This window comes from Lathyrus oleraceus, chromosome 5 (assembly GCF_024323335.1).
Source record: "Lathyrus oleraceus cultivar Zhongwan6 chromosome 5, CAAS_Psat_ZW6_1.0, whole genome shotgun sequence".
NCBI classification, from domain to species: domain Eukaryota; kingdom Viridiplantae; phylum Streptophyta; class Magnoliopsida; order Fabales; family Fabaceae; genus Lathyrus; species Lathyrus oleraceus.
The window spans coordinates 57,138,357-57,282,535 of NC_066583.1; the positions used below are offsets into that span (position 1 = coordinate 57,138,357).

The window sequence follows — 144,179 nt, forward strand, 5'->3', positions numbered from 1 at the left end:
CTCAAACACAACGAGTCGAACCCGAATCCTTCACTTCAATGTCACCGAATCCGCTACTAGACTGATGAAGACTTCCTCTTCTCAATCACCTTCGCTCGGCTGAATATTGATGAAGCAATTCGTCCAAAAACCCCCAAACACAAACCGGTATTGGAGGACAAAACCCTAACGGTTTTATTCAAGAAAGAACCTGCCACAAGCTTCAACCCGAACCAGATTCTTCGATCACAGCTTCGAACCTTATCACCTTTAATCGATCACGAACCACATCAAAAATGATTGTGTGTAGTTGATGTGTTGTGAAACGTTGAAGATGAAGATGATGAGTCTTGGACACCTTTTTCACTCTTTCTTGTTTCCTTGAACACTTGAACTCAAATTGACAAAATGTTAGTTGATGAAAGTGTTTTGACTTCTATATATAGTAACTGACAAACCAACCAAAAATAACAACTTTTCAAACAGTGGAAAGTACTCAGAAAACTGAGTTTACGCACGAGCGGTCGACCATAGGTCGGCGTGCGCTGAGCCGTGGGAAATGCGCCGACCCCTATGGTCGACCCAAGGTTTCATGCGCTGACCCAGGATAGCATCATTATGCCATGCACCGACCTCTGGTCGACTCAAGGGTTTTATGCGCTAACCCGTGAGTTATGCGCCGACCTTTATGGTCGACGCAAAGACGCGTGCGCTGACCAATCTCCAGTTTGGCTGAGTTTTGCGCTGACCCGTGAGCTTTGAGCTGGCCCTTATGGTCGACTCAAGGTCTTCAAATCTGCATAAATTTGTGTTTTGTGATTTTCATTCATTTCGTCATGATCACACTTTGTCCACATATGTTCTTAAACATTATAATAGGTTTAGACAAGCGTAGAAAAGGATATGATGGGTAATGTGTTGCATTTGTTTGTAGACGTGCATGATGGTCTTTTGTCATCATCGAAACTTGCGATCATATGTTGTCTGACTCTTTGTCTTTACACGAAATTACAAAGAAATTTCATCCAGATTTATGGATGTTCCTAAGACCTAGACTCAAGACCCTAAACTCAAGACTCAACCCATTTCTCCCCATTTGTCATCAATCAAAAAGTTTGAAAATAAAAGGTGAAACGAAGGTGGGGGAAATCTTAGAAGAGGGAAATTAGACAACACATGAACAATAAAATGTTCTCCAAAACAAGTGGTTAAACTAGGGAGTTAGGCTCCCATGACGACTCAAAAGCGAGTGAATCAATTGTGCCATGCAACTGATTAACTCTGACACAAGTTGCTAAACTCCTTCACCATATTATCTTCAAAAATCCTTCTAAACAAAAGCTTCTGGCTTTGAGAGACATTGGTCAGGATGTTGTAGGATATGGAGAGGAATGATGGGTTTAAAAAACTGAGGAGTTGATAGGAAATGAAGAGTTTGAACAAATATGAGAGAAAAGTTGTGTTTAAAAAGAGTGAAAAAGCTGAGGTTTTGAAAAAAAAATTATGACAGGACAACTAAAAATTTATCTTGGAAACCTAAGAAATAACTTATACAACACTACACACTATGATAGAATATGAAAATACTAGACGACTTTGGAAACAAGAAACACATGAGGAGTACTAAAGTAAGATTTTGTTTTACCCAATAAAGATTTTTCCCAACGATTATCTAAGCAAGCAAAAAAAAACTTTTAAAAAATTGCTTAAACAAAACATTGATATGTAACAGAGTCCAAAAGACAGAGAAACCCAAAAGGATTATGACTTAGACCTACTGAGCCAGAAATCCATCTAACTATCAGAGAGCTGATTGTTTCAGAGTTAAACAAAAAAAACCCAAAGTCTTAGAGTCTCATCTTTACTCCCTAAGAGTTTGCACATATTTAGATTTTAATCAGGACCAATTTCCATTTTCAAATTCCTCAAAATAAAAACAAATTTGGCCCCAGCAAGGGGTTTAGTAAAGATATCAGCCCATTAATGGTTTGTATCAATGAATTTTAAGCTTAAAATACCCTTATGAACATAGTCTCTGATAAAATGATGTTTGATCTCTATATGTTTTGCTCTAGAATGTAAAATGGGATTCTTAGACAAAAAAAAATAGAAGAAGTATTATCACATAAGATAGAAATGTTACTTTCACTTAGATAATAATCTTCTAGCTGGATTTTCATCCAGAGTATTTGTATGCTACATCTAGAGGCTGCAATGTATTCAACTTCTGCTATAGATAATACAACTGTTAATTGTTTCTTGTTGGACCATGAGATTAGATTTTCATCCAGAAACTGACAGCTTCTTCCAGTGCTTTTTATTTCAAGTTTATCTCCATCATAATCAGCATCACAGAAACCTACTAACTTGTAATCTTTTAATTTCTTATAAAGCAAACCAAGGTTAGTAGTTCCTCTTAGATATCTAAATATTCTCTTAACAGCAAATAAATGAGATTCTCTAGGATCTTATTGAAATCTAGAACATAAGCATACACTAAATAGAATAGCAGGTCTAGAAGCAGTTAAGTAAATAAGAGATCCAATCATACCTCTATATACCTTTTGATCTACCTTTCTGCTTTCCTCATATTTTCCAAGAGTGCAAGTGGGATGCATTGGAGTTTTAGCAATCTTACATTCAGTAAAATCAAACTTCTTCAGAAGTTCCTTTGTATATTTGCTATGATGAATGTATGATCCTTCCGAGTTTTGATTAATTTGAATTTTCCCAGAAAGAATTTCAATTTTCCCATCATGCTCATCTCAAATTCTGCTTGCATTGAATTGGATAACTCTTGGCAGAGAATGGCATTAGTGGAACCAAAAATGATATCATCAATATATAGTTGAACTATTAAAATAACATTTTAAACGTTTTACAAAACAAGGTTGTGTCCATTTTTCCTCTTGAAAGATCATTTTCCAGATGAAAATTGTTGAGCCTTTCATACTAAGCTCTGGGAGCTTGTTTCAGACCATACAATTATTTTGTAAGTTTATAAACAAAATCAGGATTTTTATGATTTTCAAAACTAGGAGGTTGATGGACATAAAATTCTTTAGTTATGTAATCATTCAGAAATGCACTTTTAACATCCATTTGATATAAGATAATACTATGACTAACAATAAATGAAATTAAAAAACGAATAGATTCTCACCTGGAAATTACCTTCTTGTTGAATATAGCCTTGTGCAACCAGTTTGACCTTGTTCCTTACCACTTCTCCTTGATCGTTCAACTTTTTCCTGAAGACCTATTTAGTTCCAGTGACATGTTTCCCTTTTGGTTTTAGCACTAGATCTCACGCCTCATTTCTGGAAAATTGATCAAGTTCTTCTTGCATTGCCAAAATCCATCCAGATTCCAGAAGAGCTTCATTAATGGATGTTGGTTCTATGATAGACACCAATCCTAGAAGACTTTCTTCATTTTTCCTGAATGAAGATCTGGTTCTTACAGGTTCTGACTTGTCAGCAAGAATAATTTCTTCAGAGTGAGAGAGTTTTTGCTTGAACTTCTTTAAGGTGTTGGTGTGTCAATATCATCTGAAATGTCAGCAGCATCTGATGCTGATTATTTTTGTTTTAGGTTGAACACCCTTAGAGTTTGAGTATGTCATTTTCAAATCTGCATAATTTTCATATAGCTTTGACTTTTCAGGATCAAGCTTATCATCAAACTTAAAATGAATTGATTCCTCAACAATATTGGTTTCAGTGTTATACATTTTATAGCCTTTTGAGCATTCAGAGTATCCTAACATGATACACTTTTGAGCTTTAGAACCAAACATTCTTAGGAAATCCCTTTAATTATCTCTGAAACTTTTAGTGTCTACATGTTTAAATTCCAGACTTGGTAACATATGATTTCTTCCCATTATGTATCGTAAGCATCCAGAGTCTAGGTACCATGATCGGCGTTTCAACTCTACTGCTAAATATTTCTACAACATAGATTCTTTTATCTTTCAATACACATTTACTTTTGGGTCCTTTGTGGTCAGTTTTCCTAGGGGTTTTACCACCCCAAGGTTTGTGTGCTTAATCAGTGTTATATGTGTAACAATAAGTGAAATAAGAGTATAGAGCTTTTGGTTTTATCACTGTTTTCTTAGGTTTATATTTGACCTTAGAGTGCTTAGGTGGATCATAACCAAGACCTATTTTCCCATTGTTGCTTACTCCGTAGATCATGGAAGTCATTTTGCTTATATATATGTTTCGTGCAAGGAATTTCTAAAAAGCCATGTGATAGTTCTTATGACATTGACAGATTCCATAGAAACTTCTGAAAGAATTTCCTTTTCAAGTTCTTTGATTTTTCTTTTTACAACAGAGTTATCTTTTATGAGAACAAAAAGCTTCTCTTTTAGATTAGAATTTTCTTTCTTAAGCTCACTATGGACTTCAGAGTCTGCTACCTAGATTATTTTCGAATCCTTGTAACTATACTGAAGATTTTGAAACTTTTCAAGAATTTCAGTGAGACAGGACTCAACTTTAGAACAGGTAAGATTATATAATACCTCACTGGAGTATGAACTTGATTCTGATCCATAGTGAGATGCCTCTGAGCCATCCATCAGTGTCATGTGCGCGTGTTCTTCTTCAAGATCATCTTCTGAACTTTTATAGTCCTCTCAAGTAGCCATTAAAACCTTATTCTTTTCTCTGGAGAGTTTCTTCACATGCATGAGTTTGGGAGACTCATTTCTGCAATGCCCAGGCTGTTGTCATTCATAACAAGTGACATCTTGATTGACTCCAAACTTTCTTTGCTTAGAGGTTGACTCAGCATGTCCACACATTCTTCTATAGCCTCTAGATTATATTTGTATTTTCTTCTAGAGATGGTTGACTCTTATGAAGAGAAGAGATAATTCATCTTCTTCTTTTGAGCTTCCTTCATACTCTTCTTCTTTAGCTTGAAGAACTTTGGTCTTCTTAGATTTGTCTTTGGACTTTAAAGCCACAGACTTGTCCTTTTTCTAAGGCTTGTCTTCCATGAGTTCAATTTCATGACTTTTTAGAGAACTTACAAGTTCTTCCAGAGTAGTCTTGTTCAGATATTTTGACACCTTTAGTGTTGTCACCATTGGTCTTCATTTCTTAGGTATACTTCTAATGATTTTCTTTACATTATCTACAGTGGTATAGCATTTGCTTAGGACTTTCAATCCAGCCACAAGAGTTTTAAATCTTGAGAAAATTTCCTCAACCATTTCATGCTCTTCCATTTTGAAGGATTCATATTTCTGGATTAAGGTCAAGGTTTATGTTTCCTTAACTTGCTCATTTCCTTCATGAGTCATTTCAAAGAATAAAATATAGAGTTTGCATAATCTCTATTTGTTATCTTCTCATACTCAGTGTAGGAAATGGCATTCAACAATATAGTTCTGGATCTATGATAATTCTTGTGATCCTTCTTTTGTTGATCGCCCATTTTGTTTCTTTCAATCTAAGTACCGCTATCATCTACACGATACCTGTAGTCATTTAATACTATATCCCATAGGTCAACATCATACTCAATTAAGAAACTTTCAATTCTATCTTTCTAGTAATCAAACTTTTCTCCATCAAAGATTGGAGGTTTGGCAGAATAGTGATCGTTGTTGTTTATACATGACTTCTCACCGGAGATAGATGCCATTTTGTGTTTCAATGAAAAGTTGGATCTTTATCTGACATGGTTAAGTGTTTTAACATAAAGTTGTCAATACCAGAACTAAAGCTCTGATGTCAATTGAAGGTTCAAGAAACACAAGAAAATGGGGGGGGGGGGGGGGGGTGAATTGGGTTTCTAGAATGATATTTTTTCCAACCCAAATTAACACCATAAAACAACAGACATAAAGATAAAGAACACAAGGACTTTTAGCCTGGATCGCCTTTAATAAGGCTACTGCCATTCCATCCACCTGGATGATTTGCCTTCGACAAGGACTTAATCCAATAATCACACCTGATTATAAATGCAATGATAAATTGTCTCGACTTTCTTTAGGATCAGATCCAATTGGTCTCCTAAGAAAATTGATGGTCATTGACTCCTTAAGACCTGACCTACATGGTCGCTTAAGAAGATTTCTCAATAACAATTTGTTACCGACTTCTCAAGAACCTGACCTAACCTAGTCTCTTGAGGATTATAATCAAAATTGTAATAACAGTTTTTGTATTTACATATGCTTCTCAAAAGAAGTTACACAAGTTCTACACATAAAAAGAATATAGAATGATCTTTGTTTTAAGTGTATGAGTTTAAGCAACACTTCTTATTTACTTTTGAGTGGGCATTAATGTAGTTTTGTACGCTTATCAAATTTGTTCTTTATTCGTCACTCCGTCTGCATTTTCAATGGCAATTGAGTAAGTGAGTATCCTATATATAAGACCAAGAATATTTAGAAGGCCAAGAATATATGGTAATAGAGTAAGTGAGCATCCTATATAAAACACTTTTTAATAGTCGAACATATGGTAATAGAGTAAGTAAGTACACTTTTTTTTTCTTTCATTTTCATATTTAAAAAAAAAATGGTAAAATTTGTCACGTACTGTATTTTTTGAAAATATCGATAAATATATGGTCATTTATGAGTTTTTAAAAAATCCGCAAGTTCATTTATTTATTTATTTATTTTTGTTTAATTTTATTTCCTATTTTTTTAAAAGAAAATAATAAAATTTGTCACATACTGAACTTTTTAAAAATATGGTAAAAATACTTATTTGATTTTTTATTAGTCTACCGAAATTTTCATATGTGATAAAATTTCCTCAACACTTTGTTACTGAAAAAATAAATAAAATAAATATTTTTGATATTACAATAAAATTGAGGAGTGTCTGATCAAATAAGTTAAATGAAGCCCAAAAACAATTTCTACCCCCAAGCTGGATTACTACCCCAATTTTTTTGTTAAAAATAAAATATAATTTACGCTTTAGGTTTTAACTATTTTTTTTTAAATTATTCTGAATTTCCAAAATGAATACAAAATAAAATGTAATTTACGCTTTAAATGTCTTTAGAGAGTGACTACAAAAAATCAAAATTTAATTGCTTAAAATGTGATTTTTCATAATTTAAATGTCTATCCATCATCCAATGTTTCTAATCTTACTTTTCTGTATAAATTTAATCTGTATAATTTTAATTGAAATATATTGTGTAAAAGAATTTTACCCAATCAATTAAATGTGAAGAAAATTTTAATTTTTATTTTAATCACCTATAAATAATACAAATGGATAATTATGATGAATTGATAGTAAAAATCTTTTACACTGATCGTACATACTATTAATCTCTTTCTTAATTTATAAAACTCAAATTAGAACCGTTTGAGACAAAAAAAAAATATGATTTTAAATGTAAAAATAATTCAGTTTCCTAAATCATATTTTTGTTAGAAATATGTTTAATTAAAATTCAAAATACAAAATTTCAAAATGTATTATTATTTTGAAAACTAATACATCTCTTTTTTTTACTGACACAATCCAAATACTTTAATATTTGAGCTCTTAAAGAAAATTAAAATATTGAAAAATCTATGTTATTTCCATTTTGACTACTTAAAATTCCAATTTTTTAATATATAAACTGAATTCTGAAAAGCTGATCGTTTTTTTTCTTTTTTCTAAGTCCTAATGAGAATGGTGAAAAAAAATAACCAATGGGGTTTCATAATGTTTTGGGTGTACGAGACTAAGGATGGGCCACTTATCCATCTAAAACGTCTTCTGAACATAGACTACAATGTTGTTACTTTTATTCTGTTTTTTTTATAGATATTTGATTTTGGATTAAAAAAACCTAAAATTTTGTTGAAATGGGAAGTCAATTTTCATAGATGGCGAAATTGTTCTCTACTAGAACCATCATGATGTAGGAAGACTTTTTAAGCCATCTGAATTTGTTTTAGGCACACAAACAACATTTTAATATTTTTCATAATTTTTTTTTTCTATTTTAAATTAAAAGTTCATTAGGATTTCTTTTTTCTATTTTATTTATGTTTTGAATTAAAAGCCCATTATGATTTCTTTGTTTATGTATTTAAACACTTTTGACGTGAGTCTAAGATCATCCTTTGATATAATAAAATTTTAGTATTTTCTTTATTTGGTGGATTCCATAGTTTATATAACAGACTTTACGCTTGCAACCCTGTGTTCTCATTTTAAGTTTAGTGTTTGCTATTCCTCAGTGATCCGAATGCTTCAAGTGGCATTAAAGAATGTTTCGGATCCAAACTTGGGATTCCAACAACCAGGGATTCCAAACCTGCAAATAAGGGGACTAGCAACCCTAGCAGTGTGCAGTAGGTAAAACACCAGTCCAGAGGAAGAATAATCCATATACTAAACCTACTAGAGACACATGTTATCGTTGTAATGGAAGAGGTCACATATCAAATGTTTGTCTAATAAGGAGAGTCTCCATTGTTGCGGAAGAAAGGGAAGAGGAAGATGAAAGAGAAGGGCATGCAATTGAGAAAAATGAATATGCAGAGGTTGAGTTTGTAGAGTAAGAATCAAATTAGAGGGTAATTTTATGTTGCAAAGAATTTTACTAGCATCCAAAGATGAAGGGCATTGCAAGAATTTGTTTAGAACACATTATTCTATCAAGAATAAGGTGTGTAAACTGATTGTGGATATAGTGGCAACACGGAGAATCTGGTGTCGCAGAAATTGGAGGATTATTTGAAGTTGTCCACAGAATCCCATGAGAAGTCATACACCTAAGCAAGGGCTCCCATGTTCGAGTAACACTAGCCAGCAAAATTCCTATCTCCATCGGAAAACATTATAGAGAAGAGATACTTTGTGATGTTCTTAATATGGATGTTTGTCATATTTTACTTGGTGGACATTCACAATTTTATAATGATATCACTTATTGAAGATATGATAACGTGATGATGTTTACATGGGGCACACATAAAATTTCTTTTGCTTATGTTTTTCACTTTAATAAGAATCCAAGAGGAAAAAAATTCTAGTTTCTTGGTGATGACACATAGTGAAAAAGAGCTTGATGAGGCTGTTAAAGAAACTGTATTTTTCTATGAAGTGGTGAGTAAAGTGCTGATGAATGTTGTAAAAGAGGAAGCAACAATTCCAGAAGAAGTGCTAGGAATCCTAGAGAATTTCATGGAATTAACCGTAAATGAACTAGCGAATAATTTGCCTCCTATGCGAGATAAATTATGGGAAGTTAAATCTTTTAATATGAGAGACGAAAGCAAATGAGGCTCTTTATCAAGAAGAGAACTCAAGGTCGAGTTCTTCAGAGGTGGAGGAGACTGATGTAGAAGCCGTTCGAGTTTGTTTTAGGCATAAAAACAACATTTTAATATTTTCCGCAATTTTATATTTTAGTTATGTTTTGGATTAAAAATCTACTAGAGTTTTTTTTCTCTATTTTTTTCTGTTTCGGATTAAAAGTTCATTAGGGTTTCTTTGCTTATGTATTTAAACACTTTTTACGCGAGTCAAATATTATTGTTTGATATAATAAAATTCAATATTTTACTTATCTGATGGATTCTAGAGTTTATCTGACTGGTTTTGCGCTTGTAATCATGTGTTCTAGTTCTAGGTTTAGTGCTTGCTACTCCTTCGTGATTCCGATTGCGTCACATGTGTAAACACACGATGTGGAATCTTGAATCGGTAGTGTTAGTCTCCGATACCGCGGTGTGGGGTGGACCTGCAAGTACCACTTCAGAAAATGTATCTTGTATTTTGTGTGAGATGACTTCTATATCTTGTTCATATGGAGTGGAATTGCATTGATTTGAGTGTTAGAAATTTTTTCTTTTGATCAACTCAGAACAAACACCAAAAGACTAAATTTGTAACCAAACACCTAAATACTAAATCTGTGACCAATTTTTTTCTTTGAATATCCAATTAAATAAGGGATAATTTTCGATATGTTTGAGGATTTTTGTTTGATAAAAGTTTTGTGTTGTTCAACCATGCAAAACTGGATCTTTTTGTGATTCTATATTTGGGTCTGTAAAATTATATTTTATTAAAAAGTTGTTGCAATTAACATTACTAAAATGGATCTTTGAACTGCTTTGACACAATTAGTCAACACAACACGTGAAGATTGTACCTCAGACATGTTATTAGTCATACAACCTATAGAAAATTGAACCATAAAAACAAGAATATGCATAGCTTTTGCTATGAACGACATCATTTATTGCTAACGCTGGCCCATCACTTACACGCGTTGTCCTGTTGAAAATCCACCACAATCTATGAGAATTTTTATCAATCTTGATGAACAAGATTGTTATCATCCACACAATAACAATGAAAAAGAGAAGAATAATTGAGAAATAAAAGAACGATGTAGAAGAAGAATATTTTATGCAAAGTTTCTCTCTGCCCACAACCTATGGAAAACTTCTTTATTCACTTTGCAACTGCAAAATCATGTGAATACAATGTTATGACTTATCTATTATAATAATAAGGGTTACTCCCTCTATTTGTAAATTTATGTTAACTTACTCCCCAAGTAAAAGCCCAAAACTATAAAATCCCAAAATAGTTAACACTACTAAAATAGACCTAAGTCGAAATCTTGTGTGAAACAACATGCTTCGACACTTCGACATACTAATACAACTCGACACTCTAGGTGATTCGACACTTCCTTGCTTTTATCGAGCAACCTGCTTCAACACAAGGAATTAAAATTCAACATACCACCTAATTCATTGTGTCTAAGCTATCTACATTCGTCATAGCTCTTAGTGTTTTGAACACTTCGATCTGCACTCCCTTTGTCATGATGTCTGCGATCTGATTCTCAGTTTTGCAGTGTTCCACATTCATCTTCCCATCTGCTACCTGCTCTCGAAGATAATGGAACCTCATTTTGATGTGCTTGCTTCGAACATGTGCTATCAAATTCTTCTCCAGATTGATAGCTGACATGTTGTTGATCTTCATGGTAATTGCTCAGTGACTCTTCACTATTATCTCTTCGACCAGATTCACCATCCGCGTTGTTTGACATGTACAAAGGGAAACAACTATGTATTATGCTTTACACGAAGATAATGCCACTACTGACTCCTTTATTGAACTCCAAGCAAATGGTGCACCACCTAGCATAAACACATAGCCAATTGTGGATTTTCAATCCTCAGCATCTCTACACCAACTTGAGTCGGTGTATTTCACTAGTTTGCATTCTTTTCCTTCATCAGCTGTAGGAAACAAAATTCCGTAGTCGAGAGTTCCTTTCAGGTACCTTAGTATCCTCTTCGCTGCTGCTAGATGTGATACCTTTGGCTTCTGCATGAATCTACTCACCGTACCTACACTATATGCTAAGTCAGGCCTTGTGTGACAAAGGTATCGAAGTGACCCAATATGTCTTCTATATTGAGTTGGGTCGACATCATATTCATCTGAATCTTTCGACAGTTGTAATATGGGCTCAGCTGGAGACAAAGTTAGGTTGCAATCTTGCATCTCAAATCTCTTGAGGATTTCACCTGCATACCTTCTTTGATGCATCATCAAACCTCTACCACTCTTATATAGTTTGATGCCAAGGAAATATGAAATGTCACCTAGATTTGAAATTTCGAATTCCTTATTGAGATCACCTTTGAAGTCTTTGATCTCCTTCTTGCAGCTACCTGTTATCAACAAGTCATCGATATAAAGGCATAGTATAAGCAATTCACTCTTGCTTCTTCTTACATATACTCCATGTTCAGTTGTGCACATCATAAACTCCTTCTCCCTTAGAAAGCCAACTATCTTCTTGTTCCAAGCTCTTGGAGCTTGTTTAAGTCTATACAGGGCTTTATGCAGCCTGTACACCTTTCTTTCTTTGCCTTGTTTCACATACCCAGCTGGTTGTGCAACACAAACTTCTTCTTCTAAGGGGCCATTCAGGAGTGCACATTTCACATCCATCTGACACATCTACTAGTTGTTCATGTTTGCTAGACCAACAACCAACCCGATTGTTTTGATCCTAGCAACATGTGCAAAAACTTCGTCGAAATCAATTCCTTCTTTCTGAAGAAATCCTTTCTCCATAAGTCTCGCCTTGTGTCGAGTCACTTCTCCTTTAGGACTGAACTTCACCTTTTATACCCACTTCACATCGATTTCCTTCTTGTCTTGGGGAAATTCGAAAAATGACCAAGTATCGTTGACTTCGATTGACTTCAGTTCTTCTTTCATTGCTTTCACCCACTTCGAATCTTTCAATGCCTAAACTGCATTGACTGGTTCAACATCTGCTAGAAAGCATAGCGTACCAGCTCACCTTCTTCATTGACCATATCATCTGATGTAATCATACATTTTCGCAACCTTGCAGGCATGTGTCTTATTCTTTAAGGTTCGCTTGGGCCTGCTTCACCTCTGACTTCTTGTCGAACTTCTATTTTGACTTCACTAGATGGTTCATCACATACGGTTCTCATTGAATCCTTCTTAATATTCTCAGTCCAATCCCATTCCTTAAGCTCATCTATGATCACGTCCCTGTTGATCACTACTTTCTTGTTCTCTGGGTCGAATGACTTGTATCCTCTAGTCCAAGATGTCCTATCAGGATCATCTGACCCAACTTGTCATCAAGTTTTCTTCTCAACTGATCTGGCACATGTCTATGTGCTATAGATCTAAACACCTTCAGATGACTCAAGCTAGGCTTACCACCAAACCAACATTCTTCTGGTGTGATTCCTTCTAGCTTCTTCGTCGTACATCTGTTCAGGATATATGTTGCAGTCGACATGGCTTCTCCCCATAATTCTTTGGGTAGATACTTGCCTTTCAACATACTTCTCACCATATTCATGATGGTTCTATTCTTCCTTTCTGCAACTCCATTTTGCTGTGGAGTGTAGGGTGGCATCACCTCATGCACAATCCCTTCTTTCACATATAATGCGTCGAAGTCTTTCGACACATATTCTACACCACCATCAGTCCTTAGAATCTTGATCTTTAGACCATTTTGTCTTTCGACCATAAATTTAAACTTGGTAAATACCTCGATCACTTCACTTTTCTTCTTGATCAGGTAAGCCCATAGTTTTCGACTGAAATCATCCATGAATGTAAAAAAATATTTGTTACCTCTAATAAAATCCACTTGGATATAACCACATACATCAGAGTATATGACTTCAAGAATCGCCTTCGGCATGCTTCCTGCATCCTTACTGAAGTTGTTCTTGTGTTGTTTCTCCTGCACACATTCTTCACACACTTCATTTGGAATGTCGATTTCTGGTAACCTTGAAACCATATTTCTTCTCTTCGAATCTCGGATGTCTTTGAAATTGAGATGGCCAAGTATGTAATTCCATATCCATTCATCTCTACTGGCTGCTGTTGCAAGGCATTTATGCTCCATCACATTAAGCTCAATCTTGAAGGTTCTATTATGAGACATTGGAGCATTCAAGACCAACCTTCCATTTGAGTCGAGAAATCTCATCATCTTATCTTCAATCGACACCGTGTGGTTCTTTTCGACTAACTGCCCTATGTTGAGCAAATTGCTCTTCATGCCTGGTATGTACAACACATTTGAAATTACTGACCTCTTGTCATCTTTCCTCATAATCAGAACATCACCAACACCTTCAGCTGCTAGAGTGTTGTCATTTGCAAATTTCACCATGTTCTTCAATGAGGGATTTATGTTGACAAACCAATTTTTCCTTCCATACATGTGTTACGAGCATCCTGAGTCCAAGTACCACTGGTCCTTAAATCTCTCTTCATCTCTCGTTGTAACCATCATCAAAATCTCTTCTTCTTCATGTTTTGCCAGCTTTGCATAAGTTTTTTGATACTTCTGCTTTTCTGGACAATCACTAGAATAATGAGCATGCTTTTGACAATTATTAAACTGAATGTGACTCTTGTCTGGCTTTTGACCACCACCTCTTCCTCTACCTGCAACACCACCTCTTTGGTTGCCTTGATTCCAGGGTTTTCTCTGATTCGACCAGTTTCCTTCTTGCTGATTTCTACCAGTTGAATTGTTGTAGCCTCCTCCTCCTTTGTTGCCATTCCAACTTCCTCTGCCTTTCCTTTCTTTTACTGATTGCATCTGCAAAGCCATATCACTCTTCGACTTTTCTGCAGCTCTTTCATCCATTCTTTGTTCACGCAATACAAGCGTCCCTTGAAGCTCTTCCTTTGTCAGTTTTGACAAATCTTTCGACTCTTCTATGGCTACTACCACGTGGTCGAACTTTGGTGCCAACGACCTCAATATCTTTCCAACAACAGATCTTGATGTCAACACTTCTCCACATACCTTGATTTGATTCACCAGTTTCATAACCTTAGTGAAGAAATCAATTATGCTTTCATTGTCTTTCATCTGAAGCAATTCATACGTTCTTTTGTGAGTTTGTAACCTCACCTCTTTCACCTTCTCCGCGCCTCCAAACGACTTCTCCAAAATTTCTCATGCTTCTTTCGCTGACTCTACATCACTAACCGTTTCAAAGTTATTAGAATCAACACATTGATGGACTATAAAGAGAGTTTTATAATCTTTCTTTTTCAATTCTTTATGTGCAACCCTTTCTTGGTCCGTCACGTTTTCTGCAAGCGTTATTACCCTTTCCTTTACAAGATCCAAAGATATTGATAACATAACACAATATTTATCTTCTTGCACCAATTCTCATAATTATTGTTCTTGAGAATCAGAAGATTTATTGGAAAATGCCCGTTTGAATGATTCATTGTCGTCGTTATTTTCTTCCCACGAATCGCTTAAACCAGACTCTAATACCAGATGTTGGAAATCCACCACAATTTATGGAGAATTTCTATCAATCTTGATGACCAAGATTGTTATCACCCATATAATAACAATGAAAAAGAGAAGAACAATTGAGAAAGAAAAGAACAATGGAGAAGAAGAGTATTTTCTGCAGAGTTTATCTCTGTCCACAACTTGTGGAAATCTTCTTTATTCACTTTGCAACTGCAAAATTCTGTGAATACAATGTTATGACTTCTCTATTATAAGAATAAGAGTTACTCCCTCTATTTATAGATTTATGTTAACTTACTCCCAAAGTAAAAGCCCAAAACTATAAAAGCTCAAAATAGTTAACACTACTAAAATAGACCTAAGTCGAAATCCTGTGTGAAGCAACATGTTTCGGCAGTTCGTCACACTAATACAACTCGACACTCTAGGTGATTCGACATTTTCTTACTTCTGTCGAGCAACCTGCTTCGACACAAGAAATTACAATTCAACATATCCAACATTTTACAATTGATACAATCGTTTGTTGTCTTAACCTAGCAAGCAAGTTCCTCTTAAGAATATTTTTATCTCTTTTCAGTCTTTCAACCTCTTCGTCAACACTGAACTTCCCCACTTCATTACGTATTGTTTTGCACCTTTAAGTGGTTGTTCACTATTATAAGGAAGGTGGAGGGGTGGATTAAGAGGGCTCGCTGCACCTAAAAATCAAAAACCTAAAAATTTAAAAACGAATGATTAAGAAGACGAAGATAGTTATTTTTAATGACCGATTTTTGTGTTGCTACATCCATCACAAAGTTGGTCTAAACTATGATATTCTACCTCCATATCCTATTACTTTATTGATCTACTTTGATTAACAAAATTGACAGAAATAACTAACATGATTTAATTTCCGAAGTTAAGGTATTAAAAAGTGTTTTTAAAAGCAAATGGATTAAACTAAACACCTTGTTTAAAATAAGAATCGAAAAATGATAATAAATCTAAAATTTATGATGTATCTACTTGTTAAATGTGTCAAATCTATGGTATAAAAACTTTTATAGAATTTTAAAAATAAAAGATATACATCACATTTATAGATAATTGACACGTCACCAATTCTCAATCAAAAATGTGAAAAAAAATTAAATTATAATAAATATAATATAATTGCTTTTGTTTTTATGTAGAAGATATAAATATTTATACAGAAAATAAAATATAAAATGATAATATAAAATATTTTACATTATTAATTATTAAAAAACGTATATCTTACTAAATCACTTATTTATTTTTAAAGTATTAATATAATATCATGGATATAAAGATTTTGTCTCATATATATATATATATATATATATATATATATATATATATATATATATATATATATATATATATATATATATATATATATATATATATATATATATATATATATATATATATATATATATATATATATATATATTCTAAGAATATGTTTTAGTTTTTTTAGTGATTCAGTAAGAGAAAATATAAAAAATTTCAATAACATAAATTCATATATTAAAAAAAGAAAGAAAAGTAAACAAACAAAAAGTTATTATGTTTTAGAAAAATAAATATACGTATAAATTAATTTTTTCAACAGAATAAAAATTGAAGTTTTAAGGGCATGCATCAACAAATTAATAAGATTGGTGATATATGTTGACTGCAGTTTATTTTCTTAAATTTTAAGTAGATAAAACAATTATTTTATTTTAAAAAACTAATTGAATTAATATTTAAAAAAAAGGCAAAACAAAGTCAATGGAAATCCAACGATTGTTATAAAATTAAAGAGATTAATTCAGAGATATAACTCAATCAATCTTATGAAATCACTTTGATTTTTTATTTTTTATTTTTTATTTATTAATTTAATTAATAAATTGAACATAATCTTATCTTACTTTACCATGTTATTATTGTAAATAGAAATTTATTAAATAACTGATACATTTAATTTACATATATAAAAATATATTTAACTGAAAAATGTAATTATAAAAACACTTTGATTTTTCTATCTAGTAGTACTCAAGACAAGAATGTAAATGTTTACCTCCAACTTTTCTTAACACTTTGACTCAATTAATGAATGCAACTCCGGAAAGTAGCAAGAACTCCCATGGCTCACGTGACAGTTAGTCATGTGGTCTCACGTTATCATACTCCGGTATGGTGTTATAGGATTAGGTTAGAATATGTTCGAAGAACAGAACAGAAAAGAAAAAGAAACTGCGTATTGATTCTGGCTATGTTTCATTGACCACCATTTTTTATGGCTTTTTTGACACATGCATGCTGACATTGTGTCTAGTTTCACTGGCGGTGTCCATCTCTTCACAAAAGAATAATCGAATTTACATCTATACAAAGTACAGACAGTATATCAAAATTTATTTTATTAAAAAATATCATATTTAACTATCTATCTAAATAATGAAACACATTTATAGCCGTTAAGCAACTATATGGAACACCATATTGAAATGCAATGGTCACATCTTCACATAAAAATAAAAATTAAGTCTAATATATTATTTGTTTAAGTGTTAGGGGGAGTTCGGCTACATGAATCATCAACTCGCGTCATAATATTTTACTAAGAACAATGTTTATATTTAAATCGTTAATTTTGATATTTTTTTAAATTAATTTCTCTTATGATTTTTATAGTCTTTCTCTCCTTTTAATTATTTGACTTCTTTTTATTTAATATATTTTCCTTATAATAGAATCTACATATTTTTCTTTACATCCCAAACCATCTAGGCCTATTTCTCATCATCTTTTTTATTATAGGTGTTACCCCAATACTCTTTATAATTTTTTCATTTCTAATCCTATCATGATTAATCTTATCACACATTCAACGCAACGTCTTCAGCTATGCTACACTTACTTTATTCTCGCGCCAATTCTTAACCGCACAAAATTTTGTCTCGTACAACATCGCATGTTTGACTGCAATCCAATAAAATTTTGCTTTCAACCGGAGCGGTACCTTTGTGTCACATAGACTCCCTGAAGTCCTCCTTCATTTCAGCCACCCGACTTGAATTCAATGATTTACATCCCCTTCTATTTCTCTGTCATTTTGTATTACAAACCCAAGATATTTAAACTGTGTGACTTGATGCATGATATGGTCTCCAACTTTCTCCTCTAGGTTAGAAACACTTATTCTTTTGTTGGACTTACATTCCATATACATTGTCTTACTTCTGCTTAGGTTAAAACCATGTCTTTTTAAAGCTCGTCTCCAAGTCTTCAACCTCATTTAAATCCTCCTTTGACTTTCCAAGTAGGATTATATCATCTGTAAAAGTGATACATCTTGGTGTTAGCTCTTGAATGTGTTCCATGAGTACATCCAAAATTGAGATAAAAAGGCAGAGGCATAAGGTTGAACCTTGATGGAAACCTATTGTAATAGGGAAATCGTTTGTCTCTCCACCATGTGTCCACACATTAATCGATACCCCTAAATATGTAACACCCCTTTTTCTACCCCAAAATACGTAACATATAATCAGAGTAAATAAGCATGCATATAAACAAAAGGGCGTCACATCGACGTTTTCAAAAACTAAAAGCTTTCAAAAACCAACCTCATTCATCATCAATACACCTGGTCATCTAAAATAACACATCTCAATTATCATGAATATTCCAGAATATGCGTTCGCAGCGGAAAATAATGAATACTCATGCATTTCATAAAATGATCCATCTCCCATACCATGATCATCTCTCAATAATCACCTCAAGATAAAACAAAACAAGTAATAACATAAAACGTATCCAAATCAGATATGAGTTCCATACTACCAATCTACCCAGTGTTACATGACCAGAGCATTGACTCACTACTTAGTCTCTAAACGAAGTACCGCAGCTCTCCAGCTAATCTCGAGTGAGCTACCGTCCACTTACTTCAGCGATACTACTCCTGAGTATCTGTGCGATACCCATGTAAAGGTAACATTCAAACAGAAAGGGTGAGAATTCAGATCATTATGAAGAAGTATTAATCAAGCACAATGATTAAATCAACAATTAAAGGAATTCGTCACACTTCATATAACCATGTAAGTAATATTAAACAACATTTATTTCACATGTTTCAAGCACACATAAAAACTCAAGGAGTATAATATTCAAATCCAATAGTATATTCCCAAAAATACACATAACGACAATTATCACATAATCACATAATTTGCCAAGTTATGTATCCAAACATCACCAAATTCAATTACAATATTTCATACACACATCACAATCACAACAATGCAAACATTCAACTATCACATGACTCTAATGTGACTCAATGCAAGACATGTGACTCTATGCATGTGGTACCATAATGTGAACCCAATGTTTCACCGCTTTCCGATTCAATATCTAGAATCCAAGCCACGCTTCCGATCCGGACAAGATCAAAGCCACTACCACGCCTATTTCCAATTAAGGATCAACTTGTGCAACGTCTATTTCCAATGAAGGATCACCGTTTACTACCTCGCCTATTTCCAATTAAGGATCAACGAGTGCTACATCTACCTCGCCTATATCCAATTAAGGATCAACGAGTGCTACATCTATGTAGCGAGGTATTCATTACCATTAGAGATATTGACTAAATCCAAGGTAAGCCATACAAGTCGAGTCGCCACCGCACTTCTATTTATCCAAAGGAATGGTTAGAAAGCGAACAAAAACCTAAAAGTTTTATCAAATCAAAAACTAGTAAAAGAGAGTCAGAGATCTGGATAAGGGGGTTGGTTATGCAATGGGAAGGTGTTAGGCACCCAAAACATCCTAGGTACTCCTAGGGAGCCCTTTTCACATTTGTTGTAAAGGTTGTTGTCTTGTGAAAAATTTGTTTGTGCAAACATGATTGAAGAGATGAGAAGAGAATATACAAGTTATTTACATTTGTGTTTGGATGGATAAACCCATTGCCTACGTACCATCTTAAAAAAAGATAGGATCAAAACCTCGTAGTTCGGGGTAAAAATCTCAAAAATGAGTTGGTGAATTGATTGGTTCAAAAGCCTTAAAGTCTTTTGTTATCCAAGGGAGAAAACTCAACCTAAAACCACAAATCCACCATGTGAGGATGGCTTCAACATGCTAGTGAGGGGTTAACCCTATAATAAGTGTAACACCCCGAATAAAATAAGAGAATTATTTAAATTAAATTAATAATATATTTATTAATTTAATTAAATAAATTGAATTATTGGATTATTATTATTATTATTATTATTATTATTTGGAATAATAATTAGTGGAAAATATATAAGTTGGAATAAGAGAAAAGGGTTTTCATATTTTGGTAAAGAGTTTTCACGTGAAACAGAGAAGCGGCTGAAAAGTGGAAAGTGGAGAAAGGGCAAAGAGGAAGAGCTAGAGAGCAAAGGTTGAAGAACGGAAAAGCTTGAAGCTTAGAGATTGCCGGATTATCTCAAGTAAGGGGGGTTTATCATCGTTTAATGGGTATTATAGATTAGCATGTAATGGGTAGTGATAAACCGTTGAATTGACCCTAATTGGGATTTGGAATGCTGAAAATTGTGATGAATAAGTTGTAGGAAAACTGAAATTGAATCGATAATTGTATGTGTCGTGATTTTCCGATAATGTAGCTTTTTACGGAAGTTGAATCGGAGGTCCGGAAGTCCTCCAACGGCGGAAAATGCGGAAACTCTGCATTCTGCCTTGTGTTAGCGCAGGAACTGCTGTTTTGCCTGCGTTAACCGGTTAACCCAGGGCGTTAACCGGTTAACACTGCTATATTTTGTGAAAATGTGCTGTTTTGCCTGCGTTAACCGGTTAACCCAGGGCGTTAACCGGTTAACACTGTTGCGTTTTGCCAGAAAATGTATTTTTCCTGCGTTAACCGGTTAACCCAGGGCGTTAACCGGTTAACACTGTTAGAAATTGGAAAAAATGATATTTTAATGTTGTAAACATAATTGGCGATTGGCCTATTATCGTTGATTTTGATGAGTAATTTTGTTGAGTTTATGTTATGAAGTGTTGATACAAATATGTTGATAAGTTGTGTTAAAGTTGTGGAAAATATTAAGTTGTAGGCTTGGTGAGCCAAAGTTGATTATAAGTTGATTTTGTTGAAAACATTGTTGTGGTGCTGTTGTTATTATGTTGTCGAACCTTTAAAGTCGTATGTGCCATGTACATTCATATGCATTAAGTCGGAGCTTTGCTCACACCACGTTGGCCTGGATTGGCAATTTTTAAGTTGAAAGTTGAAGGCTTATGCCTTGATGCCCACTAAAATGGCAATGATTTTAAGTTGGGAGTTTTACTCCGAATGGTACCACATGCATGACGAGTCGAGTCTCATTAGAGTTGCATTATGTTGGTTTGTTGTATGTGTATCAGTGGTATTGATCTTGAGTATGTATATGAGTTGTGTTGATATTGGGTGATTAATGAGTTAAATTACTTAACATAACATGATCATTTATAATGCTTGTTATATCGATTGAGGAACTCACCCTTTCAACTATTTTTCAGGTAACGAGCAATGAGTTGAGTAGAAGCTAATGCTTGGAGTCTAGTGTAGTCGCTTTAGTGGGTCATGCTCTGATAGATGTAACATCGGGACGGGATGTTTTAATTGTTTTATTGTTGGTTGTTGAACCTTTTAACTGTAAAATGTTGTATGTTTTGAATGGTTGGTTGATTTATATCCGCTGCGAATTATGCAAAACTGTTATTTTGATTAAATAAAGAGCATGACAGTTATTATGGTGTGAAGTAGTTGTGTGACACCCTTGAATGCATATTTACTCTGATTGATATATTGTTATTTTAATTAAATATTTGGGGTATTTTAGAAGGGTGTTACATTAGTGGTATCAGAGCAGGTCGGTCTGTCCGGCCAGTTGTCGTGTCGTTACTGTCTAACAATTGTGTATTGTTACCAATCTAACTTTAAGTTGTGTTGTATTGATAAGTTGAAATGGCTGGAAGGAATGATGCTGCAATGGCTGCCGCAATGCAAGCGATGGCACAAGCTGTGCAGAACTTGCCAAATGCTGGTGGAGATGCTGGATCACGTAGCTTGGCGACTTTTCAAAGAGAGAATCCGTCGGTGTTTAAAGGAAAGCATGATCCAGATGCAGCCTTGGGATGGTTGAAAGAGATTGAGAGAATCTTCCGTGTTATGGATTGCACTCCAGCTCAGAAGGTTCGATATGGTACTCACATGCTAGCAGTCGAAGCTGATGACTGGTGGCTAGAGACTCACGAGAGGTTGACCGTGGCAGGTGAAGTCATTACTTGGGATGTATTCCGTAGGGAATTCATGAGAAAGTATTATCCGGAAGATGTCCGTGGTAAGAAGGAAATTGAGTTCCTTGAGCTGAAGCAAGGAAACTTGTCTGTCACTGATTATGCTGCGAGATTTGTGGAGCTGTCCAAATTTTATCCTCATTACACTGGTGCTGGTGCTGAATTTTCAAAGTGCATCAAGTTTGAAAATGGACTGCGCTCTGAAATTAAGAAGGCTGTTGGGTATCAGAAGATACGCATTTTTACTGAATTGGTTGATAGCTGCAGGATATTTGAAGAAGACAATAATGCTCATTACAAGATTGTCAGTGACCGCAGGGGCAAGCAACATCAAAACCGTGGAAAGCCGTATGATGCCCCAGTGGGAAAAGGGAAACAAGGAGCTGCTCCGGCTCAGAGGACCAGTAGGGGAGGTGCTCCTGCTGGTATAGTTTGCTTCAAATGTGGTCAGGTTGGTCATAAGAGTAATGTATGCACTGCTGAAGTAAAGAGATGTTTTCGTTGTGGTAAGACTGGTCATGCAATAGCTGATTGCAAGCACAAGGAAATGATTTGTTTTAATTGTGGCGAAGAAGGGCATATTGGAAGTCAGTGTCAGAAGCCAAAGAAATCTCAGACGGGGAAGGTGTTCGCATTGACCGGAACTCAAACCTCCAGTGAGGACAGACTTATCCGAGGTACGTGTTATATTAATGGCTTTCCTCTTGTAGCTATTATTGACACAGGTGCGACTCATTCCTTTATATCTTTGGATTGTGCTGTGAAACTTAAGTTAGAGATATCTGAGATGTTTGGTAGTATGGTAATTGATACTCCTGCGAAGGGTTCAGTGACTACTACTTCGGTTTGTTTAAATTGTCCTTTGAGTATTTTTGGTAGAGACTTTGGGATGGACCTAGTGTGTCTTCCACTAGTGCAGATTGATGTTATTCTGGGTATGAACTGGTTGGTGTTTAACCGAGTTTCTATCAATTGTTTTGATAAGACGGTGGTCTTTCCTGAGATTGAGGAGGGAAAGAGTTTGTTTCTATCAGCAAGACAAGTGAATGAGGAAGTAGCTGATGGGGCAGAGTTGTTTATGCTGTTAGCAACTTTGGAGGCTAAAGATAAACTGGTGATTGGCGATCTAGCAGTGGTGTGTGATTTTCCTGATGTGTTTCCGGAAGAGGTGAATGAATTACCGCCAGAGCGCGAAGTGGAATTCTCGATTGATTTGGTACCTGGTACTAGGCCGATATCGATGGCTCCGTACCGTATGTCTGCTGTTGAGTTAACTGAATTGAAGAGTCAGTTGGAAGATCTGTTGGATAAGAAATTTATTCATCCGAGTGTGTCACCGTGGGGTGCACCAGTGCTATTGGTTAAGAAGAAAGAAGGTACTATGAGGTTGTGTGTGGACTACAGGCAACTGAATAAAGTGACGATCAAGAATCGGTATCCTTTGCCGAGGATTGATGATTTGATGGATCAGTTGGTTGGTGCAAGTGTGTTCAGCAAAATAGATTTGAGATCTGGGTATCATCAGATACGTGTGAAAACTGAGGATATTCAGAAGACTGCTTTCAGAACAAGGTATGGACATTATGAGTATTCTGTAATGCCTTTTGGTGTGACTAATGCGCCTGGAGTATTTATGGAGTATATGAATAGGATTTTCCATCCGTACCTAGACAAGTTTGTTGTGGTGTTTATTGATGATATTTTGGTGTATTCGAAATCTGAAGAAGAGCATGCTGAACATTTGAGAGTGGTTTTGGGAGTTCTACGAGAAAAGAAGTTATTTGCTAAACTATCCAAGTGTGAATTTTGGTTAGAAGAGGTTAGTTTTCTTGGTCATGTGATTTCAAGAGGTGGTGTTGCTGTTGATCCTTCCAAGATAGAAGCGGTATCTAAGTGGGAAGCTCCGAAGTCTGTTGCTGAGATTCGAAGTTTCCTTGGTTTGGCTGGTTATTATAGGAAGTTCATTGAGGGATTTTCTAAGTTGGCGTTACCATTGACGATGTTGACTAGGAAGGGGCAAGCGTTTGTTTGGGACTCAAAATGTGAAGGAGGTTTCCAAGAGTTAAAGAGAAGGTTAACTACTGCTCCTATTCTGATATTACCGCGTTCGTCGGAATCATTTGAAGTTTACTGTGATGCTTCATTGTTGGGTTTGGGTGGCGTGTTGATGCAGAATAAGCAGGTTATAGCTTATGCTTCGAGACAGTTGAGGGTTCATGAGAGGAACTATCCGACGCACGATTTAGAGTTGGCAGCTGTGGTATTTGTTCTGAAATTATGGAGGCATTACTTGTATGGGTCAAGATTTGAGGTTTTCAGTGACCATAAAAGTTTAAAGTATTTGTTTGATCAGAAAGAGCTGAATATGAGACAGAGGAGATGGTTAGAATTTCTGAAGGATTATGACTTTGGTTTGAATTACCATCCGGGTAAAGCAAACGTAGTGGCTGATGCATTGAGTCGGAAATCATTACATATGTCTATGCTAATGGTTAAGGAATTGGATTTAATTGAGCAGTTTAGAGACTTGAGTTTGGTGTGTGAGAGTACTCACAATAGTGTTAAATTGGGAATGTTGAAGTTAACAAGTGGTATCCTGGATGAGATCAGAGAGGGTCAGAAATCCGATGTGCTTTTGGTTGATAAGTTGACGCTGGTGAATCAGGGCCAAGGTGGTGAATTCAGAGTTGATGAAAATGGTATTCTGAAATTTGGTAAGCGGGTGTGTATTCCGGATGTTGCCGAACTTAAGAAGAGTATTCTTGAAGAAGGGCATCGTAGTGGGTTGAGTGTTCATCCTGGAGCTACGAAGATGTATCATGATTTGAAAAAGTTATTTTGGTGGCCGGGAATGAAAAGAGAAATTGCGAGTTTTGTTTATTCCTGTTTGACTTGTCAGAAGTCAAAGATTGAGCATCAGAAGCCGTCTGGGCTAATGCAACCGTTGGCTATTCCAGAGTGGAAGTGGGATAGTATCAGTATGGATTTTGTTTCTGGGTTACCGAGAACAATTAAGAATTTTGAAGCTATTTGGGTGATTGTTGACAGATTGACAAAGTCGGCTCATTTCATTCCGATCAGAATGGACTATCCGTTAGAGAAATTAGCTGAGCTGTATATTGAGAAAATTGTAAGTTTGCATGGTATTCCGTCGAGTATTGTTTCGGACAGAGATCCTAGATTTACATCGAAATTCTGGGAAGGTTTGCAGAAGGCTTTAGGAACTAAACTGAGATTGAGTTCTGCATATCATCCGCAGACTGATGGTCAGACTGAGAGGACGATTCAGTCACTAGAGGATCTTTTGAGAGCTTGTGTTTTGGAAAAGGGAGGTGCTTGGGATTGTTATTTACCTTTGATTGAGTTTACCTACAACAATAGTTTTCATTCGAGCATTGGTATGGCGCCGTTTGAAGCTTTGTATGGTAGGAGATGTCGGACACCTTTATGTTGGTATGAGTCCGGTGAGAGTGTTGTGGTTGGACCGGAAATTGTTCAACAAACTACGGAAAAGATTAAGATGATTCAGGAGAAGATGAGAATTGCTCAGAGTCGTCAGAAGAGTTATCATGACAAGAGGAGGAAATCACTTGAGTTCCGAGAGGGAGATCACGTGTTTCTTCGTGTTACTCCGATAACTGGGGTTGGTCGAGCTTTGAAGTCAAAGAAGTTGACACCGCGATTTATTGGTCCTTATCAGATTTTGGAGAGGATAGGAGAGGTAGCCTATCGTATCGCTTTACCGCCGTCACTTGCGAATTTGCATGAGGTTTTTCATGTGTCTCAGTTGAGGAGGTATATTCATGATCCGTCGCATGTGATCCAAGTAGATGATGTACAGGTGAGAGATAACCTGACTGTGGAAATATCGCCTATGAGGATTGAGGATCGAGAGTTGAAGCAGTTGCGGGGTAAAGAGATTGCCTTAGTGAAAGTAGCTTGGGGAGGACCAGCAGGTGGCAATGTGACTTGGGAACTGGAGAGTCAGATGAAAGAGTCTTATCCAGAGTTATTTGCTTGAGGTATGTTTTCGAGGACGAAAACTCTTTTAGTGGGGGAGAGTTGTAACACCCCGAATAAAATAAGAGAATTATTTAAATTAAATTAATAATATATTTATTAATTTAATTAAATAAATTGAATTATTGGATTATTATTATTATTATTATTATTTGGAATAATAATTAGTGGAAAATATATAAGTTGGAATAAGAGAAAAGGGTTTTCATATTTTGGTAAAGAGTTTTCACGTGAAACAGAGAAGCGGCTGAAAAGTGGAAAGTGGAGAAAGGGCAAAGAGGAAGAGCTAGAGAGCAAAGGTTGAAGAACGGAAAAGCTTGAAGCTTAGAGATTGCCGGATTATCTCAAGTAAGGGGGGTTTATCATCGTTTAATGGGTATTATAGATTAGCATGTAATGGGTAGTGATAAACCGTTGAATTGACCCTAATTGGGATTTGGAATGCTGAAAATTGTGATGAATAAGTTGTAGGAAAACTGAAATTGAATCGATAATTGTATGTGTCGTGATTTTCCGATAATGTAGCTTTTTACGGAAGTTGAATCGGAGGTCCGGAAGTCCTCCAACGGCGGAAAATGCGGAAACTCTGCATTCTGCCTTGTGTTAGCGCAGGAACTGCTGTTTTGCCTGCGTTAACCGGTTAACCCAGGGCGTTAACCGGTTAACACTATTATATTTTGTGAAAATGTGTTGTTTTGCCTGCGTTAACCGGTTAACCCAGGGCGTTAACCGGTTAACACTGTTGCGTTTTGCCAGAAAATGTATTTTTCCTGCGTTAACCGGTTAACCCAGGGCGTTAATCGGTTAACACTGTTAGAAATTGGAAAAAATGATATTTTAATGTTGTAAACATAATTGGCGATTGGCCTATTATCGTTGATTTTGATGAGTAATTTTGTTGAGTTTATGTTATGAAGTGTTGATACAAATATGTTGATAAGTTGTGTTAAAGTTGTGGAAAATATTAAGTTGTAGGCTTGGTGAGCCAAAGTTGATTATAAGTTGATTTTGTTGAAAACATTGTTGTGGTGCTGTTGTTATTATGTTGTCGAACCTTTAAAGTCGTATGTGCCATGTACATTCATATGCATTAAGTCGGAGCTTTGCTCACACCACGTTGGCCTGGATTGGCAATTTTTAAGTTGAAAGTTGAAGGCTTATGCCTTGATGCCCACTAAAATGGCAATGATTTTAAGTTGGGAGTTTTACTCAGAATGGTACCACATGCATGACGAGTCGAGTCTCATTAGAGTTGCATTATGTTGGTTTGTTGTATGTGTATCAGTGGTATTGATCTTGAGTATGTATATGAGTTGTGTTGATATTGGGTGATTAATGAGTTAAATTACTTAACATAACATGATCATTTATAATGCTTGTTATATCGATTGAGGAACTCACCCTTTCAACTATTTTTCAGGTAACGAGCAATGAGTTGAGTAGAAGCTAATGCTTGGAGTCTAGTGTAGTCGCTTTAGTGGGTCATGCTCTGATAGATGTAACATCGGGACGGGATGTTTTAATTGTTTTATTGTTGGTTGTTGAACCTTTTAACTGTAAAATGTTGTATGTTTTGAATGGTTGGTTGATTTATATCCGCTGCGAATTATGCAAAACTGTTATTTTGATTAAATAAAGAGCATGACAGTTATTATGGTGTGAAGTAGTTGTGTGACACCCTTGAATGCATATTTACTCTGATTGATATATTGTTATTTTAATTAAATATTTGGGGTATTTTAGAAGGGTGTTACAATAAGCATGGAAGACTCATTGTCCATCACTAAGGATATAGGTGAGTATTACATCTACCACAAGGATAACTCAAACCTAATAGCTAAAGGTTATGAAAAAGTTTTGATTAAGAGGGTGGCCATTGAAACCACAAAAGACATTTGAGTGGGTTATATTTACCAATGAAAAGTATGTACAAAATATGGTCAAAGTTGACTTAGTATTCAATTCAAAATAAGTGTTATGAAAAGAAAAGTTTGAAAATCAAAAGCATAAGGCTTAGGTTTCTAATGTTGAAACAAGTGTTAGATGTTTGCACAAAAGTTTTGGCTTGGGTTAGAGTGGAGAGAAGAAGAAGAAAGGCTAAAGTCCTAAGCAATACAAGAGGTGAGGGATAAAGAAACAAAACCACAAAAAGGAGTTCCTCTCTTGAGATCATATGGATGATCCAAGTAGCTCCCATCCTTTGGAATAAGCAATCACATAAGCATAAACTCAAGCAATCAACAATCAAATGAACTCTTGGAAGGTTCCTCAATGTCTTGAATCTCTCTCTCTTAGGAGCTCATGGTAATGGTTCCTCAATTTGACTCAAATGGAAATCCCTAGCACAAAGAAACACACACATCAAAAGGTTCTATTAACAATCAAAGAATGGACAAGAGGGAGTTTAGAATATGGTCCTTTCAATGTTCATCTTCAAGCTTTAAGCATTCTAAAGGCATGAGGCCTAGTTGCTCTTTGACATTTAAGCATTCTAAAGGCATGAGGCCTAGTTGCTCTTCAAACTCCATTAGCTTGGGTAAAGTCCTAAGATCTAAGTCCATTTTGTCCAATTCTTTGCATTTGGTTCACAACAAACAGACAAACACAAGCACAAAAGATATATACATAATTATGTGCTCAAGTGAGCAAAAGGCAAATTGCATTAACATAAACATGTGCTCAAGTGAGCAAAAGGAAAAAGCAAATGGATAATATGTGCAAGAATAGTAAATTGCATGAAAGTAAGAAGCAAAAGTAAATGTTAATGGTTAATAGTTAGTGTTATTAGTTAGTGTGCCATAAGGCAAATTTAGCGCTATGTTAAGCAATCGTAATTGGACTTATGTAGAAGTCACAACTATCTGAGGCCGGTCAATAATAATGTAGGCAACAACACAAGTTAGAAGTCTTGATTAGTGAACCAAGTTCCAACAACTTGCCATGCCAAAAAGAAGAAGAGAATTGATCTTGTATTGGTTTAAGTCTTTTGCATGATTTAGGAAACAACCTATCCTTAATGCAAAGTCATTCATTTGATCAATTAATCAAGATGAATTAGATTTGGATCAAGGAAGATTAAGTCTCCCTAATTAATGCTAACTTATTAACCTTCAACTCATTGATCAAAAAAGAAAAAGAAGAAGAAGAAGAAAGAGATGAATAATGGAAAAGGAAATGGAAAGAATAAAATGCATAAGGTGAATAAAATGTACCAATCCATGTGTGTTGACCAAATGACATTGGAAGTCAAAGTCAAACAATGAGAAACCAGAAATGGGATGAAGATTGGAGGTCACACAATAAGCAAAATATTTTTGGCATTTTTAATATTAAAATAAACTTGAATAAAAAATAAAAGAAAGGTCAAACTTCAAAATCACTTCAAATCAACTTTGAAAGGTCCAAGTGATTTATCCCAAGTTCAACAAGGTCAAACAAAGTTTGACAAAAAAATTCAGCATTTTTAAAAGTCAGAAACTATTTTTAATCAATTAAAAATGAATAAAAGTAACCTAATTGAACTAAAATCTCAAATCAATTAAAAAATTGATGAGAATATTTTTCATAGATCCATCATCATTCAAATAGGTTAGGAAAATATTTTTGTATTTTTTGAATATCAAAAAACTATTTAAAATGAATTAAAAGTAACTAGAAAAAGGAAAATTCCTAAAAAATATCAAATGACAAAATAAAAAATATTAAAAATCAAAATTAGAAACTAGAATTTATTTGGAGAAGAATGCAATTGGTCCCATATTTTTTGGAATTAAAATGAAGAAGATATGAACTTTTTGAAAATAATGGGAATAAAAGAAATTAAAACAGAAATTAGAAAATGCCAAAAATCCAGAGGCGTCAGATCTGGATTCATTAATTGACGTGGCACATCTGAAGGCAGGGAGACGCGCGCGCATGGTTTACTTGAGTCAACAGCATCACACATGGCATTATTAAAAGTCATAAGATCAAACGGTTGTGATATAAACTGGAGAAAGCATCCAACGGTCTAGGATCGATCTGGCAATGGGACGGTGGCCAGCGCCACCGTCTTCTCCGGTGAGTACATGAACTCCGACCAGAATTGCAGGTTCAAAAACCTCAACCAAAATCCACGATCCATATATCAAAATGAAGCTGGGGTGATGTACATCACCCCTGTAACCTTGAATCACACTCAAAATTCCTATAGAGTAAGAAATCTGAGCTGGAAGATTCAGGTATAAAAAATGCAGTTCAATAAAACACAAAATTGAAGCTACCACTAGCTTGCCTCTCAAGTGAGGACTTCAGAGAACACATTGGCCAGGCAAATAGATCAAAGAGTAATGAGTTTCGAAGAGAAAACCAGTTGATGATCACCTTTGAATTCTGGAGATTTGAGCTTGCTTCCTTGCTTCCTTTGGCCAAACAGAAGATCAATGGAGTATGAGAGAGAGGTCTAGGAACTTTAGATCTAGAAATTCAACCTGATTTAGTTGAATTTCAGATATGAGAAATTGAAGAAAATTGAACTTAGTTCCTTTAGGTGTGGCTTGGTTTTGATTTCTGCAGCACTTCAGGTTGATTCATGGATGAAATTTGAATGGAGTGAGGCTTCTATTTATAGATGGAGAGGCAAGGCAAGTGTGATCAATTCGTGTGCATGGCAAATGGATACTCCTTGCATGGGCTTGCATGATCATTCAAAAGGCCCAAATTCAATGCCAAATGCAATCTGAAGCATAATTGAGCTGAAATGGTCGTGTAATTGGCAATGCACAAGCTTGCATAATGAGTTCCAACATGTTATGCACAATTATGCCTAAAACTTCTCCTCTTCGAAAATGCCATTTGCCAAATCCAAACATGAGCATGTGAGTAATGGTTGGAAAGGTTTTGATGCAAGGAACAAATGTTATGTTGGACAAAAATCCATTTGAAATGTGGAAATTAGTGAATTTTGAGTTTAAAGTGTAAGGTGCAAAACATGCAAAGGCAAAGTTTCCAAATTTGGCCAATGTTCAAGCCCCTCTGTTTTGATGATGCAAGCCTCAAATGAGAAAACCTCCAATATAAACGTTGTAGATCCTTTCAAGAAAATAAAAATGGACTTAAATTTTTCATCATTTGGATTTTTTATGAAAGAGTTATGGGCACTTGAAGTTGGACTTTTTTGACTTTCAATGCATTTGGTCCAAAGTGACCTATAATGTTTTGCATTATCACATGTATTTCCTTTGAGATTTTGAAATTTTGTTCAACATAACATTTGAAGTAGACATCTTAATATTTCCAATGCATTTGACCCCACCTCAAAATAATAAAAAATGAATGAGTTATGTTCTTGGGAAGTTGACCCAAAATTAGGGTTTCAGTCAAAATGACCTATAATGTCTTGGAATGGGAGATGACCTTCCAAGATTCAAATCAATTTTTTATGAACATGAAAGTTGTTCATATTGTCCTTAAGAACATATTTTATTTTGGGATCATCTCCATTTGACCAACACATAAAATGTTAGGTCTCAGTGCATTTCAAAATAGTCAGATGGATTGACTGATCAACTTCTCAAGTCCATGACTCATATCTTGATGAATTGATGATTGAGGACACTCAAATAAGTTCAAATATGCATAAAATGATGAATTAAAGAACTTCCCTTGATTGTATTTGACCATGGGCTGAGGTTGCTTCAAGAGCAAGGCATTGTGGTACACAGATGAATTAGGGTTTCCTTGTGGAACAAACCTCAAACCCTTTGACTTGCTTTGATCAAAATGATAAATTGAGATTCTAGGGAGGCATATTTGATGGATGAGGGCTTTGGGAACCATCACCATGCTTGCTATCATCTTCACTTGGCCATATCTCTGCACCAATGATCTCCTTGAAACTTTTGACCTTGTGATTGCTCAAGCTATAAACAAAAGATGTTAGTGACATATTTTTGTGCTTTTGGTTAGTAAAAAAAATTAGAAAAGCAGTAATATACAATTCAAGCATGCTTGGTGACCTCAAACCACTCACAAGAAGAGATCCCACCCAAAGGTAAATGGAACCAAGATGCTTATGATCCTTGAGGCTTTGCAAATGCAATGTTATGATGCCATGAGGGATCTTAGGGCCAAAATTGGGGTCTTACAATCTACCTCGCCTATTTCCAATTAAGGATCAACGAGTGCTACATCTGCCACGCCTATTTCCAATTAAGGATCAACGTGTGCTACATCTACCACGCCTATTTCCAATTAAGGATCAACGTGTGCAACATCTACCACGCCTATTTCCAATTAAGGATCAACGTGTGCAACATCTACCACGCCTATTTCCAATTAAGGATCAACGTGTGCAACATCTACCACGCCTATTTCCAATTAAGGATCAACGTGTGCAACATCCACCACGCCTATTTCCAATTAAGGATCAACGCGTGCTACCATGTGAACCCACAGTTTCACCGCTTCCACCATGAAGTCGACCATGCCATGAATGAATGTACAAATACCAACAACATATGCAATTAAGATCATCTCTACCCTCTTAACATTCCACATATCACCATAATTCAACTCTATGAATTATCCACCAATGGTACATATAGACATTCATAACAAATACACCATTCACATAATATGCAATTAAGATCATCTCTACCATCTTAACATTCATAACAAATACACCATTCACATAATATGCAATTAAGATCATCTCTACCATCTTAACATTCATAACAAATACACCATTCACATAATATGCAATTAAGATCATCTCTACCATCTTAACATTCATAACAAATACACCATTCACATAATATGCAATTAAGATCATCTCTACCATCTTAACATTCATAACAAATACACCATTCACATAATATGCAATTAAGATCATCTCTACCATCTTAACATTCATAACAAATACACCATTCACATAATATCTATTAGAGTCACCTTTCTAATGCTTTAAACCCCAACCCAAAATGATTCACGAGTTAAAAGTTATGAATAAAACCGCACACGAAGGCATTACTAAAAAGTTGTTGTTTATTAAATTTTCCAACATAATTTTCATCTTCTTCAACCCCCAAAACGTCCATGAAATAATCTCCAAGATTATTTTATTCCTGAAACAAAGTTATAGCCTTCTGTTTCAGCTATCCAACGCTTCAAATGACACTCGATTTGGACTTACGGATCAAAAGTAATGACCAAAACGATTCCGACCGAAAAACATAAAAAAAGGCTCGCGATGGCGACAGACAGCATGCAGAATTTTCTGCGGTTTTCATCGTTGGAGGACTTCCGGACCTCCGATTTTGATTCCGTACAAAGCCACACGTTCAGAAAATTATAACTCACACAATACTCTAAATATATAACATTAATTTTCAGTTTTAACACAATCAATCACCACAATCGAGCATACTCATCAAAACCTAACAATTCCAAACAACCATACAAAATTAGGGATTTTAACCTAAACATACATCTACCCATTGACCCAATCATACTAACCCATAATAATAAGGATTCCCCCCTTACCTCTTCAATTTGATGGAAACCCTAGCTCTTCTCTTTACTTTTCCTCTCCTCTTTCTCTATTGCCTTCAATGATCAAATGAATCCTAATTCTCACTCTCCTCACCTCTTACTATTTATATTAGTATTCTATTTGGGTTTAAGTCATTATACTTCTAATTTAATTAATAGGCCCAATAAGACCTAATATTTAAATATCTCTATTTAATTCAAATAAATTAAACTAACACCATATATCCACCAAGTTAATTAATTCAATTATTCCTGATATCTCCTATCAACTAAATAATTAATTAACACTCCATATTAATTAATATAATCGATTATTATACTACCTAACAACCAATTAATTAATTAACACTCCAATTAAGTAAAATAAAATATACTAATAGTAATATAAGAAATAATTATTAAAATTGGGTTGTTACAAAATACATATCTTAGATAACTCGAATTCAATCCAACCCCCTTTCTTCTCTAAGGATTTCCACAAAATCTCTCTAGGAACTCTATCATTCGCATTATCCAAGTTAGTAAAAATTAAGTGCAAGTCTTGTTGGTTCATTCGATATCGCTCCATCACACGTCGTAGTAAATAGATCGCTTCCATGGTCGATCTTTCAACCATAAGACCAATTTGATCTCAGTGTCTCGAGTCTATTTTCTTAGTCTCAATTCAATCACTTTCCCCCATAAATTCATGGTATAACTCATAAGTTTAATCCCCTTTTAATTTGCACAAGTTTGTATATATGTCTTGTTCTTAAAGATTGAAAGTAGAGTGCTTCTTCTCCATTCACTATACAATTGCTTTGACCTCAAACTTTCATTAAATATTTTAGTAAGCAACTTGTACTTGTCAAAAAGTACAAATTCGTGGCATCCCTATGCTGGTAGGGGTTGGCCATATGCTTTAAGGATTTTCGGTGGTTTTAGGAAAACTCATGGCGGTGAGAGACCATGTTTTAAAGGTATTTTTGGTGTGGAGAGAGCAAGATCACATAAGATGAGAAGCTCCTTATTTTTAGGGTGTTTTGTGTGTATCCAGAATATCCCCCTTTAATCTTCAAGTCGAGGTATTTATATATGCCTATGGGCTTGGTTTGTAGAGCTTCTTGAGAATTACAACTGCCCGCCTAGTAATGGTAGTGTGTCGTTGAATCCTTATTTCCTAGGGGTCGTTGGGTTATTCCATTGACTCATTTTCTAGATTATATCTAACCAAGACATGTCATTTTCCATGTTTCAATATACTTGGCGAGCTGGAGTGTCAAAGGGCAATGTCATACCCCTCGCGGGTGATAAGATTACCTCACCTTTCGTTGGTGACATGGTCACCTCGCCCCTTATGGGCCATTATAAATATATCACTACACACTCCCTCAAGCATAAGGGATTTGATAAAGGGCAAAATGCTTAATTGATTTATGTGTCAGGGAAGCCTATTTGAGGAGACTCTAAGCCAAGTCCCTTAGGAAAGACTTTAGGTTGAACCTATCTAGTGAGACCCTAAGTCCCCTAGGAGAGGTTTTAAGTTGAGCCTGTATAATGAGACCTGTAAGACCCCAATTTTGACCCTAAGATCCCTCATGTCATCTCATCATATGCATTGGCATTGGGATCACACTTTGGCATCCTCCTCACCCCTCATTCATTGGGTTTGCATTGAAAGAGATCACCAAGCACAATTTGATTGTAACATACTTTGTTTTTTATCATTTACTAACCAAAATACCAAAAATATGTCAATTTATAGTTTAACTCTTTTGTAGGTAGTAGGTATGCTCACCTATGCTCTATCAAGCTCACATCTAGGGTTCAAGACCCTCAAATGCAAGGAGTTCAATCAAGAAATGGTTCGCATTGGTTCTAGGCATCATATATGGATCCCCATAATCTTCACATGATATTTTGATCAAGAAGTCATCAAGAGTTTGGAGTTTGTTTGCCTTGGAAACCTTAATTCATCTGGGTATCTTATGTGACTTCTTCAACAAGTTTCTTTAACATTTGATCAAATATTTCAAGGGATACTTCACATTAGATCATCCTATGCATATATGATCCTCCATGAATCCCAAAAGTCAAGAGAATATCAAGCTAGCAAGTTGGTTCATGGTGGTTGACCAGAGAAAGTCAACTGGTCAAAACTAGGTTCCCTAGACCCTATCTCCTACAATTTTTGTTATATTAAAATTATTCCAAGAGCAAAGTTACTTTAAATGACATTCCAAACAACCTTCATGTTAAGGTCAAGATCTAGTTTTGCTTGGAAAGTCATTTTTAATGATGAAAGATTATAGGTCATTTTGTCTAAACCCTAGTTTGGAAGTCAACTTCCCAGGACCATAACATGATCAATTTTTATGAGATGAAAGTCATTCAAATTTCATGATTAAATTAAATATGTATAATTAAACTTTGATGTTTATAGGAAGTGCAAATTCAACTTGCAAATGCATGTGATAATAAGAAACATTATAGGTCATTTTGGGCCAATACCATTGAACAAGTGATTTTTCTTAACTTATAAAATGAATAACTTCTTCATTCTAAATCCAAATAAGGTCAAATTTGTGACTTAATTGAAGGTATTTGAAAGATATACAACTTTCATGAAGGAACGTTTCTCATTTGATGCCCATAGAAAAAGTTATTTAGGGTGGAAGAAGTGAACATATGGCTTGACACTTAGATTTTTTTTGATATGTTTGATTTTCTAAACTTCAACCTCAAAATTCATCATGATTCAAGTTTCAAATGAAAACATGTTCAACATGAAAGTTGTTCCTCTTGATCTATTCTTTCCAAAAAGTCCAAATTCATCTCATTTGGACAAAGTATGAATGACTTGCATATGGCTTAAAGTTGAAGGACCATTTGGAAGATTTGAAGCTCCACTTTTCATACACGATTGCATGGCCTTTCCACATGATTTCAGCATTGCTTACACACAATTTTGGACCTAAGTGCATCATTTCATGGGCCTATTGTCGCAACCTGAAAAATACAGTGTGCGAAAAAACAACCGGCGAAAGAAAATGACAGAAGAGTCGCCACCATGCGTTATTCATCCCAAAGGAGGGAAAGGAAACGCTCGAAGTAAACCTAAAAAAGGAAAGGACAAGACGGGGTCTCGCAACCAAATCTTGGGTTCGGGAGTCGGTTATGCGAAGGGAAGGTATTAGCACCCCTACGCATCCGTAGTACTCTACGGGATCCACTTTTGTAGTTCTTGTCTAAAGGGTGTGGGTTTACCTAATGTGTTTATTTACTAAATAGGTTAAGAGAAATGACTCGCGCGGATGTCGCATCCACTGCATACGTATCTCATCTGAATATGAGAATCAGAGTCTTCGTAGCTCGGCTGACCTATGGGTTGGGGGATGTGTGCTCGCTAAGACATCGCGTCTTATACCTACGTATCTCATCCGGAATGAGAATCAGAGCAAGTCGTAGTTCGGCTAACTACGGGGTTATGGAGTGGGTTTTGGATGAACGACGTTACTATGCAATCTACCTGATGCTCGACCTTTGGAGACTTACTCACCTGTAGTAGAAGGAGTAAACGTGTGTTTAGGAGAAGAAAAATCAATAAAGGGTTAGGGTTTGGGATGCTCATGCAAAAGGGTAATGAGGATAAGACCTCATAGCTCTTAACCCTGGACAAAGGAACCTGCATAAAGTAAACACAAAACATTGCCTCCTATCGAGGTCTTCCAGCTAGGAAAGCAGTAAAATGCGGGAAAAATGTAAAAGTACCACACGGATAAAGATCCGAAGTAACAGCAATTAAAGGAACGATAAACCCTGAGATCCTTCCAAGCTAACATCATCAAAGAAAGTGGGTCAGTACAGGTAATCGGAATGAACCTCCAGGGGGTATCCCACAAATAAAGTGGGAAACCACGCAAGTTATCCCTGCAAACGTCATGTGAGCCCTCACAAAAAAAAAACTCAACAAACAGGTTAGAGAAACAAAATAGGGTAACCAAGAGTTGCCCCTAAATCAAAATGTAACAACATGAATAATTCCATCAAAATTCACAAAAAAGCTCACAAAAAGCAACCAAGGGTAGGAGGCCTAAACCTCTTGTCAAACACATGCATCAAAAGGGTATCAAATTCACCCATAATACCTCATACATTTAGAGCATTCAAATCAAAGGCATAAAGATGATGGATATAGGGCAAACCTGATTGGAGAGCTTGATTGAAATTGAGTTGCACCCGTGAGGTTTACAAAATAATCTTTAGGGTTTATGTGAGGCAGAGGTGATTCTGTGCAGTTGAGTTCCCTTCAGGGTTTGGAGGCTGCTCTGAACTCTGTTAGTTCTTCTCTCACTATCTTTTTCCTCAGGGTTTTGTTCTAAGGAAACCTCAGAGTATTTTGCTTCTCCTTTTCTCAAGTGAAACCTTGGTATTTATAGACTGAATTCCATGGCTTTGTGGGCTCAAATGAGAGAGACCCAAGTCCAAAATTTTTTTTTATATTTTATTTATTTATTTAATTAATTTTATTTATTTATTTATTTTTAACTTTTTTTTTTTTTTTTTTTTTTTTTTTTTTTTTTTTTCGTTTTTTTTTTTTTTTTTTTTTTTTTTTTTTTTTTCGTTTTTTTTTCTTTTTTTTTTATTTTTTTTTTCAGGAAAAATGAAGGGTAAATTTTGGGGTATTACAGCTGCCCCTATTCAATCAACTGGAGACCCGAAAAGAAGATGGCAGTTGTTTTCGCACTTTCGAGGTATCAAGGGATTGAATACAATAAAAGCCCAAAAATTTGCACTGAAGTGAAGTGAAGTAACAATGTCTGTCAGAATCGGCAAAGAGGTGGTCTTGAAAGAAGAATTCGTTTGGTACGGTGAGAGTCAGTCTGAATATCGAAAAAGAATGTTAAACTGGATACCAAAATAAATGGTAACACAGAAATAACCATGGCCTGAATGCCGCTCATCAGTTTGAATACTGGAAATGACTTCGATCTGAACATCGGGAGATATGAGATTATTAATATCGGTCTGAACACCGAGAGGTTGGCCTGAATGCCACAAGTTGCGTCGACCTGAACGTCGGAAACTTCTTCGATTTGAACATCGGAAAATTGGCTTGAACGCCACAAGTTGCATCGACCTGAACGTCGGAAACTTCTTCGATTTGAACATCGGAAAATTGACCTGAATGCCACAAGTTGCATCGACTTGAACGTCGGAAACTTCTTCGATCTGAACATCGGAAAACTGGCCTGAATGCCACTTCGGTCTGGATACCAGAAAACTGGCCTGAATGCCACTTCGGTCTGGATACCGGAAAACTGGCCTGAATGCCACTTCGGTCTGGATACCGGAAAACTGGCCTGAATGCCACTTCGGTCTGGATACCGGAAAACTGGCCTGAATGCCACAAGTTGCATCGACTTGAACGTCGGAAACTTCTTCGATCTGAACATCGGAAAACTTCATGCCTGTCAGCATTGGCAGAAATAGGGAATGATAATAGAGGCGGCGCATGGGCCAATGACACTTGCTGGGGATAACAAAGGTAAGTCATGAACAATCTTCAGTCTGAGTACTGGAAACAACTTCTAGCTTATCACTTGGGATACCGAGAATGTTTTATGCTTACATGCGTATGTTTGAATCTTTCAATGGCGTAATGCTCCATGAAAATGGAAATGCTACGCGATTTGGGAGGATGCAATGCAATATGATTCTACATGCAGGGATGCAAAATGCCGGGTAGAATGCCAAGCTGAGGCAAGGGGATCTACTGGGGAAATGATCACCATCTTCTGGATCCTGGCAAGGCTGCTGGAGATGCACAGCGCAAAGAATATGTGGGGAAATGACCCGCCACACGGTGTTCTAGCAATGACGAAATACCGAGATTCTAACTGGGGAGAGAACGACACTGAAAACCTACTGTTGAGGAAAGCGATATTGGTTCTGGCAACCACGATCTGCGAGAGATGACTCAGCAGGGGAAGCAAACACTGATACGGTACCGAGGTTCTGCTTCAAGGAAAGAAACCATGGATCTGGCATTGGGATTATCGATCTGGCTCGAACTCTAAGGAGCAGCCACTTCTGCTGGGAAGATACAGTCTGGCACCGTCAACTCCGCTAGGGATATATAGTCTGGCACTGTCAACTCTACTGGGGAGTGTATGTCCTGAAACAAACGCTTGGGGAAGTACAGTGGTGAGAACCTGCTGGGGATTGAAGAATCCAACACTCTGATCAGCTCTGCAGGGATAAGACACCGGATTCGTCTGTTGGCGACTTCCCTGGGGAAGATATTCACGATCATCTGCAGGGGATTTTAAGGAAATGCCCTGAGGGTATCTGTTCTGAATAGACGATCCAAAGCACTTAAAATTTACAACAATTTTAAATGTTTATTGAGCATGTACCTGTAAAGCCCTTATGTGTCATGATGCAATGTTTATCAAAAATTCGGACGTCATTTTTGCAAACAAAACAGTAAAATGAAAATGAAAACAGAGATATACTGAATAACATGATTTTATTGATTGAATGGCCTCTGAATAGGCATTTACATCAGGAAGCAATCCCTGGAAAGAGGTAATCGCACAAAAGATAAAAACAGAAATTAATCTAATGGCAATGTGAAATGGATTTCTATTGGGTTCCAATTCTGCTATGACTTCCTCGTCTTCAAGATCCTCCAGATGATCAGCCTTCTAAAAAGGTGATTGGACTGTTTCCTACCTTTCGAAAATTTCCAGTCATCGACATGAGATGAGATTCAGAACTAACTCAGAACGCAGTCATTCGCTTAATCCCTAACTTTTTCCTGGATCGCCCTTTTCGGTTTTTCAATCCACCGGGATACCCATTTTTGCCTAAGTTGCCTTTTCAGGTTTTCAACTTACCGGGTGTATGATCTTTTCATTTTTAATCCCTAATTTTTGCCCGAACCTTTTCATTTTCTTGGTTCGTCGGGATGCCCATTTTTGCCTGGACTATTCTTTTTACTGTCCAGCGGGTCTATTTTATGCGAAGTATTTTTTAACTGCGTCTGAGTTCACAGGGGAAGTGAAGTTTTCACCATCCATAATTGCAAGCATTAAGGCCCCACCATCAAAAACCTTGGTGACAATATACGGTCCATCATAGTTAGGAGTCCACTTGCCCCTGTGATCTGTCTGAGGAGGAAGGATCCTTTTCAACACTAAATCTCCGACTCGGAAACAACGAGGACGCACTTTCTGATCAAAGGCTCTCTTCATCCGACTCTGATACAACTGCCCATGACAAATGGCTGCCATTCGTTTCTCTTCGATAAGACTCAACTCATTGATCCTTGTCCGAATCCATTCGGCTTCGTCTAACTTGACATCCAACAAGACTCTTAGAGAAGGAATCTCCAGTTCAACAGGTAGGACTGCTTCCATACCATACACCAGGGAGTAAGGGGTTGCCCCGGTCGATGTACGTACTGAAGTGCGGTACCCATGCAAGGCGAAGGGTAGCATCTCATGCCAATCTCTGTACGTGACGACCATCTTTTGCACAATCTTCTTTATGTTCTTATTTGCCGCCTCAACAGCGCCGTTCGTCTTAGGGCGGTAAGGGGAAGAATTGTGATACTGAATGTTGAAGTTCTGACACAACTCCTTCATCATTTTGTTGTTGAGATTAGAACCATTATCAGTAATGATTCTTTCGGGAATCCCATAGCGACAAATGATTTCTTTCTTGATGAAACGGGCAACCACATGTCTGGTGACATTCGCGAACGACGTTGCCTCGACCCACTTGGTGAAATAGTCGATGGCAACAAGGATGAAGCGATGCCCATTGGAAGCAGTCGGCTCAATCTTTCCAATCATGTCAATGCCCCACATAGAAAACGGCCACGGCGAAGTCATCACATTCAGAGGATTTGGCGGTACATGCACCTTATCAGCATAAATCTGGCATTTATGACACTTCCGAGCATATTTGAAGCAATCTGACTCCATGGTCATCCAATAATAACCCGCTCTCAACAATTTCTTAGCCATTGCCTGTCCGCCGGCATGAGTACCGAAGGAACCTTCATGAACTTCCTGCATTAACATGTCCGCCTCGTGTCTGTCCACGCATCTGAGCAAAACCATGTCGAAGTTCCTCTTATACAGCACATTGTCTTTGTTCAAGAAAAAACTTCCTGCCAATCTTCTCAAAGTCTTTCTGTCATTGTTGGATGCCCCTGCAGGGTACTCTTGATTCTTCAGAAAGCACTTGATATCGTGATACCAAGGCTTGTCATCGACTACCAGTTCAGCAGCAAACACATATGCGGCCCTGTCAAGGCGCATCACATTGATCCTGGGAGCATGGTTCCAACGAATTACCTTGATCATGGAGGATAAAGTAGCAAATGCGTCTGCCATCTGGTTCTCATCACGAGGTATATGATACAATTTTACTGTTGTGAAGAAAGTCAACAGTCTTCTCGTGTAGTCTCTGTAGGGGACCAAAGTGGGCTGTAGAGTATTCCAATCACCATTCACTTGATTGATCACCAGAGCTGAATCTCCGAAGATGTCCAAAGTCTTGATTCTCAAATCAATGGCTTGCTCAATACCCAAGATACAGGCCTCGTACTCAGCTTCATTATTTGTGCACTCAAAAGTCAAACGAGCGGTGAAAGGTATGTGGGTACCTTTCGGAGTTGTAATGACAACACCAATTCCACTTCCTCTAGCATTGACAGCCCCATCAAACAACAACGTCCACTTTTCGTTTGGATCAGGTCCCTCCTCAACAACTGGCTCTTCACAGTCTTTCATCTTGAGGAACATGATGTCTTCATCAGGGAATTCAAACTTCATCGGCTCATAATCATCAATCGGCTGCTCGGCAAGGTAGTCTGACAAAATACTACCTTTGATGGCCTTCTGTGACGTATACTGGATATCATACTCTATTAAAATCATCTGCCAACGGGCAACACGTCCGGTGAGAGCCGGCTTCTCAAAGATGTACTTCACTGGATCCATCTTAGAAATCAACAAGGTAGTATGGTTCAACATATATTGTCTCAGTCGGCGAGCAGCCCAGGCCAAAGCACATCAAGTTTTCTCAAGCTGCGAATATTTGATTTCACAGTCGGTAAACTTTTTGCTAAGGTAGTATATGGCATGCTCTTTTCGACCAGACTCGTCATGCTGTCCCAATACACACCCCATCGAGTTCTCGGTCACTGACAGGTACATTATCAGAGGTCTCCCAGGAACTGGAGGTATAAGGATTGGAGGTTTCTGTAGATACTCTTTTATCTTCTCGAAAGCCCTTTGACAATCTTCATTCCACCTGATAGCCTGATCTTTCCTCAGCAATTTGAAAATTGGCTCACACATGGTTGTTAGGTGAGAGATGAACCTTGCAATGTAGTTCAACCTCCCTAAGAAACTACGGACTTGCTTCTCTGTTCTTGGCTCTGGCATTTCCTGTATCGCTTTTACTTTGTCGGGATCCACCTCAATCCCTTTTCCGCTAACGATAAAACCCAGCAATTTTCCCAATCTCACCCCGAAAGTGCACTTGTTCGGGTTAAGTCTCAGTTTGAATTTCCTCAAACGCTCAAACAGTTTCTGCAAATTCACCAAATGTTCTTCTTCTGTCTGAGATTTGGCAATCATATCATCAACATAAACCTCGATTTCATGATGAATCCTATCATGGAACAAAGTCACCATCGCTCGCTGATATGTTGCTCCGGCATTTTTCAGACCAAATGGCATCACCTTGTAGCAGAAGGTGCCCCATGGGGTTATGAAAGTTGTCTTTTCCATGTCTTCTGGTGCCATCTTGATTTGGTTATAGCCAGAAAAGCCATCCATGAAGGAGAATACCGAGAACTGAGCTGTATTATCCACCAAAACGTCGATGTGAGGTAATGGGAAATCATCTTTAGGGCTAGCTCTGTTCAGATCCCGGTAGTCGACACACATCCGTACCTTTCCATCCTTCTTAGGTACTGGGACGATGTTTGCAACCCATGGCGGATAATTGGTGACTGCTAGAAACCCTGCATCCAACTGCTTTTGCACTTCTTCCTTTATCTTGACAGCCATCTCTGGTCTTGTTCTTCTGAGCTTCTGCTTGACCGGAGGACAACCTTCTTTGAGAGGCAAGCGGTGTACCACGATGTTTGTGTCCAGCCCAGGCATGTCCTGATAAGACCAGGCGAAGATGTCAACGTATTCTTGCAGCAATTCAATCAGCCCTTTCTTCACATTGTCTTCTAAAGCAGCCCCTATCTTGATTTCTCTCTTGGCGTCCTCGGTGCCGAGATTAATCACTTCAACAGACTCTTGATGCGGTTGAATAACCCTTTCCTCTTGTTTTAATAACCTGGTAAGCTCTTCAGGGAGTTCACAGTCTTCATCACCCTCTTCTTCAGCTTGAAAGATTGGATTTTCAAAGTCGAAGCGAGCCATAGCAGAACCGTTATCAATAGGATCCGGTGATGTGCATCTGCATGAGTGATGGTATGTGCTTATGAGTGTGAACAAGAAGTGAAAACTAAACAAAACATTGCCATTTTTTTTATTTTGAAAAACTGCAAAAATAGAAAGACAGGGAACGAAATATTTGAATGCAAAAATACGTCCTTTATTTATGATAAAAATGCAAGTGTCACATAGACGGGCCCTACAATGAGTCATTACGCCCTGGGCGGAACGTAAGACTTGGATATGCATGAATAAACAAAGAAAATTACTCTTCAAGAAGAGTGACTTGGATAATCTCTTCAGAAGACCAATTGTTGATGACTTCACCCGGGATCCTCGGACGCACCCAGTTGTCAATGTCACAATCACTATCCCCATCTTCTTCGTTGACTGCAGAGACTTGACCATACTGAATGATGCCAGCACTGGAGAAAGTGATCGGCCCCTGAAGTGTTGTAGAAGTCAAAACTGGCTGATACCCAATCCCGAACTTGTCGTCTTTCATTGGTAACTCCAACATACGCCCCCAACCAGGAGCAACACCTGAATCCACCACGGCCCGTGCCTGCTTAAAGGATGAGATAGAGGCACCCGCTTTAACCTCTTCCACCGGAGTTGCATCCTTGATTTGAACTGACTCAAAAGCCTGACACAGAGTCTCATGAATTTCACCTTCTACTTCTACATACTTGAATGTAGACAGGTTACTGACCAGGATGTCCTCCTCACCACAGACGGTGATAATTCGTCCGTTGACCGGAAACTTAATCTTCTGGTGTAGAGTTGAAGAGACTGCCCCAGCATTATGGATCCAAGGACGACCCAGCAGGCAACTGTAGGAAGGACTGATATCCATCACGTAGAAGACAGTGTTGAAGGTTTGTGATCCAATCAGAATTGGCAATTCTACCTCTCCAAACACCGATCTCTTAGAACCATCGAAGGCTCTCACAATAAGATCTGAAGGTTTCAAGACCAAACCCTCTACTTCTAACTTCGACAGGGCTCTCTTGGGTAGCACATTGAGAGAGGAGCCTGTATCCACCAGAACATGCGATAGCACGGTGTCTCTGCATTCCATCGAGATGTGCAGAGCCTTGTTATGATTGCGTCCGGCTGGTGTCAAGTCAGAATCGGTGAAACCCAACCCGTTGCTTGCATGCACATTGGCGACGATCCCTTCTAGTTGGTTTACCGAGATTTCTTGAGGTACATATGCAGCATTAAGAACCTTCAGAAGTGCCTCCCTGTGTGCCTCCGAACACAACAGGAGTGAGAGAATGGATATCTTGGACGGAGTCTGAATCAACTGATCGACTACCTTGTAGTCGCTTTTCTTTATGATTCTCAGGAGCTCGTCCACATCCTTTGCAAAAGTGGGCTCAGAACCATCCTGGGGTGCAGAGGTACCCTCATTCACGACTTGCTTGCCTTTGGTTTTCGCCACAGCATCAGCATTATCAGCTTGGGTAACCGGTGGTGAGAACAATCTACCACTCCTGGTGAATCGGCCGATTCCATCGACATTATCCACTGCGGGACCGTCAAGTTCAGGCTTCTGACCCTCTTCTACTTTCAGTGGCCGTTCCACCTTATGATCGTGCGTATACATGCTCCCCCCATAATGCCACGGAATGGCCCTTTCACTGGTGAAAGGTAAAGGACCAGGGGTTGTGATGGTCATAGTAGATCGTCGCACTGGTGGCACGGGTTGCGCTTCTGGCACACTGATCTGATTAGTTGGGTAGAAAATAGTGATAGTAGCAATATCACAGTCGTACTCGGAAATCTCATTCATTGAAATGCAAACATCCGAAACATCGGGATCAAGTTCAATTACATCAGGATCATCCACATTGGAAAAAATAAATACATCATCATGGATTACAGAATCAGTAGGAACAACATCTGCGAATTCATCAGTAGCATCTTCAAACCCTTCTTCCTCAACCCCTTCCACAAACTCTTGGATAGACAAATCTTCAACCTGGAGGATACCTTTGTCGAGCAAGGCCTGGATACCCTGTTGTAGCTTCAAACAACCTCCACTCTGAGTGGCACAATCCAAACAACCCTTCCCACAACCGGGGAAAACATCGGCCTTCAGCAAGCATCCTTTGATATCCAACAATGGAGTCTTCAACTTCAACACATCCTTAATGGACTTGGCTTTTCCCTCTATCATGTTAACGTTCGCACCACCATGCTGGGGCATGGGATTGTTAACGACATTCGGAGCCGGTGCAAGGTCGATGGCCTTTGAATCTATGAGGTCCTGAACTACGTGCTTAAAAGCTTTGCAGTTCTCAATGTTATGGCCAGGTGCCCCAGAGTGGAAGCTACACCTAGCGTTGGCGTCGTAACCCACCGGAAGTCTACCAATAGGAGGAGCCAGAGTGCGCAGTTGCACAAGTTGTAGTTGTTGAAGACTAGAAAGCAACTGAGCGTACGACATTGGAAGGGTGTCAAAACGCCGGTCCATCATCCTTTGCCTCTGTTGATAAGCGGGTCTGTTACCCGGTTGCTGCTGCTGTTGATACTGAGCTGGTTGACATTGTGATTGTTGTTGTTGTAGTGGCGCTGCAGCTGGAATGGTCACAGCCGCAACATACGGTTGCTGATGATAATTTTGAAAATTATTCCTCCGGTTATCCCTGTTCTGATAAGAAGATATGGCATTCGCATCCCCTTCTCTCCTCTTCTGTCCCTGAATGAACGGCTTCTTCACCCCTGATGAGGATCAACCTCCACTCTGGCTCTTATAGGTCTTTAGGTAATTCTCCACCCTTTCTCCAGTAGAGACCACATCAGCAAAGTTGGAAGCATTGCACCCCACCAGACGCTCCAGATAAGGTCCAGGCAGCGTATTCATGAACATGTTGGCCATTTCCTTTTCCAACATAGGAGGCTGAACACGGGAAGCTGTATCCCTCCAGCGTTGAGCGTATTCCCTGAAGCACTCATTGCTTTTAAGAGACAGATTCTGAAGTTGAGTTCTGTCCGGAGCCATGTCTGCATTATACTGATACTGCTTCACGAAAGCCTCTGCCAAATCCCTCCAGCAACGGATGTGGGCTCTGTCCAGCCTCATATACCATTCCAAGGATGCCCCAGCCAGGTTATCCTGGAAGAAGTACATAAGTAGCTTCTCGTCATCAGAGTATGCAACCATTTTACGGAAATAGGCTTGCACGTGAGTTTTGGGGCAAGAGTTGCCATTGTATTTGTCAAATATCGGGACCTTGAATTTCGGTGGCACCCTCACACCTGGGACCAGCCCCAAGTCAGCAACATCTACTCCCAGAGGATTCTGTCCTTCCACAGCTTTCAGCCTCTCCTCTAATCTTCTAAACATGGGGTCCATGCCATGGCCCATGCCAAAGTCTTCCTGAAGTAGGGGGAATTGATCGGCCTGATCATCCTGAATGGGTTGTTGATCTAGGTTGACATGTGGGATCGGGATAGGCCCCGGTCCATTGGGACCATTAGCCTCTCCAGCTGAAGGATCAGCCAACGTCTCCGGTTGAGTAATAGGGGGATCCCTCTGCACCAACAATCTAAGCTCCTGCTGTCCTTGAGCCACCCCTTGAACCAAATCCATGAATTGATTCATGCGAATCTTCATCTCGGCGAGCTCTGCTTGTAGGCTCTCCATCGCTCTCTGTTGATTCCTTCGGGTACCGTATCGGTGAATGCCTGAGTCAGCTATCCTGCTAGTGGGACACCAAACAATATGAGAACACTGCAGCGGTACCTGTTATGCAAGATATGACAATGAATATGTAAATGCAATGCCATGTTTATCAAATCCAAAAGGTATTCTACCCCCTTGATTCCAGTCTCACATCAGGCGAATAGTGCAAGAAGACTGAGTCATGGATAAACTTCTGAGATCAAGATGCAACAAAGGGAAACCAACATACAAATGAGTTCCAGGAAAGGGGCCTTAGCCAAAAGTACATCAAAAGAGGATCCCCACAACAAGCCTGTGGATTATCACTACACAGCAACAAAACAAAAAGTAAAGGGAGGAACATAAACCAGGGATCAGCCTCCTGTATACAACCCATAAGGACTGCTCCTCACTTCATCCAGTAATGCCACCGTGTCGGGATGATCTGGAGATTCTGTCAAATGCCGGATAAGCAGATTCCTCTTGTGAATGATCCCATCCAGTTCGTTGATGTGCTCTCTGTAGTAATTCCCATCATCTTCTCCGAATACCTCTTCAAGTCTGGATTTCTTCAAACCTGCCAACACCTTGAGTTCTTCAATCTGTCCTCGAGCCTCATGGAGTTGATCTGTGATGTAGCCATTAGTAGAACGGGCGCACAGAAGCTCATTGTTTTTCCCCTTCAGCAAAGTCGTCAATTTCTCTATCTGACCAGTCAGTTCGGCTACTGTCTCCTCCTCCTTTGCCTTCCGAGAAGTTGAAAATGCATCCCATTGCTCCTGCCACCCAGCTAATTTACCATGAGCATCTACTAACTGCTGCTTGACTCGCCTCAACTCAGAACTGGATGATCTCAAGGCTTCGTCTGTCTTCCTGAAGAAGTCCGCCTCCACAGCAAATCTCCTCTCTGCTTCCTTTTGCACTCTGACAGCTTCCCCCTTCTGATATTCTGCCTCCTGGAATTGATGCATACAGTCTTGCAACTTCTCTCTTAACTCTGAGTTCTTGGTTTGAAGTCCTTCCATGGCATTCTTCAACTTGTCGTACTCCTCTCGGCTCACCATTGTTGACTGCTTAGGAGTGGGCGGATACAAAGGTTCTTCAATAGGGAACGGCAGACCAAACTCTTCGACTCTTCCTTGAAGCCACTCTTCATACCGAGGGTAAGTTCTACAATCTCCTTTTCCAAGGACGGTTCTTCCTCTCTTGATCACCTTGAGCCAGACCTCAGCTGCCTTACGGGATACCGTCAAATCAGGCGAAGAATGGAAAAACAGAGATTCTTCCACATCCTTTTCCAAAGGCGGAGTTCTTAAAGCATATCCAAACTGTCTAACTGCTAGAGAAGGATTATAGTTGATTCCTCCTCTTCTTCCTACCAACGGAACATTTGGGAAGTTCCCACAACTATGAATAATATCTGCCCGAAGCAAGCTCCGGTCGGACCACCAAGAAATATCTTCAGCTCTCAACCCCATCAATCTCTTCGACCAACTCAACGAGTCCTTGACATTAACGAACACTCCTGATTTGGGTAGGTGAGAACTGAACCACCTATAAAACAAAGGCACACAACAATTCAACAATCCCCCTTTTCTATTCTTATTTTTGTGGTGCACTGAATGAAAGAAATCTCCTAGCAAGGTCGGTACTGGATTTCTCAACACGAAGAGGCGTATTGCGTCTATGTCCACAAATTTGGCAACATTAGGGAACAAGACAATCCCATACACACAAAGAGCCAACACAGCATTGAAACCCCTCTGGTTACCGTCTTCCAGCTTCTTCTTTGCTTCTCCTAGTAAGAAACTCAGATGAAAACCACTAACCTCTCCCTTCTGACACATATTAGCCTTCCAGACTGATTCCTCCAAATATGTGGCTGAAGCAACCATGCTGAGATCGGGCAGAAACTCAGAACTGTAGAACAATAACTGTGACCTGATAGGAACTCTGAGAAAACTGGCAATCTCCTCCAGAGTAGGGACCAAAATATAATCCGGGAAAGTGAAACATCTCAGTGGAGGGTCATAGAACTGTAGCAGTGTGAATAGGGCGTCATGTTGATCCTTGGACAGAACCGTGACGAAACTTAGAATCAGACCGTAATCCTCTCGGAATCCTTCTAGAGAACCAGGATCCATTAACTGCATCAACTGTTGGATGGGCTCCAGACAGACCACCGGAAACTTGTAGGCGACAAGTCTCTTTCTGCCAATATCTATCTTAAGAGAACCAGAAAAACTCCGACTGGAATCAAGAAGAAGATGTAAACCCCCTTGAAATGGATAAACATGTGTTAAATGATATGAATAAAAATGATGTGATGATGTGAATGCAGTGCAGTGGTATGTCAATCAGGATTGCTGTATCTGCTTGAACATTTGTCGGGTTACACTGTCTGAAGAGAAAACCACTGAGGAATATAATACAAGATCAAAGCTCTGCTCCAGAAAACCGGGTTGGTTGGAGGTTAAGGTTTCCTGAATTTAGCCTGCCCCTCACTCGTAGGTTCTAAGAACAGAAGTTCGTCAACTTCAGCCCTTCAGTCGCGAATAATACGTTTACCACTGAAGGTTTGGCATTATTACGGGATAAAAGACCTCCACTGACTCCCCTCAACAGGACATCCTAAAGCAAGTTCCCAGTCTCGGGGTCCTCGAATTGATCAGCGAGAATGCGCCCACCAGAGCTAACATAATCACGTCTCGGAGGAGAGGCCTCGACTGAGTTCTCGGGAAATGGTCACCAGAGTCGACGATTTCTAAAGGAACATCATGTCGTTACGGAACATCCGTAGGACATAATATATCCAAAAGAAACCTCGTCTGGGTGTGGTTCTTCACGAACGACTTAACGTAGCAACATGCCACGCAAGCCTCATGATCATCCACTCTAAAACCTGTGTGTACACTCAAGCCTGGGTAATGGGCTTATCTCTCGTAGAACATCCCATCCCAATACAGCAGATGAATGCAAGCAAGTAAGTAAATAAATGTACAAAAGCATGAACACCCAATAAACAAGAAAATCACACAAGCTAGGAGGGACTCACTTAGGGAAGATGGACCAGCAAGAGGTCAACTTCTTGGTCCCCAGCAGAGTCGCCAGCTGTCGCAACCTGAAAAATACAGTGTGCGAAAAAACAACCGGCGAAAGAAAATGACAGAAGAGTCGCCACCGTGCGTTATTCATCCCAAAGGAGGGAAAGGAAATGCTCGAAGTAAACCTAAAAAAGGAAAGGACAAGACGGGGTCTCGCAACCAAATCTTGGGTTCGGGAGTCGGTTATGCGAAGGGAAGGTATTAGCACCCCTACGCATCCGTAGTACTCTACGGGATCCACTTTTGTAGTTCTTGTCTAAAGGGTGTGGGTTTACCTAATGTGTTTATTTACTAAAAAGGTTAAGAGAAATGACTCGCGCGGATGTCGCATCCACTGCATACGTATCTCATCTGAATATGAGAATCAGAGTCTTCGTAGCTCGGCTGACCTATGGGTTGGGGGATGTGTGCTCGCTAAGACATCGCGTCTTATGCCTACGTATCTCATCCGGAATGAGAATCAGAGCAAGCCGTAGTTCGGCTAACTACGGGGTTATGGAGTGGGTTTTGGATGAACGACGTTACTACGCAATCTACCTGATGCTCGACCTTTGGAGACTTACTCACCTGTAGTAGAAGGAGTAAACGTGTGTTTAGGAGAAGAAAAATCAATAAAGGGTTAGGGTTTGGGATGCTCATGCAAAAGGGTAATGAGGATAAGACCTCATAGCTCTTAACCCTGGACAAAGGAACCTGCATAAAGTAAACACAAAACATTGCCTCCTATCGAGGTCTTCCAGCTAGGAAAGCAGTAAAATGCGGGAAAAATGTAAAAGTACCACACGGATAAAGATCCGAAGTAACAGCAATTAAAGGAACGATAAACCCTGAGATCCTTCCAAGCTAACATCATCAAAGAAAGTGGGTCAGTACAGGTAATCGGAATGAACCTCCAGGGGGTATCCCACAAATAAAGTGGGAAACCACGCAAGTTATCCCTGCAAACGTCATGTGAGCCCTCACAAAAAAAAACTCAACAAACAGGTTAGAGAAACAAAATAGGGGTAACCAAGAGTTGCCCCTAAATCAAAATGTAACAACATGAATAATTCCATCAAAATTCACAAAAAAGCTCACAAAAAGCAACCAAGGGTAGGAGGCCTAAACCTCTTGTCAAACACATGCATCAAAAGGGTATCAAATTCACCCATAATACCTCATACATTTAGAGCATTCAAATTAAAGGCATAAAGATGATGGATATAGGGCAAACCTGATTGGAGAGCTTGATTGAAATTGAGTTGCACCCGTGAGGTTTACAAAACAATCTTTAGGGTTTATGTGAGGCAGAGGTGATTCTGTGCAGTTGAGTTCCCTTCAGGGTTTGGAGGCTGCTCTGAACTCTGTTAGTTCTTCTCTCACTATCTTTTTCCTCAGGGTTTTGTTCTAAGGAAACCTCAGAGTATTTTGCTTCTCCTTTTCTCAAGTGAAGCCTTGGTATTTATAGACTGAATTCCATGGTTTTGTGGGCTCAAATGAGAGAGACCCAAGTCCAAATTTTTTTTTATATTTTATTTATTTATTTAATTAATTTTATTTATTTATTTATTTTTAACTTCTTTTTTTTTCGTTTTTTTTTTCATTTTTTTTTTCGTTTTTTTTTTCGTTTTTTTTTTCATTTTTTTTTCGTTTTTTTTTTTCCGTTTTTTTTTTTTTTTTTTTTTTTTTTTTTTTTTTTCTTTTTTTTTTTTTTTTTTTTTCAGGAAAAATGAAGGGTAAATTTTGGGGTATTACACCTATCACACGCCCATGCAAGTATGCAAGTGAGGTTTCCAACTTTGGCCAAAAATGCAAGTGTGAAATTATCAATCTCCTTGGATATAAATAGAAGCCCTCTTGCTCAGAAATGAGGACCCTGGCGCACAAGCTTTGAATCAGCAACCCTAAACCCTCACGTTCATAGGGTAAACTTGAAGATTTTCTTTTGAAAATCGAGTTTGAATCTCCCACTATTTTTGAGATTAAAACTCCAAGAGTCCTTCTTCTTCTCTTATCCATTTCCACTCCATTAAGCATCTAAAGCAAGGCCAAGCATAATTAAGAGCAAGATCGTGCCAATCTGAAGCTACATTGAAGGTGATTTTCATAATTTTTCATCTCTTCGATTCTCACTCAATTCTCCACTATTCTTATTGATTTTTGATTGTCTGAAGTCTTACCAATGTAGGCAACAAGATTGAATTGCTTAGAGGTCAAATCGAAGCAACTCAGATCATGATCCTCAAAATTCAACTCCCTGTATCTTTCTATATACTTGGAGTTAGACAAAATTGAGGTCAGATTCGAGCTCCTGGGCATTTTTTCTTTAAATTAATGTCCTCCTTTTTTATTTTGGTGATGGTTGAAAGTGGACCAGTCCGGTGAGATCCACCGGAGAAGAAGACCGGAGCTCTGGCTCCGGCAATGTGTTGGCATCCTTTTGAACCACATAATCCATTTAAATTGTTTTAATTCTGAGCGCCCAAAATGATTACCACGCGTGTGGGACATTTGACTAGGGAACACATGGATAGTGCACTCTGATTCCCTTGATCTGCCACCTCAATTAATGAGAGAGATCAAGTGGTCCACGTTTTTTTGTAATTTCTAATTTTCATTTTAATTGCCTTATTTTCATTAATTCATATTAATTTTAATATTGATCCAAAAAATATGGGACTTTCACCAAAAAATTTCAAATATTTTTCTCTTTCATTTTCTGAATTAAAATTATTTTTTGGATCAATATTAATATTTTTCATGATTTAATTGTTTTTATGCATATTTTTAATTGTTTAAAAATACTTTTAAGTTTCCTAAAATTATGAAAATATTTCTCCAAGGTCCTTTGGCCTTGTTTGACCTAGGATAAATCTCTTGGCCATTTATTTGGTGTTTTGAAGAGATTTTAGGTTTTTGATCAACCATAATTTAATTTAATATATTTTTTAATTGATTTTAATTTGTTGAGTTTGACTATGTTGTTTGGGTCTTGGTCAAAGTTGATTTGACTTTATTGGATTAAAATAATTGGATTTAGGGGATTGATGAAATATACATTTCATCTCCAAAAATGAATGAATGATTTTAATTTGATAAAAGTTCTCCCTTAACCAATTTGCGTTTGTCTCATTTCCCCTCCCTCTTAATCTTCAATCCCATTCTATCCCATCTATTTCATTGACCTATGATATCTCTATATCCTAAGGCTAACTGGTTCCTAAATGAATATAAGTATGGATGAGATTAGGTCCACCCTTTTGCCATTTTCTTTTTAAGTGTGGTATGTTTTAGGAGTATGGTTTATTGTACCATATCTCTAACATGTATTAACACTAAAATTTCTATTGCCCGACCTCAGATAGTTGTGACTTCTACATAAGTCCAATTATGATTGCTTAACATAGCGCTAAATTTTGACCCAAAAGGCATAACATTCTAGTAAGTGGGATTGTAAGTCTCCCCCCTTTCATGGTATTGTGTGGAAACTTGGCCTTTTTCCTTTCTTTGGAAGATGTCTTGGTTCAAGGATCCATGCTTGTGAATAGTGGGTTGAGTGTTCTCCAAAGAATGACTTAATCAATAAAAAAGCAAAAGCAAAACTAACCTCTAATCAATTAACATTTGACTAACATTTATTCTTATTGCTTTTAATTTGAAGTCATTTACTTTATGTCATTTATAATTTGTCATTATTCATATCATTTAAGTTGTTTATGTTTATGCCAATTTCCTTTTGCTCCTTTGAGCCATATATTGTGATTGTGTATATACTTGTTTGTGTATTTTGTTTATGTTTGTAGTCTTTTGACCTTAATGTACATAATAACAACAAAAACTCTAAAAAATGTTTGTGTGAACTGTTGGATTTGATATGAGCTTTGGAATTAGAATTAGGCAACATTCCCTATGCAAAAAGACTTGGCCAATGCCAACATTTTTTGAAACCAAGTTTGAGCTTTCATCAGATGCAAGTATTGGTATCCATTTGAGTTCATCTGCTACATGGTCTTGATGCAAATGTTACTTTGATCCTGTGTCTAATGCCTTATTCTGAGCCATTCAAGGAGTATGTCATCTGATACATGGAAGATTATGAACAAGACTATGACGTTGCTAGCTTGGATGTGGCTATCTTTATTTGATACATTGCTCTTCATATTGCTATTTGTGTAATGATATTACTTGATTCTAAAGTCCAAAGGGAAAATAGGTTTCTATATGAAACTCTTGTCTATTGGATTGCATCCCACTGGTCAGATATTTTCAACTCTTAACTTTTAAATTTTTTATTAGGATTAGTCTCTTCATCTCCTCCCATTTATTAAATTCCAAATCTCTCCCCTCTTTCAAAATCTCCTTTGCTTGTGATTTCTAAACTTAGACTTTATTGCAAAAATTAGAAAATTTGTTCTTATGCCATTAAATTTTTAAACTTCTTTTCTTAATTCAAACTTGTAAATGAATTTAACCATACTTGACTTAAAATTTCAAAAGACAAAAAGAACTAACACTCATTCAAACTCTTTTAGGCCTTTTGTGCCTCTTTTAAACTTAATTTTTTGTTAAAAGTAATCAACTCACTTTGAAATTGATACCACGAACTACGGGGTTTTGATCCCTCATTTTTATGTTGGTATGTAAGCATAAGTCGAAGAACTTGTCAAACACAAAAATATAATCAATGAATTCTTTTCTCATCCCCACACTCTATTTTTTCTCAAACATCTTTTATACAAAAACACATACACACATAAGAAAGGGCTCCCTAGGACTACCTAGGACACTTTGGGATGCTAACACCTTCCCTTTGTGTAACCAACCCCCCTTACCTGTAATCTCTGGAATTTTATTAGTTTTGATTTGAAAACTTCTTATCTTTGGGTTTTGTTCGTACTTTTCCCTTTTCCTTTGGAAACAATAAAAGCGCGGTGGTGACTCTAGTTTAATTGACCTTAAGTTTATCCACAGCTTAATGGTCATGAATTTGCCGCTACATAAATTAAGTGGCGACTCTGCTGGGAAGTAGTCTCCAATGGGTTTAGCCTACTTCTTTATGTGTATATATTTGTATATTTGATGTTTGTATACTTGTTTGTATGATATAATCTGCTTGTTGTGTTTGGTGATCTCTGATTGTTGAGATAAGTTCTAATCCAAACTTGAGTGCAATTAAGATAGGAGGATGGTATAGTCATGTTTGACTTGTGTGGAATAGTCCTTAACAAGTTGGCTTAAGATCCATCTACTCAGTGGAGACACTTTTGGAGTTACTGATGTCACACAAGTTATTTGTGGATATGCATTACTTTCTCTGATTCGGGGTCCGATAAGCTGAGGACGGTAGAACATTTAACCCAACTTGTCCTATTTAGGATTTAGTGCGGAGACTGTTCAGGTGTAGACTTGATAACAGTTGTTGTGCGATACTACACTCATACGAGTTTCTCTTGAGAATAGTACGGGTTGATGAGTCAGTCATCCTAACCTGTAATATTCGATAGATGGAATTAAGACTCTGGAAACTTTTTAGAACATGATCTACAGGTTTTTATCCTTAGTACACTCCTTTGGGATGGTTCTTAACCCGACTCCATGCTCGTGACTCACAACAAACCCTTGATTCTTGGTTGATCCAATCAAGTCTTGTTAATGTCAATGGAACTTGGGTGTTGATAAGGTGAAAACCATAATCCACCAAAATGGATGATTGATCTTGACAAAGACTTGATTCATCCCTTAACCTTTGTTTTCCTTGTGTGTGATCCCTTATTTGTGATTGTTGCATTCATGCATACATGCGCATCATAACATTCATCACACGAAAATAGATTCAAGGAACTGAGGTTTTATTTGCAAATATTTTCAGACCATAGATTATGGACGAAGGAACACTAAGAAGTATAGTGTCAGATGTCCCGACTTGAAAGAGCTAAGAAAGCTATCATATTTCATATTAGATCCCTTGGACTTCAAAAAACGTCATGGGAAGCTTCTATCTGTGTTGTCTGCTGATGTAGTGGAAGGACTCTTGAGTGTGTTGGTTCAGTTTTATGACCCTATCTACCATTGCTTCACTTTTCCTAATTATCAGCTTATGCCTACGTTGGAGGAGTATGCCCATCTCTTGGGAATACCCGTTTCTGACAAAGTGCCTTTTAGTGGATTGGAAGAGATTCCTATATCTCATATTGTAGCTGAAGCTCTTCACTTGAAGTAGTCTGAGATTGAGGCTCATTGGGTGAAGAAAGGAGAAATGTTTGGGTTGACTTCTGAGTTCCTTATTAGGATAGCTACTACCTTTGCTCAAGCCGGTAGTGTGGATGCTTTTGAAGCTATCTTTGTGTTGCTCATCTATGGTTTGGATTTGTTCTCTAACAGTGACGGTTTTGTTGATGTTAACGCCATTAAAATCTTCTTGATTGAGAATCATGTGCCCACTCTGTTGGGTGATATGTATTTCTCCTTACATCTAAGGAATTCTAAAAATTTATAGATACATACCATCAATGGGCTAATATCTTTACAAAACCCTTAGCTGAAGATAGATTTCTTTTCATTCTGAAAAATTTAAATATGGCAGATTACCCAGAATGACTCTTAACATGTGCTTCTCATCTCTGATGTTAAATTAGACTCTGACTCAAGCATATGTTGTTTGTCTGATTCTGATTTTGATACTTCTACAAGTTAGAAGATATCGTCATCATCGAGTCGCGGAAATCGACAACCGTCAGCCGCACCACCTGCCTTTGCGCTCCGCCTTCTGGCTCGCCGCTGCCATCTGTGCACACATGAGCTTATGCCACTACGACTTCACCGTGTGTTCCGCTTCTAACCACAACGCTACTGCCACATTATGACTCCCTCCGTGCATGATTGCATGCCATGCTGCTACGACTTCAAACACGCGCACCACTGCTGACCGCGAATATGCCACCGCATTACGACATTGTCCTACTGTCGCTAAATAGGATCATTATATTTGACTTTAGCATCATACAATAACATTAGATCTTATTGACGAGGCTTGATATATTTTCATGTTAGTTACCATCATCTGAGATTTTGAAAGTTTAAACCCCCAACGAACATAAACCCTAAGTCTTTACTTGAGAGTCATTAGAATACATTATTGACTTTTAACAAATGTCTTTAGCCTGATTTGGGAGGATAACTAGATCAACCATTTCAATGTCAAGATATGTGCATCATTGAACCAACTTCAGCAATTACTTGACTTCAAGTGTTGTCATCATCAAAACCACGTCATTATCATCAAAACTAAGCAGCTATTGATTGACTTGTATCTTGCTATCCGCAAACTTCACCATCTTGAATGACTTCTTGATTATACCTGCAAACACATAAGTTCATATCCTCTTCACCTACATTCTCTTTGTCCTCACGTTCATTGGGCAACTTCGTCGCCAAGCTGTTGACCTTGGTATTTAATGAATTCAGTTATTAAGTTCATATATTCTTCTGAACCATTGGGATTAAGTTAATGTTCTTTGTATCTGGGTACACATATAATGCTCTCTTCAAGTTCTCCTCAATCTCCATGTCATATTAATGTTAATAATGTGAGTTCTACCTCGCTATCCACCTTCCTCGCTTGACTCTTCATCTTCACCACCTTACAATTCTTTGGAGGCTATAATATGAGTCTAAATTCCCCTTTCTTCCATTATTTTGATACAAAATAGATCGTTGTTGACCTAGACACTGAAAGCTTCATTTAACACGACAATTTGTTTTTATCTCACGAAATTACAATCCTAATCCATAGTTGTTTGGTTTGTTATGTTATCACCAGAACAAATATATGTTCTCATTGGAGATATGATGAATTCAAAAAAAAAAAATAGGCGAGCATAACATCTAATATGTTACTCTCTCGTTATCGACATCATCTTGCTTCCATTCTCTAATATCTGAAAATCATTATCCAAGCCACTTACTACTAGCAGCGATTGTAGCTCCCTAGGTGTGCAAATAGAGGTTTCATGTTCTTGGGCCTTTCGAATGTCCATCTACTTTGAAAGTTGTTATTTTTCACCGTACATAACCTCTGATGTTTCTTAACACCTTGCATCCTTTGTTCTGGCTTCTTTCTCGTTCTTTATGATTTATCCACTGCATTATAACTATACATTCTTCCTTCTTTTGCTCTATTGATGGGTTGGTATTTATGGTCATAGCCATTCCCATGTATATTTATTTGTTCAACAAAATGATAGATAACTGGAATCGAATCATGGTCTTTTGCAAAACATTAATATTTTACCACTAAGCTTGATGCCTACTAATAATTTAAGTTTGTTTAAACTTTTATATATATACAAATAAAAGGTATTGGAAATTCAATATAATTTTTTTATTAAATATAAGAGAAAACAACTATAAATTATATAAAATTTAATTAAATGTATATTAAAATTTATATTTCAAAGATATATAACATATTATATAAAAATATTATAATTTTATCTCCACTTATATATAATTATATATATATTATTATTATTATTTGCAATAATAAAATATTATTTATTATTATTTATAATTTGCATCCTTGACTAGAGGTCTGTCACTGTACACAAAAATTAAACTTTTTATTTGTATAGAAGTAAACTATATTATCATATTTAACCCTTTTTTTTATATTAGTTCCAATAGAAAAATAGATTATATTAGATGTACAACCAAACATATTATTATTACCACTGTTTAGAGTAGTTTAAAAATGAATCTAGACATAAAAAAAGGTAGCTTGAAAATGTTTCCGTATATTACGAAATCAAAGATAAGAAGAATTGACCAAGTACAATTTAAGTATTTCGTCAAAAAGAAAAAAAGAAAAAGGGTATTTCGTAAAACTTAAACCAATAAAAACTTTTTCTATGTCTTTGAACTCAATTAAAGCTTCATTATCAATATTTTACACTATAGTAGTTAAAAGAAAGACTTTCTTCTTTCACATTCTTACCCAAAATAAGATAGAAAAAACAACAACAACTTCGTACATAGGTGTCTGATTGTCCCGTTTAAACGCAAATAGCTTTTCTCTCTCAAATTCTTAACCACTTATTTTGTCACACTTTCTTTTTCCAACTTCCTATACTTTCTCACTTCGTTTTCTGCTTTCAGCTTCTAAATTAACCTCACAATTAACACAAACAACATTTACCTCGTAACTCATGGAAGCTCAAGAGTTTTTCCAAACCACCTTTTTGCCTCAATTCGGTTCCTCCTCTTCCGACAATAATTTGACGACAACCAATGTAAGCACCGCCGCCGCTGCTAGTTCCGACCACTTCATCGTTGAAGATCTGTTTGATTTCTCTAATGATGATGATGCTGCCATTGGTGACCCTGCTTTTGATTCTCCTCCTACCATTTCTGATAATTCTCCACCTCTTGAAACTAACGTCAGTTCCAATTTTTTTATGGACAATTCTTGCCAGAATTCTGTCGACGGCCCTTTCTCCGGCGAACTCTCCGTCCCGGTACGTCGGTGTTATATGTATATGGCCTATAGGTGTGTGTCTATAATATTTATTATTTGCGCAGTTGTTGGTTAGCTTATAGATAAGAATAATAATATTTCAACACAAAAATAAATACAAAATGGGATATTGAAATAAAATAAAATGTTTTAAAAGTAATAGATAATTTTTTTATAAGATTAGGTGGTTGATTATTTAATTATTTAATTATTTAATTATTTTATATTATTAGCAATTTATTTTAAATAAATTTATGTACTGGTATTTTTATAATTATAGAAAATAAGTAATTAACATATTATATTTTTAATTAAATAGTAAAAGTGTTAATGAAACAATTTTATATAAATACTATAAAAAAATTCTCTATGTTTTATATAAAAATATTGTTGGCCAAAAATATGAATATTGTTTTACTATGTTTATAGTGTAAAAAGTAGAATGTGTACTTATAAGACTGTCTAACATTTACAACAATTAGCTTGTCTTATACTTTTATTTAGTATAGATCTGTTTATTAAAATAAATTATACTAATTTTTTTATAATGAAAAGTATTTAAATTGAATAAATCCAAACTTTTTTTATTTTGTTTGTATTTTTTGTTTTAATAATTACAGTGTCTCATACTAATTTTTCTAATTATAAAAAAAAAACTGTTTCAATAAAATAGGCATTTTACTTCGGCATGTAATTTTATTTTATTTTTATTAAATTATTATACCTCTGTTTACTGTTATGATCATAATAATGCACAAATAATTTAATAAAATTAAAAGTAATTAATGTGACATTTTTTATTTATAAAAGGAAATGTGGATTTTATTATGAGGTAAATAGAGTAATATTATTACTTTATCTTAATCACAACAATTATTACATTTTCCTAAAAGTTGTCATATTTATGAAAAAAAATTAAAATTAATGTTACTTTTAATTTTTTATTTAATATCAATAATGTTTTCTCAAAATTACCACTATGTGTATCACTTTTAAAACTAAAACTTGTCTTTTTATTTATTAATAATTTTTAATACTTCAATATTTAATAATTATGTTCAATGTGATAAAAAATTTTTATAGTATTTTATGTAAGATTGTGTGAAATAAGCAAAAATATTGTATGCGAGTGAGGGAGATGAAACTTATTTTGAATTTCATGAGTTGAGTGATGCATTAAAAAGATAATGGATGAGCAAAATAAGGTTCACTTTCTTAATATTTAAATATAAAATTTAAATAATTAGTCAAAAATTCAAAATATAAAATGCATATTGGATAAAAAAATTAATTTATCATTTTTTATTCATAATATTTAACACTCTAAGATTTAATAATTAAACTCAATGTGAGAAAAAAATTATGATATTTTATTTAAGATTGTGTGAAATAAGCAAAGATGTCGTATGAGATGGAGGGGACATATTTTGAATTTTATGAATAGAGTCATGCATAAAAAGATAATGAAGGAACACGGTTCATTTTCTCAATATTTAAATATGAAAACTAATTAATTAATTAAAAGTTTAAAATATTAAATGCATATTGGAAAAAAAAAATTAATTAGCATTTTTTTCAAAAATGTATTCATTTGTAAATATAATCTTGTTAATAAAAACCTAATTTACAAAATTAATTCTTTCACTTTAAATTTAAATATTTTTTGGTCTATTTATCATGTTTGTATTTAAAATTAACAATATTTTTATTTTAAAATATTTTTATTTTTAAAGTTAAATTCTTAATTATCTTGAATTTTGATTAGGCATACTTATAAAATTTAATTAAAATTTTAAGTATTAAAATAAATTATTATATAAAAGTGATATGGTATTCGATGTTTGAATAATTTTTAGATATTTAACAAAACTATAGGAAAATTAAATTATTCACCATTTTAAAATGTTATATCATTTGATAAATGTAATATATTATCACAAATGACCAACAGATTAAATATAATTTTTTAGGTGTGTTTTTACTATTTTTCAATAAACTTATGAAAAATATATTTAAATATTATTTTAAAAGTGAAAAAAAAGAAGAAAATTTAATATGTATAGTAAAAAATTATATATTTGTCATATTTTTATTAAAAAATAATAAAAATCACAATTAAAAAATTATAATTAAATCATCACCATTTAAAAATAGTCATGTCATTTGTTTTTAATATAAAAATCGGGGTAAAATCATTTGAAAAACTGTATAAGCAAAGAATATATGTTATAAATTATTTAAAAAATGAAGGAATCATCAATTTTTAGTGTAAAAATATGATTTGAGTTGAAAATATGAAGATTAATTTCATTAATAAGATAAAATATGTAGATCAAATCTATAATTAATCAAACTTTTTATATAGCTGTATTCAATCAAAACAGAGTAAACAAATATTCTAAAGATATTTTAAAATCTAATATAAACAAGTTAATTATTGTTTCTCCAATTATACTTTTAGCTATTTTATTGCGTATATAAATAAATATAATAAAATAATAAATATTTAAATGCAAGATAGAATTAATTTTTTATAAAAAAATGTTGTTATTTTTTTGTAAAATATGTAAATGACACTTAATTTATTATTTTTAAATTGTTGCTTTCGTAAGAATTTAATACTATATATAACTAAATATTTTCTTGTTAATTAACATGTATGAATAATTTATTTTCAATTTGTGAAAACAGTATGATGATCTTGCGGAGCTTGAATGGTTATCCAAATTTGATGAAGAATCATTCTCAAGTGAGGACCTACAGAAGCTTGAATTGATATCTGGCATGAAAGCATCAAACGACGCCGCATCAAAAACACACGATGAATCCAACTCAATACTACACCCTCCTCAAGTGTCTGTCCCCGCTAAAGCCCGCAGTAAACGACCTCGTGGACCACCATGCAACTGGACTTCTCGTCTTCTAGTTCTCTCTTCACCCACCATCGCCACAACATCTTCTCGCTCTGACATTATATCTCCACCAAAGAAACCCTCGCCGAGAAAGAGAGACCATGGCGATGGTGAGGGTCGCAAGTGTCTTCATTGCGCCACTGATAAAACACCTCAGTGGCGCACTGGACCATTAGGTCCAAAAACATTATGCAATGCATGTGGAGTCAGGTACAAGTCAGGTCGACTCGTACCTGAATACAGACCCGCAGCAAGCCCAACATTCGTCTTGACGAAACACTCCAACTCGCACCGGAAGGTCCAAGAACTCCGGCGCCAGAAGGAGATGGTGAAGGTCCACCAACACCAAATGTTGCAACTACAAGTCCAACATCATCACAACATTATGTTCGACGGACCATCCAACGGTGACGATTACTTGATCCATCAACACGTGGGACCCGATTTCACGCACCTCATGTAGTACGGTGATATGGTTGGAAAGTTAAACTTCCAACGCTGCTTCCAATATTTTTGTAGCTACAATTAATTTTACTTATTTCTTTCTTACTTAATTTTGTCAGGAACTTAATTTTCCGTTTCAGTAACTTTCATTTTTTTTAGTTTATGACTGGTCAAATTAATAATAGTTTCTTTAATTTTTCTAGAATACCCTTTTTTTATCTTATGAGTTCGCTAGCAAATTATATTGCAAATAATTGATTCATGAATTGCAGAAATAGTTAGCATAAATTTTTTAAGTTTTATAGGTATGTGTTCCTTTCTCTTATCTGTATTCTTTAAAAGACACTGATTCTTGCATCAAGTTGTAACTTGTAACCGTTTGGAACTACTTTCTTGTATTTAAATATACTAATAATATATATTCTCTGATTTTCACTTCTTAAAAGAGACACCTTTATCATCCGTAAGAATAAATTAAACTTAATATAAATTTTTATAATATATTAAATATTATCAAATGAAAATTTGTAGACAAAATCACAAGTTTTATATTAAAAAAATATAAAATCTGATAAAAAGTAAAAAAAAATAATCGTTCTTCATCTTACGAAATCTTACCAATCAATTTCGTAAAAGTTATAAGTTATAATATATTATTATTATTATTATTATTATTATTATTATGGATAATGCTAACTTGTGCCCCAAGGACACATGTTAAGAAATCTACAAATAGAAAATTTGTATTGAAAAAATAAATAAAATTATTAATTATAATTTTATAATAAATTCAATACACAATTTCTAAGATATTATTTTTATATTTATCTCTTAACTTGTGTCGTAAAGGCACAAATTAGCATTACCCTATCATTATTAATCTAATATTCAATAAATATGTGATAAACAATAAATTATACGACACAATAATAAGGATGATATATTTCAGTCATTTAATGTATATTTTAAAAATATTGAAGAATGATAGGAGAAAATTCATTTAATAAATGAGTGCAAACGGTGATCATGCTGTTTTTTATTGTTCAAGTTTTAATAGTAATATCTTTTTTTTCTTCATAATATTAAAATGTAAATAAATTATTGATATTTATAAATAAATTTTAAGAAAATAGACTCTATCGAAAATCATAATATTGAAATTGAAATGTAAATAAATTGTTGAGACAAAATTAAGTTGAATTATTATCCAATTTTCTATGCACACAAAATAATTTATTATTGCTAGCTAAGAGTGCATGTGACAAGAGATATAAAAAGGAAAGTTGATCACAACAATTTCTCAACCCCCACGTGATTGTAGTATTTCTAACTAAAGTAGGTGATTGAGTTGAATTGAGTAAGTTTACAGCAAAGGGAGAGAAATTGGAGATTTAAATTTCTTTAATACATTTTGTTTATACTATTAATTTATGTATACGATGTCAGGCAACACAAATCCAGAGGAATATTATATCATTATTTAACGAATATTAACGTTAATCCAATTAGTTAATTGCATGATCATCCAAACATGAATCTTTTAAATAAAAAGACACAAAATGACATGAAGAGAATATAAAAGAAAAAGTATATAAAATTGAAAGTCCATTATTAGAGTGAGAGGAGGCTAGGATTGCGGTGGTCACATGAGACTCTTCCATCACCTCGTGCAGTAGTCAATAGTCACTACTAGACAGTCTAGTTGTTGGTATTATTATCATTATTATTATTTATTATGATTTATGAATTGAATGAATGCTCCACATATATTATTACCACCGTCCTCTACTTATTTGTTTTTAAAGCTATCACCAAAATTCTTTTAACTTGTATAAGGTTTTTTATACTCGGATATTGTACTAATGTTATTATAAGATATTAATTTTTATTAAATTAATTTTATAAACAGATTAAAAATAGTTTATAGAATAATAATTAAAAAACATCTTTAATAATAATAATTTTTATATTGAAAAGTGATAATAAAATCTCTTTTAAAAAAATTATTTGTTAAAATGATAATTATTTTGAAAGGAAAGGAGTAGTCTTATGTCTCTTGGATCATGAAGCATTTTTAAATTAGTTCGAGATGAAATGCAACTTGTCATTGGGATATGAGAGAGAGTACAATTGAGAATTAGGATTAGCATTTTAAGAGTGGTGTTTTAATTTTTGTTTTTGGTTTAAATGTATTTTTGGTCTTTTTAGTTTGAACGTTTTAAATAATTTATCCCTATTACAAAATCAGTGATTATGGTCTTTAATTTTGATCACCTTTGAATTTTTATGGTATCTCTCCACTTTGTATATGTGGCAATAATGAATAGAATAAAAAAAATATTTTTCATTATCTGTCACTCATGATTAGGATATTTTAATATTTTATAATATATTTAATTAATTTAATATTTTAAATATTTTTTAGAGAATTAATTATTAAAGAATTAATTATTTAAATTATTATTTAATTAATTAAAATTTTGGAAAAGAACTCAAAGCCTAAAGTTCATTTTGATGTAATATCTTATACTTGATCGAGCTTTATAAACTCAGATTTATTTCTTAAAGGCACACTTCCATCCCAACCCACTTATGTAATATCTTATACTTAATTAAGTTTTATAAACTCTTCCATAATACTCTGAGAAAACAATGTGGGACTTATGCAATATCTGATTATGGAAGAATTTCTTTTACTAAGGTGGAAAACCCTATTAGTATTGAAGCATGCATGCCGAATCATTTGCTGATGGAGTTTTCTTGTTGAAAAAATTGGTTTGTAAACTCACAATTTATTTGTATGAGGAATCATTTATAGGAATAAAATGCAAAGAGCACATAAATGACAAACAAGTTCATCACGTACCTCAATCTCCACAACACTTTTCTTCATCCTCATCAAAATACATGTCTCAGTCTTAAGGTCATAGTTGTCGTCTTCATCGTCGCCAAACATCTAGTGCGATGGATTATTTTTCTTCCAACATGGTTAGCGTCAGTTATGGCTTGAAGAAGAGCAAGTTGATTGTTTTTATTTAAACAAGCCAAATCAGAGAAATGGAGGTTAATGAGAATTATAAGAAAATAAGCTTTTGGTCCAAACTATTCAAATTGAAAAGGAAGGATGTAAAAAAGCCTTAATGCATTCAAGAACAGTGAGGAAGATAAAGGGTTGAATTTTTATTATGAGTTTAACTTAGATCCACTTTTTTTAAAATTTAAATAATGTAACTTACACGTTAGTAAACTGAAATAATCTTATTTTGATTATTCTGCTTATAGATTTTTTACAATACTTATTTTACTCTCTAAAGTGATACAGATCCAGCTAGAAGGGTCACTGCGGCTGAGTTACTCAATTTTTGTGCGTAGAATATGAGCTGAATTCTTATAGTTCAAGCAGCTCTTTCTAATGGTCTGAATTCTTATGGTTTAAGCAACTCTTTCTAATGGTTCAACAACCTCTCACTCTCCTCCTGCAACACATACTCGCACTTTGTCATCCACACCCTCCGACGTTCCTTCTAAATCCACTACTCCCTTTCCTCCACCAACTTAACAGCAAATATCTCTTCAATATGTTCCTTACTGTGTACTTCTCTAGTTGATCGAGATTGTCTAAAATAAGTCTTGAAGCCAATTCCTCTTCCAAGACTACGAACACGCCCATGATGCTCCATGATTCTAATCGCTTCAACCAAGATGTCATGACGACATTCTGGAATAAAGAGGCCGACTTTGGTATGTTCAACCAATACATCCTACAACACATATAAAATATCATCTTCATCAAGTTTATTTAACCAAAATAAATAATATTATTGAAAAAGAATCTACTTACAATCTTTTCAGCCACTTCACGTGTAGCCTTTAATGTGAACTCACCTCCTTTTCTTTGACGTGCCATCTTCCATTTCTCATGGTGTGATGGTGCATATGAAGTGTGATCAAGACTTATAGAATCACCCAACTCTTGTTCCCTTTATTTTCTTTTTTCTTCAATCATCTTCTTTTCAAGTTTTCCATATCGTCCACGATACAATCTATATGGATAAACATTTCTAGATTTATTAAGCTTTCCTTTTTTGCTCTTAGCCAAGAAGCCGAGAGTGGTGTGGAACTTTACAAATTCTTCCTAACAATCCTGATCAATATATGAATACATCACGTATGGGGGATTTTCTTTACTTTTAGTTGTTGGGTGAGTAAGATAATCATGGGTGAGTTGTGTCTTAAAGTTCCTCCAACGCTCACCAACATATGCAAGCACTTTCTTTTTCATTATACTATCATCCGGACTAACAATAAACACTTCCTATATTTACACAATATAGTTGTTATTAGTATTAAACAAACAATTAAATGATCATACATACTTGTAAAACAAATCATAAAATTCAATATATATATATATATATATATATATATATATATATATATATATATATATATATATATATATATATATATATATATATGTTGGTGTAAGCCCTAGAGGCCAATACTTTTGGTACTTGTATCGAATTATTTATTAATAATAAAAGGATTTTTCTTTATTATGTTTGTTTAATAAAGTCCCTAGAATAGCTAGTCCGTTTAATGTATCAAGTATGACTTAACCATGAGATCACATTAAACATAAGGACACTATTCTTAAAGTATCCGTAGTCGAGCTTTATTATGAAGTGGGATAACATTAAAGCATTAAGACTATTATGTATATAGACCGATGATCACATCTCATGGATCATGGATAAGGAGTTATCAAGTCTTAAACATAGGTATGAATATTAAGAGTAATATTTATACCGGATTGACCCACTATGAGAATACTATATAGAAAGTTATGCAAAGTGTCATAAGTTATTCTCATGGTGATAATGGTGTATACCACTCTTCGACCTGAAACCACTATGGACCCTAGATGTAGAGTCGAGTGCTTTATTGTTGATCAAACATTGTCCGTAACTGGATAACCATAAAGACAGTTGATGGGTACTCCACGAAGCATGCTGAGGGACATGAGTGATGTAACACCCCGATAATAATAAAATAATTATTTAAATTGAGTTAATAATGTAATTATTAATTTAATTGAATAATTAGAAATTTTATTATTATTATTTTGGATTATTATTATTATTGGGAAAATATATATATGTTGGAATAAGGAAAAGTTCTCATTTGGAAAAGCATTTCACGTGAAAACAGAACAGAGAAGCATCGTGAGAGAAAAGGGAAAAAGGGCAGAGAAGAGGAGCTGAAGAGCAAAGGTTGGAGAACGAAAGCTTGAAGCTCAAAGATTCTGCCGGATTGTTAAGGTAAGGGGGGTTTATCTCGATTAATGGGTATTATGGGAGAATATGTGATGGGTAGTAATAAGCTGTTAATTTGACCCTAATTGGGAATTGTGAATGCTGAAAATTTGTTGGATGAACCGTGTGAGAAGTTGAAATTAAATCGGTAATTGAGTCTGTTGTAATTTTCCGATCGTATAGCTTTTTACGGAATCGGATTCGGAGGTCCGGAAGTCCTCCAATGGCGGAAAATGCGGAGAATTCTGCATTCTGCCTTGAGTTAGCGCAGGAACAGCTTCTGTCTTGCGTTAACCGGTTAACCCAGGGTGTTAACCGGTTAACACCGTGTTGGATTATGAATATGTGCTGTTTTGTCTGCGTTAACCGGTTAACCCAGGGTGTTAACCGGTTAACACTGTTGTCATTTCTGATATTTGGCTGTTTGTGCTGCGTTAACCGGTTAACCCAGGGCGTTAACCGGTTAACACTGTTAAAAATTGAGACAGAAGGCGTGTTGTGCTGCGTTAACCGATTAACCCAGGGCGTTAACCGGTTAACGCTGTAGCAGAATGGAAAAATTGTATTTAAATGTTGTGTACCTATCTGAGGGTTGGTCTATGTTGGCCTATGGTGAAATAGGGATTAATTCCCGCTGTTTTGAGCAGTACATGGATTAGTGGAATGTACTAATATTGTGGTTGTTGTTTGGCATAGTCTGACATGCTTATGTGATGAAATATTGATGATGTATAATGATGTGCATGATGCTGTGAATATAGATATTATGCATGCATGTGTGAATGGACTGTGGTATGGCTTAGAGTATGAGCTTGTGTCCGTTATGAATTATTGTTGGTGTTGCATTGCTAGATGATTAGCATGCATGGCATAGCCTTCGGGGCTGTAGCTAATTCCCATGGTGAGGAATTAGTGAGTGAGTCATTAGATCTCAATGAGTGGGACTAGTGAGCTCAGTAGCCGTATCCGGAGGGATCGGTGAGCTTGGACTATATGTTCAAGAAGAGTTGGTACCGCATTTCATGGAGTCTCATTGCATAATGAATGCATGGCATAGCCTGTGGGGCTGTAGCTAATTCCCATTGTGAGGAATTAGTGAGTAAATCGTTGTGTTGTGTTGTTGGTGTTGAATATGGTTTGAGAATTATACATATGATATATATTATTGTTGAATATGATGTTTGGACGGATATTGCCGTTGCTGAATGCGTAGTCTGGTTAGGGTGAATTGATGTGTTATTTACTTAGCATTACATGTTGTTCTATAATGCTTATTATATTGATTGAGGAACTCACCCTTACAACCTATTTTTCAGGTAACGAGAAATGAGTCGAGTAGAAGCTAATGCTTGGAGTCTAGAGTAGTTCTTATGGGTCATGCTCTGATAGATGTAACATCGGGCGGGAACACTTTGATTATTATTGTGGTTGTTGTTGAACTAAAGTACATGTGATGTTACATGTTTTGCATGATTGAGTTGATCTCTATCCGCTGCGTAGTTGTGCAAATACTTTATATTTAAATTAAATAAAAGAGCATGACTGTTATATTGGTTAAATGGTGTGGAATGTTTGTGTGACACCCTTGGTGCACTATTACTCTGATTATATGTTTATTATTTTAATAAATTTTTGGGGTATTTTAGAAGGGTGTTACATTAGTGGTATCAGAGCATAGTCGGTCGTGTCGAGTCGTAATTATTCTGTTTCCCCTGTACGGGATAGGTGTTGTGTAACCCTATCAGTACTTATTGTTTTGGTTTGTTGGGTTTTCAGAATAGAGATGGCTGGAAGAGGTAGAGATGATGCTGCAATTGCTGAGGCTCTGGGTATGCTAGCTGGAGTGCTTGGAGGAAATCAGAATGTTATGGGAATGGGAGCTGCTCGTCAACTGAGTGAGTTCCAGAAGAACAATCCTCCAATGTTCAAAGGAGCATACGATCCAGATGGTGCTCAGAAGTGGTTGAAGGAGATTGAGAGAATCTTCAGAGTAACTGAGTGTGCTGATAACCAGAAGGTCAGGTTCGGTACACATATGCTGTCAGAAGAAGCTGATGATTGGTGGGTTGCTACCCGCACTGAGTTGGAATCTGCTGGGAATGCTGAGATTACTTGGGCTGTGTTCAGGGAGAGATTTCTGAGGAAGTATTTTCCAGAGGATGTCAGAGGGAAGAAAGAAATAGAATTCTTGGAATTGAAACAGGGTAACAGGACTGTTACTGAGTATGCTGCGAAGTTCACAGAGCTGTCAAAGTACTATACTCCCTATAATGAGGCTGCTGGAGAATTTTCGAAGTGTGTGAAGTTTGAGAACGGGTTGCGTCCCGAGATCAAGCAGGCGATTGGATATCAGAGGATTAGAGTGTTTTCTGATTTGGTTGACTGTTGCAGAATTTTTGAACAGGATTCCAAGGCTAGAGCAGAGAGCTATCAGCAGAGGGTTGATAGGAAGGGTAAGAATCAGATGGATCGTGGAAAACCGTATGCAGCTGGCAAAGGTTTTCAGAAGCAGAGTGGGATGAAGAGGCCTAGTGGGGGAGACTCTAGTGCTCCTGTTAAGTGTTATAGATGTGGTCGGGCTGGACATCGTGTTCACGAGTGTACCAGTGCTGAGATGAAGTGTTTCAAGTGTGGGAAAGGTGGTCACTTGGCTGCAGAGTGCCGATTGAAGACTGTAACTTGTTTCAACTGTGGAGAGTTGGGTCATATCAGTCCCCAGTGTCCTAAGCCGAAGAAGGAGAATCAGTCGGGAGGCAAGGTTTTTGCTCTATCAGGTTCTGAGACTTCTGCAGATGATCGTTTGATCAGAGGTACGTGTTATATTAATGGCTTTCCTCTTATAGCTATTATTGACACCGGTGCTACTCATTCTTTTATATCTGTGGATTGTGCTGTGAAGCTTAAGTTAGAGATATCTGAGATGCGTGGAAGTATGGTGATTGATACTCCTGCAAAGGGTTCAGTGACTACTACTTCGGTTTGTTTGAGTTGTCCTTTGAATATTTTTGGTAGAGATTTTGGGATAGACCTTGTGTGTCTTCCATTAGTGCAGATTGACGTTATCTTGGGAATGAACTGGTTGGTGTTTAACCGAGTCTATATCAACTGTTTTGCTAAGACTGTGATATTTCCTGAGATTGAGGAAGGGCAGAGTCTGTTTCTATCAGCCAGGCAGGTGAATGAGGAAGTGGCAGATGGGGCAGAGTTGTTTATGCTGTTGGCAACTTTAGAGGCTAAAGATAAACTGGTGATTGGTGATCTAGCGGTGGTGTGTGATTTTCCTGATGTGTTTCCGGAAGAAGTGAATGAATTACCGCCAGAGCGTGAAGTTGAGTTTTCGATTGATTTGGTACCTGGTACTAGACCGATATCGATGGCTCCGTACCGTATGTCTGCTATTGAGTTAGCTGAATTGAAAAGTCAGTTGGAAGATTTGTTGGATAAGAAGTTTATTCGTCCAAGTGTGTCACCGTGGGGTGCACCAGTGTTGTTGGTTAAGAAGAAGGAAGGTACTATGAGGTTGTGTGTGGACTACAGGCAACTGAATAAAGTGACGATCAAGAATCGGTATCCTTTGCCGAGGATTGATGATTTGATGGATCAATTGGTTGGTGCGAGTGTGTTCAGCAAGATAGATTTGAGATCTGGGTATCATCAGATACGTGTGAAAACTGAGGATATTCAGAAGACTGCTTTCAGAACGAGGTATGGACATTATGAGTATTCTGTAATGCCTTTTGGTGTGACTAATGCGCCTGGAGTATTTATGGAGTACATGAATAGGATTTTCCATCCGTACTTAGATCAGTTTGTCGTGGTGTTTATTGATGACATTTTGGTGTATTCGAAATCTGAAGAAGAGCATGCTGAGCATTTGAGAGTGGTTTTAGGAGTGCTGCGAGAAAAGCAGTTATTTGCTAAACTGTCAAAGTGTGAATTTTGGTTAGAAGAGGTTAGTTTTCTTGGTCATGTGATTTCAAGAGGTGGTGTTGCTGTTGATCCTTCTAAGATAGAAGCGGTATCTAAGTGGGAAGCTCCGAAGTCTGTTGCTGAAATTCGAAGTTTCCTTGGTTTGGCTGGTTATTATAGGAAGTTCATTGAGGGATTTTCTAAGTTGGCGTTACCATTGACGATGTTGACTAGAAAGGGGCAAGCGTTTGTTTGGGATTCAAAATGTGAAAAAGGGTTCCAAGAGTTAAAGAGAAGGTTGACTACTGCTCCTATTTTGATATTACCGAGTTCGTCGGAATTATTTGAGGTTTATTGTGATGCTTCATTGTTGGGTTTAGGTGGTGTGTTGATGCAGAATAAGCAGGTTATAGCTTATGCTTCGAGACAGCTGAGGATTCATGAGAGGAACTATCCTACTCACGATTTAGAGTTGGCAGCTGTGGTATTTGTTCTGAAGTTGTGGAGGCATTATTTGTATGGATCAAGATTTGAGGTTTTCAGTGACCATAAGAGTTTAAAGTATTTGTTTGATCAGAAAGAGCTGAATATGAGACAAAGGAGATGGTTAGAGTTTCTGAAGGATTATGACTTTGGTTTGAATTACCATCCGGGTAAAGCAAATGTAGTGGCTGATGCATTGAGTCGAAAATCATTACATATGTCTATGTTAATGGTTAGGGAATTGGATTTGATTGAGCAGTTTAGAGACTTGAGTTTGGTGTGTGAGAGTACTCACAATAGTGTTAAATTGGGAATGTTGAAATTAACAAGTGGTATTCTGGAGGAGATCAGAGAGGGTCAGAAATCTGATATGCTTTTGGTTGATAAGCTGACTTTAGTGAATCAAGGCCAAGGTGGTGAATTCAGAGTGGATGAGAATGGTGTTTTGAGATTTGGTGATCGGGTGTGTATTCCGAATGTTACAGAACTTAAGAAGAGTATTCTTGAAGAAGGACATCGTAGTGGTTTGAGTATCCATCCTGGAGCTACGAAGATGTATCATGATTTGAAGAAGTTATTTTGGTGGCCGGGAATGAAAAGAGAAATTGCAAGTTTTGTGTATTCCTGTTTGACTTGTCAGAAGTCGAAGATTGAGCATCAGAAGCCGTCTGGGCTAATGCAACCGTTGGCTATTCCAGAGTGGAAGTGGGATAGTATCAGTATGGATTTTGTTTCTGGTTTGCCGAGGACAAATAAGAATTTTGAAGCCATTTGGGTGATTGTTGATAGATTGACGAAGTCGGCTCATTTCATTCCGATTAGAATGGATTATCCGTTAGAGAGATTAGCTGAGTTGTATATTGAGAAGATTGTAAGTTTGCATGGTATTCCGTCCAGTATTGTTTCGGACAGAGATCCTAGATTTACATCGAAGTTCTGGGAAGGTTTGCAGAAGGCTTTGGGAACTAAACTGAGATTGAGTTCTGCATATCACCCGCAGACTGATGGTCAGACTGAGAGGACGATTCAGTCATTAGAAGATCTTTTGAGAGCTTGTGTTTTAGAAAAAGGAGGTGCTTGGGATTGTTATTTGCCTTTGATTGAGTTTACCTACAACAATAGTTTTCATTCGAGCATTGGTATGGCACCGTTTGAAGCTTTGTATGGTAGGAGATGTCGGACACCTTTATGTTGGTATGAGTCCGGTGAGAGTGCTGTGGTTGGACCGGAGATTGTTCAACAAACTACGGAAAAGATTAAGATGATTCAGGATAAGATGAGAATTGCTCAGAGTCGGCAGAAGAGTTATCATGACAAGAGGAGGAAGTCACTTGAGTTCCAAGAGGGAGATCATGTGTTTCTTCGTGTTACTCCGATAACTGGTGTTGGTCGAGCCTTGAAGTCGAAGAAGTTGACACCTCGATTCATTGGTCCTTATCAGATTTTGGAGAGGATAGGAGAGGTAGCCTATCGTATCGCTTTACCGCCGTCGCTTGCGAATTTGCATGAGGTTTTTCATGTGTCTCAGTTGAGGAGATACATTCATGATCCGTCGCATATAGTCCAAGTAGATGATGTACAGGTGAGAGATAACCTGACTGTTGAAACATCACCTATGAGGATAGAGGATCGAGAGTTGAAGCAGTTGCGGGGTAAAGAGATTGCCTTGGTGAAGGTAGCTTGGGGAGGACCAGCAGGTGGCAACGTGACTTGGGAACTGGAGAGTAAGATGAAGGAGTCTTATCCAGAGTTGTTCGCTTGAGGTATGTTTTCGAGGACGAAAACTCTTTTAGTGGGGGAGAGTTGTAACACCCCGATAATAATAAAATAATTATTTAAATTGAGTTAATAATGTAATTATTAATTTAATTGAATAATTAGAAATTTTATTATTATTATTTTGGATTATTATTATTATTGGGAAAATATATATATGTTGGAATAAGGAAAAGTTCTCATTTGGAAAAGCATTTCACGTGAAAACAGAACAGAGAAGCATCGTGAGAGAAAAGGGAAAAAGGGCAGAGAAGAGGAGCTGAAGAGCAAAGGTTGGAGAACGAAAGCTTGAAGCTCAAAGATTCTGCCGGATTGTTAAGGTAAGGGGGGTTTATCTCAATTAATGGGTATTATGGGAGAATATGTGATGGGTAGTAATAAGCTGTTAATTTGACCCTAATTGGGAATTGTGAATGCTGAAAATTTGTTGGATGAACCGTGTGAGAAGTTGAAATTAAATCGGTAATTGAGTCTGTTGTAATTTTCCGATCGTATAGCTTTTTACGGAATCGGATTCGGAGGTCCGGAAGTCCTCCAATGGCGGAAAATGCGGAGAATTCTGCATTCTGCCTTGAGTTAGCGCAGGAACAGCTTCTGTCTTGCGTTAACCGGTTAACCCAGGGTGTTAACCGGTTAACACCGTGTTGGATTATGAATATGTGCTGTTTTGTCTGCGTTAACCGGTTAACCCAGGGTGTTAACCGGTTAACACTGTTGTCATTTCTGATATTTGGCTGTTTGTGCTGCGTTAACCGGTTAACCCAGGGCGTTAACCGGTTAACACTGTTAAAAATTGAGACAGAAGGCGTGTTGTGCTGCGTTAACCGATTAACCCAGGGCGTTAACCGGTTAACGCTGTAGCAGAATGGAAAAATTGTATTTAAATGTTGTGTACCTATCTGAGGGTTGGTCTATGTTGGCCTATGGTGAAATAGGGATTAATTCCCGCTGTTTTGAGCAGTACATGGATTAGTGGAATGTACTAATATTGTGGTTGTTGTTTGGCATAGTCTGACATGCTTATGTGATGAAATATTGATGATGTATAATGATGTGCATGATGCTGTGAATATAGATATTATGCATGCATGTGTGAATGGACTGTGGTATGGCTTAGAGTATGAGCTTGTGTCCGTTATGAATTATTGTTGGTGTTGCATTGCTAGATGATTAGCATGCATGGCATAGCCTTCGGGGCTGTAGCTAATTCCCATGGTGAGGAATTAGTGAGTGAGTCATTAGATCTCAATGAGTGGGACTAGTGAGCTCAGTAGCCGTATCCGGAGGGATCGGTGAGCTTGGACTATATGTTCAAGAAGAGTTGGTACCGCATTTCATGGAGTCTCATTGCATAATGAATGCATGGCATAGCCTGTAGGGCTGTAGCTAATTCCCATTGTGAGGAATTAGTGAGTAAATCGTTGTGTTGTGTTGTTGGTGTTGAATATGGTTTGAGAATTATACATATGATATATATTATTGTTGAATATGATGTTTGGACGGATATTGCCGTTGCTGAATGCGTAGTCTGGTTAGGGTGAATTGATGTGTTATTTACTTAGCATTACATGTTGTTCTATAATGCTTATTATATTGATTGAGGAACTCACCCTTACAACCTATTTTTCAGGTAACGAGAAATGAGTCGAGTAGAAGCTAATGCTTGGAGTCTAGAGTAGTTCTTATGGGTCATGCTCTGATAGATGTAACATCGGGCGGGAACACTTTGATTATTATTGTGGTTGTTGTTGAACTAAAGTACATGTGATGTTACATGTTTTGCATGATTGAGTTGATCTCTATCCGCTGCGTAGTTGTGCAAATACTTTATATTTAAATTAAATAAAAGAGCATGACTGTTATATTGGTTAAATGGTGTGGAATGTTTGTGTGACACCCTTGGTGCACTATTACTCTGATTATATGTTTATTATTTTAATAAATTTTTGGGGTATTTTAGAAGGGTGTTACAAGTGACCTAGATGGAATTTGCCCATCCTGCGTAACAGGATAAATGTCTATGGGCTCAATATTGAATTGGAGAAGGATGACACGGTATATGCCTTGTGTTCAATATAGACATAAGGGCAAAAGGGTAATTATGCACATAAGTATTATCACCGAAGGATTTATCAGATCACATGACATTTTTGTGTCTTGGGTAGCAATGATATGTTGCTAGATACCGCTCACTGTTTATTATGTTAAATACACGATTTAATATAATTGTCAATGCCGCGAAAACCTACAGGGTCACACACAAAGGACGGATTGATGAGAGATAGAGTAACTAAGGAACACTGTAAGGTACGGTGCACTTAAGTGAGTTGTAGAACATCGTAAGGTACGGTGTACTTAAGTAGAATACGAAATATGGTAAGGTACCATGGGCTTAAGTGATTTTGGGCATATTATAAGATATGAGCCAAAATACACTTAAGTGGGCATTTTAGCTTGAAGCCCACACAAGTGGTTCTATAAATAGAATCCTTGTGCAGAAGCACTCATTGCGGTTGCATTTTTTCGTTTTCTCTCTCTCTCTCTCTCTCTCTCACACACACACACACACACACACACACACTCTCACACACACACACACACACACTCACACACACACACACACACACACACACACTCAAAGCCTTCATTCGTACCAGCTAGCACTGAGATTGAAGGAATCCGTTCGTGTGGACTGAGTAGAGATGTTGTCATCGTTCAACGTTCGTGATCGCTCCGTGGATCTGCATCAAAGGTTTTGATCGTCACAAGAGATCTGCACCAAAGGTTTCAATCGTCACAAGAGGTGACTATTCTATCACTGATCATGACCATTCGTAAGGATCTCTAAAGGAGAAATTTTATTTCCGCTGCATTTTGGATTGCAATTTTCCTTCAGTGGTATCAGAGCCACTTACGAAACCATGAATCGGATAACTGTTTATTTTCTGTATTAATATGATTAAAAGACAGAATAAATCAATTAATTAAGCGAGTAATTAAATTTGGCATCATGAGTGTACGAGTTGGATGATTGATGTTGACTATGCTTCGGAACTGACATTAGTATGGTGAAGCAGTGATACATCGATCGTCCATAGGTTACGCAATTGAGACTGATCAACTTATATATGATATAAGTAATCCTAATGCAAAGTACGGTATATATGATATATTGTTTCTGTTTCGTTCATTCAAACACTAAATGGTTGTTTTCTTTTGAGCGATCAATGGTCATTTGCTTCGGAATCCTACATTAGTATGGTGAAGCAATGACTTGATCAATCATACTGAATCAACAATCGAGGTGTGTTTGACGGTCTGAAATTGGTGCATTATGGTTAGTGACGGCACAAGGGTTGTGCCGTCAAAGAGTTATGGATTGAGGGCTTGTTGGAACACGTCTGTTGACTGTTTCAAAGCGCTGGTTTTTGGCCGCGTGACGATCGTCATGGACATGTGACGATCGTAACAAGCTGGACGTGACGGTCGTCGCATGCTTTTTGACGGTCGTCATATTCACAGATCCAGAATTCTAGGCGTTTCTGTTTTTGGCCGCGTGATGTTCGTCATGGGCCTGTGACGGTCGTAACAAGTTGAACGTGACGGTCGTAACATGCTTGTGACGGTCGTCACATTCACAAAGTCAGAATTCTCGGGGTTTTCCGTTTTGTGACTGCGTAAGAGTTGTGTTGATGCAAAATAAGATTACATATGTTTAGAAGAAAGAGTTGGGAATGATCCATATGATGGATTGGAATAAGGAGTTATTCACCCAACTAAAATTTTCGAGAGTTGTATTAGATACAATTGGAAGGAGTTTCTACCTAAATAACCTAGTTTTGTGTAATCCGCCTACGCGGACTTAGAACAAAGTGAAATGTGGATCTCGGCCCACTAGAAAATCTTCCAACGAGATTTTCCGAATCAAATGATGAGGGTCATTTGTTTTGAGTAAAATACCGGGAGCATATTTAATTAAAGGCCTAATTAAATATGTTATTGATACTTATATTTTCATTAATTCTTATGTAGATTACCATGACAACAAACACCTCTAACAACATTTTGCGATCAATCCTTGACAAAGAAAAATTGTCTGGGACAAATTTTCTGGATTGGCACCGAAACCTGAGGATTGTCCTCAAACATGATAAAAAGCTGTATGTCTTGGAGAAACCTGTTCCTGAAGAGGAACCTCCTAGTTCTGCACCTAAGGTAGAAAGAGATGCTTATAAGAAGCATGTCGATGATGCCAATGAAACTGCTTGTCTCATGCTAGCTACCATGAACTCAGAATTGCAAAAGCAACATGAGAACATGTCAGCGTTCGATATGATCGAACACCTGAAGATGCTCTATCAAGAGCAAGCAAGGCATGAAAGGTTTGAAGTTTCAAAAGCCCTTTTTAAGGCAAGTTAGCTGAGGGAGCCCCTGTAAGTCCCCATGTGCTCAAGATGATTGGGTATGTGGAAAACCTTGAAAGGTTAGGTTTTCCCCTCGGAAAGGAACTTGCGACTGATTTGATCTTGCAATCGTTTCCAGATAGATTCAGTCAATTTGTCCTAAATTTCAATATGAATGATATGGACAAATCGCTTCCTGAACTGCTAGGCATGTTAAGAACTGCTGAGCAGAACCTGAAGTCAAAAGGGAAGTCCATTCTGATGATCGAAAATGGAAAGAGACAGAACAAAAGGCCCATTAAGCAAGGTGATAAAGGGAAAGGAAAGGAAGTTGCCAAACCCAGACCCAATGTTGCTGCTTTGAAGCCTAGTGGAGGCATAGCAGAGGCAGGCACCTGCTTCCATTGCGGTAAGACCAGACACTGGAAGCAAAACTGCCCAAAGTACTTGGAAGATACGAAGAATGGAGTAGAGACTTCAACTTCATGTATTTTTGTTATTGAAATAAATTTATCTACTTCAGCATCATGGGTATTAGATACTGGATGCGGTTCTCACATTTGTACAAATGTGCAGGGGCTAAAAAGAAGTAGAGATTTGGCAAAAGGTGAAGTTGACCTACGAGTTGGCAATGGAGCAAAGATTGCTGCTTTAGCCGTAGGAACTTATGTATTGACTTTACCTAGTGGTTTAATAATTCAGTTAGAGAACTGTTATTATGTACCTGCAATTAGCAGGAATATTATTTCCATTTCTTGTTTGGACAAGTTTGGTTTTTCATTTATAATAAAGAACAATTGTTGCTTAATTTATTTGAATGATATATTCTATGCTACTGCACAAATGAGCAATGGACTATATGTCATTGATCTCGAAATGCCTATATATAACATTAATACTAAAAGGATGAAACCTAACGAGTTAAATCCAACTTACCTTTGGCATTGTCGATTAGGCCACATAAATGAGAAACGCATTTCCAAACTCCATAAAGATGGACTCTTTGACTCTTTTGATTATGAATCATATGAGACATGCAGATCTTGTTTAATTGGAAAGATGACAAAGTCTCTATTCACAAGAAAATGTGAAAGAGCGAATGATCTTTTGGGCCTCATACATACCGATGTATGTGGACCACTGAACATACCAGCCAGAGGAGGTTTTCAGTACTTCATCACATTCACTGATGATTTCAGTAGATATGGTTATGTGTATTTAATGAAACACAAATCAGAGTCCTTTGAAAAGTTCAAGGAATTCAAGAATGAAGTACAAAACCAACTAGGTAAGAATATTAAAACTCTTCGATCAGATCGAGGTGGTGAGTATTTAAGCCTAGAGTTTGATGACCATCTGAAAGAGTGTGGGATCCTATCCCAACTTACTCCTCCTGGAACATCCCAATGGAATGGTGTATCTGAGAGAAGAAATCGAACCCTGTTAGGCATGGTCCGATCCATGATGAGTCACGCCGATCTTCCAAACTCCTTTTGGGGACATGCACTATTGACAGCAGCTTACATACTTAACCGTGTTCCATCCAAAAGGTTGAGAAGATACCATATGAGATATGGAGTGGTAAGAAACCACATATGTCTTACATGAAGATTTGGGGTTGCGAAGTTTATGTGAAACGACAAATTTCAACTAAGCTTGAGCCCAGATCTGACAAATGCTTATTTGTGGGGTATCCTAAAGAAACAAGAGGGTATTACTTCTACAATCCTTCTGAGGGCAAAGTGTTTGTCGCTCGAACTGGAGTTTTCCTAGAAAAGGATTTTATTTCCAAAGGAACCTGTGGGAGGAAAGTAGAGCTTGAAGAAATTCAAGAATCACAAAGCATAGATACACCTATGGAGGAATTAGAGTAGGAAACTCAAGTAGTTGTGGAAGAGCAACCTGCTCAAGTAGAACAAGACCAGCGTAGGTCAAGCAGGATACGTCAACTACCTGAGAGATATGAATATCTCATAACTGATCAAGGTGATGTATTACTCATGGATCAAGATGAGCCTGTGACCTACCAAGAGGCCATAACTGGTCCCGAGTCTGAGAAGTGGCTAGAAGCCATGAAATCTGAAATGGATTCCATGTACACAAACCAAGTTTGGATCTTGGTAGAGCCTCCTGTAGGAGTTAACCCTATAGGATGCAAGTGGGTCTTCAAGAAGAAGACTGACATGGATGGTAAGGTACATACCTATAAGGCAAGACTGGTTGCAAAAGGATATAAACAAATTCATGGGATTGGCTATGATGAAACCTTTTCACCAGTTGTAATGCTTAAATCTGTTCGGATTTTACTAGCTATCGCTGCATATCATGATTATGAAATATGACAGATGGATGTCAAAACTGCTTTCCTTAATGGGAATCTTCTTGAGGATGTGTACATGACACAACCTGAAGGATTTGACATACCAGAAGAAGCCCAAAAGATATGTAAGTTACAAAGATCAATTTATGGATTGAAGCAAGCTTCCAGAAGCTGGAATCTTCATTTTGATGAAACAGTAAAACAATATGGATTCATCAAGAACGAAGATGAGCCTTGTGTCTACAAGAAGGTTAGTGGGAGCATGATCGTTTTCCTGGTATTATATGTAGATGACATATTACTCATTGGAAACGACGTCCCTACCCTGTAACAAGTAAAGTCTTGGTTGGGGAAATGTTTTTCTATGAAGGACCTAGGTGAAGCAGCCTATATATTAGGAATCAGGATCTATAGAGATAAATCACAAAAACCTGCTTGGCCTAAGTCAGAGTACATACATAGACAAAGTGCTGAGACGCTTTAATATGCATGATTCCAAGAAAGGATTCATACCTATTCAACATGGCATGTGTCTATCAAAAACACAATCCACTTCAACTAAGGAAGAAAGGGATCGCATGAATAAGATTCCATATGCATCTGCAATAGGATCTATCATGTATGCCATGTTATGTACTGGACCAGATGTCTCGTATGCTTTAAGTGCAACGAGTAGGTACCAGTCTGATCCTGGTGATGCTCATTGGGTAGCTGTCAAGAATATCCTTAAGTATTTAAGAAGGACTAAGGACTCATTCTTGATATATGGAGGTCAGGAAGAGCTGGCTGTAATTGGATACATCGATGCTAGCTTCCAGAGAGATAAGGATGATTTTAGATCGCAATCTGGTTATGTGTTTTGCTTAAACGGTGGCGCTGTGAGCTGGAAAAGTTCAAAGCAAGATACAATTGCTGACTTTACAACCGAGGCCGAGTATATTGCTGCCTCAAGTGCAACAAAGGAAGTTGTTTGGATCAAAAAGTTCATTAGTGAACTTGGCATAGTTCCTAGAATTGTGGATCCCATTGGTCTCTATTGTGATAACAATGGTGCTATCGCACAAGCTAAGGAGCCTAGATCTCACCAACGATCCAAACACATACTTAGGCGTTATTACCTCATTTGAGAGATAATAGATAGAGGAGATGTGAAAATATGCAGAGTACCTACACTTGACAATATTGCAGACCCACTGACAAAGCCTCTTGCGCAGCAGAAGCATGATGGCCATACTAGATCTATGGGTATTAAGGGTATGCCTGATTGGCTCTAGTGCTAGTGGGAGATTGTTGGTGTAAAGTGGGATAACATTAAAGCATTAAGACGATTATGTATATAGACTGGTGATCACATCTCATGGATCATGGATAAGGAGTTATCAAGTCTTAAACATAGGTATGAATATTAAGAGTAATATTTATACCGGATTGACCCACTATGAGAATACTATATATAAATTTATGCAAAGTGTCATAAGTTATTCTCATGGTGATAATGGTGTATACCACTCTTCGACCTGAAACCACTATGGACCCTAGATGTAGAGTCGAGTGCTTTATTGTTGATCAAACGTTGTCCGTAACTGGAAACCATAAAGACAGTTGATGGGTACTCCACGAAGCATGTTGAGGGACATGAGTGACCTAGATGGAATTTTCCCATCCCGCGTAACAGGATAAATGTCTATGGGCCCAATATTGAACTGGACAAGGATGACACGGTTTATGCCTTGTGTTCAATATAGACATAAGGGCAAAAGGGTAATTATGCACATAAGTATTATCACCAAAGGATTTGTCAGATCACATGACATTTTCGTGTCTTGGGTAGTAGTGATGTGTTGCTAGATACCGCTCACTGTTTATTATGTTAAATACATGATTTAATATAATTGTCAATGCCGCGAAAACCTACAGGGTCACACACAAAGGACGGATTGATGAGAGATAGAGTAACTAAGGAACACCGTAAGGTACGGTGCACTTAAGTGAGTTGTAGAACATCGTAAGGTATGATGTACTTAAGTAGAATACGAAATATGGTAAGGTACCATGGGCTTAAGTGATTTTGGGCATATTATATGATATGGGCCAAAATACACTTAAGTGGATCTTTTAGCTTGAAGCCCACACAAGTGGTTCTATAAATAGAACCCTTATGCAGAAGCATTCATTGCGGTTGCATTTTTCGTTTTCTCTCTCTCTCTCTCTCTCTCTCTCAAAGTCTTCATTCGTACCAGCTAGCACTGAGATTGAAGGAATCCGTTCGTGTGGACTGAGTAGAGATGTTGTCATCGTTCAACGTTCGTGATCGCTCTGTGGATCTACATCAAATGTTTTAATCGTCACAAGAGATTTGCGCCAAAGGTTTCAATCGTCACAAGAGGTAACTATTCTATCACTGATCATGACCATTCGTAAGGATCTCTAAAGGAGAAATTTTAATTTTCGCAGCGTTTTGGATCGCAATTTTCCTTATATATATATATATATATATATATATATATATATATATATATATATATATATATATATATATATATATATATATATATATATATATATATATATATATATATATATATATATATATATATATATATATATATATATATATATATATATATATATTGTAATATCAGTCAATAAGTTATTTTTCAAATTATCATCAACGTCTGCAGAATATCCAATAAAATAGTCACTTTATGTCTACATTGTAACGCAACATAACCCGTAAAATCCTCAACATGTTCACCATAAGCCTTGCTAATTGCAACATCAACTCTAACCGAAAAGTGAATACATTTTCGTGGGATTTTTTTACCTTGGTATACATTGTGGCACCTCTAGATTTTCTTTTACGTTATGTATTTGTAGAGGTAGTTGTATGAGTCGTGAAGATTGAATTCATCGAGACACCAATATCTTCTGGGTGAATCATTGATATTGTATGGGAGTTGTTTTTCGTATAGACCGTGACTATCTAAATAAATAATAATAGCAGAGATACCATTTCAGTGATACTAATACTTAATGCAAGTTAAAAACTAATGCAAGGGTAACAAATGGAGAGACACTATTTCAGTGAAAAACAAATGCAGTTCGGCCATGATTGATGCGATATAATCAAAATGAAAAAATAATGATTAAGATAAACCATTTAAGTGATATGAACTAAAACCATTTATGTAAACCATTTCAATGATGTTGTATGAGAATATAGATGATGTTCTTGTTGATATAAACCAAAACTATTTCAGTGATATGAACTAAAATCATTTCAATAATATAAACAAAAACATGATAAATAAGTACCTCAAGCGTGATGATGAAGATTCAACTAAGGATGAAAATAAAGATGATATTCGTTTTTTAATGAGTGTGATGATGGAAATCGTCAACAGTTGAAAGAGTTTTTATGAGAGAGTGACAATGAAAATCGCCTATGGTTTCTGCGTAGCGAATGACGATGAAGTTAGAGCGTTGATAGGTAAACGAAAAGTTAGAGACTAGTTCTTTGAAGTATTTCATGCAAAACATTCACATCTCGGTTTTTACGGAAAATTGACGTGTATTAATTAATTAAAAATCAAATAAAAATAAAAAGTGCTATAGCGCCATATTATGGGAATTCAATTAAAAGATCTTTCACGTCAGTTTTTAAGGAAACCCGAGGTATATGAGTTCATAAAATAAAATTAAAAAACAAAATTGAAAAAATTAATTAATAAATGTTGACACAATATATTACCTTTCAATTGATGCATATAACCTAGGTTAATACAAATAAAAATAATAATAATAAAAGGTTAACAAAGTAAAAGAGGGAAGCTGAAAAAGACGCCAAGTGAGAAATACTAAATAAATCATAGAAAATAAAAATAACATAAAATGCAGTACTTAGGATATAAAGCGAAGTCTCTTTATATATTACCTCGGTTTTTAAACAAAATCGAGAGAAAAAAGTTTTTAGTAAAACAAAACATGACGCTCTAAGGACATATTCCCTCTGTTTTGAATGTTCGAGGTGAAAGTTTCGTCATAAAATGTCTTATTTGTAGTAGTATAATATGGGTGTACAAGGCGAAGAAGAATGCTAAAGGAGACGCGGAGAGATACAAAGCAAGATTGGTGGCGAAAAGGTATAGTCAAAGAAAAGAAATTGACTATGATGAGGTATTTTCTCCCGTTGCTCGTCTTGAAACTATTCGAATAATCATTTCTTTGCCAGCCCAAAATGAATGGAAGATATATCAAATGGATGTGAAGTCTGCCTTCTTGGATGGTTTTCTCGAAGAAGAAGTTTATATCGAGCAACCACAGGGCTATGAAGTAAAAGGACAAGTTAAGAAAAAGTCTTGAAGTTGAAGAAGGAATTGTATGAACTCAAGCAAGCACCAAGAGCTTGGAATATTCGAATCGACATTCACTTTCAAGAAGGCATTGAAGAAGGCATTGTACGGACTCAAGCAAGTACTTTCAAGACAAAAACTTCATCAAGTGTCCATATGAGCATGCACTCTATATTAAAGCGCAAAGTGGAGATATTTTGATTGTGTGCTTGTATGTATATGACTTGATCTTCACAAGGAACAATCCAAGCATGTTCAAAGAGTTCAAGAAAGACATGTCAAATGAATTTGAGATAATGGATATGGGGCTTATGGAATATTATCTCGACATCAAAGTAAAGTAAGAAGTCAAATGGATTTTAATTACCCAAGATGGCTATGCCAAAGAATTCCTTAAGAAGTTCAAGATGAATGATGCCAATCAGTTTGGCACCCCGATGGAATGTGGTAGAAAATTGAGCAAGCATGAAATAGAGAGATTGTAGATCCAACTCTTTACAAAAGTTTGGTTGGAAGTCTATGTTACTTGACAAATATAAGGCCAAATATTCTTTATGTCGTAGGAGTCGCAAGTCACTACATGGAAGCTATGATAATATGTTGTTGGAAATAAAGTCTTTCGTGTTAAGGGAAAATGTTAGAAATATTGGAGGCTTGAATATAAACTTGATAGATAGGAGAATTATTTATGAAAAAGAGAACTTTGTATTTTTGCTTTATACAAAAGTGTAGGATTACATCTCTATTGATAGTACTCTAAGGAGAACTCTAGACACAATAATTCTAGAGAGTTAGTAACTCTAAAAATCCCAAGAGTATTATAGAAAACATTACAACTTTAAGAAATATCTAGACACTCTAAGCACTATAAAAGTTTTTTAGAAATAGTAGCGTCCAAACGGGCACTCTCGTGCCTGCTTGTTCGCTTTTGTAAAAATACAAACATATATTTTTTATTTAATTTTGATTTAAATTATGATAATTTAAAATCATTATGGTTATATGTATTTGCTTATCAAATCAATGAATAACTAACATGACCAATATTTAATAATCATGATTAAATATTCATAGTAAAATCCAATAATGTTTACATATTTAATATTGAATGTTTACATATTTACATATTTAATATTGAAAATTCCAATAATCTTTAAGAAGTTTTTAGTAAAATAAAACACGGCGCTCTAAGTACATTATCCCCTATATTTTTGAATGTTCAAGATGAAAGTTTCGTCATAAAATGTCTTATTTGTAGTAGTGTAAGATGGGTGTACAAGGCGAAGAAGAATGCAAAAGGAAACGTGGAGAGATACAAAGCAAGTTTGATAGAGAAAGGGTATATTCAAAGACAAGGAATTGACTATGATGAGGTATTTGCTCTCGTTGCTCGTCTTGAAACTATTCGACTGATCATTTCTTTGGCAGTCCAAAATGAATGGAAGATCTATCAAATGGATGTTAAGTCTGACTTCTGGAATGGTTTTCTCGAAGGAGAAGTTTATATTGAGCAACCGCATGGCTATGAAGTAAAAGGGGAAGTTAAGAAAAAGTCTTGAAGTTGAAGAAGGAATTGTACGGAGTCAAGCAAGCACCCAGAGCTTAGAATATTCGAATCGACAAGTACTTTCAAGAAAAGAATTTCATCAAATGTCCATATGAGCATGCACTCTATATTAAAGTGAAAAGTGGAGTAATTTTAATTGTGTGCTTGTATGTAGATGACTTGATCTTAACAAGGAACAATCCAAGCAAGTTCAAAAAGTTTAAGAAAGACATGTCAAATGAATTTGAGATGACGGATATGGGGCTCATGTCATATTATCTCGACATCAAAGTAAAGCAAGAAGACAAATGAATTTTCATAAACCAAGAAGGCTATGCCAAAGAAGTCCTTAAGTAGTTCAAGATGGATGATGTCAATCAGGTTGGCACCCCGATGGAATGTGGTAGCAAGTTGAGCAAGCATGAAATTGAGAGACTGCGGATCCTAACTCTACAAAATTTTGGTTGGAAGTCTATGTTACTTGACAAGTATAAGGTCAAATATTCTCTATGTCGTAGGAGTCGTAAGTCACTACATGGAAGCTCTGATACCACTTTATTAAAAATAAAGTATTTTGTGTTAAAGAAAAGTGCGCGTACATAGCAATTACAAAAGCCTACAATTATCTGTGTGCGTACAAAAGTAAGTATTTCAATATAGTCGATTACTTGTCTTTAAACTTTATTTTATAACATTGTGATAACAATTACAATAAGCCTAGAATTATACAAAATCCATATCTCTATCAACAATTTTTAGTTTTATATTAGAAGATGCACATTGAATTTTTTTTTCTATCAAGGATGTCTATCATTCTCATAAGTTACTTCAAGAGTATTCTCATAAAATTAATTTGAGTTTAATTTAAATTTTAAATATATATATATATATATATATATATATATATATATATATATATATATATATATATATATATATATATATATATATATATATATATATATATATATATATATATATTCTTTTTAAATGTTTTACCTACAAAATCAAAACTCCTACGATTCTATTTGCGGTCTTACCTACAATTTTAACAATGGTTTTACTTGTAATATTGTGTGCAATTTTACCTATGGATTTACTAATGAAGGTTTTAGCGGAGAATCAAAAACGACATTAAAGTTATTTCTTTCGAAAATTTAGCTTTAATCTACAAGAAAATATAGTATTTATAATAGTGTAAATTCATAAATACTAGTTCAGCTAAGAACTCCTGCACCTTTAGAGAATGACTTTAAAATATCATGTTAGGAATTTTTTTTTTTTTATAAAAAATGATTATAATTAAAAATTAATTAAAACGACTTGAACTTAATTATTGTAAATGTGAATGACACATCATAAGTAGAATGTCATGTCAGGAAAATTTGACTTTAAATTTGTAAGGGAATTAAAATTCAAAATAAAATAAAATTAAGAGACAAAAAATATGAATTTTAAAATGAATGGATCAAAACTAAAATAAATTAAAATAGAAGAATTAAAATTACAATTGAGCCAATTTTTAATTATTAAATAAAATAACAAATAAATTATCATTTAGTAAAGGACATCACAACATTACTACAAACCAATATTTTAAAAACCGAGCCGAACCGGTCGGTTCAAACGGTTGAACCGGGAATCGGAGATGAATCCGGTTGGGTTAACCTTTCAAAACCGTTAGTGGGTCAAAATCAGAGTAAAATCGGAAAAAACGGATTGAACCATTCAAAATCATTCGAACCAAAGAATCGGAGCCGGTTTTGTAAAATCGGCCGGTTCAAAAAAATTCATCAAATTGACAATTTTTTAAATTTTGTTTTAAATTTTAATATGTCAATATCAAAATTTAAAATACATTCTTAATCATAAAAAAATCACAATTTTTTACAACCAAATAAACTTCTACGTTTTATCACTCCATTATAGTTTTTCTTTTAACCACATTTAATCATCATCACGCCGTCTCTTTCAAACATAGTCACGATATCTAACTCAATATTGATTGTCGTTCAAGTCAATATTGTTTGTTGTTGTCAATTAATATTTATTTGTCGTAATTCAATTCAAATTCATTTTTTTGTTTAATATAGTATATTATATTATTTATTTTTGGTATTTTATCTTATTTAATTTAGATATTCTTAATTATTTGAACTTTATTTTAGTTATTATATTCTATTATTTTAATTTTGATTTGAATTAGTTTAACTTATTTTATTGTAATTATTTAATTTGGTCAAATTATTCTTAAATGAATTTTGATTTGAATTAGAACTATGTTATGTTATGTTATGTTATTATATGTATTATCGATATTGTTGTATTAAATTTATAATGAACTTTTGAAATATTTATTTTATTAAGTTGTGAACATATGATTATGTGTAACATCTTTATGAAGTTTAATTTTATATTATTAGTTTATTTAATAAACGGTTCGACCGTAGGTTGAATCGGTTAAACCAATTAAACCTTAAACCGTAAGTTTCATCGGTTTGATCTCCGGTCCGATTTTAAAACATTGGTACAAACAAATATTATTAAAATTATTCAAGGTAAAACTTCTTGGCTTCTTAGAGCCTTGAGAATAGTTTTCTTAAAAAATCCAATAAAATAAGTCTAACTTAACTAATAAACCTGATCTCAATCTCAATATCATAATCTTACAACTAAATGAACATAAACTATAAGCCAACATGCCTCTTAAAACACCACATAATAAATGGAAGAAAAATTCTTTACTTTGTGCTCACGATAAGGTTATGATATTTGGCTTACTCTTCTTGCACCGGATGCGCTATACAGAACTTGGACCATGCCAAACTAAGCAACATAAGTTGCATTTTTTTACTAAACTTTGACTTCAATTGTGATTTTTGAAAAGAAATTTAAAATATTAATTAAAAAATTGAAAAAATGGGTTGTGTTGTCTTCCAACAAACATTTGTTTAACGTTAATAAATGTTGTATGTATTAAGAAATATCTTTTACCTTAAAACACATCTCACGGTATTTGATTCTTACACTCACCTGACCTTTATCAATGTCTACCTACATCTTTGGAGTATTCATGGATGGTCTCCCTAAGATGAGAGATGTCTTTGGATCTGCCTCAGTATTTAGTACAATGAAATCTACAAGAAATAAGAACTTATCAATCTTGATCGATACTTCTTTAATAATCCCTACTGATTTCTTACAAATTTTGTCTCCCACCTGCAATGTTGTCACATTTGTCTATGTTTTGAGGTCGACAATTCTTTTTATCACTGATAATGGTATTATGTTCACACTTGCGCCAAGCTAATGAGTGAATTTTCAATTTCCATACCACCTATAGAGACATGTTATATGACTACACCAGGACATGATTCCTCCCAGGGTAGAGTTTGTTGGATAACTTCATAGCTTTCCTCTTGCAATTCTATTCTTCTAGCCGTATTATTTATTCCTCATTGGTTTCAACAAAAATGATATGATCATCATCAATTGCATTGCAATGCTCTTTTAAACTAATCTAGGTGTTAACCGTTAATGTGTTGTTTGGAAGATTATCTAACTATTTAGCTAATTGGACAACTTGCGTCTCAATGTTTTTTGTGGAGGTTTCAGTGTTTTTGTGGCTGGCCATAGACACCTACATGAATTGATCAAGTATGTCCTCCAATTTTATTGTTTTGTCTTGTGAATGTGCTTGTGTGTAATGCTGATAAGGTGGTCTATTAGATGAACCGACTTCAAATCTTCATCTTTGATTAAAGTTATTGATCATTTGAAAGTTGTTGTTTGGATATTGCTCAGAGCTTTGTTATTTGTCTAAATAATTCACTTACACATCAACTAGGGGGAAAATTCAGTGGGATATTCAGTGGGATGATCACTGTGACATAATCTTCAAAATGCAATTTTCCTTTGTTGTGGTGATTTATGCATTTCCTTTGGTTGTTTTGGAAGCTTAGACAACTACTTTGTCATCTCATCCATTGTTTTTTTCAACAACTTGTTTTGCACCATAATAACTTCATTAGTATTCAACTCTATTTTACCACTCTTTTTTTGTGAACAATTTCTTTTGTGTTTCCCTTGATGATCATTGAGTTCCATTTTCTTAATGATTGTAATTGCATCTTCTACACTTTTGGACATTAGTTGTTGTTGTAGTCCATTCTAGAAGATGTATATTTGCGAGAGCTCATAAAAACCATGGTTTCTACATCTTCTTTGCATGGAATTTTATCTCTCCCATGCTTCATAAAGAGTTTCAGTTGCGCCTTAGGAGAACACTGCAAGATTGTCTTTGCTTCCATGAATTTATTGTGAGAAAATAATTTGTTCAAGAATTTTTCCTTCAATGTATCCCAATTTGTCATTGGCAATGTTGGTTAGTCTAGATATCGTTCATTTGCTTTATCAATCAATTAACGTGGAAACAATCTTATGAATATTTCCTCCTCCTTGATTTTTAGAGCTCCTAGCATGCCAAAAATCTCATAGAATTTTGTAAGGTGTGTATAAAATTCAGATGCGTAGAATCAAAAGTAAGTATTTTGTCATTGTATCCATAATGAATAGTGTGATATCATTGTCGTTCAACAGTTAGTATGATTCTAAGTGAAATGATTGTAAAGATTCATTTGCGGAATTTAAATGAATGCAAAAGCGATTAATGATAATAAAAGTATGAGAGATATGAGCTTGTTGGGATTAGATTTCGTTAACCTAATGTGTATGTATCTTCTTGATCAGTTATATATAACCTAGTTATTATTCAATATTATCACGTATCGCTCACCAACAATATTTATGTCTAAATCTTGTTTAATCGACGATCTCTCAACCTATTAATCAATACAATAGCATTAATGATCGATACTTGTAATGACGGTTAGATCCAAATCTATATCTATAGTTAGCTTTAACCAATTATTATCCTTTTATGGGTCGAAAGTGTTATGCCTCGATACCTGAAACCCCTACAACGATACTTGAGATCAGAGAAAAATACTTTTTTTTACCAGATGACGATAAAAATACACTTGAAATTCCTTTTTAAGAGTTCAAAATTTTGAATGGAGGCACACATAAATAATCCTCATTTAGTCCTTTTTATAAGAGACATCGGAGAGAATAAAAATTAATGCATTTAATAGTCTATTGCAAAAATATAAGAATAAGAATGTTTATATCATGTAAAAATGGTAAGAATTTGGAATTTAATATTCCCTCTAATACTTTCAGGATAGTTTTTAACCTCCACTAATTGGTTTGCGCATTTTTCATATAAAATATCCAGAAAATAGCAAAAAGAGGAAAAGTTTTTCTAACTTTTTTATTTTATTTAAAGATTCAACTTCATGTCAACTAAGCACTTCAACTACATCAAGGTTCTACTCATAAGAAAAATGCTTTCAACGATGATTCTAGACAATGGAATAGGTTCATGGAAAGTTCATTTGAAAGTAGTTTTAGGTAGTTGCATAAAATAAAATGCAATAGAGCTAGTATTTCAAGATCACAACAATGTTATTTCAATTGTGAATTTATACCAAATGTAAGTCTTGGCTACTTTAAAATGAAACCAAAACATTGCTAGAAAACTTGTTTTGTATGAAGTTTTTTTCTCCATAATATAGATCTCAACTCTCAATGAAAAAAGTAAAGTAAATGAGAAGTGATTCTTAAAAAAATGTATTATTGTTCTAACATTCAAATTAAATTAAACTCTATTTTAATTAAAAATTATATATATATATATATATATATATATATATATATATATATATATATATATATATATATATATATATATATATATATATATAATCCTCTAGTATCTTCTTTTTGCTAAAAATAATTGATTTTTTTGATTTTTTAAAAATTTATTTGAAATGTTTTTAATGAAAATAAAGGAAAAAACAAAACATTTGATTTTAATATAAAAAATAAGAAGATTCCGATATATTAAAAGATGATTCCTCGGTTTATATTTCTTTAAGAATAAATCTCTCTAAAAATGAATCAATTTTTATTTATGTTCAGGTTTAAGTCTTAATTTTTTTTTGAGTATAATTTAAAATTATCACAAATATTATCTACAATCCTCATTTATGGGTAACTTTTTAACTATGCAGACGTGGGTCACAACTAAATCCTGCAGAAAATATAATCCTCTAGGATTTATTCTTTAGTAATCATGGATTATCATATTTCAACTTTATTTATTGGGGGCTTAATCATCAAAACCATTTATATATATAACTATATGTTTCAATCACATTAATTTCTTTCTATAAATACTTAAACTATATAGATGAACTTTCAATATTGTTTTTTACAAAATTTAAATTATATCGTTAAATTTTTTCCTTACAAACGATGTTAACTTTTATGTACTATTTTTTTATTATGGCAACTTCATTACTCTATTTGTGAAAAAATAAAATAAAAAACCATTATAATACATTGATTTTTTTAATTTGAAAAAACTATATTTTTCTAAAATCAAAAGAAACAATTAAAAGAAGAAGAAAATAAGGGTTTAGTTCATATTTTAAAAAAAATAAACTTTTTATTTAGTTAATAAAAACCTATTTTTCTCATAACAAGAAAAAGAATTTGAAGAAGTAAATAAGAGTTTTATTATTAATTAAGTTTGTTTAGTGTTCCATTCTTCCGCACTTCCAGTTAAAAGAAAAAAGTTATGACAATAAAATTTTGATTGATAATATAAAAAGAAAAATTAAGATTCCATCGGGTTGTATTTGATGTAACGGTGTGATTTTCATATTTTTGGTCAAAATAAGACATGAGTTTGATTTTACCATTTTCTTTTTTTCTGTTCTCATAATTTGCTCCCAATATCTAAAATATTTGTTTAGATAAGTTAAATTTTAGGACTCGCCTTCATTTTTGGTTGTTACATTTAATATCACATAATCTTTTATGCATAATGTGATTTGAGCTTGCTAAAGCTTGTGAAAAATCTTAAATTTGAATAAACAATTTGATTTATCATTATGAAAACAATTTTTAGCTTGTTATTAGAAAGAAGGGATAGTGCTTTTTGTGACTTAAATCATTTGACTAATTGATTGACAAATTCAATTTTGTTTATGGGTAGTTAAGTAATAATTATGTCTGCTTATTTTTTAAGGGTATTTCTCTCTTGTATTATTTTAAAATTTTAATTTGTTATACATAAAGATATAAAAAATTTGTTGAACAATGACTCTAAACACAAGAAGTAGTGGAACGTGAATTGTGATATTCATAAATGGTGATTAATTTAATAAATAGTTTCTTGAAAAATAATTTATGTTAGTTCAACAATTTAAACAGAAATCAAGCAGCGAATAAATAAGAAAAAACTTGAGAGAAGAGAAAATAAATAACAGATAATGAAGAGATAAGGTTAGAGAGATTGCATCAGGATTTATACAGGTTCAACCTAACATACTGTTGTCCCCAAGCATATCTTATTTTGAGTTCCAATAATAAAATGTCTTGAGCTTTTAAGGATATGCCCATGAACCTTATGTCAAAAGATGAGAGGTCTTATAAAGGTTGACCCACCAAACCAGTTTTGACGTCTGAGCTCACAAACCAATGAGAGATTTTGGCTGGCTAATCTCAAGAACCAAACAAATATTTTACTAGGATAATCTAAGGTACCAAAGATATATTTTAACAAGATAATCTCGAGAACCAAATAGAGAAATAGATGAACAAAATCACACTCTTGATAAAGAATAACTAAAGCATAGACATAAGTACAACCAAATTTTTACAAGTATTTTTCACTCACAAGGCACTAAGGCAGTTAGTGAAAGAATAGAAAAAGAGTAGAAAGTGAGAAAAAAGATATTCAAAACGAATTATGGTGTTTTGAAATGAGGATAAGAAAAAAATTCTCAAAAAGGAAAATGATTTGTGGGCTTTTTAATGCATCTAATCGATTATGACTTAGAGTTAATCAATTAGATATTCTAAATATGGAAGTTTTACAAATTCACAATCACTAATAGATTAGACGCTTATTTAAATTATTATGAGGCATTATAAAAGAATTAATTGGTTAACCCTAAAGTGTTAATACATTATCTAGTGCAAAAATAATTCCTAAGATTTAGCCAAGCTAGTAACCAATTAGGTACGAGCATGAAATATTTTTTGATGATTTTATAACATGAGAGAGAATTCAAAAATATTTGAGTGTATGTGCGTGTGTGTGCGTGTATATGTGTGTGTGCGCGTGAGTATGTGTATGTGCATGTATGTGTCCGTGTATGTGCGGTGTGCGTGTGAAATATGCCTTAGTAACTTAGCAGTCACTCTGTCATACCCCAAAAATTATCCATCATTTTTCCTAAAAAAAAAACGAAAGAAAAAAAAAAAAAAAAAAGAAGAAAAAAAAAAAAGAGAATTTTTTTTTTAATTAATTAATTAATTAATTAATTAAATAATTAAAATAAATAAATAAATAAAATATAACAAATTATTTTGGACTTGGGTCTCCCTCAGTCCAAGCCCATTACCCACGAAATTAGTCTATAAATACTGAAGTTTCAGTAGGGGGAGTTAGACTTGGAGTTTACACTAGGAGATTCACTGGAGAAAGAAGGAAGAGAAGCAAAACACTCTGAGGTTTCCTTGGAACAAAACCTTGAGGAAAAAGAAAGAAAGAGAACAGAGAAGGACGGATAGAAACTTTGGCATAGGAACCCTGCCTACCCGGAGAATTCAGAGTAAAGAAACCCTGAAGGCAGCCCATCTGCACCGAAGCCATCGCCGTCCAATTCCCGCTGCCTAACTTATTCCGATACTACAAGTGGTCAATCCCTTCAACCTTGAATTGGCAAACAGGTTTTGCGTATCTCTATTGTTTATACTTTCAATTGGCCATATCTACATATATAATGCATCATGATTAAATGTTGATATATAATTTGCTTTCGTATGGGAATTTAAATATGCCTGAATACCCTGAATGTTTGACCATGTTATTCCTGTGATAAAATGCCATAAAATTCAAAGTTCCTAACATGGGGCTGTTTTCAAATTCAAAATCCGTGGCCTTCGCTAGGCGAGGCAGAGGCGAACGAGACAGTAGCTGACTTTTCTATTCTTTTTTTTTTATGTTTTATCATAGCCATGCATTATTCATCCTATCCTATTTATTGTTGTGATATTTCTCCGGTGTAATCTTCGATTGCACCCTGATTTGGTGTTCTGACATGTTTCTTTTTTTTTGAGTTTCGTAAAGGTTCACATATCCCAGGAAAAGGTTATTGGCTAGGTATTCCACTTTATTTGTGGGATACCCTTGTGGAGTTTCACCCTAAATTAATTTTTAATGTATTAATTTCTAATGTATTAATTTTTAATATATTATTTTTAATAATTTTAATGTGGAGTTTCATCCTAATTATATAATTAATTGTAAAACTTTGCCTTTGAATAAGTGATCTTGGACCTCTCTTTGTTGCCTTACGATTACGATATTACGGTCATGTCCCGCGAACGTGGGGATACCCTTAGCAAAGACCCTTCGGTTAAATCATCATAAAATAAATTATAGTCCCTCGGATGTTGCCTTCGAATATACAACTTTGTCCCTCGATGACCCTCCGATGTTGCCTACGGTTAAAAGATGATAGTCCCTTCGAATGCTAAGGTATCCTCGTAACTGTTGCCTTCAATGACCAATCGATGACCCTACGATGACCCTTTTACATCCAAAGGATAAAACTACTTATTTCTCAATAATAAGGACAGTTTTACCCTCATAAGGATAGGAAATACTCATAGAGACCTTGGGTCGGTATAACTCTTAATTGCTGGCTCACAACCTAAAACATTTTTTCACACCTCACACCTTTCAAAATACCTTCAGAAAATCACCACTTGGTATACATTCATACTAGAATCATTACCGAGTTATATTTTTCTAAACAATTTTCAAAACTAAACGAGATAATCACTTTGTATACATTCATACAAGAATCATTACAAAGTTAAATTCTCTTTTCAAAACAATTTTTCTAAACAATTCACAAACACTTTTTTTTAGACAAAAATGATATAAGTGATCGAGCAATTAAGAGCCCATGGATAACCATGGATACAAAGGGTGCTAACACCTTCCCTTTGTATAATGTACCTCCCGAACCCAAAATCTAAATTAAGGTTTTTCCTGTTCTTTTCCACCTTTCCTTATTGGATAAAAGAAAAGTCGGTGGCGACTCTTGCTAACCGCGACATTGCGATTAAAACCACAAAAAAGTCCAGTTCACCGTATGACAGAACTGGCGACTCTGCTGGGGACCCTAAATATTTAAAAAGAGAGGTTACCTTAAAAACAAGATCGCTTATTCAATTTGTCTGATTTATTTTTAAGGGAATGCTTGGGTATGTTATGCTTGAGTGAAAGATCCTACACCCGGATCTAGTGTACCTTAGGTAAGTAGCAAGAGATCATCGCGACTGTCCGGCGTATACTGGAATGGTCAAAATGATGGCTACGGTTAATGTGGCACTTTGGATGTCCTGATGTTCCTCATGTTAGTTGAGGAAATATTTGGCATTCGCGTGGTGTCATAAAAGCATTAACCAGACCTTTAGAACCCTAATTGACTCATCCTGGCCATTAGAAAGTAGTGAGATAACTGGCTTCGGTTCCGACTGGAGTTGGTTGAGACTCGATACTACACTCTTTGAGATTGGACTTTAGGGAAGCTTCGGTCAACCACTTGGTGTTGCACTGAAGTGGACTTAAGGAAAGGTCAATGATTTGAGATCCTTCTAGAACCCAGTTACTATTCTAAGACAGGTTGAACCAACCAAACTTCAGTGGGGAGGGTATTTACCTATGGAACTCACGCAAGCCTTAAAACCTAGGAATGATTGTTGTGTGACTTGCTTGTGCTTGTTATTTATCTAACAACATGACATCATAACAACATAACATCATAACATCATGGCATTGTACTAACCATTTCAAGGATTTAGGGATTTAACTCTGCTAAAAAAAAAAAACAAACAAAAGCAAAAACAAAAGAGAAAAGAAAAAAAAAGCTCTTTTTGTTAGTTTATGCAAAGTTAAATCCCGAAAGTCCTTGAAAACATTTCATACATCGCATTGCATCGCATAACAGGTATTCTAAAGGATCAGTGTTCTCACGATTTTCCTATCAAACGGATTCCAGCAGATTCAAACAGATTGAACAATGGCTCTCGAACAAACTGTCAAAGATCTCCAGGCCCAGAATGCTCAATTCCAGGAAATGATGCTGAGCTTATCTAAGGGGCAGGAAGAACTGAAAGCTCTTTTGATGGAGAAGAAGAAGGACCAGAAACCTGTGGGTTACATCAACCCGGGGAGAAGGCTTAAGGGACAGGTTACAGGAGTCAAGATTAGAATTCCGAAGGATTCAGAAGAAGAGACCGAGAATGATTCGGAAGATGAGAATCCTAATCTCGTCAATTCTGAGGACGACGATGAAGATTATGAACATGAACAGTACTCTCCGAAGGATGATAAGTACAAGTTGCTGGAAGAACGTATGCTAGCTATGGAGGGGCAGAAAGTGCCCGGTCTGGATTTCGAAAACTTGGGTCTGGTCTCTGATGTGGTCATTCCCCGCAAATTCAAGGTTCCCATTTTCACTAAGTATGATGGTGCCTCTTGTCCTCAGATGCATCTAAGGGCTTATGTGAGAAAGATTCAGCCGCACACTACTGATAAGAAACTGTGGATCCATTTCTTCCAAGAGAGTCTGTCTGGCACACAGTTAGAGTGGTATTATCAGCTTGAGAGCTCTAACATCCGCACATGGACTGATTTAGCAACAGCTTTCTACAAGCACTACCAGTATAATTCTGAGTTAGCGCCTACTCGGCTACAGCTACAAAATATGACTATGGGCTCTAAAAAAAGTTTCAAAGAATATGCTCAAAAGTGGAGAGATTTGGCTGGCAGAGTCAAACCCCCTATGACTGATCGAGAGTTAGTGGACATGTTCATGGGTACACTGACTGGCCCATTCTACAGCCATCTACTGGGAAGTTCCTCGTCAGGTTTCACTGAACTTATCTTGACAGGTGAACGGGTTGAAAGCGGCATTCGAAGTGGAAAGATACAGGCAGCTACTTCTGCAAGCACCAAAAAGTCCTATCAGGGAAAGAATGAATCAAATGTTGTGTACAGTGAGAGGAAGCATAACAAGAAGAATCGTGACCATACTGTTGGGGCAGTTACAATTGCCGCACCGCCATCTCAGAACTTCCAACACAGACAAGACAGGTCGAGAAGACAGTTTACCAAGATCAATATGACTTTAACCCAAGCACTGCAGAGTATGTTAAAGGCCAATTTGATTACCCTCAGAGGCCCTCCTGCAAATCCCAACACTACTTCTCCTCGTTATAATCCCAACGCCAGGTGTGCCTATCACTCCGATAGCCCCGGGCATGATACGAATGATTGCTGGTTGTTGAAGAACAAGATTCAGGATATGATCGACGCTGGAGAAATTGAATTTGATCCTCCGGCGACCCCCAATGTCATCACAGCACCTATGCCTAATCATGACCAGAATGTTAATGTTGTGGACGACAATTCTCACGTTACTGACGTTGCTGATTTAGCATCTCCTCTCCTGATCGTTAAGAAGAATTTATTGCAAGCTGGTTTATTTCCAGGTTGTGCTGAAGATTGCGATCTCTGTGTACTCCGACCCAATGATTGTTTGAAGTTGAAGAACGGCATTCAACGGCTGATGGATGATCGTACAATTCTATTTGAAAGGGTTCCTAAGGTGGACAACTCTATTGAAGAGGTATCTGTGATTGCTAGGTCCAAAGCTTCAGTGAAGATTACCGCTACTAGAGTGCCTGTGAAGATTACCGCTGAGCCCAAAGTGGCTCCCCTGATTATTACCGCACCTGGCCCCGTGCCATATTCCTCCTGCAAAGCTATTCCGTGGAACTATGGAGGCGACGTTTACATCCATGGCATAAAGCAAGTTGGTAGTTCTGCTAATCCTAATGATATTGTGGGGACTAGTAAAGTTACTCGAAGTGGAAGGATCTACTCCCCAGAAATCTCACCTCCCGCTCCCGAAATTCGAGGAAAAAGACCAGTCAATCCTCCTCAGTCAGAGACATCGGTCGAAGTTACTTCTGAAGATGTTGCCAAACAGGAAATGGAAGAGATGCTGAAAATCATCCGTAAGAGCGATTTTGATGTAGTGGAACAATTGGGGCATACTCCGTCTAAAATCTCAATGTTGTCCTTGTTATTATCCTCTGAATCCCATGCCAATGCATTGATGAAATTCTTGAAGACCGCTCATGTGCCTCAAGAAACATCCGTCGATCAATTCGAACATTATGTTGCTAATTTGACTGTTGACAATGGCCTAGGCTTTTCCGATGCTGACCTGACGCCAGCAGGAAAGAATCACAATAAAGCTCTGCATATCTCCATCGAGTGTGAGGGGATCACCCTGGCTCACGTGTTGATCGACAACGGCTCTTCCTTGAATGTGCTCCCGAAAGCTGTACTCGATAAATTTGACTATAAAAGCATTGAACTGAAACCTAGTGATGTTGTGGTGCGTGCTTACGATGGTGCGAAGAGTGTTGTCTATGGTGAAGTGATTCTCCCTATCAAGATAGGACCTCAAGTCTTCAACACTACCTTTCACGTGATGAACATTCGTCCCGCCTACTCCTGCTTGTTGGGGCGCCCTTGGATCCATGGGGCAGGTGCGGTAGCTTCGTCGCTTCATCAAAAGCTGAAGTATCCAATAGCAGGCATGGTTGTCACTGTATGTGGAGAAGAAGAGTATATTGTCAGTAGTGTGCAAGTCTTCAAATACGTCGAGATGGATGGTGAATTCTTTGAGACTCCTTCTCAGTCATTTGAAGTGGTTCCTCCACCCAGTCCTGTCCTTAAGCCAACTCCCCTTGTGCCCAAGGTTGTTCGTGCTCCCCCTGTCATGATCTCTCTGAAAGATGCTCAAGCCGCGATTGAAAATGGTGATCGTGCTGGTTGGGGTCAACTGATCAATGTACCGTACAAGTCTGATAAAGCTGGCCTGGGGTTTAACTCTGGAAAGATAGTCAAAAATCAGATTAATGCTATGGAAGATGCTGATAGTGATTGCGACTTGGATAGCTGGATTTTCCCAACAATTGGTGACGGACTCAACAATTGGAAGACTGAAGACATTATCCCGATTTCCTTTAGTCAGGAGTAATTGTTATTGTTTATTCTAGAATTGCAAATTTTAATTTTCTTTTACAATCAAACTTCTTAAAGCATTGTGTCTATGCCCGAGGCACAATGGCTAATTTGTTAGGGGTTTGTCATTTTCATAAGCATATTCATATTCAATAGATCAATGGACTTTTTGCATTCAAATATTGCGCTCTTTATCTTTCCTGTCATTTTTCAAACAAGCTATGTTTCTTGCACACACTCACGTAACAATTTGCCGATCCATATCCACTCTGGATCCTGTTGGTAATGACTCTGCTACTGTTCATTATGACTTTGAAAATCCGATCTACCAAGCCGAGGATGGAAGCGAGGAAGATTGTGAAGTCCCTGGAGAACTTGCCCGACTACTGCAAGAAGAAAAGACTATACAGCCGCATGAGGAATCAATTGAAATTGTAAATCTGGGTACTGAAATAAACAAGAAAGAAGTCAGAGGTTTCTTGGGGCACTCGAATTACATTGCCCGATTCATTCCACACTTGACTGCTACCTGCAAACCCATCTTCAAATTACTGAGACAAAATCAAGAGATGGTATGGAATGATGAATGCCAAGAAGCTTATGACAAAATCAGGAAATATCGCCAAGAACCTCCAGTTCCGATGCCACCAGTTGAAGGAAGACCTTTAATTACGTATTTGACCGTGTTAGAAAATTCAATGAGGTGTGTTGGGGCAACATGACGAGTCTGGTCGAAAAGAGCATGCCATATACTGCCTTAGCAAAAGGTACCGACTGTGAAACAAGATACTCACAGCCCGAGAAAGCTTGCTGTGCTTTGGCCTGGGCTGCTCGCCGACTAAGACAGTATATGTTGAATCATACCACCTTATTGACTTCTAAGATGGATTCTATCAAATACCTATTTGAGAAACCTGCTGTCTCCTGAAAGAGTTATCACTGACAATGGTACTAATTTGAACAACAAGATGATTACTGAACTCTGCACGCAGTTCAAAATAAAACACCATAACTCTTCTCCGTACCGGCCAAAGATGAACGGCGTCGTGGGGACTGCTAACAATATCAAGAAGGTCATGCAAGAAATGACAGTAACATACAAAGACTGGCATGAGATGTTACCCTTTACTCTTTACGGTTATCGCACTTCAGTGCGCACTACGACAGGGGCAACTCCGTTCTCTTTAGTCTATGGAATGGAAGCCATCTTACTAGTGGAAGTTCAGATTCCCTCTCTAAGAATCATGAAAGAGGCGGGCTTAGATGAAGATGAATGGATTCAGACTCGACTCGATCAGATAAATCTGATTGATGAGAAGAGACTTGCGGCTGTTTGTCATGGGCAGATATATCAGAAATGCATGACCCAGGCATTTAACAAAAGAGTTAAGAGACAGGTGTACCAACTTGGCGACTTGGTGATCAAGCGTATCATTCTACCACAAGATGTTGCCTACGGTTAAAAGATGATAGTCCCTTCGAATGCTAAGGTATCCTCGTAACTGTTGCCTTCAATGACCAATCGATGACCCTACGATGACCCTTTTACATCCAAAGGATAAAACTACTTATTTCTCAATAATAAGGACAGTTTTACCCTCATAAGGATAGGAAATACTCATAGAGACCTTGGGTCGGTATAACTCTTAATTGCTGGCTCACAACCTAAAACATTTTTTCACACCTCACACCTTTCAAAATACCTTCAGAAAATCACCACTTGGTATACATTCATACTAGAATCATTACCGAGTTATATTTTTCTAAACAATTTTCAAAACTAAACGAGATAATCACTTTGTATACATTCATACAAGAATCATTACAAAGTTAAATTCTCTTTTCAAAACAATTTTTCTAAACAATTCACAAACACTTTTTTTTTAGACAAAAATGATATAAGTGATCGAGCAATTAAGAGCCCATGGATAACCATGGATACAAAGGGTGCTAACACCTTCCCTTTGTATAATGTACCTCCCGAACCCAAAATCTAAATTAAGGTTTTTCCTGTTCTTTTCCACCTTTCCTTATTGGATAAAAGAAAAGTCGGTGGCGACTCTTGCTAACCGCGACATTGCGATTAAAACCACAAAAAAGTCCAGTTCACCGTATGACAGAACTGGCGACTCTGTTGGGGACCCTAAATATTTAAAAAGAGAGGTTACCTTAAAAACAAGATCGCTTATTCAATTTGTCTGATTTATTTTTAAGGGAATGCTTGGGTATGTTATGCTTGAGTGAAAGATCCTACACCCGGATCTAGTGTACCTTAGGTAAGTAGCAAGAGATCATCGCGACTGTCCGGCGTATACTGGAATGGTCAAAATGATGGCTACGGTTAATGTGGCACTTTGGATGTCCTGATGTTCCTCATGTTAGTTGAGGAAATATTTGGCATTCGCGTGGTGTCATAAAAGCATTAACCAGACCTTTAGAACCCTAATTGACTCATCCTGGCCATTAGAAAGTAGTGAGATAACTGGCTTCGGTTCCGACTGGAGTTGGTTGAGACTCGATACTACACTCTTTGAGATTGGACTTTAGGGAAGCTTCGGTCAACCACTTGGTGTTGCACTGAAGTGGACTTAAGGAAAGGTCAATGATTTGAGATCCTTCTAGAACCCGGTTACTATTCTAAGACAGGTTGAACCAACCAAACTTCAGTGGGGAGGCTATTTACCTATGGAACTCACGCAAGCCTTAAAACCTAGGAATGATTGTTGTGTGACTTGCTTGTGCTTGTTATTTATCTAACAACATGACATCATAACAACATAACATCATAACATCATGGCATTGTACTAACCATTTCAAGGATTTAGGGATTTAACTCTGCTAAAAAAAAAAAACAAACAAAAGCAAAAACAAAAGAGAAAAGAAAAAAAAAGCTCTTTTTGTTAGTTTATGCAAAGTTAAATCCCGAAAGTCCTTGAAAACATTTCATACATCGCATTGCATCGCATAACAGGTATTCTAAAGGATCAGTGTTCTCACGATTTTCCTATCAAACGGATTCCAGCAGATTCAAACAGATTGAACAATGGCTCTCGAACAAACTGTCAAAGATCTCCAGGCCCAGAATGCTCAATTCCAGGAAATGATGCTGAGCTTATCTAAGGGGCAGGAAGAACTGAAAGCTCTTTTGATGGAGAAGAAGAAGGACCAGAAACCTGTGGGTTACATCAACCCGGGGAGAAGGCTTAAGGGACAGGTTACAGGAGTCAAGATTAGAATTCCGAAGGATTCAGAAGAAGAGACCGAGAATGATTCGGAAGATGAGAATCCTAATCTCGTCAATTCTGAGGACGACGATGAAGATTATGAACATGAACAGTACTCTCCGAAGGATGATAAGTACAAGTTGCTGGAAGAACGTATGCTAGCTATGGAGGGGCAGAAAGTGCCCGGTCTGGATTTCGAAAACTTGGGTCTGGTCTCTGATGTGGTCATTCCCCGCAAATTCAAGGTTCCCATTTTCACTAAGTATGATGGTGCCTCTTGTCCTCAGATGCATCTAAGGGCTTATGTGAGAAAGATTCAGCCGCACACTACTGATAAGAAACTGTGGATCCATTTCTTCCAAGAGAGTCTGTCTGGCACACAGTTAGAGTGGTATTATCAGCTTGAGAGCTCTAACATCCGCACATGGACTGATTTAGCAACAGCTTTCTACAAGCACTACCAGTATAATTCTGAGTTAGCGCCTACTCGGCTACAGCTACAAAATATGACTATGGGCTCTAAAAAAAGTTTCAAAGAATATGCTCAAAAGTGGAGAGATTTGGCTGGCAGAGTCAAACCCCCTATGACTGATCGAGAGTTAGTGGACATGTTCATGGGTACACTGACTGGCCCATTCTACAGCCATCTACTGGGAAGTTCCTCGTCAGGTTTCACTGAACTTATCTTGACAGGTGAACGGGTTGAAAGCGGCATTCGAAGTGGAAAGATACAGGCAGCTACTTCTGCAAGCACCAAAAAGTCCTATCAGGGAAAGAATGAATCAAATGTTGTGTACAGTGAGAGGAAGCATAACAAGAAGAATCGTGACCATACTGTTGGGGCAGTTACAATTGCCGCACCGCCATCTCAGAACTTCCAACACAGACAAGACAGGTCGAGAAGACAGTTTACCAAGATCAATATGACTTTAACCCAAGCACTGCAGAGTATGTTAAAGGCCAATTTGATTACCCTCAGAGGCCCTCCTGCAAATCCCAACACTACTTCTCCTCGTTATAATCCCAACGCCAGGTGTGCCTATCACTCCGATAGCCCCGGGCATGATACGAATGATTGCTGGTTGTTGAAGAACAAGATTCAGGATATGATCGACGCTGGAGAAATTGAATTTGATCCTCCGGCGACCCCCAATGTCATCACAGCACCTATGCCTAATCATGACCAGAATGTTAATGTTGTGGACGACAATTCTCACGTTACTGACGTTGCTGATTTAGCATCTCCTCTCCTGATCGTTAAGAAGAATTTATTGCAAGCTGGTTTATTTCCAGGTTGTGCTGAAGATTGCGATCTCTGTGTACTCCGACCCAATGATTGTTTGAAGTTGAAGAACGGCATTCAACGGCTGATGGATGATCGTACAATTCTATTTGAAAGGGTTCCTAAGGTGGACAACTCTATTGAAGAGGTATCTGTGATTGCTAGGTCCAAAGCTTCAGTGAAGATTACCGCTACTAGAGTGCCTGTGAAGATTACCGCTGAGCCCAAAGTGGCTCCCCTGATTATTACCGCACCTGGCCCCGTGCCATATTCCTCCTGCAAAGCTATTCCGTGGAACTATGGAGGCGACGTTTACATCCATGGCATAAAGCAAGTTGGTAGTTCTGCTAATCCTAATGATATTGTGGGGACTAGTAAAGTTACTCGAAGTGGAAGGATCTACTCCCCAGAAATCTCACCTCCCGCTCCCGAAATTCGAGGAAAAAGACCAGTCAATCCTCCTCAGTCAGAGACATCGGTCGAAGTTACTTCTGAAGATGTTGCCAAACAGGAAATGGAAGAGATGCTGAAAATCATCCGTAAGAGCGATTTTGATGTAGTGGAACAATTGGGGCATACTCCGTCTAAAATCTCAATGTTGTCCTTGTTATTATCCTCTGAATCCCATGCCAATGCATTGATGAAATTCTTGAAGACCGCTCATGTGCCTCAAGAAACATCCGTCGATCAATTCGAACATTATGTTGCTAATTTGACTGTTGACAATGGCCTAGGCTTTTCCGATGCTGACCTGACGCCAGCAGGAAAGAATCACAATAAAGCTCTGCATATCTCCATCGAGTGTGAGGGGATCACCCTGGCTCACGTGTTGATCGACAACGGCTCTTCCTTGAATGTGCTCCCGAAAGCTGTACTCAATAAATTTGACTATAAAAGCATTGAACTGAAACCTAGTGATGTTGTGGTGCGTGCTTACGATGGTGCGAAGAGTGTTGTCTATGGTGAAGTGATTCTCCCTATCAAGATAGGACCTCAAGTCTTCAACACTACCTTTCACGTGATGAACATTCGTCCCGCCTACTCCTGCTTGTTGGGGCGCCCTTGGATCCATGGGGCAGGTGCGGTAGCTTCGTCGCTTCATCAAAAGCTGAAGTATCCAATAGCAGGCATGGTTGTCACTGTATGTGGAGAAGAAGAGTATATTGTCAGTAGTGTGCAAGTCTTCAAATACGTCGAGATGGATGGTGAATTCTTTGAGACTCCTTCTCAGTCATTTGAAGTGGTTCCTCCACCCAGTCCTGTCCTTAAGCCAACTCCCCTTGTGCCCAAGGTTGTTCGTGCTCCCCCTGTCATGATCTCTCTGAAAGATGCTCAAGCCGCGATTGAAAATGGTGATCGTGCTGGTTGGGGTCAACTGATCAATGTACCGTACAAGTCTGATAAAGCTGGCCTGGGGTTTAACTCTGGAAAGATAGTCAAAAATCAGATTAATGCTATGGAAGATGCTGATAGTGATTGCGACTTGGATAGCTGGATTTTCCCAACAATTGGTGACGGACTCAACAATTGGAAGACTGAAGACATTATCCCGATTTCCTTTAGTCAGGAGTAATTGTTATTGTTTATTCTAGAATTGCAAATTTTAATTTTCTTTTACAATCAAACTTCTTAAAGCATTGTGTCTATGCCCGAGGCACAATGGCTAATTTGTTAGGGGTTTGTCATTTTCATAAGCATATTCATATTCAATAGATCAATGGACTTTTTGCATTCAAATATTGCGCTCTTTATCTTTCCTGTCATTTTTCAAACAAGCTATGTTTCTTGCACACACTCACGTAACAATTTGCCGATCCATATCCACTCTGGATCCTGTTGGTAATGACTCTGCTACTGTTCATTATGACTTTGAAAATCCGATCTACCAAGCCGAGGATGGAAGCGAGGAAGATTGTGAAGTCCCTGGAGAACTTGCCCGACTACTGCAAGAAGAAAAGACTATACAGCCGCATGAGGAATCAATTGAAATTGTAAATCTGGGTACTGAAATAAACAAGAAAGAAGTCAGAGGTTTCTTGGGGCACTCGAATTACATTGCCCGATTCATTCCACACTTGACTGCTACCTGCAAACCCATCTTCAAATTACTGAGACAAAATCAAGAGATGGTATGGAATGATGAATGCCAAGAAGCTTATGACAAAATCAGGAAATATCGCCAAGAACCTCCAGTTCCGATGCCACCAGTTGAAGGAAGACCTTTAATTACGTATTTGACCGTGTTAGAAAATTCAATGAGGTGTGTTGGGGCAACATGACGAGTCTGGTCGAAAAGAGCATGCCATATACTGCCTTAGCAAAAGGTACCGACTGTGAAACAAGATACTCACAGCCCGAGAAAGCTTGCTGTGCTTTGGCCTGGGCTGCTCGCCGACTAAGACAGTATATGTTGAATCATACCACCTTATTGACTTCTAAGATGGATTCTATCAAATACCTATTTGAGAAACCTGCTGTCTCCTGAAAGAGTTATCACTGACAATGGTACTAATTTGAACAACAAGATGATTACTGAACTCTGCACGCAGTTCAAAATAAAACACCATAACTCTTCTCCGTACCGGCCAAAGATGAACGGCGTCGTGGGGACTGCTAACAATATCAAGAAGGTCATGCAAGAAATGACAGTAACATACAAAGACTGGCATGAGATGTTACCCTTTACTCTTTACGGTTATCGCACTTCAGTGCGCACTACGACAAGGGCAACTCCGTTCTCTTTAGTCTATGGAATGGAAGCCATCTTACTAGTGGAAGTTCAGATTCCCTCTCTAAGAATCATGAAAGAGGCGGGCTTAGATGAAGATGAATGGATTCAGACTCGACTCGATCAGATAAATCTGATTGATGAGAAGAGACTTGCGGCTGTTTGTCATGGGCAGATATATCAGAAATGCATGACCCAGGCATTTAACAAAAGAGTTAAGAGACAGGTGTACCAACTTGGCGACTTGGTGATCAAGCGTATCATTCTACCACAAGATGTTGCCTACGGTTAAAAGATGATAGTCCCTTCGAATGCTAAGGTATCCTCGTAACTGTTGCCTTCAATGACCAATCGATGACCCTACGATGACCCTTTTACATCCAAAGGATAAAACTACTTATTTCTCAATAATAAGGACAGTTTTACCCTCATAAGGATAGGAAATACTCATAGAGACCTTGGGTCGGTATAACTCTTAATTGCTGGCTCACAACCTAAAACATTTTTTCACACCTCACACCTTTCAAAATACCTTCAGAAAATCACCACTTGGTATACATTCATACTAGAATCATTACCGAGTTATATTTTTCTAAACAATTTTCAAAACTAAACGAGATAATCACTTTGTATACATTCATACAAGAATCATTACAAAGTTAAATTCTCTTTTCAAAACAATTTTTCTAAACAATTCACAAACACTTTTTTTTTAGACAAAAATGATATAAGTGATCGAGCAATTAAGAGCCCATGGATAACCATGGATACAAAGGGTGCTAACACCTTCCCTTTGTATAATGTACCTCCCGAACCCAAAATCTAAATTAAGGTTTTTCCTGTTCTTTTCCACCTTTCCTTATTGGATAAAAGAAAAGTCGGTGGCGACTCTTGCTAACCGCGACATTGCGATTAAAACCACAAAAAAGTCCAGTTCACCGTATGACACACTCTTACACTTTTACAATACACTGATCACTCATACATAGGACCAGATAATCTTTCACACTTCCTCTCTTTCACAACCTTTAAGCTTTAAGATCCCTTTCTTGATTCATCATTAATTTAAAACTTCATTTAGGACCTGCTTGTTATAATTGATGAGGCTTGATATGGCTTATTTAATAGACACCATCATGAATTATTGCTTGATCAAAGATCCTCAAGGACTCTAGCGAATGCTGATTGACATTATATGTTATCAACATCAAAACCACCAAGATCATCTGCAGATAAATGTACTTGAAAGAACATAGTTCCACAGTTTTGATATCCATCTTGTTTCTAAAAGGTAGACTATTGGCGGATGGGGTAGTGGTAGTGAATGAAGTTATCGATCTGGCTAAAAATCTAGAAAGACTTTCTTTATTTTTAAAGTGGATTTTGAGAAAATGTATGATTTATATTGGATTATAGTCTATGTTTTTGCCAGGAATCTCGTGTTGTTGGTTAATGGTTTCCTAACTCAAGAGATTAGTATTAAAGGATCTAAAGGAAGGATACTCCTGTAGCACCTCAAATTTGCACCCTACCATTTTGTACATTCATTTCATATTAGGTCATAGCATTAACAATGTCCACTGCATAACATTGCATTGTCCATGTGCCCAAGTGCAAGCTCAGTTGATGAATCAGGTCAAACTGATCAGGAGAATCAGTCAATCAAGCAAGCAAGTGCCATTTTCATTGAGACAAAGCCCTAGGGTTGATTTCTCAAGCTCATATGGTCCAAGGACCATTTTGAAGTGGTTTGGCCAAAGATTGGATGCTCAGGAGTCACCAGTCATTGTTCAGTCAACCAGAAACCTTAGAAAGTCAACTGTGGTCAACTGTGGTCAACTGTGCCTGATTTTATGGATTGGAAGGTGGGAAATGGTTTGAAAGGCCTCATTCATGTCCATATAAGTCTCATTTGACATGCCAAAGACCAAGGTTGAAGATTTGGAGGCCAGACAGAAAATTTCCAAAAATAGCAGATGACCTGTAATTTCAGCTGCCCAAAATGGAAACTTTTTCTCCTCAAAATAACTGCATCATACAAGCTTCAAATGGAATTTTGTCCAACATGAAAGTTGAAGATCTTGTTCTCACCTTTCTAAAAAGTCCAAGAACTTGAAATTATCATGTGTGGTTTGCAAGATATGGTCAGATGAATTTCAAAAAAAGACCCGTAATCAGGAGGCCATAACTTCTACATGGATTGTCCAAATTGCACGTTCTTTATATGCACAAACTCCATTTGACATGTACTTCAAGGGTGCATCATTGGATTTTTCCAAAAGTGGCCAATGCAAAAAGTCACTTTTCAACTGGACTGTTAAATTGGATCAGGGGCAAAATTGTCCAAATGTCAAAATATTTGGAATTTTGAGATGGGACTTTTGGCAACACCTCAGGAATGGTATTTGGAGTGTGTTGGAATCATCATTTCATGCATAGGCCTTGTAAATTGAGATTTGGTTTGAAAAATGCAATGGTTAAAATTGGACATTTTGCTATCAAATGGTGGAATTCAAAAATAAGCATCCAATGGAAATGGGACTTGTTTCTACACATCACACATGGTATTTTGGACTTGCTGGAATCAAATTTGAGCTGATATATGGATTGGTTTAGAGAAAGAGCAAAAAAAGGCCGATTGCACATACAAAACTCATTTTCACTAATCACCATTTTTCACTAATTGAGATTAAGAACTTGGATTAGTGTTTCCATATAAATACTTAATCTCTAACAGAAATGCATACTAATCATAATTGACCATCTAACAGAAAATCTCAAAAACCAAAATCTCAATTTTCTCTCATTTTTCTCAAAAATTCACATAACACTTTTGCTCAATTTCATCAAGATCTTCCCATTCTTTGTGCAATTCTTCTGCTGATTTACATTTTGCAGGTATTGTATAGATTCTGTTGAGGAAGAACGAAGCGAATTGGTGATCGATTCTTGCTGTTGCAAAAACCTGCTTCTCCCATAACAGTCCGAAAAATTGTTCGATCGGTGCATCCCTGAGCTGCAAGAACTTCGCCGCGCATTTCCTGAGCCAATATCCTACATCTGTTGCTGCGAACTGAAGCTCAATACGCAGGAATTCCGCAACTGTCATCAAGAAGGTCAATTTTCCATCATCACCATTTGCTAAATCGTGTTAGGGATATTGTAGAGTATGCATCGTAGATTGTATAACAAGTTGTGGATTGTGATTTCGTTACGAATTGGTTGAGTTATCTTCAATTGAAGTTTGGATGCGCTTCTTTCTTTCGTTCGATTCGCACTGTATGTTAATTGATAGACAAAATAGCTTGTGTATTCGTACTCCTGATGCAAAACCGGTTCGATCGGTATGTGGTTTATCCATTTCCGTTGCAATTTGGTCGAAACCTAATTCTGGAGACGAAGAACATTGAAGAAGGCGAAGAACATTCAAGTTTTTCTGGAAAAAGATGCTCGTTGATCCCGTTTTCGTCCGTCTCAATTTGGTTCCGTGTTTTTCATTGCCAGAACGAATCACAACCTGCCACCTCATCTAAACGGAACGCACCGTTTTGGCTCTGGCTTAAAAAATTACAGCATTGCCACTGCGTCCTAATTAATTAAATTAAATCCATTATAAATCTAAATAAATATTAAATAATTATTTAACAACTTCAAAATTCACATAATCCACAATTATAATCCAAATAAATCAGGACTTTTTTTGTTATTTTTCATTTTTTCTCTATTATTTTATAGAATTAAAAAAATAAAGATTGTGCTTGGTAGAAAAATAAATTGCCATAGAGATATCCATGATGTATGCCAAATTCACATGATTTACCATTTCAATTATAAAATCACCATACTATATCCAAATTAATTGAAATTTTAGATACTAATTCTTAATACCTTTCTGGAATTTTTGACATAGGTTTGGTATTTTTAGGACCTCTGGTCTTTTTAATATGATTTGTTGAAATTGAAGGTGCTAATATGTGACACCATTTGATATGCCATGTTCTCTGATTTTTTTGCCATGCTTCCCCTTGGCCAATGGCCTTAAATTTTTGCATGAAGCACATTTAGCATGTTAACATTCACTGTAATTTTTTTGTGGATTTTTACAATCCATTTCCCAATTAATTAAGATTTTTGAATGCTGCCTATCATTGTTAGGACCTCACTTGTGACACATTCTTTAGCATGTTGCCATATTCTCATACTTAATCCAATGACCATGAAATTTGATAGGGTAGTTCCTAACACATTGAGCTCACATTTAGCTTTGGTCCCATGTATTTCCCATATACCATCACTGTTTACCATTAGATTGAAGTTGATGCATATTATTGGGCCTCATTTGATGTTGTTTTTGCATGCTTTGTCATGTTTAATTAATTCCTATTGATCTACTAGTCCAAATGGCTCGAAAATTGACATGAAGCTTGTTGAATGTCCCCTGTTTATGATATGATTTTTGTGGATTTTATTGATCCTTTTTGGCATTTATTTGTATGTGATCTTGCTGGCCATTCATATGTGACTTAACATTGCATCTTTTGCCTTATAGGTTGCATAAATTGAAATGTGTACATAGTTTGGATATGGGACCAATTGGGATCCCTTTGTTATTGAAGTAGCTTGACTTTGATCATGAATTGGTTGCTGTTTTAGGATTTTTCCTTCTTTTTGACCCTAGGCTAGTCCTAGTGGTCTTGTCACTTACATTTGAACTTGTTTTTGGCTTTTCAGGTTAAGAAGTTAAGGCTTAAGGATATTGTTTCACATTTGGGATGTTTTGCTTGATACTTGTAAACTAATGTAGCTGTTTTGTAGGATGTCGGTCCACATGGACTTGTGCTATGCACATCATTGGTTGATTGTTAATTGATCATTATATTGTTGTCTGATTATGAATGGGATGCTGATTCTGTTTGACTGTTTCCAGGTACCCCTAGTTGCTCAGTTCTCTTAAGAACTTGCATTGCTTTGCTTATAAGCAATTGGCATTGAGGTATAGAACTTTCTTCTTCATGTAGTCTGGAGACCCGGCTGTTACCGGGCCGGGCAAATTGTCTGAAGTCCTCCTTAAGAGGCAATGCTTGTGTATGTTTATATTTGTCCCAAGCAGGAAAAGTCCTCATTTGAGGCAATTGGTGGAAGGTAGGGATAAGCAATCTATCCCCCACTATTCTGTGAGTCTTCTCCTTGCTCCCATTACATGGTTGTAGCATTGAGATCCAAGCCCAAGATCTTGTACATTGTACAGTCGAGTCTATGTCCTAAGCGTAGAAGGGTCCCCCCCATTCTGGACCCACGCTCCCTTGTCTGATGCTCTCTCTGACCAGAGATAGAAGCAATGAGGCACACCCCTCATCACCTTTCATCTGGCTTCACCTTAGCCCCTCAATGGCAAGGTTAAGAGCTAACCTGACCCCGATACAGAGGCTTGTTTGTTGAGGTTGATATGACCCCTCGACTAAAGCCTAGCCTTGGTGTTTGAGCCCCTTGTTGGTGTGTTTATTTCATGCTGTATATGTTTGTGTGGTGTGATTGTATCCCCTAGGTTTGCTAGACTCCGCGTAGTCTCGTTTGCATGACAATTAAGGTAGCACGGTTCCTTCGTATAGGACTTCCTTTCTTGCTTGAGCTTTCCTAAAACACAAACAAACATTATCCCCTCTTAAGGATACGTCAACTCCTTCTACTACAGGTGAGTAAGTCTCCAAAGGTCGAGCATCCGGTAGATTGCGTAGTGACGTTATCCACTTAAAAAACACAAACCAACAGGAATAGTTTAGCCGAACTACGGCAACTCTGATTCTCATGTCCAGATGAGATACGTAGGCACGAGATGCGATGTCTTGTCGACTTTGACTAACGACTAACACTAATTCTTTTCTCTCGCCCTCGTTGCGATTGAGACCTCCCCTTTCTCTTGCCCTAGTTGCAATCGAGACCCTTCTTCTTGTTGCATGCTGTTGTGTGTTTTGGGTTCGGATGCTGACATAATTCCATCAATTGGTTGTCGGGCTCCATGTTTGCCCTTTTGAGTGTGTTTTGGGTTCGGATGCTGACATAATTCCATCAATTGGTTGTCGGGCTCCATGTTTGCCCTTTTGAGTGTGTTTTGGGTTCGGATGCTGACATAATTCCATCAATTGGTGGTCAGGCTCCACGTTTGCCTCCTTGTGTGTGTTTTGGTTCGGATGCTGATGTAAGCCCAGTGATTGGCATTCAGGCTCCATGTTTGCCTTTGCCTGTGGTTGTTTGTGTGCGTGTTAGCCGAGCTACGAATGCTCTGATTCTCCTTCGTCCAAAGGAGATACGTATGCATAGGATGCGATATCCTGCCGAGTCAGTTTCAGTCTGTTTCTTGTGTCTCTCTCAGCCAGTGTGAGTGTGTGTGAGCAGTGTTTTAGCAACCATTTTCCTTCCTATTGTGCGTGGATCCCGTCGAGTACGACGGATGCGTAGGGGTGCTAATACCTTCCCTCCGCATAACCGACTCCCGATCCCATTCTCTTTGGTCGCGAGACCACGTCTTTTCCAGGTTTACTCTGAGCGTTTCCTTTCCCTCTTTTGGGATAAATAACGCACGGTGGCGGCTCTGTTGTTCTTGTTTTCCCGCCGGTTTTTCGCGTAACGCGACAGCTGGCGACTCTGCTGGGGACAACCAGAGAAGTTGACCTGTGCTGGTCCTTCTTCCCTAAGCGAGTCTCTCCTAGCGCTCTCTAGGTTAGGGCTTTGGTTGTTATATGCTGCTTTATTTATTGCATTCATGTCGTTTACTGTTTGCTTTCAATGTGTGCATTAATGTTTGCATTCATTCATTTTATCTGCTGTGCTGGCTGTGTTTCTCTGTTTGGGGTGGGAGTTACTCGAGGTAAAAGGCCCAATACCCAGGCTATGAGTGCAATCTAGGAAACTTAGGAATAGAGTGATTCATGGGAAGCGGGTGGTATGGCGCCACTTAGCGGAACATTGATATCACGAGCAGTTCAGACCCTGGTGGGATACTGTCGTTACATACTTCGGGTGTGTATATGATAGTATTTCTGCGAAAGGTTATTTATGCTGCGTTTCTCTCAGCTTTACCCTGGCCTAGACTACACCCGTGAGTGGGGAAGGGTTATTTCATTACAGGTACCGTTGGTGACTCGGTTCTGTTGGTGACTCTTGGTACTGATGGTGACTTTGGTTCAGCCGAATTTATGGACATTTATTTCTGGGACGCCGAAGTTCTGTCCGGGGTTTATCAGCGGGTTCCGTTTATTTCGGATCCCCGGGTTGAATTTGAGAGTACGTGTTCAGAGGATCTGATTGTCATCCGTTCAGTGGATGTTCCTGTGATGATAGCGATGTAATCTCCGGTTCCGTTTATTTCGGAACTCCCCAAGTCAGATTTATGGTGACTCAGTTGACTGTGACTGGTTCAGAGAATGGGTCTTCAGATGACTAGATGGCACAGTAACCTGCATTCATGCATTTGCATTGGTCTCATTTCGCATCCATCTGCATTCAACCCATGTCTATCCGTACTCAGGGTCCATTTTTGATTAAGATTCTGGTTGGGAGACATCCAGATGTCAGATTGTTATTGATGAAAAATCCTCTGTCTCTGTGAAACCAAAATCAAAGGACAGATATGCCTAGTACGGACAAACATTGCATGTGTGAGTCATACTAACCGATTTGCTGTTTTGTAGGTGTCAACCGGTGCGCATAGCTCATCTGTTCAGATAACCTGCTAAGGGTCTACCAAGTCCAAACTGATGGATCTTCCCAACGCCGACGTCCTCGAACTGAAAGAGATGGTGAGGGATTTGCTCAGTGTTGTGCAAGGGCTTGCCTTGGGGCAGAAAGCCATGTCCGAGAGATTGGAAAAGATTGAGAAGTGTCTGATGGTGGAGAAAGTTCAAGGAAAGGATCCATCACCCGAAGTAGCAAATCCCTCTGGCTCTGTAGCAAAGAAACTCTCTGCCAGTGGTCCGCTCAAGAAGGAAGTTGAGCCAGTTGGTGTGCCAGCACAGAAAGAACGCAGTAAGGATCGTTATCATCCTTATGCTGCTGCTGTAACCACCCCTGTTGATAATCCACCTGTACCACAGCAACAACCACCACCTCAACAGAAGGCACCGAGAGCTAGGAGCCAGGTGAAGAAGAAAAAGGAGGAGCGTCAGTTCGAGGAACCACCTGTGACCTACACCCTTTTGTTCAGGAGATTGAGGGATTTGGGGTTAGTCCGGCCAAGGATTTTGATTCCCATAGCACAACAGAACAGGCCTCCAAACTATGATGAGAATGCTAGTTGTGTGTTTCATTCTGAGATGCCCGGACATAGCATTGAGGGCTGTAGAGCTTTTAAGCATGCCGTCCAAGACATGGTGGACTCCAAGACCATTAACTTGGCCCGGATCATGAAGGGGGATGTCAACCCCGTACCCAGGCAGGGTCCTGTAAAAGTGAAGATGGTGAAGAAAGCCAGAAAGGGGATGGAGGTGACTGAGAAGGATCAGCTAAAAGCTCCAATGGATGTGGTCCCAAAACTTCTGATGCAGGATAGAGCCGTCCCTGCTGTTGATAATACTTGTGTAACCGTCGCCACAGAGGGATGTATGCTGACAGGGGATACCACCCAGAGGATCGAGGAAGAGGAAATGGACAAGGAAAAAGTTGAAGCACCCAGTCAAGCAACCGAAACCGTCAAGGTGGAGAGCGCTCCTGTTGTTGAGAAAGAAAAGAAGCTGTCCATTTCTTCTTATAAACAAGCTCTGGAAGTGGTGAAAAACCAAGAGGCCCAAGGCTGGGGAAGAATCATCGACATAGTGGTAAAGGCAGACATGTTCGGGATTGGTTATCCAGATCAAGAGTCGTCTAGACCAAACAGAGGACGTCGTCCACCGTACATCTTCGTCAGTGCAGGAATGCTGAATTCTGATCAGGCTTGTTCAGTGGGTGAAGAGATCGACCGCGACCGCGAGCTCGAGCTGTGGATAAAGTCGTGCGTACCAGGCGATTGGAAGGCCTCCAAAAGCATCACCGTCGCTCATCCGGAAGAATAGTTTTTCTGTGTTTTAATTTTGTTTGCATGAAAGCCATACGTTTTGCCCGAAACGTACTGGTCCATTGTAAGGGCCATCTCATGTGTTTCATTGTGCAACATTTTGCATCAGTAATAAATGGGTGTTTTTGTGATCAAAAGCGGTGTTCCCTGTTTTTCATTTTTGCAGTTTTAAAAAATAAAAATGGCAATGTTTTTCGTTTTTCTTTTGAACTTGTCTCGTTCCAACCACAAAAGTGATTACCTTCCTGATCTCATCGATAACAATTTGGTTACACCTCTATATGACTTCGACAATCCAAGCTATCATGCCGAAGAAAAAGGCGAAGAAGATTGTGATCTGCTGGGATTAGCCTGGTTGTTGAAATAAGAGGAGAAGGTGATTCAACCACACGAGGGGCGAGTCAAGATGGTAATCCCAAGTACCGCCGAGGTCAGAAGGGAAATGAAAGTTGAGGCCGCTTCAGAGGCAAGTCAAGAGCAGAATGGTAGCCCTGTTGAAAGAGCAGGTTGATATCTTCACCTGGTTGCATCAAGGCACACCAGGGTGGAATACCCATGTTGTGGGGCACGAGCTACCATCGAGAGAAGACTATCCTCTAGTGAAGAAGAAGGTCGGTGCCGCGAATCAAAGGGCTACAGTGACTTTGTTTCATGATATGACTCATCGTGAAAGCGAATGCCATGTTGATGACATGATGACAAAGTCCCAAGCAGAAGAGGGGCATCCGGTGGATCCGGGGCAAATTGTTTGGCCAGACCGAAACTACTCAGACTGAGGTTGAGTCTAAATCAGTGCACTTATGGAGTGCTGTCCGGTGAGCTGCCGAAGCATGTTGTGAATGAAAGAGGAATCGAGGTTTTTCCTGCAAAAAAAAGAAAAAAGAAAAAAAAGAAAGAAAAAAAAAACAGTACTAGAGACGCCTGAACCGAAAAAAGAGAGAAAGAAATCAATGGTCAGGTGGAATGATGACTGCCAAGGGGCATGGAAAAATGAAAAAAAGAATAAGTTGCAGGAACCTCCGATTCTAATGCCTCCCGTGGAAGAAACAATTGTTAATCTGGTACTTGACAGCCCTCAAAGGATCTATGAGGTGCGTATTGGGTCAGTATGACTAGTCTTGTCGAAAAGAGCACGCAATTTACCTAAGCAAAAAGTTCATCGACTGTGAAATAATACACTCACTGCTCGGAAAAACTTGATGTACTTTGGCATAGGCTGCTCGCCGACTGAGACAGTATGCTGGTTCATACCACCTTGTGGATGTCCAAAATGGATCTGATCAAGTATGTGCTTGAGAAGTCAGCATGGACCAGACGGGTTGCGAGAGGGCGAATGGTGTCGACTGAATACGATATTCGGTATACCTCCCAGAAAGCAATCAAGAAGAGGGTATTGTATGGTTATCTCGCCCAACAACCCATCGATGATTCTTAACCAAGGAAGTTTGAAGTCCCTGATGAGGACATCTCGTGGTACTCAAATCGAAAGATTGAGAGTGACCGATCCCGGAGGAGGGGCCTGACCCTGAATCCGAACGGATTCTGATGTCTGATGGGGAGAGTTTAAAGTGAATGAGCTAGTGCTTCCCCGATAACATTTGAATGCACCAACGATGGTGGCTGAGTACGAAGTTGGTATCCTGAGTGTCGTACCTCGATACGTGCATCTACTGGGGCAACACCTTCCTCATTCAGTACGGGATGGAAGTGATATTGCCTGCTGGAGGCTAGATCTCATTGTGGAGAGTCCAGACGAATGAGAAGTTAGAAAAGGGCGAGTGGATGAGGACTCGGTATGACGCGTTGAGCCTGATTGAGAGAAGGGTTGACAGTTACTTATCGTGGGGCAGTTGTACCCGGTGAGTGAAGCGTGTCGTGGACCGAAAAGGGCGACCTCGTGCGTACCACGTGAGTGGTGTTGAAAAGGATCCTTCCTCCTCAAGACGATCGTGGGGCAAGTGGATAAACAGTTACGAATGTCCATTCGGGGTCGAAAAGGTCTCCTCTGACAGAGCCTTGTGATCGATGACCACGAATGATGAAGATTTTCCAATCCCTGTGAATGCGGACGCAGTTAGAAGATACTTCGTGAAAAAAAATTGACCCGCTGGACAAAAAGGAAAGTCCAGGCAAAAAGGGGTATCCCGGCGAACCAAGAAAAAAGAGAAAAGGTTCGGGCAAAAGTTAGGGATAATAAAAAGCTGTACACCCGGCAAGTCGAAAACCCCACAAGGGCGACTTGGGCAAAAAAGAGTATCCCGGTGGACTGAAACCCGAAAGGGCGGTCCAGGCAAGAGAGGGATTGAAACAAACAACTGCGTCCAGCATGATCATTTGTGCTTTGGTTAAGACATCATAGCTAGTCTCCGACAGAGATCGATCGGAAGCGTCTGGTTCAGAAGGCCGAAAGTGCGGAAAGTCTTGAGGACATATGGGGCGTAACTGAGTTGGAACCCGATGAGATCACGGTTTCACATTGCCGTTAGGATAGATTTTTTTTCTTTTATGCGCAATCACCTCTTTCCAGGGTTTGCTTCCTGTGTGTTGCTCGATTCTGAGCCATCCTTTGTGTTTCAGTCAATAAAATACGTGTTCAGTCAAATAGTTTTGTTTTTGTTTTCATTACTGCTTTGATTACGAAAACATCCGTTTATTTTGATAAGAATATTTGCATTTTGAAACATAGAGGTCCCTTCCGATGCATGCTTATAAGATTGAAATCTGAAAATCTTATTCGGAAGTTTGAGTGATCTAGGTGTTGAAGTGTTGGCACGCCTGGGGCACGCTTTTATCTAACAATCTCTTGTGCAGGTGCTGTTAGATATCTTCATTCGCTGGCCTGTAGTGATATGAAACCTTTTGACAAAAGATCCCCACAGAGTCCAACCAGGGGCAAGGGATAGACGAACAATGAAAGGACGGTAAAGGATTACGACGACGATCCTGGAAGGTTTAATCAAGGAGACTCTTCAAAGTCTGAGGACCGGGAAGTTTGTATGAATCCCAGGAATTCGATCCTCGTGGGATGAATCAGAAGAGTCCAGGCGAGTCTGGGAGTTCTCAAAAGTGGAAAGTCAACACTATGGTATGATGGTGAACACCAGTGTTCGACGAATCGAAGGGCGGCCCGTGTCCGATAGGTCGTATTTCCCCAATGGGTTTGAGAGTGTCATCTCCCTAGCAGATTCGAGATCGGTGCCTCCTCAGCAAGCCTGAAGGTTACCGTATCCCCAGCGGAGCTGTGATTGTTTTCCAAGTCTGAAGCTGTCTTCCCAGCAGAGTTTGTGTTGATGGTTTTCCCTCAGCAAGGTCCCAAGGGGATCGGGTTCGGCGGAGGATCATCCCCAGTAGAGACAAGCATGGGTTGCCTCCCCTAGCAGGGTAATCGCCAAGCAAGTCCGGGTTCGATGGAGATCATCCCCAGCAAGGTTTGTCTTTCCCCAGCAGGGTGGAAGTTGACGTGGTAATGAGATCCTCAGTGCAGTTCCTGGAGTTCGTCAGTGTTGTCTCTGGAGGAGACGCGTGTTTATGCATTCATCATGTAGATAAGCATAACATATTGCATCATTAGTGCGTGGCATTTCCATAATCATGGGGCATTACGCTAAAAAAAAACTCATGCATCTGCATTGCAAGCATATCCATTAGCCTGAGGCCGTGGTGAATTGACCAAGAATGGGTTGTTGGAAAGAGTTTAGCATCGCTTGGATCGATTTCAGAGTTGAGTTCCCCAGCAGGGTTGAGAGAGGTGTTTCCCCAACAAGCGACTCTTTAGTGAGTGGGTATCCCCAGCATTGTTACTCCCCAATTGGCAACATCTTGCCAACTCAGATCTTTTCCCCTAGCAGATGTGGGTGTGTCTGATCTCTCCATGTAGAGTTGACACCTTAAGCAGAAAAGTGTCTACCATTCCTTCTGCGCTCCCCACTGAGTTATACCCTCGTGGATGACGGTTGTTTCCGTTCCCTCCCTCACGGGACGGGTTTCCCTATTGAGTTCTTTCCTCATTAGGATGAGTCTTGTTTCAGTCTGCCTTTTGGGATTGATCCTAAATTGGCTCCCTGTCGACTGTTTCTTGTACTTCCCTGTGGCATAAATGGATAGTTGCTCACTAACCGGCACTCATTCATCCTATCCTCAGCGGAATCTTTTGGGCCTCTACCTACAACCCGGTAGTTGTAAGTCCTATCGTCGTGGTTTTCTACCTACTCCTGGTAGTTGTAAAATCCCACTTTCACCCCCTAGCAGAGGTAACCTTTGTGGTTCATTCTGATTGTGGGCGGATTTTCCGGTCTTCTACCTACTACCCGGTAGTTGTAAATCCTTTTTTCTCACTCTGTCTCTCAGCGGAATTTTGGGCCTCTACCTGCAAGCCGGTAGTTGTAAGTCCTATCTTTGTGGTTTTCTACCCACTAGCCGGTAGTTGTAAAATCCCACTTTCATCCCATGGCGGAGTTTGTTTGTTGGCCTCTACCTACAAACCGGTAGTTGTAAGTCCTATCTTTGTGGTTTTCTACCTACAAACTGGTAGTTGTAAAATCCCACTTTCATCCCCTTGTTGTGGAGTTAACCCTTTGTGCTCATCCTATTGATGACTGGTTACTTTTCCGTGGTTTTCTACCTACTAACCGGTAGATGTAATCCCCTCTTTGCAGTTATCAGTACCCAGTTTGCGGTATTGATAGTCTTGTCCCCTCTGGATACTGGCCTTGATCAAGCAGTATTGTCCCCAGTGGGTCTTCCCCTTCCTTTTGGATACTTGCTCCGAGTAAGCAACTTTATCCCCTTTTGATTGGTCATCTTTTGCATACCTATTCCTGGTACCCCGATGCCTTTCTTTTCGGTCGTTTATCCATTTAACAACCTACAACCCGGTTATGGATAATCTTCCATGCGAGATTATTATCTACGTTTTGACAGCTATAGATAATATGTCTCATGCACTCTCTGGTCAGTCTTTTGATTGTTTTCTCCAGCAGAGTAAGATTCGTATTCCTTGTGGAATCGAATATCCATCCTTTAACAAGTTTGCCTTTGCTCTCTTCAGGATGATGTCGGTTGATTTATCCATTTAACAACCAACCCGGTTATGGACAATCTTCCATGCGAGTATGTTATCTACGTTCCGACGGCTATAGATAATATGTCTCATGCGCTCTTGGGTCGAAGTCGTCCTCCCCAGTCGAGTAAGATTCGTATTCCTTGTGGAATCGAATGCCCATCCTTTAACAAGACTGCTTTCTAGCCCTCTTCAGGATGTTGAGTGTTTTGGCACAAACCAATTCACGCTTTGGTCGGTCACCTGTTTTCTGCCTACAACCCGGTATCAATGGTGTTCCTTCCTGTTTGCTCACTGTCGTGACCTTGTTCCCCAGTGAGATCCCCTGCTAGTGTGTAGCCTTGCCTTGACATGTGTAGACGTCGTCCTGTCAGCACCCGCGTGTGTTGTTTCTTTGGTGTCGGTAAACACCATCTTTCGGTGATTTCCAGTCATGCGTAGTGTCTGGTCTTCTTTGGTGTCGGTAAACACCATCTTTCGGTGATTTCCAGTCATGCGTAGTGTCTGGTCTTCTTTGATGTCAGTAAACATCATCTTTCGATGTTCGTAACGTCGTCCCTTCCCTAGTGAAGTTCCTCCTCTCCGTTGGTGTCGATAAACGTCGAGTTTTTCCCTATTATCCATTGATGATTTGGTTGCGTCCTTCTCTCCCCAGAAGAGTCCTCCTCTCCGTTGGTGTCGATAAACGTCGAGTTTTTCCTATGCGTCCGTTGGCGTATAGTTGATATCTTTCCCCACAGGGTCTTCCCCAGTTGAACCTCCTCTCCGTTGGTGTCGATAAACGTCGAGTTTTTCCTATGCGTCCGATGACGTCTAGTTGCTTATTCCCTACAGATCATTTGGTAATACCATATGATTCCCCTCAGAGTTCTCTCCTCTCCGTTGGTGTCGATAAACGTCGAGTTTTTCCTAGTCGTCCTATGATGCCTAGTTGTACCCTTCCCCAAGTGGATTTACCTCCCCGTTGGTTTCGATAAACGTTGTGTTTTTCTCATTCGTCCGATGACGTCTGATTGTATACCCTATTCCCAGTCATTCATTAATGTCTGGTTGATTTCCCAGCCAGAATCCCCAGTAGACGTCCTATTTGGTGTCCGGTTGTGGTCTCCATTTCGTCCTATGACGTCTGGCTGAGTTTTCTCCTTCTCCGTTGGTGTCGATAAACGTTGAGTCTCCCTTTCGTCCTATGACGTCTGGCTGAGTTTTCTCCTTCTCCGTTGGTGTCGATAAACGTTGAGTCTCCCTTTCGTCCTATGACGTCTGGTTGAGTTTTCTCCTTCTCCGTTGGTGTCGATAAACGTTGAGTCTCCCTTTCGTCCTATGACGTCTGGCTGAGTTTTCTCCTTCTCCGTTGGTGTCGATAAACGTTGAGTCTCCCTTTCGTCCTATGACGTCTGGCTGAGTTTCCTCCTTCTCCGTTGGTGTCGATAAACGCTGAGTCTCCCTTTCGTCCTATGACGTCTGGCTGAGTTTCCTCCTTCTCCGTTGGTGTCGATAAACGTTGAGTCTCCCTTTCGTCCTATGACGTCGGGTTGAGTTTTCTACCTCTCCGTTGGTTTTGGTAAACGTTGAGTTTTTCCCATTACGTCCGCTGACGTATGGTTGTATCTCTCTTTCCATTCATTCATTAATGATTGGTTACCTCTCCGTTGGTCTTGGTAAACGTTGAGTCTTTCCCATTTCGTCCGCTGACGTATGGTTGTATCACCATCCTTCCAGTCATTCATTAATGATTGGTTACCTCTCCGTTGGTCTTGGTAAACGTTGAGTTTTTCCCCCATTACGTCCGCTGACGTATGGTTGTATCCTTTCGTGGTTATCCCCAGTAGAGCTGATTTACCTCTCCATTGGTCTTGGTAAACGCTGAGTTTTTCCCTATTCGTCCTATGACGTCTAGTTGTACCTGTCCCCATGCTGATTTACCTCTCCGTTGGTCTCGGTAAACGTTGAGTTTTTCCTAGTTGTCCGTTGGCATCTAGTTGAGATGATTTCTGATCCCATTCATCGTGTGTTGATGTCTGGATGTGGTTGTGCTTTTGAAGAAGAAGAAAAACAAGAAAAATTCCCAGCAGTGTGCAAATTTCTACGGTACTTGGTATTCAATCCCTGTTTACCCTGAAAGTCTGACAGTCGTTGCTCTCATCCATTCGGGTTCCCAGTTGATTGAATAGGGGCAGCTGTAGCACCTCAAATTTGCACCCTACCATTTTGTACATTCATTTCATATTAGGTCATAGCATTAACAATGTCCACTGCATAACATTGCATTGTCCATGTGCCCAAGTGCAAGCTCAGTTGATGAATCAGGTCAAACTGATCAGGAGAATCAGTCAATCAAGCAAGCAAGTGCCATTTTCATTGAGACAAAGCCCTAGGGTTGATTTCTCAAGCTCATATGGTCCAAGGACCATTTTGAAGTGGTTTGGCCAAAGATTGGATGCTCAGGAGTCACCAGTCATTGTTCAGTCAACCAGAAACCTTAGAAAGTCAACTGTGGTCAACTGTGCCTGATTTTATGGATTGGAAGGTGGGAAATGGTTTGAAAGGCCTCATTCATGTCCATATAAGTCTCATTTGACATGCCAAAGACCAAGGTTGAAGATTTGGAGGCCAGACAGAAAATTTCCAAAAATAGCAGATGACCTGTAATTTCAGCTGCCCAAAATGGAAACTTTTTCTCCTCAAAATAACTGCATCATACAAGCTTCAAATGGAATTTTGTCCAACATGAAAGTTGAAGATCTTGTTCTCACCTTTCTAAAAAGTCCAAGAACTTGAAATTATCATGTGTGGTTTGCAAGATATGGTCAGATGAATTTCAAAAAAAGACCCGTAATCAGGAGGCCATAACTTCTACATGGATTGTCCAAATTGCACGTTCTTTATATGCACAAACTCCATTTGACATGTACTTCAAGGGTGCATCATTGGATTTTTCCAAAAGTGGCCAATGCAAAAAGTCACTTTTCAACTGGACTGTTAAATTGGATCAGGGGCAAAATTGTCCAAATGTCAAAATATTTGGAATTTTGAGATGGGACTTTTGGCAACACCTCAGGAATGGTATTTGGAGTGTGTTGGAATCATCATTTCATGCATAGGCCTTGTAAATTGAGATTTGGTTTGAAAAATGCAATGGTTAAAATTGGACATTTTGCTATCAAATGGTGGAATTCAAAAATAAGCATCCAATGGAAATGGGACTTGTTTCTACACATCACACATGGTATTTTGGACTTGCTGGAATCAAATTTGAGCTGATATATGGATTGGTTTAGAGAAAGAGCAAAAAAAGGCCGATTGCACATACAAAACTCATTTTCACTAATCACCATTTTTCACTAATTGAGATTAAGAACTTGGATTAGTGTTTCCATATAAATACTTAATCTCTAACAGAAATGCATACTAATCATAATTGACCATCTAACAGAAAATCTCAAAAACCAAAATCTCAATTTTCTCTCATTTTTCTCAAAAATTCACATAACACTTTTGCTCAATTTCATCAAGATCTTCCCATTCTTTGTGCAATTCTTCTGCTGATTTACATTTTGCAGGTATTGTATAGATTCTGTTGAGGAAGAACGAAGCGAATTGGTGATCGATTCTTGCTGTTGCAAAAACCTGCTTCTCCCATAACAGTCCGAAAAATTGTTCGATCGGTGCATCCCTGAGCTGCAAGAACTTCGCCGCGCATTTCCTGAGCCAATATCCTACATCTGTTGCTGCGAACTGAAGCTCAATACGCAGGAATTCCGCAACTGTCATCAAGAAGGTCAATTTTCCATCATCACCATTTGCTAAATCGTGTTAGGGATATTGTAGAGTATGCATCGTAGATTGTATAACAAGTTGTGGATTGTGATTTCGTTACGAATTGGTTGAGTTATCTTCAATTGAAGTTTGGATGCGCTTCTTTCTTTCGTTCGATTCGCACTGTATGTTAATTGATAGACAAAATAGCTTGTGTATTCGTACTCCTGATGCAAAACCGGTTCGATCGGTATGTGGTTTATCCATTTCCGTTGCAATTTGGTCGAAACCTAATTCTGGAGACGAAGAACATTGAAGAAGGCGAAGAACATTCAAGTTTTTCTGGAAAAAGATGCTCGTTGATCCCGTTTTCGTCCGTCTCAATTTGGTTCCGTGTTTTTCATTGCCAGAACGAATCACAACCTGCCACCTCATCTAAACGGAACGCACCGTTTTGGCTCTGGCTTAAAAAATTACAGCATTGCCACTGCGTCCTAATTAATTAAATTAAATCCATTATAAATCTAAATAAATATTAAATAATTATTTAACAACTTCAAAATTCACATAATCCACAATTATAATCCAAATAAATCAGGACTTTTTTTGTTATTTTTCATTTTTTCTCTATTATTTTATAGAATTAAAAAAATAAAGATTGTGCTTGGTAGAAAAATAAATTGCCATAGAGATATCCATGATGTATGCCAAATTCACATGATTTACCATTTCAATTATAAAATCACCATACTATATCCAAATTAATTGAAATTTTAGATACTAATTCTTAATACCTTTCTGGAATTTTTGACATAGGTTTGGTATTTTTAGGACCTCTGGTCTTTTTAATATGATTTGTTGAAATTGAAGGTGCTAATATGTGACACCATTTGATATGCCATGTTCTCTGATTTTTTTGCCATGCTTCCCCTTGGCCAATGGCCTTAAATTTTTGCATGAAGCACATTTAGCATGTTAACATTCACTGTAATTTTTTTGTGGATTTTTACAATCCATTTCCCAATTAATTAAGATTTTTGAATGCTGCCTATCATTGTTAGGACCTCACTTGTGACACATTCTTTAGCATGTTGCCATATTCTCATACTTAATCCAATGACCATGAAATTTGATAGGGTAGTTCCTAACACATTGAGCTCACATTTAGCTTTGGTCCCATGTATTTCCCATATACCATCACTGTTTACCATTAGATTGAAGTTGATGCATATTATTGGGCCTCATTTGATGTTGTTTTTGCATGCTTTGTCATGTTTAATTAATTCCTATTGATCTACTAGTCCAAATGGCTCGAAAATTGACATGAAGCTTGTTGAATGTCCCCTGTTTATGATATGATTTTTGTGGATTTTATTGATCCTTTTTGGCATTTATTTGTATGTGATCTTGCTGGCCATTCATATGTGACTTAACATTGCATCTTTTGCCTTATAGGTTGCATAAATTGAAATGTGTACATAGTTTGGATATGGGACCAATTGGGATCCCTTTGTTATTGAAGTAGCTTGACTTTGATCATGAATTGGTTGCTGTTTTAGGATTTTTCCTTCTTTTTGACCCTAGGCTAGTCCTAGTGGTCTTGTCACTTACATTTGAACTTGTTTTTGGCTTTTCAGGTTAAGAAGTTAAGGCTTAAGGATATTGTTTCACATTTGGGATGTTTTGCTTGATACTTGTAAACTAATGTAGCTGTTTTGTAGGATGTCGGTCCATATGGACTTGTGCTATGCACATCATTGGTTGATTGTTAATTGATCATTATATTGTTGTCTGATTATGAATGGGATGCTGATTCTGTTTGACTGTTTCCAGGTACCCCTAGTTGCTCAGTTCTCTTAAGAACTTGCATTGCTTTGCTTATAAGCAATTGGCATTGAGGTATAGAACTTTCTTCTTCATGTAGTCTGGAGACCCGGCTGTTACCGGGCCGGGCAAATTGTCTGAAGTCCTCCTTAAGAGGCAATGCTTGTGTATGTTTATATTTGTCCCAAGCAGGAAAAGTCCTCATTTGAGGCAATTGGTGGAAGGTAGGGATAAGCAATCTATCCCCCACTATTCTGTGAGTCTTCTCCTTGCTCCCATTACATGGTTGTAGCATTGAGATCCAAGCCCAAGATCTTGTACATTGTACAGTCGAGTCTATGTCCTAAGCGTAGAAGGGTCCCCCCCATTCTGGACCCACGCTCCCTTGTCTGATGCTCTCTCTGACCAGAGATAGAAGCAATGAGGCACACCCCTCATCACCTTTCATCTGGCTTCACCTTAGCCCCTCAATGGCAAGGTTAAGAGCTAACCTGACCCCGATACAGAGGCTTGTTTGTTGAGGTTGATATGACCCCTCGACTAAAGCCTAGCCTTGGTGTTTGAGCCCCTTGTTGGTGTGTTTATTTCATGCTGTATATGTTTGTGTGGTGTGATTGTATCCCCTAGGTTTGCTAGACTCCGCGTAGTCTCGTTTGCATGACAATTAAGGTAGCACGGTTCCTTCGTATAGGACTTCCTTTCTTGCTTGAGCTTTCCTAAAACACAAACAAACATTATCCCCTCTTAAGGATACGTCAACTCCTTCTACTACAGGTGAGTAAGTCTCCAAAGGTCGAGCATCCGGTAGATTGCGTAGTGACGTTATCCACTTAAAAAACACAAACCAACAGGAATAGTTTAGCCGAACTACGGCAACTCTGATTCTCATGTCCAGATGAGATACGTAGGCACGAGATGCGATGTCTTGTCGACTTTGACTAACGACTAACACTAATTCTTTTCTCTCGCCCTCGTTGCGATTGAGACCTCCCCTTTCTCTTGCCCTAGTTGCAATCGAGACCCTTCTTCTTGTTGCATGCTGTTGTGTGTTTTGGGTTCGGATGCTGACATAATTCCATCAATTGGTTGTCGGGCTCCATGTTTGCCCTTTTGAGTGTGTTTTGGGTTCGGATGCTGACATAATTCCATCAATTGGTTGTCGGGCTCCATGTTTGCCCTTTTGAGTGTGTTTTGGGTTCGGATGCTGACATAATTCCATCAATTGGTGGTCAGGCTCCACGTTTGCCTCCTTGTGTGTGTTTTGGTTCGGATGCTGATGTAAGCCCAGTGATTGGCATTCAGGCTCCATGTTTGCCTTTGCCTGTGGTTGTTTGTGTGCGTGTTAGCCGAGCTACGAATGCTCTGATTCTCCTTCGTCCAAAGGAGATACGTATGCATAGGATGCGATATCCTGCCGAGTCAGTTTCAGTCTGTTTCTTGTGTCTCTCTCAGCCAGTGTGAGTGTGTGTGAGCAGTGTTTTAGCAACCATTTTCCTTCCTATTGTGCGTGGATCCCGTCGAGTACGACGGATGCGTAGGGGTGCTAATACCTTCCCTCCGCATAACCGACTCCCGATCCCATTCTCTTTGGTCGCGAGACCACGTCTTTTCCAGGTTTACTCTGAGCGTTTCCTTTCCCTCTTTTGGGATAAATAACGCACGGTGGCGGCTCTGTTGTTCTTGTTTTCCCGCCGGATTTTCGCGTAACGCGACAACTCCTAGCTCCTTTCATATTCCTGATTTTCTATTGAAGGTTTAAGTGGTTTAATTAGTGTGTCCAGTAAGCTAGGTCTTCTATCTAAGTTTAGAGTGGGAGCCACATATTTAGGGGTCTCTCATTTTCACTATGCAAATGATATTTTTATCTTAGAGGATCTATATATTAAGAACCTTTGAACTATAAAGGCTATTGTTAGGTGTTTTCAGTTAGTTTTGGGCCTTCGGGTGAATTTTTTTAAGAGTAATCTTATAAGGGTTAATGTGGATCCTATTTGTTTGAATTCCGCTGGTGAATTTATTTACTATAAACTTGAGACCCTTCCTTTCATATAGTTGGGGCTGCTTGTCAGGGCTATCCCTAGTCGTGAAGCTCTTGGGGTCCCTTTTTAATTTTTTATCTAAGAGGCTTAATTCCTAAAAGCATATATATGTTAGCTTGTTATGGATGGGTTTGCTCAATTATATGCTTAATGATATCCATATCTTCTTGTTCTCTTTTTTAATTCTGCTTGTACATGTTTGAAGGAAGATAGTTCTGATACAACTAAGGTTTCTATGGGTAGTGTTAACAGAGACTCTTTTTTGTGTGTTACATAAGTCGATATTTGTAAGACTAAGAGTGATGGTGGCTTGGGACTTATAGATATTTGTATTTCAATTTAGCTCTTTTGGCTAAATAGAGGTCGGAACTTATCTTGGGTATGTCTTGTCTTTTGAGAGAGATATTTGCTTGCATGTATGGTGTCTTTGTTGTCTATGTTGTCTCTTCTTTAAGGGGTGATAGAGATTTGGCCTTCTGAAACTCCTCTTCCTCGTGGAAAAATAGTTTCTCTAGCTTCTCGATTCTAAGCAAGAAGAGTCTTTTTACTTGTTTGTGGATGGTATCACTGGGAGGGTTGGATCAGGGTTCCAAACGTTTTATTGTACTAAATATTGAGTTGGAAGTATCCACATCAAGAATATATCCCCTAAATTGTTTATGATCACATACTATCTTGAAAAGAGTGTGGGAGAGGTAGGTAAGTGAGTATATGAGACCCTCATTTGAGTCCCAAGTGGATGAGGCTTTTCTTTGTTCGTGAGGAAACTGTTGTTGAATTCATCTCAGTCATTCGAGGTAATATTTTTCCTTAGACTGAGATAAAAGGATTTTGAAGTTTGCTAAGGATAGTGTTTTGTTAGTATCATCTACTTATCACTTTATTTTAACTTGTTCTAATTATTCAAATCTTTACTCCTCCATTGGTATTTTGTCTCTTTCAGACATTTGGGGTGATTTGACACCTTCTAATGTGATTGTTTTCTCTTGGAAGCTTGTCCTTGATAGATTTCCCTCTATAAATAATTTATCCAAGATAAAGGTGATTGTTAACCCCACTCTTATTGATTGTTCTATTTTTGGTGATTTGGTCGAGTCTGTTTTTCTCTTGTTTGTTTCTCGTGACTTAGTTAGCAGGAATTGTTGAAAGATAAGAAGTGTGAGAACTCACCATGTCACGTCTGAGTGAACAATATGCTATAAAAGGATAATGCCTTTTTCATAAAGTTATACGACTTAATAATATGCACACACACATGCGCATGCGCACACACACACACACATACACACACACACACTAAAACATGTTTTCATGCCCATTTTATTAAATAGTTATTCCTAAAAATGTTTTAAAATCGTGCCAATTGAATTAGGAATTGTCTGAATCTTTTTGGACAAAATTTGCATTATCCAATCGATTGGCACTTATACCTAACTAATTGTGTTAGTGCACAAAATATCATTAAACATTTGGGACAGTGTATTAGTGAACTAAAAAAACTCTATATCCTTTCTTTTCTTTTAAAACATCATAAACTTTTATTTTGAGGTCTTCTAATCAATTGGTGCATGATGTCAATCAATTGGCACATTAATTTTGGTCCAAGAAATTTTCCTTTTTTATGTCAACCTCTAGCCTATAATTATATGTCCTTCCGTTCACATTTTCACATTCAGAAACAAGATCCTTCTTACCTCACTCCTCACTTTCTCTCTAAATTTTTTTATTTACTTGCTCTCACTTAAATTTAGCTGTAGCGCTTTGTGAAAGTTCTTTTGTTTACTAAGGCATTTCACTGCTACAAATAACCTATTTTACAATGGATGGTTAAGGATTATTACCTCGGTTTTCTAGGCGATGTAATGAAGGGTGTTGCGGTGTTGGTCTTTTTGAGATTGGATGCATTACGCAAAACAATATGGAGTTTTCTCAAGTTGGTTCTAGGGCATAAGGAACACATGTTGATCACAATGTTCTAACATGTGGGATACAACATATGGTCTTTGTCAACAGACATATTATATTGTAGTTTTGTTTCAATATTTGCCTATCAAAGATTCACTCTACAACATAAGATTTACTAGATATGGAGTGGAGGTAATTTGGATGTACTGATGCAACATGTGGAACACGGTGTTCCAGTATGTGCAGTACAACATCTGGCCTTGTCCAGTAGGCCTTTCATGGATGTTGTTTGGTGCACAATTTCTGATTTAGATTCAATCAGATTTGCTACAATTATTTTAGCAATGTTTTGTTATTTGTTTGACAACTTGAGATGTTCAAATCATATTTAAATGTGATTTAAATTTGAATTTGAAATATAACAAGTCATATCTTTTAGAGATATTTAAGGAACAAGTCATATCTTTTGGAGATATTTTAGGAACAAATCATATCTAACTGATTCAACTATTTTCTAGACGAGTTAAATGTAGATATCCAAGTGGATAAAGACCGGAAGAAATTGTTATATAAGGAGGCATAATTTTGATTGTTTAAAAAGAGTTTTGGTGCGCAAGAACTAGGTTCTTTGTACTAGTGTTTGATTTTTTATTACTTGTATTCCACGCTAATGTCATAACTGGATTAATGTTGAATCTATTAATGTAAACTACTATGTTTCAGTAACTTGACATAGTTGATTTGTCTTAGTTGAGCTGTAATATTCAAAATTGTTCATTGAATTGTAAACACCAATCACGGGTTGTGTGATTGAGAAGAAAGTGAGTAGTTTCTCATATTTCGGGGGAATCCTTAAATAGAAATACACTAGGATTAGGAAGAGGATTTGAACAACATAGGGTTTGCTGGTTCTTGTAAGACTAAGTGTACTTGTCATGGCTAGAAAAATGACAAAGTCACCACCATTCTTTATTCGTTTCTAAGGAGTGCCTAACACCTTTCCCTTAATTAGCCGACTCCTGAACCTAGCATCTTACCTTTAATTTATAAGTTTTATCATTGTACTCAATGATCCTTCTTCACTTCTAGGGTTAGTGTGTGCTTAAAGATGTTTGCTTGATATTTATTAATTGTTTAACTATTTATTTATTTACAAAAATATTTTATTATTTTAATAAGGAAAGCCCTAAAAATTGTTTTTTGATTATTATCCTCGCTAGAGTCTTACAACTCTACGCCTACGTACCCTCAAACTTTTTGAAGGATCAATGTCATGTAGTTCGTCTTTAAAAAATGTTGGTTGGTTGTTTTTATCCCTTGAAAGTTCTCACGCATCGGGGATGGAGAAGTAATTGAGTTTGAAAAATGTCTCAATGCACTAGGGCAGAGGACTTATAGTTTGAGGTGAGTTTTGAATATTATCCCAATTGATTATTTGTAAAAAAAAGATATTTAATTTATTTAAGAAAATAAATTAGTGATCATAATTATGTATTAAACATAATCCTTTATCCCGATTTTATCCTCAATTTAACCCTTGAAAATCTTAGAGTTTTATCCCATATTTTACTCCATGTCCTTGTCTCATTTGATTTGAAAATATAATTTAATTTAAGAGATTAATTACTATACACTGTCAGTGTAAAAAGTTTTACACCGTCGGTTCATCACCATCACCCGTTTGTATTACTTTATAGATTTTTAAAATAAAAGTCAAACTTCTTTTAATATCCAACGTCTATAATTAAGTGATGGTGTAAAACTCTTTTACACTGACAGTGTATTTCAATTAATCTCTTAATTTAATTAAGAGAAATAAATTAAATAAGATGTAATAAGATATATCATCTACCCCAGTTTTATCCATAATTTACATACATTAAAACCGTATAAATTATCCCTAATTGTATGCCATGTGTCTTGATTTAATTAATCCTAATTTTAAATCTCTAATTAGTTAAATATTAATATTATAATTAATTAATGGAATTAATTTCAATTTAATTAATTAAGCCATAATTAAATTAAACCATAAAAAACCCAAAATAAGATGATTAATAAAAATTAGAAAATCCTAATTACTACCTTAATTGAATTAATCACAAAGTTTATAAATTAATAATCAAAATTAATTAAAATTAATAATTAATTAATTAACTAAAAGAACATGGGGTGTATCTTTATAAATTTTATTATTTTGTATTTTTTAGGAATTAAAGTTTTTTTAAAAAATATTTTTTATGTATTTTTGAATTTAATATATTAGTGATCAAAATTAACTAACCTAGATTAATTTAATAAAACAAAGGAGAGACCTAAGACAAATTAATTATAATGGAACATGACTTTTTGTAATTTATAATTTTTTTTATTTTTTACTTTAATGATTATTAATTTTTAGTATTTTTATTAAACTCTATTATTATTTTGATATTTTTATAATTTAAATAAGAAAATAATTATCTACAACATTGAAATGCTCTATTTTTGTGTATTTTTAAATTAATACCGAAAAGAGAGTATTTTTGTTTTTTAGGGAACTAAAGAAGTAATTTTTGTTATTTAAATTTAAATAAAAAGGAAATAATTTTTTATTTAATAAATATCTAAAGATTTAATTTATGATTATGATTCTTTAAATAAAAGAGTATGCAAAAAAATAGTAAGTAAGATAAAATACTAAAATAAAAAATAAAAAAAAGAAGGGAAAGAAAGAATAAAAAAATAAAAAAAATAAAACTTATACATAGTAGCAGGGGTGACCATTTGCATAACGAGTAGCATGTCTTAACCTTTTCCAAAACCAAACTTTCGTAGCCGCTCCCAAATTGACATGTGGCAGCGAGATCGGAGAGACGATGTGACGTGGGTTGTATGGAGAGTAGGACGGAGGTGACCAAAACAGTTTTTTTTGGTGAAGGGTAATATACAGCGGCTTGCAGCGGTGTCGGTTGGGTGACTCGTGCGGTTGCTGTATTGAGTCGCATAGAGATTTGACGACGGTGCTATAGAGGTTTCACGACGATCGAGTTGCAGTTTCATTGATCTGTTTCCTTATTATCTTCTTTTTATTTGTTTTTGTTGTGTGATGAGTTATTATGAATCAGTTGGTGGTGGTTATTGAACTTGTGACAGTAAATGAAAGTATGAATTTACAGATTTTGTTATGGATTTTGTTGAGAAAAAGTGTGGAGAAAAGGTATGGAGATGAGATATGTTTGGATATTGAAATTTGCTAGTGTGTGATGGATGAATTTTTTCTGTGTAAGTGAAGGGGGGAGAAGAGTCAAAGTGAAACTTTTTACTTGGATTTTTTTATATGAATTTACGACGAGTACTTTTAATTTTATTGTACATGTCCCTTTTTCACAGTCGTTCTCTTTTATAGTTTTTAAACAAATCAAAAAATGAAATAAAATCAATCCCATAAAATTTGATTATTACTATTTATTTTTCCTTAAAATACAATTAAACTCACATTAATGTGTTAATTCTTTTAATAAAAGTTATACAATTAAAGTAAGTCCTTTTAGATTTTTTTTAGTAAAACAGATCATGATTTTGAATTTTATTAAAATAAACTATTTTTTATTTTTATTTTTTTTAAAATATTTTTTGTTGTTGTGATTTTTAATCATTTTGACTAATAGTGCATAAAATAAAATAACTATTAAAAAAAGCTTAATGAAAATTAAAAAATAAAGATACAACTTGTTTGCTTTTTTCTTATTTATGGACTCAATGAATTTGACTAGACACACTAAAGATAATAATACTAATAATAAAAATAGTGAAATAATTAAATGAGTAATAATAGTAATAATAATGCTAATAAAATAAATAAAATACCTTAATAGAATAAGCTAATGCTTACTAATAATACTGAAAAGTATTAACCAATGCTAATAATGAAACTAATAATGAAAATGGTGGAAAATAAAAATAAAAAAGAGTGAAAAATATAAAAAAGTTATAAAGTTAAAAACAAAAAGAGAAATGAACTACAAAAATAATAGGCGGTATTAAGATTATGATTTTTTTTTCTATTTTTATTTGGGAAGAAAAATTAAGCTTTGATCTGGTTTTAATTTGAGATTGATTTTGAAATGTTTTGGAGGATTCAGGAAGTAAATAACATATTTTTTTGTTGCAAGATATTGTCCTATTATTTTTTCTTTTTGGGATATTTGTTGGTTAAATAGCATAATAATAATAATAATAATAATAATAATAAATAACTATAAATTAAATTACTAATAATACTAACAAATATAATTAATCAATTTAATAATAGTAATAATAATAACAAAAAAATTATTATTATTTAAGACAATAATAATACTATGCCTAATAAAATTAATAATAAAACTAACTAACAAAGATTTTTTGATTTTTTCTTTTTATAATAATAACATTACCTGATGTTACTAATAATATCAAAATATAATAATAATAGTTATAGAGATTAATTACTATACACTGTCAGTGTAAAAAGTTTTACAGCGTCGGTTCATCACCATCACCCGTTTGTATTACTTTATAGATTTTTAAAATAAAAGTCAAACTTTTTTTAATATCCAACGTCTATAATTAAGTGATGGTGTAAAACTCTTTTACACTGACAGTGTATTTCAATTAATCTCATAGTTATAATAATAAAAAAAAGGAAAGAAGAGCAAAAGAACTAAAATAAGAAAAATGAGAAGAAATAAAAATTAATAAAAGGTCCCAACATAAAAGTGCATAAAATGGAACAAGTAATATTAATGATATTATTTTTGGAATTTTTTTTACTCTTTTTAAATAAAAATACATAAAATAGAACAAGTAATATCAATGATATTTTTTTGGATATTTTTTACTCTTTTTAAATAAAAGTGCATAAAATGGAACAAGTAATATTAATGATATTTTTTTGAATATTTTTTATTCTTTTTAAATAAAAGTGCATAAAAATGAAAACTAATATTTATCTAAAAATATTTAATTTAAAAACAAAAATAAAAATAAAAATTATTTTTTTGTGAAAAATAAAAATAATGGAAAAAAGAGAAAAATGTACTAAGAAAAGGGAAAGTTGGAATTCGAACCCAAGACCTTATGATCGTACTCCTTACACATGCTCTCTTACCAAATGTATCATTTCATTTATTCAAAATGAATGACACCAAAAAATATATGAAAGGTGGACAAAATTTGGGGTACGATAGCTACCCCTATTTAATCACATCTGAATTGAGAGGATGATGACAATGAGTCTTCATCCTCTGGGGGGGGGGGGGATGATTAAATATAGTGAGGAACCCTAATTTTGTCAATGGAGTTAGATTCTCTAGGGATGTATAAGGACTTGATGACTCTGGTACTCTGTTGGTACTCAAACCAATCTTAGGTGGAACCCCTGTTGATACCTTTGGTGGTTAGTTTCAACTCATCTGGGTGAAACTTGCATACGATTCCCTATGATCATCCGATCATGTTACTGAAATTGGGTAGGACTCTGCTGATCCTCCAGTCGTTGTTTGATAAAACCTTGGTAGAACCTCTAATAAAACTCCTAATAAAATCCTTGGAAAAACTATTGATGAAACCCTTGATACAACTTCTCATGGAACCCCTGATGAAACCCTTTGAAAAAATTCTGATGGAACCCCTTGATTAATCCCTGATGATCAGTTTCAACTTCTTCGTGTGACACTTGCCTATAATTCCTATGATCATCCGATCATGTCTCTGGAGTCGGGTAGGAATTTAGTGATACTACAACCACTCTGGATGAGACCTCTCTGGTGATACTCTGATGAAACCCCTTGATAAAGTTCTTGTAGACCTCTTTGATGGAACCCTTTGATGAAACTTTGGATAGAATCCCTAGATGAAACCCTTGATAAAACCCTTTTGACGAAATCCCTTGATGAAACCTCTTGATAGAAATATGGTGAAACCCATTGATGGAACCCCTTGATGAAACTCCTGATAGAACCCCTTGATAGAATCCTTTGATGAAACACTGTTAAAATTCTTGGTGAAACCCATTGTGAAATCTTGGTGGAACCCTTTGATAAAACCCTGATGAAACTCCTCTGATAAAAATTTGATGAAATCCCTAATGAAACCATTAATGGTACCTTTGATGAAACCCTTTTTTATCAATTTAAACCCTTATGGGTGAAACTTGCATACGATTCCCATGATCATCCGATCATTTTACGGGAATTGAATAGTACTCTACTGATACCCCGACCACTCTAGATGAAACCCCTTGGTAAAATTATGGCAAAACCCTTTGAAGGAATCTTTCGATGACATTTCTGATAAACCTTTTTGATAAAATCCCTTAATAAAACCCTTTTGAAAAAATCCCTTGATAAAGTTCTGATGGAACTCTTTGATAGAAAATTCCAGTGAAACCCTTTGATAAATCCATGATGAAACCCCTTGATAATAACACTTTGTTGAAACTTCTTGGTAAAACCCTGGTGAACCCTTGATGGATAATGCTCTAATGAAAACCCCTTGATTGAACTCCTTTGATAAAACTCCTTTGATAAAATCCCTTAACAAACCTGGTATATGGAACGTGTCTCATGTGTGGGATAGGTTAATAAGCTGGGGATGTGAGAGGTGAAGACCCGTTCAATAGTTGATAACGATCATTCAGGATGGCCGACTACTTGATAAATTCCTTTGACGACTCACGATGAGTGAGTTTGCTGGGGAAGTCCTTTATTGAAAAGGCTTTGTGGAGATGTTACTTACTAGGGAAGACTAATAAGCATTCCTACTTGGAGAATTATACCACGATAGCTGGGGATTGAGAATTCAATCGTCCTCGGTATAAGAACCAATGCTAAATAAATTATCATTGATGTAAAACCCTGAGAGTAGTGATAGAGGTATAATAATTGAGAGTAGTGATAGAGGTATAATAACTGAAAGAAATTATCATTGATGTAAAACCCTTAGAGTAGTGATAGAGGTATTTTCTCCCGTTGCTCGTCTTGAAACTATTAGACTGATCATTTCTTTGGCAACCCAAAATGAATGGAAGATCTATCAAATGGATGTGAAGTCTGCCTTCTCGAATGATTTTCTCGAAGATGTTTATATCAAGAAACCACAGGGCTATGAAGTAAAAGGGAAAGTTTAGAAAAAGTCTTGAAGTTGATGAAAGCATTGTACAGACTCAAGCAAGCACCGAGAGCTTGGAATATTCAAACTGACAAGTACTTTCAAGACAAGAAATTCATCAAGTGTCCATATGAGCATGCCCTCTATATTAAAGTGCAAAATGGAGATATTTTGATTGTGTGCTTGTATATATAGGACTTGGTCTTCACAAGAAACAATCCAAGCATGTTCAAAGAGTTCAAGAAAGACATGTCAAATGAATTTGAGATGACCGATATGGGGCTCATGACATAGTATCTTGGCATCAAAGTAAAGCAAGAAGACAAATGAATTTTCATCACCCAAGAAAGCTATGCCATAAAAGTCCATAAGAAGTTCAAGATGGATGATGTCAATCAGGTTGACACCCTGATGGAATGTGGTAGCAAGCATGAAATGAAGAGATTCTGGATCCAACTCTTTACAAAAGTTTGGTTGGAAGTCTATGTTACTTGACAAGTACAAGGTCGGATATTTTGTATGTCGCAGGAGTCGTAAGTCACTACATGGAAGCTATGATACCACTTTGTTGAAAATAAAGTCTTTTGTGTTAAGGGAAAGTGTTAGAAATATTAGAGACTTGAATATAAATTTGATAGATAAAAGAATTATTTATGGAAGAGAGAACTTTATATTTTTGTTTGATACAAAAGTGTAGGATTGCATCTCTATTTATAGTATTTATGAAAAATTCTATACACAATAATTTTAGAGAATTTTCAACTCTAAAAATCCAAAGAGTATTCTAAAAAATATTATAACTTTAAAAAATATTTAAACACTCTAAACATAATTTTCTAGAAATATTATCCAAAAGTACGTATGTTTAAAATAATTAAATCCAAAAAGTCAAATAATAAGGTTGAACACAAATCAAATTTAATATTTTAAGACACTTGTGTCTAGTATGGACAACATAGACTTTTCCATACTTGATGACACCTTCAATGTCCTGAGGAGTGCCATACAACTCTTCGATTGCATCTCATTTTCTGTATTTCACAAAGAGATTGATTTGTCCATTGAACCCTTTGAAGTAACTGTTCTGCAATTCTATATCATACTATCTGTAGTAGTTAACTAAGTCAACACACCAAGAATTATGTTCATCCAGTGTTCCCTTATCCCATGTCTCTTTTGTTTCTCTGTTTTAGATATTGAAGTAAGAGGGAAAGACAAATGTTACATAAAGATTATTGTTCACACATGATAAATTTATTGGAAGGTAAAAAGGGAAAAACTAACCAAAATAGAGAAATCGGCTAAGCAAATGTTATTTCTTTAGAGGAAATGGCAATGAATTTTTACAGTTAAATAGAAAAGTAGGAATAAGAAGACAGTTATATAATGGTAACTAGCGTTCAGACGGGCACTCCTGTGCCCGTCTGCCCGCTTTTTTTAATGCGCACAGTGGAGAAAAATTAATGTATGTTTTTTTTATGAGATTTCTATTGTACGTCATATTAAAAATAATATTATTATACTTTGAAAATGGTAAGAGTTCTAAATTAAGTCTTTTTATCCTAAATATATATATGATCCCTTGAAAATGTTTGTTTGTAATGATGCCCTTATTGTTTACCAAAATCATGATCGAATGCAACGGTAATAATCATAAATATTCATCTTTCTTTTATGGAAAAACCACTTTCGTATTGCTTACCAAAATCCCCTATATTCATCTTTCTTTTATGGAAAAACCACTTTCGTATTGTTTACCAAAATCCCCTATGAATAAATATATGTTATATCAGTATTCCCTTTACTCTCTCTCTCGTCTGCCCGCTTTTTTTAATGCACACAGCAAAGAAAATTAAATGTAAATTTTTCTTTTTATGAGATTTCTATTGTATGTAGCATTAAAAATAATATTATTACACTTTGAAAATGATAAACAAAGATATTCAAAATTATATTAAAGCATACAAAGTACTATTAAGAGGAATGTCGAACATGAAATCTTTATACGAAGTATTTTCTTTTTCCCTGCAATTGTTTTCCGTGGTAAAGAAAAAATGTAAGACTCTCAAATTAGATTTTTTTTAGATAAAAAGATAGTAAAATTAGTAGTAAGTAGTGTAATATAGTTTTATTTTACCTTATCAAGATTTGTATTAATTCTTCATACATCCATTTATCAATGCACTCTTGAGATTTATAAAACTACAAATACATGACAAAATGTCATATCATCAAAGAAATACATTTGACTCATTTGATGTAATTTATTTTATATATAAACACGTAATTATTTAAGTAAGAGTTTCATTCTACCTAGTCTATGTGCTTTAACACTTAATAAATATATATACATTAAGTAAACACGTAATTATTTAAGTTAAGAGTTTCATTCTACCTAGTCTATATGTTTTAACACTTAATAAATAATTTACAAAAATAACTTATTACGTCCAAAAGTAAAATAATTATTTATTTAATAAGTCATTAAGATAAAATAATTTATCTCAATAGTTGATACATTATTTTATCAAAAAATCAAAGATATGCATTAAAAATATTTTATTTTATCATATTGAAATATCAAAGAAAAAATATGGTAAATAATAACACAAAAATAAAATAATTGATTATTTTTTTTATGTTATTTCGAGTTAAGCTTGTTAGTGTTATAGATAAGTATAAAATCCAAAATGGTTGAATATAAAATAGGAAGTAATATTTCTTTAAAAAAAAGTTATATAAAATTATAATAATCGAAAAAAATCGAAATGTTAAATAGGAATTAGGAAGTTATTTGAGGTTACAACTGCCCTACGGCCATTATGTGTTAATTCTTTTTATTTTAATTATTATTATTTTTAAATAATAAACAAATATAAAAAAAAGAAGTTACTTTTTAAAATAATAAACAAATATAAAAGAAGAAGTTAAGTGAGGGTATTTGTGGAAGAAATAAAGGCCATACCAAAATCACCTATCCCCTTTATATATAGTTATAGATGTTGAAAGCATAAAAAGGTTTGAGCAAAATCTCATATCCCCTTATTATTATAGAAGATGAATTTGAAGTTGATTGTTATCTGCTATGTGCATCATATAAAAATCAATCAATAACACATATATTTGGTTATTAAATTATTTGTATGTACGCGTGTAATGTTATTTTGAAAGCGAATTTGTAAGCAATTATGAAAGCAACAGTGGGGTACCATCGAAATTGATGATAAAAAATTTAATGTATTATCTATTACACAACAGTGAGATACCAATTTTATAAGTAGAATGAATAAGTAAACCAATTTAAAGTGTAATTAGGAAAAGAAAATCATATCCAATATAAACTTATATTTTTATGATAATGGAGAAAAGCAAAATAAACTTATCTTTATGTTTGTGTTTTTCAATTATTTTAATTTTTTTATGTGAAGTTTTAAAAAAAATCCTTTTTTAAGAGCAACTATATATGATCATATCTTGCAACAACAAGGTGTTTAAGTTATGAAAAAAACTGTCATTATCGTTACTAAAAGAAACTATTGTCAATTTTAAAAATGTGGTGAGAGGTTATTAAAATAAACTATATTGGAAGTAAAAAAACTGCATATTAGAAAGTTACAATAGAAAATCAAAAGTAAGATAGAAATATAATAGAATGAAAAAGTTCAACAAAAAAATAGTATGTTGATTGAGAAAAAGATGAAATTAAAAAGGAAAAATAGAAGTTGATTTTTAACTTGTGTCATCCTTCAACAGATAATGGAAGTTATAGATATTATATATTATTTTGTGAGAGATGGAAGTTAGTTTATCAATTGGTAACCAACAAAAAATACTAATCACTTAAGTTATTTATAAAAAAGATAAAGGTTAATTTTTGAACAAAAATAGGCCACTCCAAAAACTCGTATCCTCTTTATATATAACTAGCGTTCAGACGGGCACTCCCGTGCCCGTCTGCCCGCTTTTTTAAATGCGCACAGCGTAGAGGAAAATAAATATTTGTTTTCTTTTTATGAGGTTTTTACTGTAGGTCGCATTAAAAATAATATTA

The 144,179-nt window shown here is 36.7% G+C and overlaps 1 protein-coding gene across 1 annotated transcript; it reads left to right on the top strand.

The window, feature by feature from the left end:
- Positions 1-59,868: 59,868 nt before the first annotated feature.
- LOC127086595 (GATA transcription factor 9) lies at positions 59,869-63,925 on the top strand. Its single transcript, XM_051027377.1, has 2 exons — positions 59,869-60,427; positions 63,118-63,925. The coding sequence occupies exons 1-2, from the start codon at positions 60,119-60,121 to the stop codon at positions 63,799-63,801; spliced, it is 993 nt and encodes a 330-aa protein (XP_050883334.1). The 5' UTR covers positions 59,869-60,118; the 3' UTR covers positions 63,802-63,925.
- Positions 63,926-144,179: the final 80,254 nt, after the last annotated feature.

What these genes read in the sequence shown, in the direction of transcription:
- LOC127086595 (XM_051027377.1), top strand. Translation starts at nt 60,119, where the DNA reads ATGGAAGCTCAAGAGTTTTTCCAAACCACCTTTTTGCCTCAATTCGGT. An exon ending in CCGGCGAACTCTCCGTCCCG is followed by an intron (nt 60,428 to 63,117) that starts GTACGTCGGTGT and finishes TTGTGAAAACAG; the next exon opens with TATGATGATCTTGCGGAGCT.